At 35.9% G+C, this 144,179-nt stretch overlaps 1 long non-coding RNA gene across 1 annotated transcript; it reads left to right on the forward strand.

Moving 5' to 3' along the window:
* Nucleotides 1-48,518: 48,518 nt before the first annotated feature.
* Nucleotides 48,519-116,652, forward strand: LOC129629942 (uncharacterized). Its single transcript, XR_008703402.1, has 4 exons — nt 48,519-48,792; nt 111,552-111,648; nt 115,594-115,640; nt 115,903-116,652. It is a non-coding gene; the product is annotated as an uncharacterized LOC129629942 (long non-coding RNA).
* The last annotated feature ends 27,527 nt before the right edge of the window (nt 116,653-144,179 follow it).

The raw sequence follows: 144,179 nt of genomic DNA on the forward strand, positions 1-144,179 counted from the left end.
CCCTTCTCATTTTCTCCTGAATTTTCTACCTGAAGGCAGATATACCACAATGTACACACCTCAGGTCCAAGGGGGTTCCTTAGAACTGCCTACAACTGGCTACTTGAGGAAATTCATCTTGGATATGCAATGCAGCCTGTGACATCTATAAGCAGGTATAAGAGGTCCCTTTTAATATTGAAGGGGCCCACCTTTGGGTAAAATTAGGGGCAAGCTAAAATACAAAGGGTGAAGAGTCCTAGAAGTCTAAGGTCAGATCTGAAATTCAGGGTCCCTATGAAGGTATACTTGTCAAGGTTAGGAGAGAATTTTTAGATATATTATGAAGAATTTAATTCAAGGCATATAAGTTTCTATTTGCATGCTAGCCTTTAGCCTAGTCAGTGCTAACAGTGTGTTTGTTTTCTAATTGTATCACAACATACAAAAAGCTTCCCTGGTGGCTCAGCTGGTAAAGAATCTGCCTGCAATGCGGGAGACATGGGTTCGATCGCTAGGTTCAATCTCTGGGTTGGAAAGATCCCTTGGAGAAGGGAATGGCTACACACTCTAATATTCTGGCCTGGAGAATTCCATGGACTTTATAGTCTATGGGGTCACAAAGAGTCTGACAGGACTGAACGACTTTCACTTTCTTACAGAAAGCAGTAAAAAAATAATATTATGTAAGTAGCTGAAGTATATTTTAAATCTCCATGCTGAATTTGTCTACAAGTACTCTTTTGAATAGTCTAAATTCAAAAAGGGAATTCTCACTTGAGACAAATCAGACTAGATAAACTCTATGGTATCATTACAGCTTGGTTTTCTTTTAATTTGTTATTTTAAATAATTTTGTAGAGACAAAACTGATAAAAAGGAAATTAAACATGAAAACAGGGGAAATAAGTCAATAATAGAAATTTAAAACTACACTTTAATTGATGATGTTGTTCAGTCACTAAGTCCTGTCTAGCTCCTTTTGACACCAAGGACTGCAGCACACCCTGCTCCTCTGTCTTCCAATACATCCCAGAGTTTGCTCAAATTCATGTCCACTGGGTCAGTGATGCTATCCCCTTCTTCTTTTGCTTTCAATCTTTGCTAGCATCAAGGTATTTCCCAATGAGTCAACTCTACCATCAGATAGTCAAAGTATTGGAGCCTTGGCTTCAGCATCAGTCCTTCCAGTGAATATTCAGGGTTGATTCCTTTAGGACTGACCTGTTTGCTCTCCTTGCTGTCCAAGGGACTCTCAAGAGTGTTCTCCAGCACTACATTTTGAAACCATCAATTCTTTGGTACTCAGCCTTCTTTATGGACCAACTCTCACATCCATACATGACTACTGGAAAAGCCACAGCTTTGGCTATATGAACCTTTGTTGGCAAAGTGATATCTCTGCTGTTTAATATGCTGTCTAGGTTGGTCATAGCTTTTCTTTCAAGGAGCAAGCGTCTTTTAATTTTGTGGCTGTAATCATCATCTGCAGTGATTTTGGACCCCAAGAAAATAAAATCTGTCACTATTTCCACTTTTTCCCCATCAATTTGCCATGAAGTCATAGGACTGGATGCCATGATATTCGTTTTTTGACTGCTGAGCTTTAAGCCAGTTTTTTCACTCTCCTCTTTAACACTCATCAAGAGGCTCTTTAGTACCTCTTCACTTTCTGTCATTAGAGTGGTATCATCTACAAATCTGAGATTGTTAATATTCCTCTTGGCAATCTTGATACCATGGTGTATTCTGTATAGAATTTGAATAAGCAGGGTGACAGTATACAGCCTTGTCATACTTCTTTCCCAATTTGGAACTGGTAATTTGTTCCATGTCAAGTTCTAACTTGCTTTTTGACCCACATACAGGTTTCTCAGGAGACAGGTGACATAGTACTGTACATGCAACTCTTTAAGAATTTTCCACAATTTGTAATGATCCATACAGTCAAACATTCTACCATAGTCAATGAAGTAATAGATGTTTTTCTGGAACTCCCTTGCTTTATGCATGATCTAACACATGTTGGCAATTTGATTTCCATCTCCTCTGCCTCTTTAAATCCCAGTTTGTATATCTGGAAGTTCTTGGTTCACATACTGCTGAAGCCTAGCTTGAAAGATTTTTGAGCATTATCTTGCTAGCATGTGAAATGAGCATAACTGTGTGATCATTTGAACATTCTTTGGCATTGCTTTTCTCTGGGATTGGTATGAAAACTGATCTTTTCCAGTCCTATGGCCACTGTTGAGTTTTCCAAATTTGCTCACATATTGCATGCAGGATTTTAACAGCATCATCTTTTAGGTTTTAAATAGCTCAGCTGGAATTCCATCATCTCCACTAGCTTTGCTCATGGCAATATTTCTTAAGGCCCACTTGACTTCACACTCCAGGATGTCTGGCTCTAGGTGAGTAAAATACCATTATGGTAATCTGGGTCATTAAGTCCTTTTTGTCTATTTTTTCTGTGTATTCTTGCCACCTTGTCTTAATCTCTTCTGCTTCTATTATGTCTTTAATGTTTCTTCCTTTATCATGCCCATCCTTACATGAAATATTACTTTTCTTGAAGAGATATCTAATCTTTCCATTCTATTGTTTTCCTCTATTTCTTTGCATTGTTCTTTGAAGAAGGCCTTCTTATCTCTTCTTGCTATTCTCTGGGACTCTGCATTCAGTCAGGTATATCCTTTTCCTTTCTCCTTTGCCTTTTTCTTCTCTCCTCGGTTTTTTGTAAAGCCTCCTCAGAAAACCACTTTGCCTTCTTGCATTCCTTTTTCTTTGGGATGATTTTGGTCACTGCATTCTGTACAGTGTTTTGAACCTCCATTCAGTTTTTCAGGCATTCTGTCTACCAGATCTAAATTCTTGAATCTATTCATCACATTCATTGTATAATCACAAGGGATTTGATTTAGGTCATACCTGAATGGCCTAGTGGTTTTCCCTACTTTTTCAATTTAAGCCTGGATTTTGCAATAAAGAGTTCATGATCTGAGCAACAGTTAGCTTCAGGTCTTGTTTTTACTAACCATATAGAACTTCTTCAGTTTTGGCTGCAAATAACATAATCAATCTGATTTATTTATTGATGATTTGGTGATGTCCATGAGTAGTCATTTCTAAGTTTGTTGGAAAAGGGTGTTTGCTATGAGCAGCATGTTCTCTTGACAAAAGTCTATTAACCTTTGCCCTGCTTTATTTTATACTAAAAGGCCAAACTAGCCTGTTATTCCGGGTATCTCTTTACTTCCTACTTTTGCATTCCAATTCTTTATGATGGAAAGGACATCTTTTTTGGTGTTAGTTCTAGAAGGTGTTGTAGGACTTTATAGAACTGGTCGATTTCAGCTTCTTTGGCATTAATGGTTGAGGCATAGACTTGGATTACTGTGATGTTGAATGGTTTGCCTTAGAAACAAGATCATTCTGTCATTTTTGAAACTGCATCCAATTATTGCATTTCAGACTCTTTTGTTGACTATGATTGCGGGAAGCCAGCGTGAGGAACTCTGCCCATGGCAAAGGTCGTGAGGAAGGAGGCTCGGCATACGCAAAGGCGGGATCAAGCCTCAGGAGTCCCCCTGGAAATTCTCAAGCATCTACCCCCAAAACCAGAGTCTGCCTACTTTCTGCTTTGTGCTCTCACCTACACCTCTGACTTTGCAGGGGGCTGTCCCCCACTACCTCTCTCTGAAAAAAGAGTTAACTTACAGCTCCAGTTAATAGTTCCTGGGTGTGATAGTGTTTCAACCTACAAATTCCTTTGGAAGTCCTCTAGCCTGCCTGAATAGATTTTTCCAGCCACATGTGATTGTTCAGAGCCTCCCAACTGTGAGAGGCATGAGATGTTCTAAACTGTCTAAATACAGATTCCTTTGAGCAGTTAAAAGATTGATTAGAAATTGTATTGGTGAAGGGTTTTTCACTTGTTGGGCCAATGTTTGCTGCTAAGTTTCCATATCCCTTACCTACTGTGTCCCTGGCAGTGTATTGATTAATATAATTGATGTATAGGAATGTAAGTAGTAGCTTTAATGTTTGTAACCTTGGATCCTTGAGTTAATTATTTTTCTTGTTATAGCCCACCACACCTTTGCCCTATAGGAATGTAACTTTATCTAATGCTTTTGGAGGGTGGCGCCTGACTAATCACCTTTAGAGAAAAATAAGTTTTCTGAAGAAAGGGTCTTAAAATGTTAACAGGCCTCCGGGCCAGAAGATGATGCAAATCACCTAAACTTTTGCATATGATAAGTTTGCAGGAAGAAAGCCTGGCTTACTGCATGACTCTACCCCTTCCCCCATTATCCTCTATTCATAACTTAAGGTATAAAAGCTATTTTGGAAAATAAAGTGCGGGCCTTGTTCACCTAAACTTGGTCTCCCCATGTCGTTCTTTCTCTCACCTTCTGGCTGAACTGGGGAGTGGAGCTTGTCAAGCCTACTAATTTTGCCTGGGCTTCTAAGATCTGACCGGGGAGGCCTTAGTGTCTCCTCTCCTTCAGGAAAACAGGAGGACACCTGCGGCCTACGTAGGTGACCCAAAATTCCTTATTTTGGAATTTTATTAGGTTTCCTCGTAAACCAAGTTATTCAGCCTCTTTTCTCCACTGAATTTTCTCACTGAGCCATCCTTATTTAACCACTCTTTATATTCTTAATTCTATCATATCCTGATCACAGAAGCTGTCTCCCCTTCGAATTCCCTGGATCCACCAGGGCTGGACCCCGGCATATGATGGCTACTCCATTTCTCCTAAGGGCTTCTTGCCCACAGTAGTAAATATAATGTTCATCTGAATTAAATTCACCCATTCCCATTCATTTTTGTTCACTGATTCCTAAAATGTCAACAAGACTGTCTGAGTCCAAGTTTCCTTTGCAATGACCATTCTGGAAAAAATACAGATTTCATATTTCCTTCAGACTAGGAGTCTTTGTCTGGTCTCTTATGCCATTGATCCATTTGTCAAAAGAAGGGAAGTATAATACTTTTGTACCATGGACATGTTTTGACAAGACTGAAATTTAGCATCATTGATTTTACACGGTTGGTGGTCATCTCATCCACCTGCAGTCAAATGTAGCACTTGACTTTTCTTCCTTTCCTGCTGTTAGTTTGTATTTGTCTGTGTACCTTAGGGTTTGTATCACTCATGAAAAGAACAGGTTGATTTTAAAGGATAATCATTTTTAGTTTACTTATACATTTTAACAAAGTAAAAAGATTTGTACTGAAGGTAACAAATCTGACATACTGTCTTTTATACATGCACTTTATAAGTCAAATTAATCACAGATTGTTTAAATGTGTATTTTCTATACGGGAATCTATATGTGGATTTCTCTAGTTACTTAATCTTGAAGATTAATGGCCAAATGTACTATTTACCAATTTAGGAAGAAGCATGAACATAAATAAACCTCTTTTTTTCCCTCATGATGACTGAGTGTGAGTAAGATAATACACAGCCACCCATATGCACAAGCACACATTACCTGAAGATATTTAATAGAAAAATAATGATTAAACAGTACATTTTATTTTTAATTAAAAATAGTACTCACATTATCATTTGAACAAACATCTGATACCTTTTTAAATACTCTTTAAACTTTATGTTTTCCACAGACCAAAAAACAACAACAACAAAAAAACCCAACAGCAACTTTGTCTAGATAGTGAAAAACTAGATATTAATCTAGTTTTAAAATATAAAGATAGAATAGGTCAGAAATAATGAGACCCCAATCCATTTTTAAAACAATATTAATTAACTTTCTAAATTTTAAGTTATCTTGCTGTGTTCTACATGACATGATTTGACTTCTAATTGAATTTGAGTTTTCTTGTGTGATTCTTCCGTATGTTCCCTTGGGGGAAAAAAATCAAGCTGTCATTTTTGTCACTTCCTTTTTATATTAGAGCATATCATAATAAAATGTACAGCCACATTTAAATCTAGATGCACTTGTTCTCAGGCAGTCTTCTTTCCTTCCATCGTGCTTTTGAAGTTCCTTAAGATTCAGTTTTAGGTTTTCTTGCTCATCTTGTTCTCTAAGAAGACTCATTCAAACCATTTTCTTCAGTTACTTGAAAGTTAGTCTAGAGTACTTTTGTGACTTCAATACTTACTTATTAGTTTACCTCATAAACATCTCAAACTCAGCATATTAAAACGAAGACATAGGTCCCCTATTGATCTCTAACTGCACAAGCTGTACCCTGTCTAATACACACACACACACACACACACACACACACGAAATTCAAAGTCTTTTCACTTATCTCCAACCTTATTCAAAGACACCATTTTTTACTCAGTTGATCAAGCAAATAACCAAAAAGCCATTCTACATAGCTCTTTCTCAGCTCTATATAACAAACCTGTCACTAAGTTCTATTCACCAGAGCTCTACTTTCTCTTGAAACTATAATATTTGTTTCTCTCTTTCCCTGATTTCATCAAAACAGTCTCAGAAAGTATCATCTTTCACCTAGACTCCTAGAATAGTAAATGTTCTCTCCCTACCCATCTGGCTTTCCTCTATTTTTCACACTGCTTCCAGAGATACTTTTTTCAAATTTAAATCTAGTGATGTCATACCAAGGATTAAAACTCTTCAGCAGCTTCCCATGTCTAATAGAATTATGATCAAAATTAATATGACCTTTAAGTTTTTTATGATTTAATCTTTGCCTACCTCAACATGCTCATCAATCTTTGTTCTTCACTATCTGCACACTGACCTTTTAGTCCCTCTTCTTTGTTATGCATGTTTTAATTTTTGTATACATCTTTTCTCTGCCTGGAATGGTCTGTCTTTACAGACACCCAGTAGGTATCAGCTTAAATGTAATATTTTCAGGGAAATCTTGGACCTCTCTAGCTAAATGTGTCCCTGGATTACTGACACTCATATAACTAATTATATAGCATTTATTAGCATTGGTTGTAGTTACTTTTTCATACTACAACCAATGCTAATAAATGCTATATATACTTAGTTCTATGAGCTAATAAATTTTTCTCCTCTATCATATTATAAGCACAGTGAGGACTGGATTATTTTTTATTTTATTTTTAACTTTTTATTTTATATTGGAGTATAGTTGATTAACAATGTTGTAATAGTTTCAGATATACAGCAAACTGATTCAGTTTATCTACCAAGCTCCTCCCTCCATGGGACTCTCCAGGCAAGAGTACTAGAGTGGGTTGCCTTTTCCTTCTCCAGGGGATCTTCCCAACCCAGAGATCGAATCCAGGTCTCCCGCATTCCAGGCAGACGCTTTAACCTCTGAGCCACCAGGGAAGCCCAAGTTATACATACACATATATCTATTCCTTTTCAAATTATTTCCCCATTTAGGTTGTTTCATAATATTGACCAGAGTTCCCTGAGCTGTATAATAGGTCTTTGTTGGTTATCCATTTTAAGTACAGAAATGTACATGTCAATCCCAAGCTCCCTAGCTATCTCTCCCTACAACTCTTCTCCCTGGTAACCGTTAAGCTTGTTCTCTAAGTCTGTGAGTCTGTTTCTATTTTGTAAGTAAGTTCAATTGTATAATTTCTTTTTATATTTCACTTATAAACAATATCATATGATATTTCTCTTTCTCTCTCTGGGTGAAGTAAGTCAGACAGAGATGAACTGTTTATTTTTACTCACAAGTTTAACCCCACTTATACTAGCAATTAGAAATTGTCTCACACATGGTACAGACCTCAATAAGGATATATTAACTGACTACAAGAATAAATGAATGAATTGTTGAATAAATCATCTGAAAAATTATCTCAACAAACAAAAACAAAAAGTATTTGTTGGTTATAATTATGAAGCTGCCAAGAGCAAGTTTGTAATAAATGCCTGAAAATTGCTTACCATGAAACAGATACTACAATAAGATAGGTGCCTTGACAGTGTATGCAGAATTGAAAACAAATACTGTTACTAATGTTATTACCTTTTATATTTAACTTCTTTTAGAAATAATTATTAAGCAATAATAAATCATGCAAAACTGCCACTTATATTTTTGTTATGTTTCAATCTGATATGGTAAAGTGAAAACAATCAATCTAGCAATTCTTTATGTAGAAATTGAGAAACAATTTTTCAACATCATTTCTATCCTTTACTTGCTGTCAATGTTAATTGAAACCAGTTAACTAACTTGCTTTAAAGTTGAATTTCTTATTCTTTAAAATGTGTATACTGCACTGTATCATATTGGATTGTTGTAAGGATTACATGAGATACATACAAATGTGCCTGTCATAGAAAAAATTTAGGTTCATAAATAATTTGTAGTTTAATAAAGTGAATTCTTAAGTATAATTTAACAGTGTAATAAAAACACAGTGTAACACATGCCAGCAACACAAAACTATTGCTATTGCTAAGTCACCTCAGTTGTGTTCGACTCTGTGTGACCCCATAGACGGAAGCCCACCAGGCTTCCCCATCCCTGGGATTCTCCAGGCAAGAACACTGGAGTGGCTTGCCACTTCCTTCTCCAATGCATGAAAGTTAAAAGTGAAAGTGAAGTCACTCAGTCATGCTCGACCTCAGGACTGCAGCCTACCAGGCTCCTCCATCCATGGGATTTTCCAGGCAAGAGTCCTGGAGTGGGGTGCCATTGCCTTCTCCGAACACAAAACTATATCAATTCAATTAGTATTTTCTAGGCTTATGATGGGGGCTTCCCCAGTGGCTCAACAAGTAAAGAATCTGCCAGCAAAGCAGGAAAGACAGGAAACACGGGTTGGATCTCTGGGTGGAGAAGATCCCCTGGAGAAGGAAAATGGCAACCCACTCATTCTTGCCTGAAAAACCCCAAGGACAGAGGAGCCTGGTGGGATGCAGTCCACTGGGTCACAAAGAGTGAGACACGACCGAGCAACTAAGCACAGCACTAGGCTCATGGCATTTCACACAAGCTATCATCATCTATTTGTGTAGGGTCTCCCTAACCAAGGAAAAATTGAGATATTATTATATGGTATTTTGAAAAGATACTCAACATTTTTGCAGTCAATAAGTACCTTATATATACATCCTCTCTAGTTACAAGTAACTCTAATGGTAAGTCTTATAAAAGAGACCTTATTTCCAGTATGTCTCTGGATAGTACAAATGTGTTCCTTAGTGGTCTTGTTAAAGTAAATAAAAGATATTATTCAGCCAATGTTTTTGACCAGTTGGATTTGCAAAAATTTAAATAATTCTATCAAAAAATGAATTACTGCTATTAACATCTAAGGGCATTTAAAAATTAAGATCTGTCCTGTTTGTTTATTGTATAGCTGGCCCTCCTTATCTGTGGGTTCTGCATCCATAGGTTCAACCAACCTTGTTGAAAATAGCGAAAAAAAAAAAAAATCCAGAAAGGTCCAAAAAGCAAAATTTGAATTTGCAGCATGCTGGCAACTATATACATTTACATACATTTATAACTATTTACAATGCAGGAAACCCAAGTTCAGACACAACTAAGTGACTAACACTTTCACTTCCTTTTCATAACTATTTATATAACATTTATATTATACTAAATGTGATAATTAATCTAGTAAGTAAGCAAGAGTTAGTTGCTCAATTATATCTGACTCTTTGTGAACCTATGGACTGTAGCCCACCAGGCTCCTCTGTCCATGAAATTCTCCAGGCAAGAATAGTGGAATGAGTTGCCATTCCCTTCTCCAGGGGATCTTCCTGACCCAGGGATCGAATCCCAGTCTCCTGCATTGCAGGCAGCTTCTTTACCACGTGAGCCACCAGGGAAACTAGAGATAATTTAAAGAATGCTGAATGATGTGTGTAGGTTATTTGCAAATACTATGCCATTTTATATAAGGGCCTTTAGCATTCACACATTTTGGTATCCACAGGGTATCTTGGAATCAATCCCTGACTGATACCAAGGGAGAACTATAGAGTGGAAGGAAAATCAAATTAGTAACAAGAGGCAGGCATTTTTCTGTCATATGTATGTGTACTTAGTATGTAGGGATGTGTAAACATATAAAGATCTATCTATCGATCTGCCTATCTTTCACTGATCTGGAATATATTAAATATGTTAAAACTCTTTTCTGTGGGTATATAACCATTCAATTGAATTTTTCATCTTAATTTCATATTGCTAATTTGCACGTATATTTTTATGATTTGTCAGGAAATTATCTTGGATTCGCTAAGTATGTACCATATCATCAGTGACAAAGAGTATATTTTTCTTTGATTATACTTACTTTTTACTTTCTTAAATCATCTTTTCCCCCCTTATTTTCTAGATTCTTTGGTAATTATTGAATAAAAGTAGTGAAAACAGACCTCCTCATCACTTGCTTTTATAAATTGTTTTATATATTTTTCCCTATATTTTTAATCTTTTTTTTTTTTTTGGCCATACTGCATAGCATGTGGGATCCTACTTCCTTAGCTAGGGATTGAATCTATAACCCCTGCAGTAGAAACATGGAGTCTTAACCACTGGACTACCAAGGAAGTCCCTCTATATTTTGGGTGAATTTTTTAGCAGTATCACCCACGTGATGAATGACCCCACGTTTAATTCATATAGTCATTGAATTTTTTGTTCTAATGATCACATTTTATATGTTGAAAATTCTACTTAATCCTTGTTCATAGGGTTTTAATCAGTTTTCTCACTTGTTCTTTGTTCATGTTTACAATTCCCTCTATTTTTTATCAATATATTAGAAATATTTTATATTCAGTATTTTATAGACCCAGTATCTTAAGCTCTTGTGATTATAATGTCTTATGGTGGTTTACCAAGTTGTTAATTTTAAAATTATCTATATCTATTTCTTTCCTATAATATTTTTTATAGAAATATTTTCATAGAAACCTGCTTCCAAATTTACTTCAGTTCAATCTTGACTTATATTTCACATAAAAATGTGATTTTTAATTTATTCCCTTCAGTTTATTTTTTCTAGAAACTTACCATAACATTAATTGTGAGGGTTTAGGTAATGTCATCTAGTTTCCCTTATTTGAGGTCTGTCCTATTTATGTGATCCTTGCCTTTTCAAAATCAACCCATGCATGTATATGCAGAGATACATAAACTGCTATCATAAGCAATTATTTTAAAAAGCAAACATAGATAAAAAATAATTAAGTTCTATTCTTTGGTTTCTTCACTGCGATGGCAATTTAGAGTAGAACTGTACACTCCTAGATGCCTCAGAGTACTAAATGTGGTTAGCATGTATAAAATTTAGCTACCTGAAGACAATGCTTCATATGAAATTAATGACATGGGTGTAAAAGCAACCTTCACAGTCCTGCAAAGCGTCTCTCTCAAAAGATTCTAAGATGATCAACAACAAGGAGAAACAAGCAGAGAGGGAAAGATGATATTTTGTTAAACTCTACATAGGTATCTGAAGAGTAATATTAAGTAGGTTTTTTTCCATGAAAGCTATTTGAATTTGTCAAATTGCTTTACCATCTCTGCCTCTAAAGTTTTGTGAAAATTTATTTCATATATTCATATTAGTATTTTTCCTTAATAAATGATAAATACATGTTTTTAATATTTTCATTTGCATATAGATATATATACACATACATATGGATATACATGTCTGTTATATATTTTTTTCTCATAAAAATCCTATATATAAGATACATACATATATATGTGTAATGTGTATGTATATCTATGTACATATACATATAAATATATATATATTCTTTTTGAAGAATTGGAGCTGGTTCAAACCAAGATTTGAACACAGATTTGTGTGTGTGTGTATCTTGATTTCTGGTCTGTAACTAAACTAACTCATGTACTATGGAAAAGTTGCTTTTCATTTGGAATCTCAGAATCTTAAAATAAGAATACTTCTTATACATGTTTATTGGTAGATTGAAAGAACATAAAGGCATTAACATGTGTGTGAACAATAAGAAATTATCATAGCATGATAAAAATATCACTTTTCATGCAGAGTGAAGGATTGGAAGGCTACACAATAGGAATTTGACATGCTTGGAATTAGGGGCTCATTCACAGTCATAGATGAAGTAATGGCAACTTTGAGAAGCTTTGAATTTCCAGTCTCCTTTTATATCACTGACCCAGGATAACATTAGTCAGAACATGTTTCTTGGTAATTGCCATTTTGAAAGATAGGCTGTGTTTATTGGATGAGTTATTCCTCTTTGAAGCAGTAATATGCACTTGAATGTGTGATTAGTTAATATCAGTATGTGTTAGAGCGCGCTAAGGTCTAGAAAAACGCCCCACTGAAATCAAATAAAATCTACCTGATTTATGTGCCAGACAGTTAAACAAGACTCACAATGATTTTAGCAGCTTTACTGGTACTCAGATTTACAGACAATTGAATTTTCTACAGCAGAATCTTCCTGACAATAAAATTTAGTGATAAAGTAGGAAACATTGTTAGCACTAAGAAGGATATTGTTAAGAAGAAAAATTGAAATTTGTTATGGCAGCAGCAGAAAGATTCAGTGTGAGTAAAGTTAAGTTAGCCGTCCAGGGAGACAGAAAAAGAAACCTAAGTAAATGTTTAGAATGATATTAATCTTGCAAAAACAGAGGGTAGGAAAAGACCTGGGGATAGCATAGTAATTAATAGCCTGAAATTAAAAGTTCAGGGTCTGACAGGTATAATGAAGGAAAGTAAAATCCCAGGACATATAATTTCTTAAAAAGGTAATTAAAAATCAAGTAGATAATAGACCTTGTTTCACATGGCATGCCAGTACAAATCATTATTTCAATACTGAGCTGATTTGAAGTATTATTCTTTTTTTCTTCCTCACACATATAAAACCTTAAAAGATGGTGTTTAAAAAGTAGAAATGTGTAGAGTGAAAATGCAAAATGCAACAACATATTTACCAGGATTCGATTAACAGCTATTTCTCAGAATACTCTGATATTCTAAGTGTAGGTTAACTTTTGAGTCCAAGGATTCTGTGTTTGTGTTTGTTTTTGTTTTTGTTTTTTAATGTGCATTAAAAAAGCCTCCAACAGATGTGTTATTCTAACAGTAGAGTGATCATTTTGAAAACTCAGGAATGTTCATTAGAATGTATTCTATTTGAATATCAAAGTTGGTTTTCTTCAGTATTTAGTCATGAAATGACCTTAACTAAGTGTATAGCCTTTGCATTCTGTTGATTTAATTGATATTTTTTCTGAAAGTATAATCATATTTTAAGTTAAATATAAACATCTAAATAATAGCCCATCAGAGATCAAAATAATAGCATACTTATGATAGATGTTTAATTTGAACTTGAAAATATTTCTCAAAAACACATGTTCACTTCAACAAATGTTTATTAAATACATACTCCTATCACAGACCCAGGTAACCTGGTGCAGAGGTGAAAGGATGAAGGTCTATCGCTTCAAAGGATTCCTTTGCAAGAGAGATTGTAGACATTTAGTGTTTTCTTTGGGATGAGAATACTAGTAGTAAAGCAGGGAAACCAAGGCTTTGATGCTGGACTTAATTTTTGAATTCTACCCAAGCCCTTGCTAGGTGGTGAATTTGGTTGATTGCACAGAAGCTCCAAATTCCACTTTCCTCTCTTGTAAACTAGAGTTAATACTTGTGCTAGAATATCAATATCTGCAAAACTTGACATTAAATAAGGACTGGCTGAGTGGTAAAGGATCTGCTGCCAGTACAGGAGACGCATTTTCTATCCCTGGGTTGGGAAGATCATGTGGAGGAGTAAATGGCAACCCACTCCAGTATTCTTGCTTGAAAAATTCAATGGACAGCAGATTCTGGCAGGCTTCAGTCCATAGAGTCGCAAAGAGTTGGACACAACTAATTGAACACTGATGCAATAGATGCTTTTTTGTTGTTTTTATTTTAGTTTTTGTTCTGGCCATATAATTTACATGACATTTTTGTTCATTATGTGAGTCTATTCCAAAATTAAAGCCACACCACATATTCTCCATTTAATCTTCCCATTTGTGGAGTATGGCATAATCTTCCAGTCCTATAGAAAAGAGTTGCTATTAAATTAAATGATATTTATTAACTATTTCCCCATGTCTCTAACCAGGATTTCAATGTTGCTTACAATGTGTGGAATCAAAAAGAAAGCACATAATAAACACTTAGAAAAGAGCTTCAACACATGTATTAAGAAGAATAAATATTATAAGAAATAACAGGAAGAGATCATTGTAATCAATTTTAGAGCAAGAACTTTATGAAGTAAGCTTCAAACTGAAACTTGAATAGTAAAAGAGAAGTAGCTTCAGATAGTATGTATGTGTGTGTGTGTGTGTGTGTATATATATATATATATATATATATATGTATATATGTATATTCACGTGTGGGCCTGAGTGGTTAGTCACTAAGTCATATCTGACTCCTTGTGGCCCCATGGACTGTAGCCCGCCAGGCTCCTCTGTCCATGGGATTTTCCAGGCAGGAATACTGGAGTCGGTTGCCATTTCCTCCTCCAGGGGATCTTCCTGACTCAGGGATCAAACCAGTCTCTTATGTCTCCTGCATTGGCAGGCAGGTTCTTTACCACTAGCATCACCTGGGAAGCCCCATATATACACAGACGAATATTATTATAAATGTTTTCTATGTTCAAATTTTTAATTATCATATATTGATTCTCTGGCTTCTTTTTGTACAATTGTTTTTATGTACAAAATTTTATTTTCTGCCATGCTGTTTTTGAGTCTGTATTTCAGTTCAGTTCAGTCTCTCAATCACGTCTGACTCTGTGACGCGATGGACGCAGCATGCCAGGCTTCCCTGTCCATCACCAACTCCCGGAGTTTACTCAAACTCATGTCCAGTGAGTCGGTGATACCATCCAACCATCTCATCCTCTGTCAACCCCTTCTCCTCCTGCCTTCAATATTTCCCAGCATCAGGGTATTTTCAAATGTGTCAGGTCTTTGCATCAGGTGGCCAAAGTATTGGAGTTTCAGCTTCAGCATCAGTCCTTCCAATGAATATTCAGGACTGATCTGCATTAGGATGGACTGGTTGGATCTCCTTCAAGTCCAAGGGACTCTAAAGAGTCTTCTCCAACACCACAGTTCAAAACCATCAATTCTTGGAATCTGTATTTACTATCTAGTAATTGAAGAAAGCTGAGCACTAAAGAATTGACGCTTTTGAACTGTGGTGTAGGAGAAGGCTCTTGAGAGTCCCTTGGACTGAAAGGAGATCCAACCAGTCCATTCTAAGGGAGATCAGCCCTGGGATTTCTTTGGAAGGAATGATGCTAAAGCTGAAACTCCAGTACTTTAGCAACCTCATGCGAAGAGTTGATTCATTGGAAAAGACTCTGATGTTGGGAGGGATGGGGGCAGGAGGAGAAGGGGATGACAGAGGATGAGATGGCTGAATGGCATCACTGACTCAATGGACGTGAGTCTGAGTGAACTCCGGGAGTTGGTGATGGACAGGGAGGCCTGGCGTGCTGCGATTCATGGGGTCGCAAAGGGTCAGACATGACTGAGTGACTGAACTGAACTCAATTGTATCTAGAGAACAATGACATTAAAAATGCTGCTGTGAGCTCAACTCCAGAAAAATAAATGACCCAATCAAAAAATGGGCCAAAGAACTAAATAGACATTTCTCCAAAGAAGACATACAGATGGCTAACAAACACATGAAAAGATGCTCAACATCACTCATTATCAGAGAAATGCAAATCAAAACCACTATGAGGTACCATTTCACACCAGTCAGAATGGCTGCAATCCAAGAGTCTACAAGTCATAAATGCTGGAGAGGGTGTGGAGAAAAGGGAACCCTCTTACACTGTTGGTGGGAATGCAAATTAGTACAGCCACTATGGAGAACAGTGTGGAGATTCCTTAAAAAACTGGAAATAGAACTGCCTTATGATCCAGCAATCCCACTGCTGGGCATACACACTGAGGAAACCAGAAGGGAAAGAGACACGTGTACCCCAATGTTCATCGCAGCACTGTTTTTAATAGCCAGGACATGGAAGCAACCTAGATGTCCATCAGCAGATGAATGGATAAGAAAGCAGTGGTACATATACACAATGGAACATTACTCAGCCATTAAAAAGAATACATTTGAATCAGTTCTAATGAGGTGGATGAAACTGGAGCCTATTATACAGAGTGAAGTAAGCCAGAAAGAAAAACACCAATACAGTATACTAATGCATATATATGGAATTGGTAACAATAACCCTGTGTACGAGACAGCAAAAGAGACACTGATGTATAGAACAATCTTATGGACTCTGTAGGAGAGGGAGAGGGTGGGAAGATTTGGGAGAATGGCATTGAAACATGTAAAATATCATGTATGAAACGAGTTGCCAGTCCAGGTTCGATGCACAATACTGGATGCTTGGGGCTAGTGCACTGGGACGACCCAGAGGGATGGTATGGGGAGGGAGGAGGGAGGAGGGTTCAGGATGGGGAACACATGTATACCTGTGGTGGATTCATTTTGATATTTGGCAAAACTAATACAATTATGTAAAGTTTAAAAATAAAATTAAATTAAAAATAAATGCTGCCGTGATTATGGCTTATGAGAAGATTAAATAAGATGACAGATTTACAATAAAATTTGCCTATTTGTCCATTGGGTATGTTTATATTGAAATATACCAACATGTTTTATTAAATGTATAATATATATACATTTCTTAACAAATTGATAATTTTTGTTAGTCTATATTTTCTGACTTCAGTTTTCTCAATATTTAGCAGTCTGTACTCTTCCCCCCCAGCCCCACCTTCCTTCAGGTTGATATGATAAGGGAATAAAAATGTTCATAGAAATTGTGGTTACCCATAGTAACCACAAGTAGGGAGAAGGCAATGGCAACCCACTCCAATATTCTTGCCTGGAGAATCCCATGGATAGAGGAGCCTGGTGGGCTGTAGTCTATGGGGTCGCAAAGAGTCGGACACAACTGAGCGACTTCACTTTCACTGTTCATTTTTATGCATTGGAGAAGGAAATGGCAACCCACTTCAGTGTTTTTGCCTGGAGAATCCCAGGGACGGGGGAGCCTTGTGGGTGCAGAGTTGGATATGACTGAAGTGACTTAGCAGTAGCATAGTAACAAGTATTTGGAGCATCTGTGAACTGTTTTGAAAGCTGAAACTAGTAGTAATTCTCTACTAAAAATGCAGATTTAATTGAGGTTAAGAATGCTAAATGGGACTTCCCTCATAGCTCGATCAGTAAAGAGTATGCCTGAAATGCAGGAGATCTGGGTTCTATTCCTGGTTTGGGAAGATCACCTGGAGAAGGAAATGGCAACGCACTCCAGTATTGTTGCCTGGAGAATCCCAGTATTCTTGCCTGTAGAGAGGAGCCTGGCAGGCTACAGACTATAGGGTCCCAAGAGTCAGACACAACTGAGCGACTAAGCACACACACACATAAGAATGATAAACAGCACATTTTCCTTCTTTCAAAGAGTCAAGAGTATTTAAAGGCAATGACAAACACTGAAAACATAAGGGAAAATATGAACCTTGTAACTCAGCAATAGTCACAGAAATATTCTATTTTGAGAAAATGAAGCAATAATTTAGAGTACAGATATAAAGAAAAAAAAAGTTTTATTTGCTGAATTTGTGTTTTATTTTTATCTTTAAGTTTGATCTTCACATATTGCTTTAAGTTGAGCAGTATATGTAAGAGATGTTGTGTAGCCTTAAATTGTATCTGACATTTAAATGAATGTTTTTCAAAAAGTGCCATCAACAAAATAAATTCAAATTTAGTTTTGAAAGAGTAGAATCTTTAAAAATGTATACATTATGAAGGAAGTACCTATTGATTTATAAATATTTTATCCATAATTCTGCAAATCAGTTTCATGTCAGCTTATAAATAAAAGCAAAAAATTTGTGTTTGCTTCATTTGAAAAAGAGAATTAAGAGTTAAGGCATATTATTTGAGTTCTTCATGATGAATGTTGGAGATAAGTAACTGGATTTGACCTTTTTCATCTTTGGTTCTCTCACTGGTACTTACTACATATTCGTATCACTGAAAGATGAAGCTAAATCCAAGTTAAGAAAAAACTTAATTCAATGTAAAATTGTTCAAATTTCTTGTTGTATCCTTTTAAATCAGTAAGTTCACATTTAAAGAATAATTATGCTGATATTGCAATTTTTCCAAGTGGCCATCTTCATGATAGAAACACCAGCATTTTACACAATGAAATTATTGCTTGATTAAAATTGATCAAGGAGAAATATGTCTAGTAAGAAGACTCTTGAGAGTCCCTTGGACTGCAAGGAGATCCAACCAGTCCATTCTAAAGGAGATCAGACCTGGGATTTCTTTGGAGGGAATGATGCTGAAGCTGAAACTCCAGTACTTTGGCCACCTCATGTGAAGAGCTGACTCACTGGAAAAGACTCTGATGCTGGGAGGGATTGGGGGCAGGAGGAGACTGGGACGACAGAGGATGAGATGGCTGGATGGCATCACCGACTCAATGGACTTGAGTCTAAGTGAACCCCGGGAGTTTGTGATGGACAGGGAGGCCTGGCGTGCTGCGATTCATGGGGTCGCAAAGAGTCGGACACGACTGAGCGACTGAACTGAACTGAACTGAATGTTAAAGTAACTGTGCTTGGCTATTTGAAAAGAATTATATTGGAATGCAGATGACTAAACTGGCAAAAGATATTTGCACTGTTTTGAATGTATATTTTTCAGTTTTAAAAAACATCAATTAAGGGACAAGTATTCTTAGACTATGTAAATTAAAATCAACCAATTGTTTTAAATATCTCAGAAATATTAAAATCATCTCTGCTTTGTTTGAAAATAGAACTTGACATTCATGCAACCAATTTATTTGACAAGATTTATTAAACATAATCTGACACCACTTAGGCATAAGTATATGGCATAAATTTCTGACAATGTGTGTGTAAAAAGCAACAACTAGGAATATAAATGGAGTGCATCTTTAAGGTCTATGTGTTTATCAATTTATGAAACAAAATTGCTTTAGATATACAGTAATGAAATTGTTTTTCATTGTAATGAAGGTGTAATAAAATATGGATATCCAATAGTTTAAAAAGAAAGACTCATAATCCCTTTCTCTTTACTTTTTAGTTCTGGTAAAGCTAGTTTGAGGCCAGTCAGGATCAGCATATTCTAAGATAACAATATAGCAACTAAGCATGAGATCTGCATCTCCACATTAGATTTCTTATTCTTGAAGCTCTTTTTGCCTTATCAGTACAGCTACCAAAGGGCTTAGCAAATGCAGCTGGAGTGGAATCTTTCACTGCATTGCAGACTGAAAATTTAATTGTTCATGTCTATTTCCAGCAGCAAACCATGTCTGCAGACCTGTGATAAATTCCAAGCAAAGAACAGGATCAAGTTGAGGATGTATGCAAATAAAATATTAACCCAAATCTGCAAGAGTTAATGTAGCAAATTCTATTATAGATATTATGTACATAACTTAATTTCATTTGTGCTTTACATTGAATGGCCTCATCAAACTGAAAAATACTGAACCTGCATTTCAAGTAATATGGGTCAGTTTAAAATGCCTGATATCATCAGGTCTTTGGCAAATTCATTTCTGTCAATTAGATCATATATTTGCTACATTTCCATGCCTGCTTTTCAGACAGACCTCTGTTCTTCCTTTCCTCTACAAATGTAAAACTTAATGCCTGTGATCCTAGAAATTTAGAAAATAAAAAAAACCAAATTGCAAAAACCAAATTATCTTCTTTCCTCCAAAAAAACAAGTTTTTTCTTTTTGTTCAATTGATTTGTTTATCCATGCTGTGATTTAATTTATTTTAATACAATAAAGTGTTATACTAGGAATGAATAGATAACAAACACAAAAATGAAAGAAAAAATGTCCAAACTTGCCAGATGAAAATATATTAGTTCAGCTCAGCTCAGTTGCTCAGTCATGTTCGACTCTTTGCGACCCCATGAACCACAGCATTCCAGGCGTCCGTGTCCATCAGCAACACCCGGAATCCATCCAAACCCATGTCCATTGTGTCGGTGATGCCATCCAACCATCTCATCCTCTGTCGTCCCCTTCTCCTCCTTTCCTCAATCTTTCCCAGCATCAGGGTTTTTTCAAATGAGTCAGCACTCCACAGCAGGTGGCCAAAGTATTGGACTTTCAGCTTCAACATCAATCCTTTCAATGAACACCCAGGACTGATCTGCCTTAGGATGGACTTGTTGGATCTCCTTGCAGTCCAAGGGATCTCAAGAGTCTTCTTCAACACCACAGTTCAAAAGCATCAATTCTTCTGCACTCAGCTTTCTTTATAGTCCAACTCTCACATTCATACATGACTTCTGGAAAGACCATAGTCTTGACTAGACAGACTTTGTTGGCAAAGTAATGTCTCTGCTTTTTAATATGCTTTCTAAGTTGGTCATAACTTTCCTTCCAAGGAACAAGCACCTTTTAATTTCATGGCTGCAATCACCACCCACAGTGATTTTGGAGCCCAGAAAAATAAAGTCAGCCACTGTTTCCACTGTTTCCCCATCTATTTGCCATGAAGTGATGGGACCAGATGCCATGATCTTAGTTTTCTGAATGTTGAGCTTTAAACCAACTTTTTCACTCTCTTCTTTCACTTTCATCAAGAGGTTCTTTAGTTCTTCTTCACTTTCTGCCATAAGGGTGGTATCATCTGCATATCTGAGGTTATTGCTATTTCTCCCAGCAATCTTGATTTCAGCTTGTGCTTCCTCCAGCCCAGTGATTCTCATGATGTACTCTGCATATATGTTAAATAAGCAGGGTGACAATATACAGCCTTGATGTACTCCTTTTCCTATTTGGAACCAGTCTGTTGTTCCATGTCAATTTTTTCTAATGTAATGAGAAAATTTGATTTCTCAATAAAGTGACTAAAACTATAGTAAAAAGCCCATTACAGTGAGTGTAAAAAAAGTACAAATTATGTGAATTATGAATAGATATAAACTTTAAACTATAATAAAAAACCTAATAGGATGAATATACAGAAAGCAGATATATTACGCTGGGAAAGATTGAAGGCAGGAGGAGAAAGGGACGACAGAGGATGAGATGGTTGTACAACATCACCAACTCAATGGACATGAGTTTGAGTAAGCTCTAGGAGTTGGTGATGGACAGGGAAGCCTGGCATGCTGCAGTACATGGGGTTGCAGAGTCAGACACGACTGAGTGACTGAACTGAGACATATTATGACCAATTTCAGTGAATAATTCAACTATGAGTATGTGCTAAATGTAAAAGAAAACTAGATCCTGTTTGATTATAAGGCAAAAAATAAATGAAAGAGTAAATAAAAGGAGAAGGGGAAACAATATGGCAAATAGAAATGCAGTAGGGACTGCAGTCAACTGCAATTAAGACAAAGATAAAATACCAGGTACCAGTTTGAATGTTTTAAATAACATTCATAAACGTCTTTAAGCATAATCATTTCTGTAGCTCTTCTATATTATCAAATACTCAGGAAACATAGGATATTTTTCCTTTGGAATGGTAGTGTTGCCCTGATAGCAGAAGCTTCATAAAATGCTTACCCTTGTTTATTTACTTTTAAAAGACTGATGCTTCATATCACAGAAATAAAATGTATTCGACCTAAGAATACAATTTTTAGTTTAATTATAACTGTTTAGTTGATATGTACTAAGATATCTTTCTGAGCATCATTTTAATTCAGATCAATTTTTTTCTTTTTTTCTTTTTTTTTGGTTTACTAAGGTTTTGCTGTGAGTCTGTGTTCAATGATGCTGTTATCACCAAGTTCAGCTTATGTCATGTCACAATTACCCCTTATATCTGTGAAGATTAGAAAGTATATAGAAATATTTCCTTCTATTTGTCCCTTATGGATATTATTTTTGAAGCCATCTATTGATGTGTCTGTTTTATTGGTTAGAAAACTATAAGATTACAACCCCATAAAGAGTAACTCTTTGGAATCATAAACTGGAAATAAAGAAATTTTCCCCTGGCCACGTTTTCATTTTGCTGGATAATACTGGTAAGAAGGGCAATAAAGTAAAATTCTTTTGAAGATGTAGAGTACTATTTATATTTTTGAGAAACAAATAAATTAGCTTGGTTTAATAGTGTAATGTAATTACTATTTGAGAAACGTCTATGTTAACCACTGACTAGGTTGATCAGATGGTGGCAGATGGTACAAATGTTTGGAGTTCAAAAGAACTGGGTTTGCAAATTGTCTTCAAAACTTACTTTATGACATTGGATAAGTTAATCAGATTCTATGAGTGTGAATTTTCTGAACTAAAAGACTGAGGAAAGATTACTGCTTTGAAAATTTTAATTATTTTTGGAGTAATATAGCTGACACATGGTCCATACACAACTAACATAACTAGCATTAAATTCATATATTAAATGAGATGGTTGGCATAGAAACTACATGACAAGACAAAGTTAATGAGATTATATTTCTTCATTGAGATTGGCCCATTCCTTTAAGTAGTTATATTGGTTCATATTTTCTGAGGTTGAAGTAAATACTTCCATTGTAGTATAAGACAGAAAATTTATAGATTATGGTGATATATCTAAAGTAGTCTTAATATGTTTAAAGATTAATAATTAATAAAATTTCTGATGTAATGCTTATAATACAATAAGAATTTTTGTTTTGGAAAGTCTTGTAATTGCCTAAAAGAAAAAGAAAATTTGGTACATAAAAGTATATTTCTTAACCTTTTTACAAGTTTTTTTTTTTTTTTTTTTGCATTATAGAATTTAAGAGTAAAACATACAATGTAGTACATAATTCACATTTTGGGAGTTATTTAATTCAGCCCAATATCCCTATTATTCATTTCCTTTTGAAGATGAGACCAAAAATACTCAGGTAAAGATAAAGAAATAAGTAACCTAGACTGAGAGAACAGCATCTTCAAAAGATTAGAGACAAGAGAGGGTATACGGATTCAGTATCTTTTAAATTTAGAATGTTATATATAGGACCCATGGGAGGAGAGAGGATAATAGAAGTGAGAAGCTAATATGCCATTCATTTAAGAGGAGTGGTCTATCAGATTTTTTTTTATTATTATTTCAGAAATGACACTGATCTTTAGTATGGAAAATATAATGAGATTGGAAGTGGGGAGACCATTACAGAGGCAGTCTCAGTAATCCATCTAAGGGATGATGAAGAATCCAAAATATGAGACAATTGAGATGAAAATGATGAGATTCAATCATTCTGGTAAAAGAAGAGCAAAGCCATTGATTTTACTCTTTACAAAGTCAAGTGGGCTTTAGGAAGTATCGCTACCAACAAAGCTAGTAAAGGTGATGGAATTCCAGTTGAGCTATTTCAAATCCTAAAAGATGATTCTGTAAAAGTGCTGCACTCAATATGCCAGCAAATTTGGAAAATTCAGCAGTGGCCACAGGACTGGAAAAGGTCAGTTTTCATTCCAACCCCAAAGAAAGGCAATGCCAAAGAATGCTCAAACTACCTCACAATTGCACTCATCTCACACACTAGCAAACTAATACTCAAAATTCCCCCAGCCAGGCTTCAATAGTACATGAACTGTGAACTTCCAGATGTTCAAGCTGGTTTTAGAAAAGGCAGAGGAACCAGAGATCAAATTGGCAGCATCTGCTGGATCATCAAAAAAGCAAAAAAGTTCCAGAAAAACATTACTTCTGCTTTGTTGACTGTGCCAAAGCCTTTGACTGTGTGGACCACAACAAACTGTGGAAAATTCTTCAAGAGATGGGAATACCAGACCACCTGACCTGCCTCTTGAGAAATCTGAATGCAGGTCAGGAAGCAACAGTTAAAACTGTACCTGGAACAACAGACTGCTTCCAAATAGGGAAAGGAGTCCATCAGGCTGTATATTGTCACCCCACTTATTTAACTTATATGCAGAGTACATCATGGAAACACTGGACTGGATAAAGCACAAGCTGGAATCAAGATTGCCAGGAGAGATATCAATAACCTCAGATATGAAGATGACATCACCCTTATAGCAGAACTAAAGAGCTTCTTGATGAAAGTGAAAGAGGAGACTGAAAAAGTTGGCTTAAAACTCAATATTCAGAAAACTAAGATCATGGCATCCAGTCCCATCACTTCATGGCAAATAGATGAGGAAACAGTGGCAGACTTTATTTTTTTGGAGCTTCAAAATCACTGCAGATGGTGACTGAAGCCATGAAATTAAAAGACACTCCTTGGGAGAAAAGTTATGACCAATCTAGACAGCATATTAAAAAGCAGAGACATTATTTTGTCAACAGAGGTCCATCTAGTCAAGGCTATGGTTTTTCCAGTAGTCATGTATGAATGTGAGAATTGGACTGTGTAGAAAGCTGAGCACCAAAGAATTGATGCTTTTGGACTGTGGTATTGGAGAAGACTCTTGAGAGTCCCTTGAACTGCAAGGAGATCCAACCAGTCCATCCTAAAGGAAATCATCCTGAATATTCATTGGAAGGACTGATGCTGAAGCTGAAACTCCAATACTTTGGCCACCTGATGTGAAGAACTGACTCACTAGGAGAGACCCTGGTGCTGGGAAAGATTGAAGGCAGGAGCAGAAGGGGATGACAGAAGACGAGATGGTTGAATGGCATCACTGACTCAATGGACATGAATTTGAGTAAACTCAGGAGTTGGTAATGGACATGGAAGCCTGGCATGCTACAGTCCATGGGATCACAAAGAGTCGGACATGACTGAGGAACTGAACTGGACTATGTCATTCAGTGATTTTGACAGCACAGGACTCAAAAGTGAAATACAAGGTGGAGACAACAAATTACAAATTATCAGTGGTTTTAATGTCAAATACTAACTTAGTTTTGCTAAGTTAGTATAGTTTTTAAACACTTTGTAATTTATAGAGAAAAGACTACCCTTTTCAGTTGTGATGATTATTCAGTTTGTTAACTAAACAGTTTTAAAATATTTTAATATATATAAATAAATATATAAATATGTTCTGGAGAAGGGAATGGCTACCTACTCCAGTATTTTGGCCTGGAGAGTTCCATGGACTGTATAGTCCATGGGGTCACAAAGAGTTGGACATGACTGAGCAACTTTCACTTTCACTCACTATGGAATTTTAAAAGTTGGTATGTTCTCATGCAAAAGATAAGCTTTTTTACAAACAGGATAAGTATTGCTGTTTGAACACTGGACTGTATCAAATATGTGGATAACAATTTTATAACGTAACTTTTCAAGATTTTTAATTGTTTTTTAGGTAAAAGTGTAGCCATGAAATTTCATTTGTAGCATTTCAGATTGAGGTAAAGTCTGCTGCTGCTGCTAAGTCACTTCAGTCATGTCTGACTCTGTGTGACCCCATAGACATCAGCCCATCAGGCTCTCCTGCCCCTGGGATTCTCCAGGCAAGAACACTGGACTGGGTTGCCATTTCCTTCTCCAATGCATGAAAGTGAAAAGTGAAAAGTGAAAGTGAAGTCGCTCAGTTGTGTCCAACTCTTTGCGACCCCATAGACTGCAGCCCACCAGACTCCTCTATCCATGGGATTCTCCAGGCAAGGACACTGGAGTGGGTTGCCATTTCCTTCTCCAATGTATGAAAGTGAAAAGTGAAAGTGAAGTCGTTCAGTTGTGTCTGACTCTGTGTGACCCCATAGACATCAGCCCATCAGGCTCTCCTGCCCCTGGGATTCTCCAGGCAAGAACACTGGAGTGGGTTGCCATTTCCTTCTCCAATGCATGAAAGTGAAAAGTGAAAAGTGAAAGTGAAGTCGCTCAATTGTGTCCGACTCTTAGCGATCCCATGGATTTCAGCCTACCAGGCTCCTCCACCCATGGGATTTTCCAGGCAAGAGTACTGGAGTGGGGTGCCATTGCCTTCTCTGGAGGTAAAGTCTGGGAGAGTCTATATGTATGCTTATGTGTGTATATTATTTACTTGCTGTTTGTCTATTTCAGTTTACAGATTAGATGAACCATATTTTCAGAAATTGGTTTACATTATTAACAACTTTGCCATGTGATTCTTATTTTTAAGCCACAGTTGGAAAACACCTACTTTCTGAACTAGATTCCTGCAGCTCTGAATATCATTAAAGAATGTGTTTAGAAGTTTCATAACTTTCTCTCCAGGGGATTATTAAATTATGTTTATTATCATTAGCACAATATATATCAATTAAAAATCTATGCCTCTATAAAAAGCCATTTGAGAAATTGCAGAGTTATTTATATTATGTAAGAAAGGAAATAATTTTAAATATTAAAGATTTGATACATGGATTAAGTTATTGCTATATGGATAATAACTACACACTAATTAAAGAGGAACAACTTAAAACTGACCCATGGAAGCAAATCTAGGACTACTAAACACTTGTCCTTGAAAACAGATCTTTACTCATTAAACGTTCATTTATTTATTAAGCATTTTTATTATTCTCCTGTTAAAATTTTACTTAAACCTAAATTTACCAGATATAGAAGCCCTAGGTTTGTCATAATCTCACATAATTTCTCACAATAAGGCAGAAAAATCCAATATTATTGGGTCTAATTGGCCAAAACATTAAGCTCCCAAAGGAAGCTTGGCTCCTTCCTTTTCTAATCTTAGAGCATTTTTTGTTTTTTTATTTTTTTTTCCCCCTTTGGTGCAGTGAGCTCAGTTGTTTCTGATTCTCAGTGAGCACAACCCCTGTGAACATGATAAGTTTTCTTAATGCTGCCAAATCTGTGGCAAATGACCTCCACATTTCAAATAATATTCACATAAGCTAAGAATAAAAGCAATTTATCCTTTTGTCTGGAACAGGTGCTTCTGGAATGACTTTCAGTAAGTCATCCTTCCGTTTGATTCCCACAGCTGTGAGAATATGTCCCAAGCAGGTGACAGATTGTTTATCCACTAAATTAACATTTTTCACTTTAAATACTGCAGAGATTTTTCCAGTACCTCCCAATCATTACATTTATATCATTTTTAACGGTCATTATATAAATATGTCATCCTAGCTTTACCTTGAAAACTAACTAAGCCACTCTTTGTAACATGGAAGCTACTGAAGCAAACTGAACACTCTGTATAATTCTAAGTCAGTTTCCATTCTGGTAATGTAAAAATAACAGATGAAAATTGTATTGCTTATTTTTTCTCTGCCTAGTAGCTTTGAACCTTCCCAGTGTCATATGTATTTGAGCTTAGTTCTTTTGGGGTCTAGAAATTTCAATGATATTTTTAAAATTTCACTTTGAGTCTTACTTCTCTGATGTCCTTTGCTTTCCCTAGCAGAGATAAAACAATAATGGTTTAATGGTGGCGCTACTGGAGAAGGCAATGGCAACCCACTCCAGTACTCTTGCCCGGAAAATCCCATGGATGGAGGAGCCTGCTAGGCTGCAGTCCATGAGGTCGCTGAGGGTGGGACACAACTGAACGACTTCACTTTCACTTTTCACTTTCATGCATTGGAGAGGGAAATGGCAACCCACTCCAGTGTTCTTGCCCGGAGAATCCCAGGGACGGGGGAGCCTGGTGGGCTGCCGTCTATGGGGTCGCACAGAGTTGGACACGACTGAAGCGACTTAGCAGCAGCAGCAGCAGTGTAAATGTGCCTGCCTGCCAATGCAGAAGACATAAGAGAAGCTGGTTTGATCCCTAGGTCAGGAAGATTCCATGGAGGAGGAAATGGCAACCCACGCCAGTATTCTTGCCTGGAGAATCCCATGGACAGAGGAGCCTGGCAGGCTACAGTCCATAGGGTCATAAAGAGTCGGACACAACTGAAGTGACTTAACATATTTAGAAGAAGTGGCATTTATGAAAAGATTTATTGCACATTTACAATAGATTAAGCATACATAATTCAATATCTATACACCATTCTAACTCAATCTATTTTTAACTTTCCCTAAAAATCTCACACTAATGTTGTTGTTGTTCAGTTGCTAAGTCATTTCTGAAACTCTTTGTGATGTCTTGGAGTGCAGCATACCAGGCTTCCCTGTCCTCCACTTTCTCCCAGAGTTTGCTCAAGTTCATGTCCACTGAAGAATCAGTGATGCACTCCAACCATCTCTTCCTTTGCTACCCTCTTCTCCTCTTGCTTTCAGTCTTTCCCAGTATCAGGGACTTTTCCAATGAGTCAGTTCTTTGCATCAGGTGGCCAAAGTACTGGGGCTTCAGTTTTAGCATCAGTCCTTCCAATGAACACTCAGGACTGATTTCCTTTAGAATGGACTGGTTGGATTTCTTTGCGGTCCAATGGACTGTCAAGATTCTTCTCCAGAACCTTAATTCAAAAGCTTCAGCACTGTCTTTTATATGGTCTAACTCTCACAACTCTCACCCTAATATTTCTGCCCTTTATTCTCTGCAGGAGACTCAGTAGGTGGTATTTTATGTACCCAGTCCTCACTGTGTGTGAGGAGACTAGAAAGGCTGGGGAATTAACATCCTCAAGTCACCTTCCCCATCCACAGTCCACACTAAGACTATGGATATTATTAAGTAAATTAATACAGTTGTCTCACCTCTCAGGTGGATAACTCTAATAAAGTGTGTTCTCACAACAGTTCATACATCTTCAATGGACCACTATCCATGTGCCCACAGCAGTGAGCTACTCACTGATGCACTGAGATACCCTCACCTCTTTCCTGTTGACATCAATAACCTAAACGCATCACTCTTGAAACTACAAAGCACTTGCCAGTCAAATTCCTGTTTCAAGGTCAGCTTCTGCAAATAACCAAATTAAGACACCCTGAATGTAAGAGGAACAGGAAGTAGTTGTCAGAGGAAGTAGTTCATTTCATCTATAATATCCACTTTATGAACTCCTCTTCATTAATAATCAAATTGAATGAACAGAAAATTTTGCATAGTGTACACACACACACACTCACACAGTCAGTTTAGAATCTCAGATTTCCAGCAAAACAGCCTATATATAACACAGCCAAGTTTTTATAATCTAAAAATATGTTTAGGGTCTTTATAAACCTTAACCATTATTTTGTTTAACACATTCTATTACACTTTTGTTGTTGTTATCTGACTTCCAAGCCCACTACAAATTAGAAACAGAGAGAATTAGAATTCAAATTAGAATTGAGAGAGTCCATTAATAATGCAAAAACAGAAAAATTCAAATTCAAAGTTATAGAAAAGACAGAAAGCCTCATAAAGTAATTTTACAATCCCATCATCTAGAATAAATGTGGTTGCACCTAGATCAGCCTATAATTATATGAATTAATATTCATATTTTTGCCCTATAATATCAAAAAAGTTATCAGTGCCTTCAAAACTATTTTGTAAAAAGTTAAAAATATTTCATATGTTTTTAAATGACCAATAACAATGCTTTGTGCCAACAACCTATCCTGAAATGTTATACAGCAGAATTCACTTTTAAAATTCAGAATAGCTGATGGTTTATTCCAGAGAAACATAACATAAACTCAAATGTTGACAGTTTGGACCTCATGAAATGAATGCTTCCTATACTCATGTGAAAAAATGATGAGTAAAGGAAGCCACTTAATAGAGTAGATATTTGCATTTCTTTAGTAAACAGATTTCTTAAAAACATTGTAATGAGAAAACATTTTTTTCCTGATTTATACAATAGACTAGATTTACTAAAAGTCCAAAAGTTTATAGTAAAATAAATGGAGCTATTAAAACCCACTAAATAAAAAGATAAGTAAAATATATAAAGTAAAACAAAGTATTTATCTGTAAACAGAATTATAACAGCCAAAATGTAGGCAATTTCAGTATGAAGCATATTTTTTCTCTTTTGCTAATGTATATAAATGCTGGATCAATCTAGCAGTGACATTCAAAATTAAATTATGGAAAGATGCTATTCATATGAGTAATACATACATGAGATAAAGATGTACAACCACACCCAGGAAGAATTAAATTAAGTTAGTGTAGACAGTTGTCCTTTTATTCTGCTGAATATTAGCATCTTTAATAATAAACATTATATTACTTTTCTTACATTTGATATCTTTTAACATAATTGAGTGAGTCAATTATTTTGCAAATGTTGTAGGTTTTTTACAGATACATCTGGGAAATCATTTACAATAGTTTCTGAACCTTTACTGTAATTTTAAGGCAATATCTTTTTAATTATCCACATATTTTTTTATTTTCCTAAAATAGAAACACTAAAAATGGGGAAAATCCTTTAGCTGTTTGTTATAAACACACTTTGTAATTAGAAAATATAAATTACGTGTTTATACATATAGATATAGTTTACATACTTCAACTTTTGTTGAAATGAGGTACATACTTGAAGCAATTTTAAGTAAGTTTATACATTTTATCTTTTGATATATTCAGTGAAAATGTGATAAACTTTTATTATCATGTTTATTTTTAACATAATGTACTTCATTTCAGCTATTTAAGTGTTTCATTACTTTTTGAGAGTTGGATTAATTTAGTTCACTGAAGCAGTGGACAAGTTGTTGGAATGTTACTTCCTCTTCTGTAAAATGATGAAATTATTTCTGTAGCCTCCTTCATTTCTGTTCATGATTCTGAGGTCTTGTGCCCAGATCTCAGTAAGTCTTGAATCTACAGATCCTTATACTCCGTGTCCCTTTACCTGTTACTTGGATTCTTTTCTTCTTCATCCCTAGCCTTTGAAATTAGTAGGCCCTTTCATGTATGGAGTCTCGCTTAATCTATTAAAAAACACTCCCAATATATTTTGTTTTGTACATATCATAGGTCCTAATCTATAAACTCCAAGGGGCAGAAACTATATCTAATCCTAACTTGGTTTTCTTCATTGTTCAGAGGATTAGCATTCTCTACATTTATAGCACAATGCTTTGCAGACAGGCAAATAATACATACAATGAATATGTATGCATTAATTGGTTTTAATTGCTTGGTTGGTAATTATGTTACAGATAATAAGTTGCTCCTTTTTAAATTCAAATCCAAAGCAAATATATTAACTGTGCAAATCTGAAAATTATTTGTTTTAAAACATTCCCAATGGTTTTAGGCACTGTTTTTTTTTCCTTTCATTGAATGTTGCTAGAAGTAAAACTAGAATTAGGCCCGTAATGGAGCTGTAAACTGTTTTCTTCAATTTTTCTTATAGAAATTATGCATAAATACATAGCAATAGTGCTTTTCAGCAGATTCAAAGGCTTTAAAAATGGAGTTTTGGTGACCTTATTTTTTTCTTAACAGCTGTTTTAATTTTTTTTTTTTCCAAAATAAGTAGAAACAAGATAATACCCACACTACAAAATAGGTTTCATCAAGTTTCTGGTCCTTCAATGACAAAAAGTGAACAATAAAATTGTTTTTATACTGGGGCTTTCCTGGTGGCTCATCTGGGAAAGAATCTGCATGCAATGTGGAAGAGCTGGGTTCGATCCCTGAGTTGGGAAGATCCCCTGGAGAAGGGAATGGCTACCCACTCAGGTATTCTGGGCTGGAGAATTCCATGGACTCTATGGTCCATGGGGTCGCAAAGAGCTGGACATGACTGGGTGACTTTCACTTCACTTGTATCATGCAGGAAATTCTTTTCTTTTAGTAGCTTGCAAGTAATTTAGGGAATATATGCTCCACTAGTAGTGTGATAGACCTGTTGTCTGGGATAAGGTACAATATTTAAAATTTATTTATGCTTCAATCATTTTAAACAATTATTTGGATTTCAGAGAGCAGAAAGCAGAAAAGGGACCATTTATTTCCAATTATTCAATATTTTAATTAAGCAAAAAATAATAAAAATTAAATCTATTTTATTTTCCTGTCCAGTAATTCTCAAAATTTAGTACCCGCAAGAGTCAGTGGGACAATTCCAAGGAACTACTCTGTGTCTACACATTGAAAATCTCTGAATGTAAGGTCCAGGAATATGCATTTTGAGAATGACTGAAGGAAGTTATAGGTTGGTGAAGATTCAAACCGACCTTCAAACGTGCTTTTGAAGTTCATGCAGGTTGAGTCAGTCATGGTTCAGGGCATAGAACTGAAACACACAAACACTTGATATATTGTGGTCTAAATATTATAGATGTACAAATAAATGATGATAAATTCTAAAACTGTAATTTGGTTATATCAGTTATACAAATACAATCTTATTATATTTAATGTAAAACGTGATGATACTTATTCTTATGTGAACACTTCATTAATTTTAATTTAGCAATGTGATATATACTTATATTAAGTGAAAATTGTTATTTTAATTGGAAGAATGAGAACTTTATCCTCATTTTTTCTATCCCATTATCTGTATCCATTATTCCCTGAGTATTGTACATGATTCAATCATTTTACTCAGTTATTATTAGCTATTTAAAATTTCTTCTTCATTGTCACATAACATCAGTTCAGTCAGTTCAGTTCAGTCGCTCAGTAGTGTCCGACTGTGACCCCATGAATCGCACAGCACACCAGGCCTCCCTGTCCATCACCAACTCCCGGAGTTCACCCAGACTCACGTCCATTGAGTCAGTGATGCCATCCAGCCATCTCATCCTCTGTCGTCCCCTTCTCCTCCTGCACCCAAACCCTAGTTATCTTCCCAGCATCAGAGTCTTTTCCAGTGAGTCAACTCTTCGCATGAGGTGGCCAAAGTACTGGAGTTTCAGCTTTAGCATTATTCCTTCCAAAGAAATCCCAGGTCACATAACATAGGACTCACCAATTGTGAAGCACTGTGAGCAACATATCATCAAAGTGATATTTCTGGCCAAAATAGTAAATATTTAGACAAAACTTAAATAACCTGATTAATACTAATTCATTGCTAATTAATTCTGTCTTACTTCCTGTAGGTTCACATTTTCTGATCATGAGTAATTACATATAATTATACAGAGAGAGAAAAAGCTATTTTTAATGTTTATTTTTATACTTTCTTGAAATGTATGGACAATTGCAAATTCATTACCTTGTTTATTTCTAATAGCATTATAAATATGCATTATGCAGAAATACTTAAAATAAATGACAAAAAAGTCCATATATGTCATTCTCCCATTTTTGTTTTCAAATTAAATTTGTGATTTTGGATACATCTTCTCATTCCTTGGACTGAAAAAATCTTCCATCTAAACAAGGACATAATTGCTTTGAACTAGTTATCTTCAAACCCACCTCAAATGCCATTTGTAATGTCAGGATATTGGAATTGTGAAATATCCATCAACTTAGTTTTTTGTTCATTCATTCACACAGCTGGCAGCAACTAGATGCCAGGTTCTACATTTAAAGAGTGGATGACACAAGAGCTAAACTGAGTAGCAAAGAATGTTTAAAGGTCTTAATTTTTTGCAGGCATATACCTTAATTAGGTAACAAAACAAAACAAAATATTACTCTGCTCCATGACTAAACAAGTTACTTAATTCAAAATTTCCTCATAACTTCTTTAGAAATGCAAAACCCATATTGTCATTTATTTCAACACATACACATAAAGTATTTATTTTATAGCAGGTTCTACAGAAGGTTCTGAAGTGAAAGTCACTCAGTCATGTCTGACTCTTTGCGACTCCATGGACTATACAGTCCAAGGAATTCTCCAGGACAGAATACTGGGGTGGGTAGCTTATCCCTTCTCCAGCAGATCTTCCCTACCCAGGAATAGAACTGGGGTCTCCTGCATTGCAGGTGGATTCTTTATCAACTGAGCTATCAGGGAAGCCCACAGAAGGCCCTGAAAGTGAAAGTTGCTCAGTCATGTCTGACTCTTTTTGACCCCATGGACTATACAGTCCATGGAATTCTCCAGGACAGAATACTGGAGTGGGTAGCCTTTCTCCAGGGGACCTTTCCAATCCAGGATGGAACCCAGGTCACATTGCAGGTAGATTCTTTACCAGCTGAGCCACAAGGGAAGCCCTCTAGAGATACACAAATAAGAGAGTGATTTTACACAAGGAGCCAAGCCTAGTGAAGACAACATATATGCAAATGCAATATATATTTAACAGTCAATAAGGAAAAATACACTTACATTCAAATAAAGTAATATTTGAATATGATAATTAAACTATTTATGGAATACTGATCTTGTTTGTCATAGATACAAAGTGACACAAAACCAAAGTCTCAAAAGTTTAATCATCTAGTTGGGAACACGCACACACTCACATGTGATACTTGAAAATAAATAACAGTGAGAGCAGTGGAAGGATGGGAAGCTAAATTTTTTGATTGACTCATTTGCACAAGGCATGAATTAGGACGTTTATGTAAATCATATTTAATCATAATCACTTTAGTAAATATGGAAATATTGGTAAATATTTTAAGATGAGAAAAGTGAGATTTAGAGAAATCAGATAACTTCTGCAGAAAATAGGACAATCATAGGTCAAATACACTTCTGTATGGCTGATCACCACAGCTGTGTTTTCCATCACTAGGTACTGTGTTACTTAATGGGAATTACAATAGAGAAAGATAGCATGAATGCAATAAATGTTTCTGTATGATTTCATGTTTTTGTTCATATAGGATTTGAAGCCGTAGTAGATATGAAAGTGATATGATATCAGTCAAAATTTGAAAGATGAATGAATTTGAAATACCAACCAATCTGACAAATATATAATAGAATGCAGTTAAGATATTCTTTGAGGATTGAGTATAATTAATAAACGACCTCTTTATGCATAGAGAGGACATCTAATCCACAGAGGAATGAATGTTTAGAAAATAAAAATGAGTTCAGATTTCCAAAACATTGAATTTTAAACTTTTGTGTGCTTAAGAAGCACAGATCAAATGTTAAGAATGCAAATTCCTTAGATTATCCAAAGTCCTACTCATTAGCATCTCTGGGAGTAAAATTCTGGCATCATTATTTTAATAATCTCCATAGATGCTTTTGATGCAGGTAGTTTCAAGAGAATGATAATATATACTCATAGTGGAGAATAACAGACAAACATGAGATAGATACATAATAAAAGAAAGAAAGAACAAAGATGATAGATGAAGTCACTAATTCCTGACACAAATTTTAGAGGATAAGAAGCCTTAATTTTTTTTTTTTAAATGGGATTTGCAACATAATGTGTTTTAAATGCTAATGAAGATCATATAAACCTCTACATGATATTAATAACTAAAAAAGGCATAAAGTTTTCTATTTCTTTCCTAAGACATGTGAAATCTGTAATAATAGTAATAGCTGCTAAGTCTTAATTAGCCCTTAATTTGTGTCAAATACTATTCAGAGTGCTTCATAAGTGAACTATTTAAGATTAGAGTGATCCAATAAATGTATATCATTATGATCTCTATTTTACAGAATAAGCCACAAGAACAAGAAGCTGGGTAACCTGACCCCAAACTATCAGAAAGTAACATAGTTGGATACAGAGCCCACAGTCTTACTCAACACAATGTACCAATATGGTGATTTCAACGTATTTTGTTATAAATATTCAAATTAACCTGCAGTGAAATTTTTCAGTTAATTTATTTATTTTTCATTCAGTAAGTACTTTTCAAATATTTATAGCATCTTCCTTAATGCTAGAAAAGTTTTAAACATTATTTTTGAGTATAAAGTGTCACTATAGAAATCATTTCAGATCTATGTGACATATACCTTAGCCATTTACTTTACTTCCATCCATCTTTGTCCTCAGTGTATAGAAATATGTCCACAAATATGGGAAAAATAATGTAAATTCACTTAAATGAGTGGAAAAACCCATAACAAGTGTCAACTGTCAAGTGAATTAGACAAACTGAATGAGTAATGACAAAGTATATATAATTCTGCTGATGATGTGGATTTACAGATACATATGTGACATTTGTTCCACAAAGAAAGACAGAGACAAGTGAGCTGTTTTAAACACATTAAGTATATATTTGCAGAATTTATGAAAATTTTTTTCTAAAAATAGTTTACTTGGTTTGATATATTTACACCTTTACAAAGCACACATCCCAAAAGGCTCAATTCAACATAGAAATGATAAGTCCCTAATTACTCATAATGAATTTTCTCTTCAGAAAAACAAAAGCAAAAACAAAATCCCAAATGGATATTCTATCTCAACAAGTAAAAATATAAACAAAACATAGATACACAGAATTAAAAGTTTCAGGAAGAAATTTCTCATATGACATTTTAAAACTCTTAAATTTATATTCATTGGAGTGTCTAAGGCCAATGATCAAAAGTCAGAGTGTTCTTTTGTATTAAATTAGTGAAATTTTTAAAATTATTGATCAATAATTATACGGTTGAGACATGTTTAATGAAATGGAGTTTGCTGATGAGATTGTTCTGTTTTTAGAAAGATTTCAAATATACTACCTACTACATGAGTGAATCGAAGCATTACCTCTTTCCATTTCAGTTTGTGTTTATACAGAACTGTATAAAACAGATCATTTGAGTGTACCTCATGCAGTTGTTCTTAGCAGGAAATGTGATAATTCAGGTAGAAAAGTTCTGGATCACAGTTAATGTCTCTGTAATTATATATTTTCATCATTATTATCTCTGGAAAAACAAATTTTCAAACTTAAAAACTTCATCTTAATATTTAAATATATAAAAGAAGCAGACCATTTATAATGAATATTTTAAAAGTACAAACCCCCAAAGCACAAAACCAGAAGAAAACATAAGCAAAACCTTTTTGATCTTGGAGTAGCCAATGATTCTCAAATAGAAGGTTTCTAAAGTAGAAAACAAAAGCACAGAATATAGAAGAAAATTTTGATAAAGAGAATTGTATCAGAACTAAAACCTTGCTCTTCTCAAGTCATAAATTAAATGAAAAAGCAAATAACAAGACTGGGAGTAGGCATTCACCGCATGCAAATGTGGCAAAGGACTTCTGTAAGGAACTCTTACACGTCAGTGACAAAAAGATAAATCAATTCAATATGAGAATTAGACAACAAAATTAACAGACTGTTCACAAATGAACATTAGGAATAGTAAACAAGCACATCAAAAGATGCCTAACATTATACTTCATATTAACATCATTTTATTAAAGAAATGCAAATTAAAAGCAGGATAAAAACACCCCTATAAACTTACTATATTAACTAAACTTAAAAAAACAGACCATCTTAAAATATTATTGTAGATGTGGAGGAAGGTAAATCCTGATTTACTGCTGGTGGAAATATAAAATGATACAATCAATGTGGAAAATTATTTGGCATTTATTTTTGAAAAGCTAAACTTAAACACACCATATCATGCACCAGAAACAGCTACATTAGGGAAATCCAGTAAAAAACAAGGTATAAAATATCATAAAGAAATAAACTTATACTGTAAGGGTGTCTCAAGTAATGCTATATTTTCCCTGTGTACTTGCTTTGTTCTAGAAACAATTTTATCAACTTAAGAAACAGTTGCTCTTTGCTAAGAAATGAACTGTTTACAATTTAATCATGAGTTCCTATATTTTGTTGAGAGTATGATTTTGTAGATCTATTGCCAGGGGCATTGAAAATTCTTTATTCCATTCTCTGTGTTACTTATATATTTACAGTGAAACCTAAGGAGCCCTTAGCTCAGGACTGTGTAGGCAACAAAATAATGATCATTGAGAATGACCAAATCTGAAACTCAGAATAAAAAAAAAAAAAATGTGATTTTTATAGATACTCAAGATGAACATCTGAGATATATAGTCAATTTCTTAATAAGAAGAAATTAGTAAAATTATTTAACAAGTGAATATACCCAGATCAGATCAGATCAGATCAGTCCCTCAGTCGTGTCTGACTCTTTGCGACCCTATGAATCGCAGCACGCCAGGCCTCCCTGTCCATCACCAACTATGGTTCCATCATATTATTGACTTTATTCATCACCTTATTTCCTTATTATCCAAGGATTGTTTTCTGTGCATTAGGGTTTTAAAAAGACAAGCAAGTAGAACCCATAAAACTCTCTTTCTCCTATCAGGACTATTACTTTAAAGGTTGAGCACACCCACTCTCTCTGCATTGAAATGTTGAGAGTCAGAGATAATCACTGGCTATATTTCAAGTTCAATTCCTACTCCTACTTTACACTGTGTAAGTTTCCAATGTTTCTAAACATGAAATAAGCTCTGCCATAATAATGATTCTGTAAAATATCAGCTGTAGCTCTCCTTGTCTTTGTATTTACTCTTTTAGACATGCTCAATTTCCCTAAGAAGAGACCTAGGACATGCTATTTCCACAGGTTTTGGAACTAACTTTCATCAGAAAAAAGGAATCATTCCAGCTTGCCCATTATATTCACAAAATTCTCTCCCACTGAGCAGAGTTTTCTAACTTTATGCTATTATATAGTACTAGCAGGCAGAAAGTAAAACAGTAAAAATAATAATTATTGTAGGAAAAATTACGATTTCTATTTTGTATGCTTTAAAACATTAAATGACTATGAAACAAGCAAATGGGGGTATCAAGAAGGTAGGCATATTTATTATGAATTCAGTGGAGAGTTCAGGTCTGGAATAAGTATTAGAGAGGTTATAAAAAACGTAAAAAGTTAATAAACAGAAACTTCAATAAAATGGAGTTGGGATACTAGAAGGGGAAGCTCTCATGCCCTTCAAGGATAGCAGACAACAGGAAGACTATTCTTCTTTCCTGGTAAAGACTCAGTCAAAGAAAAGCCATGGATTCCTTGTTTACTGTCCCTCCCACCTTCCATTTCCTTTCTATAAATGTTCTCGTCCCCTGGCCATGCAAGAACTTGTGTGTCTCACCACAGTGGCAGACCCTGAGTTGCAATTCTCTGCTCAACTGGTATAAACCCATCTTTGCTGGAGAAATATCTGGCAGTCTATTGGTTTCAAGCAACCAGGATAGGAACCAGAGAAGACACCCAGTGGCTCCAGGGCTGGTGAACAAACAGGTGTAGAAGCCACAACTGAGCTCATTGTTCCTCCCAGCTTCTCTTGCCAACCCTAGAGTTTGAAAATCGATCTTTCTCCTAGATTCTGGCTAACGTCCTCCTTGTGTTTGAAGCTTTCTTGGATTTATTCATGATCTATTTGAAGGTTTCTTATTTCTGAGTAAGGCCTTGTCCTCTTTGCAAGTATATTTGGCACTCTGATTTTGATATCAGACTGTTTCAATTGAAATTGGCTAAGAAATCTTCTGCCCATTCCTTGGGGGATGGGGGTTGTTTGGCTGAACTTGTGCTGTTTTTCACCTTTCAGCCCATTTCTTTGGAATAGGGATCATGCAGCGGGAACTGAGATGGCTGGATGGCATCACTGACTCGATGGACGTGAGTCTGGGTGAACTCCGGGAGTTGGTGATGAACAGGGAGGTCTGGCGTGCTGCGATTCATGGGGTCTCAAAGAGTCGGACACGACTGAGCGACTGAACTGAACTGAACTGAGCGGGAGTTGGCTAAGAAGCCTTTGGCTTGGTTCCTCCAGGAACAAACTGTTCTCTCAGAAGAGGCTGGTATTAAGCCTGCAGGTTGTTTGAACTATTTGGATTGCAAGCTGTTTGAATTGAGCTGTTTGAACTGTCAGCTGTTTAGCTGTTAGAAAATGGTCCTTTTACTCTACAGAAAAACCCCTGAGAAATGAAGTTCCAGTTATTTTAATATTTTGAGGGTGACTCCCTATAGGGACTCCAGTTGATTTTATTTTTAAAAACCATGGTCCTTCCCAATGAGCACTTCTAACTAAATGGACTGACCTGACCAAAGGCAATTTAGATTATCAAAGCTATTACTGAGAACTTTTGATATCCCTAAACTTAATTTCTTTAAAACCATTGGACAACAATAGCTCAAAAATTTCCAGAAGTGAGTGGAATGCTTATATTGATTAGTATTTTGTGGTTATCCAAAGTAGTCAGGAGTCTAAAATTGCCTCTCTGCAAAATAAGATTTTAAGATTAATTGAGGCAAACAAAGGATTAGAAAAATATAAAATGGCTCCCACAGCCTCAGGCTCTTCTTTGGCTTTGTGTGTCCGGCTCCTGCTATTTTATCTTCTCTCCCCTTCTATCTTCCTCCACCCCCAGCTCCTCCTAGCCAGACTCCACCTTGCTGCTGCTGCTGCTAAGTCGCTTCAGTCGTGTCCAACTCTGTGCGACCCCAGACACGGCAGCCCACCAGGCTCCCCCATCCCTGGGATTCTCCAGGCAAGAACACTGGAGTGGGTTGCCATTTCCTTCTCCAATGCATGAAAGTGAAAAGTGAAAGTGAAGTCGCTCAGACGCGTCCGACTCCTAGCGACCTCATGGACTGCAGCCTACCAGGCTCCTCCGTCCATGGGATTTTCCAGGCAAGAACACTGGAGTGGGTTGCCATTTCCTTCTCCAATGCATGAAAGTGAAAAGTGAAAGCGAAAGTCGCTCAGCCATGTCCGACTCCTAGTGACCCCCTGGACTGCAGCATACCAGGCTCTTCCGTCCATGGGATCCTCCAGGCAAGAGTACTGGAGTGGGGTGCCACCGCCCTCTCCAGACTCCACCTTGGGAACTATCTTCCTCCTTCTCTACTACACTGCCTGTGCTTCCTCTACATTCTCAATCCCCCATTCTAATGTTCTGGCTGAACTTCCCCTTTGCTCTGAAACTCTCCCCACTCCCTTTTCCTCTGACCTTTTTAAAAAAACTGTCCCTTTAGGACTTCCCTGGTGGCTCAGATGGTAAAGCCTCTGTCTACAATGCGGGAGACCCAGGTTCAATCCCTGGGTCGGGAAGATCCCCTGGAGAAGGAAATGGCAATCCACTCTAGTACTATTGCCTGGAAAATCCCAAGGACAGAGGAGCCTGGTAGGCTACAGTCCATGGGGTCGCAAAGAGTTAGACAGACTGAGCGACTTCACTTTCACTTTCCCAGGTGGCACTAGTAGTAAAGAACCCGCCTGCCAATGCAGGAGCCACAGGAGAAGAGGATTTCATTCCTGGGCTGGGAAAATCCCCTGGAGAAGAGAATGGCAACCCACTGTAGTATTCTTTCCTGGAGAATCCCCATGGACAGAGGTGCCTGGTTGGGCTACTGTCCATAGGCCGCAAAGAATCAGACACCACTGAAGTGACTTAGCATGGATGTGCATCCCTTTATACAGCAACTACCCCCTAGCTATCTATTTTACATGTGGCTATGTAATTATGCTTCAATACTACTTTCAATTCTCCCACTCTCTCCTTCCTCTCGGTGCTGTGTCCGCAAGTCTGTTCTCTATTATTAAACTATGTCTAATAATGGAGACGCCTGCACCTCCATTATTTAAAAAAAAAAAAAACTGTCCATTTAAATTTAAGCCTTCTGAGAAGCCAGAGGCTAAACTCAAATTCTTATACTCCCTGGATTAAAGCTGAGCTGACAGCCAGGCAGTCAAGGACTTTCCCAAAGTAATCCAAGATCCTCACAGATTTGCTGAGGGATTTAATATAAGCATTCAGATTTATCTACCTGGTTTCTCTGACTTCTATCAGCTAGTTCATATAGTTGCTGATGAAGTACAGGGCCAGCATTAGATGAAAACCACTAATTGAAAAAGTCTTGCAAGGTCTCCAGAAATAAAACCAGACCAGTCTGCTAACTTATTACATGAAAAGGTTGGGGTAATTGCTAGGCAACTTTTTGAGCAATCCTTACAGCTTTTCTAAAGCCTGCTAATTGGAGCATCATCTTCTGTGACATGGAAATGCATTTGTCCCTTGATCCAAGAGAATTTTGAAAAGTTTTATAAATTGAAAAATAAAGAAATTCTTAGGATATATCATGATGAAAGAGTAAAAAACATCCTATATTTTGTTTTTTCCTATATTATAATGTAAAAAAATCAGTTTTATGTAAATGAAATAGTTTCAACTGTACTGTTACACTTTTCTAGAAACAATTGACTAGTTTATTGTTATCCATATAAAGAAATTAATATCACATGGGAAGTGATTTAGATCTTTTGGCTTACTAAAAGAATGATAAGGATCATCTGCACCATTAGTAAATACATTTTAGAGAGAATATCAGAGTAAAACACAGTTTTATTTTCAAGATGCCAATATTTAAGAAAAACATGATCACAATAACCAAAATTATAATAATAAAGGTATAGGCTTTAGCATACAAGTGGTGTAAAAACATCAATTCTTTGAGGATATAATATTTAGAATCCATATAGTCATATTTATTCATGATGCAATTAACCAGACACCAATTCCCTACCTGACCAGAAACTAGAAGCACTAAGAGGAAACTCAGAGGAAACTAAATTTAGATTGTGAAAAGTTTACAAATCTTGCCTACCTTGAGGTGCAAGGGACATAAATTTAAGGACTGACAACATAAGGTGGTCACAATGGCCACTTTTATAATGGAAATCACTGAATATTTCCTGGCACTCTAAGAGACAATGTACTTTAATGTAGATTATATTGATTTACCCTAAGATAACTGTTTCCTCTTACCTTGCAATAACCTGGAGCAAATCAATGCAATCTGCATTTCAATACTTTGTTTTACTGACTTCTTAATAGAGATGGTTTGAAAAATTTGATTAGACGGCAATATGCCCACACCTGCTAAAAACTGAGCTGCTTCCAGGTAGGAAACTGGAAAGCAAATAAATCACTTTATTTTTAAATCCACCAAAGCAATTAATGCTTCTCCATGCTAGAAACTTTACTGACAACAATGTGACCTTGATAACTTTGTCATAATGTCTAAAAGGCCCTGCTTAAAGGCATCCATCTTCCACTATTAAGGCTATGTATTGTATGATTGCGTTACAATATAAGCAGTGAAAAGTTCTGACAAATTCTTCAGGTCTCTCATTTTTTAAATTGCTTTTAGTGATCACATAATTTCCATGACTACAGACATTATTAAGAGTTAGTAATAAAACTATTTCTTAATCCACTGTTTTGTGATTGTGGACTGCTCATCTCCCATAGTTGTCCGCCATTCTTATCCACAGAGAGCTACGGTTTAAACACAATGACCAGGCATATTGTTTCTGCTGCCCTTGTTGCTATATTGACTAAGGCTTAATGCATTACAAATCTAAAAATAAATCAAAGAGGGCAACTAGGGCAACACAAGTCCACCAGGGAAGACATCTGTAAGAATCAGTATAAAGGGCTTACATGAATATAGGTCAAAACAAGAAGACTCAGTAGAGCATAATTTTTGCTATGCTCGTATTACATTTGAGTACAAAAAGTCACGTTAGGAAGACTACGAAGCTGAGATCTGATTAACTATTTGATGCAATTCATGTAAAAATTACATATGGATGATTTATACAGAGAGAAGAGATTATCTCTGTCTTCCTGTATCAGTAAGATTTAAAATAACTTGTTTCTATAATAAAATAATTAAAAGACACAATCAACCTTTAAGATTTATATTTTTTGATTAATGCTGTATGATGGCATAAAAATTAACTAAATTTAATGCAACCTTTCATCAACTTTTCTAATTTTTCACATCTTTGAATATTCAATTCAACTCCTAGCTTTTTTTTCTCAAATCCATATGCACATTCTTCTTCAGTTTCATCTTACATTTATTGTACATGATTATATTATTTTGAATTTTATTTATTATGCAATCATCTCTTACTAGGGAGATTCTAATCATACACACAGACACACACATTTTCTATATCATATATCACTGGGCTTCTTCCACAGCAGGACTTATAATTATCTATAATTTGATAAAAATCTAATAAAGTGCAATTCTAACATTTCTATCAGCAAGTCCAAATCACAGGGATATTTATTTGTAAGAACATTTCAAAATTTATTTTTATGAACTTTAAAATTGACATTTGCAAGAACATTTGCAATTGACATTCAAAAGAAAACTCATTAGGCTATTTTAAAGTACATTCATAAGACCACTTACAGTTAAAAATAATTAAGGCCAAAGGCATGTTTTTTATTAAGTGATTCTGCTAAAATTTAATACATGCAACTAGTCAGGTATATGTGAATGATAACAAGGGTGGTAAATAATCAAAAATATAATTTTCTGCATATTTAACTCTGATTTTAGCTTTGCAAAAAAGATGAGGTATTTTTACTTTCCGAACAATTTCTTATGGTTTTGGTCAAAGTTAAATGTGAAGTGATACATCTGGAGGTAGTTTAGGTTTACCATCTAACATTTTAGATGGTTAAAATTATTTCTACTTATTTTCATTTAAACTTCATGCATTGTTTACCTCTTGATTACAGGGATTTAAAATATTCCTAAATTTGATATTTCAGGGTAACTGAACTTTAAGAATATGACAAACAAGACCTATTCACAAGAGTCAAATTTATAGTCAAAATATTAAGGTGTTAATTTATAGAAGAATTTTGTACTAAATATTGTCTATAAGGAAAAGAAATCCTTAGAATATCTGGAAGAGAAAAAAGTATTTGTATCTTGATATTGTTTACGTCCCCCAAATATTCAGTAAATATAACACTAAAATGAAAAACCTTAGCCATATCCACTTTAAAACCAGAAAACACATAGATCTTTAATCTTGCTTCTGTTTTTTACAGTAATACTTTCCAATGCTAAAAGGTAGCAGGAAAAGAATTGGCAGGAATAGATGAAGCTCTCATTACTTGAAGATAATATGATCATTACTGTGAAAGATCTGAAAATATCAACAAGCTACTCAAGTGGATGAGAGTTTATGGTAATATTTGGTCAAATGTAACATGAATTTTTCCACACAAGCTATAAGCAATTAGAAAGCACAATAACAGCTGCCAGAGAATGGTAAATAGGATGGAAAATACAAATTGCACATAATATAATATCACCTTATTACCAGTCAATAAAATACCCTGACCAATTTGAGCAGGGAGGATTCATTCAGATGCCTGGTCTAAACATCTTGACATAACCAGTATGAAGTTGCCCACTCTGGCTTCAACTTTGATAATGACGACTCCTGATGCTGTGATATTCAGTCCCTTCCAACAAAGAACAGCAGTTGGAGAAATATCCACCAAGCTGTTACCTAGGTGATTAGTCACTCAATTGTGTCTGACTTGGAAATGCTATGGACTGTAGCCTGCCAAGCCCCTCTGTCCATGGGATTTTCCAGTTGAGAATACTCTAGTGGGTAGCCATTCTCTTCTCCAGGGGATCTTCCCTATCAAGGGATTGAAACTAGGATCTTCCTGCATGGCAGGCTGATTCTTTACTGTCTGAACCACCAGGGAAGTGCTGTTATCTATATTTTGATTCAAATCCAGGAAAACTGGGAGGAAGACTAGTGAAGACTGAAGAACACACTGTCTACCTCCTTCAAGTTGCCTAACATTTCTCTAGGGCCAGTCTCATTTCTTTCTTATCCCTCTCCTTCATACTAAAAATAATAATTATAATTATTTTTGTCTCACTAATGTTTGTAAATATGGATTTACATTGCACAACAAAAGTCAATCACTTAATGCCTTAGATCAGAATGAGATGAATTACCATAGAGTTGCTGATAAAGGTGCGTATAGTCAAAGCTTTGGTTTTTCCAGTAGTCATGTACAGATACGAGAGTTGAACAATAAAGATGGCTGAGCATCAAAGAATTGTTGCTTTCAAAGTGTTGGAGAAGACTCTTGAGAGTCCCTTGGACTGCAAGAGATCAAACCAGTCAATATTAAAGGAAATCAACCCTGAATATTCATTGGAAGGACTGATGCTGAAACTGAAGTTCCAATACTTTAGCTCCCTGATGCAAGGAGCTGGCTTACTGGAAAAGATTGAGGGGAGAAGAGGGCAACAGAGGATGAGATGGTTAGATAACATCACTGACTCGATGGACATGAGTTTGCACAAACTCTGGGATACTGTGAAGGACAAGGAAGCCTGGCATGCTGCATTCCATAGGGTCACAAAGAGTTGGAAATGACTTAGTAACCGAAGAAAAACAACAACCATGGAGTTGTACTATATTATAGAATATAATATTCATATTATATTAAAAATAGTAATGAAAGCTCTAACATCATAGGAAATAACTGAATAAGGAATGTTCAATATCTTATTTTCAAATGATCTGACCGATAAGTAGTTAATATCCAAAACATAAGAAACAGCTCATACAACTCAGTAGCAAAAAATCAAACAATTCAATAAAAAATGGACTACACAGACATTTTTCTGAAGAAGATATACAGATGGCCAAAAAACACATTGAAAATTTGGTCAATATTACTATTCATAAGAGAAATGCAAATGAAAACCACAACAGAACAAACAGACTCACAGATTTAGAGAACAAAGTAATGGTTAGCAATGAGGAATGGAAAGCAGGGAGGAACAGGGGAGGGGTATGGGATTAAGAGATAAGGACTACTATGTATAAAATAGACAAGCAACAAGGATATATTGAAGAGCACAGAGATATATAGCTATTATTTTTTAATAGCTTTAAATGGAGTATACTCTATAAAAAAATTGAATCACTATGTTGTATACCTGAAACTAGTATAATATTGTAAATTAACTATACTTCAATACAAAAGAAATTCTAAAGGGCAATTGCTTCTTGAAGATATACAACTATAAAGGAAGACTTTAAAAACTTGCTGACAAGTCTGTACAAAACTTCCAGCTTATTTATGAACACATATTACCTGTGTACAAATAAGATAACATATCCTGAAGATATACTACCTTTTCAAATGTATTTACTGTCTTCCATAACCTAAGAAGATTGTGGAATAGCTATTCTGATATACTTCATGAAACAAGGATTGTTTAACGTTAAGTGAAATCAAGTATAAAAATCTTCTCAATTAGATTCATTGATTCTAGACTTCTGATATCTTTTCATACTTAATATTGGTTTAAATTGCTAATCAGGAGAATTAACAGTAGATTTCCTAATTTGAGTTCAAATGTTGCTCATGAATTTCATAAAGCATTTTCCCTTTTCTTTTTTGTTGACCATATATATGCAGTCATGAAAATTCAATAACTTTAAAAAATGCTCTTTATGAAACATTTTTATAAAAGATTTGTCCTCATTAATTTTATGGATGGAAGGCCTGTTATATCCATATTATAGTTATATATGAAATTGAATTATTCTATGAATAAATTAGAATCATGAGAAATACAGTTTAAAAAGCCACAAAGCAGCATATAATAATGACAATCGTTGATGAATTTCTGGATTTTATTCTGTGTAATTGTTCTAATAAAACCTAATAAATTTGAATTTTTAAATTTTATTTAGAAAATGTTCAATATCTTCCCAAATGACACAGTAGTAAAAGAATCTGCCTGCTGATGCAGGAGACACAAGAGATATGGATTTGATCCCTGGGTGGCAAGATTCCCTGGAGGAGGAAATGGCAACCCACTCCAATATTCTTGCCTAGAAAATCCCATGGACAGAAGAAGTTGGCAGGCTATAGTTTGTGGGGTTGCAAAGAGTTGGACATGACTGAGTGACTGAGTAATTTAACACACATGCTCATGATATCCAGTATCATCAGGAAAATTTTATAACTATTAACTATATAAACAAATACCATAGTACTCTATTAAAGATGATTTTTATAAATTAAAAAATTTACATACTTGCCAGGAGCCTGCATATTGCATATTGAGTGCATATTGCATATTGAGTGCAGCACTTTCCGCAGCATCATCTTTCAGGATCTGGAATAGCTCAACTGGAATTCTATCACTGCCGGGAGCAGGAGCTCCGCCCATGGCAAAGGTCATGAGGAAGGAGGCTTGGCACACGCAAAGGTGGGATCGAGCCTCAGGAGTCCCCCTGGAAATTCTCGAGCATCTACCCCCAAACCAGAGTCTGCCTACTTTCGGCTTTGTGCTCTCACCTACACCTCTGACTTTACGGGGGCAGTCCCCACTACCTCTCTCTGAAAAAAGAGTTAGCTTACAGCTCCAATTAATAATTCCTGGGTGTGACAGTGTTTCAACCTACAAACTCCTTTGGAAATCCTCTAGCCTGCCTGAATAGGTTTTTCCGGCCACATGAGATTGTTCAGAGCCTCCCAACTGTGAGAGGCAGGAGATGTTCTAACTGTCTAAACACAGATTCTTTTGAGTAGTTAAAAGATTGATTAGAAATTGTATTGGTGAAGGGTTTTTCACTTATTGGGCCAATGTTTGCTGCTAAGTCTCCATACTCCTTACCTACTGTGTCCTTGGCAGTGTATTGATTGATATAATGGGTGTATAGAAATGTAAGTAGTAGCCTCAGTGTTTGTAACGTTGGACCCTTGAGTTAATTCTTTTCTTGATTGAGCCCACCTCACCTTTGCCCTATAGGAATGCAGCTTTAATGCTTTTTTGGAGGCTGGTGCCTGACTTTGGAATAATCACCTTTAGAGAAAGATAAGTTTCTTAAAATGTTAACAGGCCTCCTGACCAGAAGATGATGTAATTCACCTGAACTTTTGCATATGATAAGTTTGAAAGCCTGGCTTCGATTAGGACCAGGAACTGCTGGCCTTGCATGACTCCACCCCTTCCCCCATTATCCTCTATGCACAACTTTAGGTATAAAAACTACTTTGGAAAATAAAGTGCGGGCCTTGTTCACCGAAACTTGGTCTCCCCATGTCGCTCTCTCTCTCAAATTCTGGCTGAGTCTCCATCTGGAGCGCGGAACCCGCCATGCTTGCTAATTATGCCTGGGCTTCTAAGATCCGACCGGGGAGGCCTCAGCGTCTCCTCTCCTTCAGGAGAACGGAAGGACGCCTGCGGCCTACGTAAGTGGTGCAAACTTCTTTTCTTGAAGTTTTATTGGTCTCCCGCGTAAACCAAGCTACTCAGCCTCTTTTCTCCACTGAATTTTCCTACTGAGCTATCCTCATTCTATTACTCTTTATATCTTTGATAAATATTTATAAATAAATAGGTTGCCAACACCGTCCCCGCTTCGAATACCTTGGATCAGCCGGGGCTGGACCCTGGCACATACTAATGGATTAAATGGCTGACATTTGCTCCTCAAACTGGCAACTAAATGTAACCCCAAAAGTGAAAGTATTAGTTGCTCAGTCATGTCTGACTCTTTGTGACCCCACAGACTGTAGCTTGCCAGGCTCCTCTGTCCATGAAATTCTCTAGGCAAGAATACTGGAGTAGGTAGCCATTCCCTTCTCCAGGGGATCTTCCCAACCCAGGTATCTAACCTGGATCTCCTGCTTTGCAGGCAGATTCTTTACCATCTGAGCCACCATGGAAGGCCAAATGCAACCCCTAGAATGGTTTTATTTTAAAAAGTAAAAATCTAAATAATGTTGGAAAAAAAGAAAAAGCATGATGATGGCTCACTCCACTAAATATTAGCACATGGTAAGAAGCTACAGAATATAAATCAATGGTTCAGAATAGAAAAATAAGAGATAATCTATGTTTGTATGTCAATCAGTATAAGATAAATAGTTCATTACAATGTTAGTAAAAAGCAGAATTAGAACATAATATTTAACATATATAAACAATTCCTACAAATCAAAGAACAAAAATTTTAAAATGAACAAAAGATATCTACATGCAATACATCTGGACACATATTCAAAGTACAGTTACCTATATTCATGAGAGGAAACAAAAATATATTCTCCAATTCTCTTTCTAGTAGCAGAGAATTCGTGGCAAGCTCGTATCAACCAGTATGAATACAGATATATTAAACGTAAATACAATGTATCAGGAAACAAAATCTTAATGTAGATATACTTACCTGTAACAGGTAATGAAATAAGTAACAAGCACAATAAGAAACAGAAATTGATGTATTCTGGCCCTCTACAGTGATAGGATGGATCCCTGTTCTACATTTAGTTATAGCCTCAAAACTGATGATGCCACACTCCCAAAACTTTCAGAAAAAAACAGGGTGACTCTCAAGCTGATTAAAAACATGGCTTAAGAAAGCAGAAAAAGGAGACTGGTTGGAGATTTTACAGTAGTTAGGAAGTGAGCTGGGGTGAATGTTACCATACACAGGAAGGGGCTTCATGATTTGAACTTCTCATCTGCACCAAAGGAGAGAACACTCATGCTTCCTTATTGGCTTATTCAGCTGTGCAGCAAAGAAAAATGGGCAAGTGGCAGCATCAAAGCTGTCAATAAACATCAAAAAATAGACCCGGAGTCTGTTATAAGATCTATAGCAGAGTAGCACATATATACCTGTAAACAGACACACACATACCATTATGAGTCTCCCAAGAAGAGCTACACATTCAACACCTTCAAGTATGCTCGAGTTGAAGTCTCTACAGGTGATGGGGAAAAAAACTAGCAATCTCAAAGTTGCATGTTAAACATGGAAGTAGTAATAGATATCGTAATAAAAACAGCAACCATTGATTAAGCATATGCCGTATTTTAAGAGCATTAAATGTATTTTCTTACTGAATCAACCTTTTGAATAATTCAAAGGAAACTGAGCCATAAGAGAAACTACAGGATGTTATACTCGAATTTAGATAATTATCTTTGCCCATTCCAGGATCTCTGTTTCTAGTGACTCAATTATGACAGACATATTATGTCTTTCCCTCAGAGAATGTTTTACAAAACCTGACACATTTTTATCCATATCTCTTTATTTAAATGTTCACAACCTGTCACTGAAAAATGGTGTGTATGTAGTAAGACTAAAGATGTGCCTAAGAAGTGCTAGAAGCAATGATTATAATATAGAAAGAAACCTTGTTTAATAAAAATATATATTCAGATGTAGCCATTATTTTTCCCTTGTCTAGAATATCTTTGGTGAAATAGAATAGAAACTTAACTGAAAATTTCAATACATAGTGAAAAATTTTGTACATTATTCCATGCTTCTACAACTAGGTCTTGACTATAAAAAATTAAAGAAAAAGTAAAAATAAGATTTGCAAAGTGAACAATTCTATCATTCTGGCACCTTCTTTATCTTATCTAGAAAATGTCTAATTCTTTTCACTTCTCTCTCCCTGATTAGTAAATTGCCCTAATACCTGTATGAGTCCTTCCCTCACTCTCTATGGTCTCTGATCAAATGTCATTTTCTAAGGGCAGCCTTAACCAATCACCATCTGTAAAATAATAACACCTTATCCTAACCTGGCACTCCATAAGTCCTTCTCCATGCTTTTCCCCTCTCATTAGTACTTATAGATATTTAATTCATTACATATTTATTTAATGTATATTCATAGTTACTGCTTCTGAATTATCAGCTCTGCTATTTTGTCAAAATTCAAATGTATTTTCAGTGGTAAAAAGAGCAGGATTAACCTCGCTGAACAATTTCGTTTGTTACCAGAGACCAAATATTGATCTCTTCAATGTTGTTCTAATTTTCCTGTCTTATGGAAATAAATATTTTTGTTCAGTACTTGGCTTGTGGAGAAGACATATTTAAGCTCCATCTCTGTTCATATTTTGCAACATTAATGTTAATAATCTGTGTGTACATGCATGCTAAGTCACTTCAGTCATGTCTGACTCTTTGCAACCCTATGAACTGGAGCCCATCAGGCTCCTCTGTCCATGGGATTCTCCAGGCAAGAATACAGAGTGGGTTGCCATTCCCTTCTCCAGGGGATCTTCCCAACCCAGGGATCAAACCCGTGTCTCTTTTATTTGCTGTATTGGCAGGCAGATTCTTTACCACTAGCACTACCTGGATGTGATTTATATATTTTCTATATTAGTGGTCATATAACTTTGTATTTTAAAAACACCCTAATACTCTGTAGATGAATTTCTGTGTCAGGAAATTCCATGGATTCTATTCTCAGGTGTGTTTTTAGTTCTCTTTATAAATTAATATTATTGTAATATCATAATATTTTTCTATTTGAATATGTTTTGTTTTAATTTGGGATATCTTCAGAAGGGAAAGTTATTTCCTGCATGACAGAATCTCTCAGGAGCCTAACTCCCACTCATTTCTCATGGCCATGCACCTCAAGAAAGTCCAGTTGTTTTCCTAGCCAAAGAAGCTGCTTCCTTTTGAGTAAAAATCAACCTTATATAATATAAAGTAATTCCTTTATAGTGACTAGTTTAAGCATTAGAATATTTTTGCCAATATTTAGTGAGAAACTGTTGGGGGCAAAGAGTGACTTCTGGGAACTTTTTTTTTCTTTTTTTCTTTTTCGCTCTTAACAAGCACATGAGGGATACATGAGCCTTTTATGCCTCTGGACACTGTTGTATCTGGATGTGGGAACTGAAATGCTGCTGCCGTTAAATGAGCAGAATGAGATCTAGCCTGAGGGCAAAGCAAACACAGGGAGTAGAGCAGAACCAAAGGGAATGCAGAGACGTGGATTCGGAAATGGTCATACCATGTTCCGAGACACCATGTATTTGAAACTTGTCATTATGTGATACATTTCCTGTTATTTAACTGAATAGAGATAATCTTTACTACTTGCACCAAAAGGCATTTTAACCTATATAAAACATAAAATATATAAATTATATATATATGTGTATATATATATATATATAGGCATATAGATATATAGGCAGAACACTCTTTGACATATCACAGCAATATTCCTTGGATCTGTCTCCTAAGACTAAAGAAATGAAAGCAAAAATAAGCAAATGGGACCTAGTTAAACTTAAAAGCTTTTTCACAAGATTTTAAACAAAGGAAACCTTCAACAAAAATGGAAAGATAACTTGTGGAACAGGAGAAAATATTTGCAAATGATATGACTAATAATGGGTTAATATATAAACTAAACAAACAACTCATAAAACTTAATATTAAAAAAAAACCCGAACTCCATCAAAAAATAGCAATTATATTATAACAAATTTTAATGGAGTAGAAACTGTAAAAATACTGAATCACTCTGTTGTATACCTGAAACTAAAATGATACTGTAAATCGACTTTCCTTCAATTAAATAATAAAATAAAATTCAAAATGTCTGTGCCTATGAGATGCTATTAATATATGTTAATATTAAGCAATAATTATAGGTGTATATGGAGAAGGCGATGGCACCCAACTCCAGTACTCTTGCCTAGAAAATCCCATGGATGGAGGAGCCTGGTAGGCTGCAGTCCACGGGGTCGCGAAGAGTCAGGCGTGACTGAGTGACTTCACTTTCACTTTTCCCTTTCATGCATTGGAGAAGGAAATGGCAACCCACTCCAGTGTTCTTGCCTGGAGAATCCTAGGGACGGCGGAGCCTGGTGAGCTGCCGTCTATGGGGTCGCAGAGAGTTGGACACGACTGAAGCGACTTAGAAGAAGAATAGGTGTATATAGGAACATTAACATTTTTGTTTGTTTGCTAATGTTGTTGGTAAATATGTAAGGAAATTGATACCCTTGGATGTTGCTCCTTGGACTATAGATTAATATAGCCACTTTGGAAGGCAATTTAGCCATAGAAATAAAAATTTTAAATGCATTAAAATCCTGAAATTCCATTACTCATTGTCTGCCTTAAAGAAACTATCACATATACACAGAAGACATATACAGGGCTTTTCAGTCCAACCTAGGTTTAATAGGAAAAAGTGGAAATAGTCAAAATTTTTCATGATTAAGTGAATAGGTAGATAAAAGTGAATGCTATTTTGAAAAGCTATGTTATTTATTTGTTTACTGGCCCTCTTTACTCCAGTTCACCCAAATCTTTTATCTGTTTGAAAAGAGTTAAAAAATGATACAAACAGAAAATATAAATGTAATAATAGTTGCTGTAATGCAAGAAAAAGATTATCTATGAGAAACAGAGTTTTTGAAAGAAAAATAATCCAAATACCTTTTTTTTTCTCTTCTTACTGAGTTAAGGGTTTTGAAACTTAGTTTAGAGTTCTATCATATGGAAAATAAACTCATATCATATATGTCATCTAGCTCACTCTCAGACACTATCAGCATTATGTGTTGGGGCAAGTAAAGGAATAATGGCTTCTGTTCTGGATAATAAAGATCTGGGGAAAAGTGAGAGAGATAGAAAAGTAAAATGATGAGATGAGTATGAACAGAACTTCTCTCAGGATATTGACCTAAGAAGGAAAAGTAAGTGAAAAATGAAGGATTGCTGAGACTTTTCCATCAGTATACCCTTCATTCACCCCTCACTTCCATTACAAAAAGTCTCAGTGGTCTGTGGAGTATAGTCTTTCAGAGAGGGGAACCTTGGGTTTGTTCTGTTATGTCACCCTCAGTTTTTCTCTTTGCTTTGTGACATTAAATTGAAAATAAATGGACAGGCCATGGTGCCTGCTTTAGCTGGAAGGGATGAACCTATGAAAAGAGCAACACTGAATCCCTGGCCCAGTGGGCTAGATGGAGAAGTGGCTATACTCAAGAGCTGCACTGAGGAGGGGAAGAGCAGGCAGTGTACTGATGGCCTCTAAGGTGAGAGAAAACAGCTAAAAGTTACCTTTTTTTCCAAGCTTCATTTATGAGTGTTTCCAAGGCTAACAACACCCAGGTAGACAGACAGCATTGCTTTAGAGACCAAAGAAGGAAGCACAGACACAAAAGCCCAGGAACCAGTTTTTCCTTATCTCTTGAGTTTATGAGAGTTCACTCTACTTCAATCTCCTCGATCCCCTGACTTAATCGATGTATCAGGATGGACTGCAAGGAGATCAAACCAGTAAATCCTAAAGGAAATCAATCCTAAATAGTCATTGAAAGAACTGATGCTAAAGTTGAAGTTCCAATACTTTGGCCACCTGATGCAAAGAGCTGACTCATTGGAAAAGACCCTGGTGCTGGGAAAGATTGAAGGCAAAAGGAAAAGAGGGCAGCAGAGGATGATAAGATTGGATAGCATCACCAACTCAGTGGCCATGAATCTGAGCAAACTGCAGGAGAGAGTGGAGGACAGGGATGCCTCGCATCCTGCAGTCCATGGGTTGCTAAGAGTTGGACGTAACTTAGTGACTGAACAACAACAGTCAGGACCCACAAAAGGGATGCTGCTCCAGTGGCCCAGCTCCATGTCACTAATCTAAACCTGTCAGTTTTCACTTATGGGGAATGCCTCACCGTCACGGAAAGCGGCCATACACTTACCACAATCTTCCAGTCCAGTTTTACTTAGTTTACCTTAGAAAATAGAACCTGCAACCTTATGAGAAAAGCTGATCTCCTAGCCAATCATGCTGTTTCCTCATTGCCTCTTCTAATTCTCTATAAAATTTGATCTTGTCCCAAATTCCTCAGAAAGAATGCTCAACTGCTTGTGAGGAACTGTTTTCTCCAACTCCATGGGAGAAATGAAGTACAGATGAATCAGGTATTCTATTTTATGGGCTTCCCAGGCGTGCACAGTGTGTGCTCGGCTGCTCAGTCATGTCCGACTCTTTGTGACCCCATGGACTGCAGTCCACCAGGCTCCTCTGTACATGAAATTTTCCAGGCAAGAATACTGGAGTGGGTTGCCACTTCCTACTCCACTTTCTAGGTGACTCAGTGCTAAAGAATTTGCCTGCCAATGCAGGAGATGCAAGTTCTATCCCTAGGTCAGGAAGATCCTCTGGAGAAGGAAATGGCAACCCACTCCAGTATTCTTGCCTGGAAATCCCATGGACACAGGAGTCTGGAAGACTGCAGTCCATGGTGCTGCAAAGTCAGACAAGGCTTAGTGACTAAACAACAACCAATTATATTTTATAGTCTATGTCATTTATTTCTAAGGTAAAGAGCTACCTTGAGTCTATGACTTCATTACTGAAAAGTCTCAGAGGCTGAGTTCATTTTCTTACGCCTTACTTTCTTATTATTGATATTTGTGCTTTATTAGATGACAAGTCTCCAGAGGAGGTGATTTTTCCTAGTGGCCCCACAGTTCTCTTTGCCACCTTCTTCCTTACTTATCTTCTTGCATCTGTCCATCTGTGAAGGGGTTTTGGACAGTCTCTAAACCTTCAGTATTCAAGATATAGAATTGTACACTCAGCTAGACATATTATGTAAAATCTCTGAGCATATTTCCTTCTTTGAATGTTAAAATTCAAAAAATCTTACAGGGTTCCTGTGCAGTGGTGTTATATCTAGTTCCTACTCTCCCCTTATGGCCCTGTCATGATCTATTTGCAATTTCTATAAGTCATTCTATTATAGGGGGAAAAAACCCTTTTAAAGGCACTTTTAATATAATTTGAATATATTAATAGCATTTAAACACAAGTTTTACAGAATGTAATTTCCCTGTCATCAAAGAGTATGCTGTCCCCTTCACTGACTTGCAAATTTTCTTTTTAGACAATATAAACTGCAAAAATACAATGCATTAAATAGTGAAAAGGCCAAGATATCACAAAAAAATAGAGAATCCATTAACATATAGATTAACCCCATCAAAAGATGATATTTGATGGGATATTCAATGTGATTCATATATCATAAACTAAAAGAGCAGAAGCTTTACTTTTGAAAAGCCTTTAATTCAGCAGTCAGCCTTACTTTCTGACATGAAAAGTTTAATACGAATGCAATGTGCATAAATGCCAATTACTAGGATAAAAGAGAAGCTCATGGCGATTAAGAGATTATGGTCCTTTGAAAGATGTAATTAAATGGCAGAAAGTTTAATTTCAGTAATTCCTAAAGCAAAAATGTATGGTTTTATTTTTATTTTTATTATTCCAATAATTTAAAACAAGATAACGAGCCCAGTAAATTTTACAGCTCAATAACTGCATTAGAGGAAGTATATATTTTACATCATTTGTTGTATCATTGCACCTGATTATCATTGGAAATTTTGCCTTTTATCAACAGATATAGTAATATGCAATTCCATTCCCAATACCATTTTACAGATCCTTTCCAAGACTAGTTGCAGTGTTGTAGTATGAACAATCTACAAAATACATAAAATAAAATACGTAAAAATAAAACAAATTTTTCTTAACAAGTTTTATTCAAACACTTGATATTTAGCCAGTAGGTTAAGAGCTTTTTTAAATAACTCACTTTAAAATTAAATTCATTTTAAATGACTGAATTCTCTTTACCTGGAGTTCCAAAATTTAATACGTATGTGTGTGTGTATATATATATACATATATATATATATATATATATATATGGTCTCAACCATTCTCTCCTACTTCAGATTATGACAGAATTTAACTCAGAGATTTGATACCAAATAGTTAATGATCAATTTTAATATAAAGACTATATTTTGGGTTTGTATTTCTCTCTCACCCTTGAGTTATTTATGTTTCAAATTCTGTAAGTAGAATCAATTCAGTTCAGTCCCTCAGTCACGCCCAACCCTTTGCAATCCATGGACTGTAGCACCCCAGGCTTCCCTGTCCATCACCAACTCTTGGAGTTTGCCCAAACTCATGTCCATCTAGTCAGTGATGCCATCCAACCATCTCATCCTCTGTTGTCCCCTTCACCTCCTGCCTTCAATCTTTCCCAGCATCAGGTCTTTTCCAATGAGTCAGTTCTTTGCATCAGGTGGCCAAAATATTGGTTTCAGCTTCAGCATCAGTCCTTCCAATGAATATTCAAGACTGATTTCCTTCAAGACTGACTGCTTTAATCTCCTTGCAGTCCAAGGAACTCTCAAGAGTCTTCTCCAACACCACAGTTCAAAATCGTCAATTCTTTGGTGCTCAGTTGTCTTTATATCCCAACTCTCACATCCATACGTGACTACTGGAAAAACCATAGCTTTGACTAGATGGGCCTTTGTTGGTAAAGTAATGTCTCTGATTTTTACATATGCTGTCTAGGTTTGTTATAGCTTTTCTTCCAAGGAGCAAGCATCTTTTAATTTCATGGCTGCAGTCACCATCTGCAGTGATTTTGGAGCCCCAGAAAATAGTCTCTCACCGTTTCCATTGTTCCCCCATCTATTTGCCATGAATTGATGGGAACAGATGCCATGATCTTAGTTTTCTGAATGTTGAGTTTTAAGTCATCTTTTTCTTTTTCACCAAGTGAAAATCACATTCACCTCTTTCACTTTCATCAAGAGGCTCTTTAGTTCTTCTTTGCTTTCTGCCATAAGGGTGATGTCATCTTCATATCTGAGGTTATTGATATTTCTCCCAGCAATCTTGATTTCAGCTTGTGCTTCATCCAGCCTAGCATTTCACATGATGCACTTTGCATATAAGTCAAATTAGTAGGGTTACAGTATACAGCCTTGACATATATTGGAACCAGTCTGTTGTTCCATGTCCTGTTCTAACTATTGCTTTTTGACCTGCATACAGATTTCTCAGGAGACAGGTAAGGTAGACTATTATTCCCATCTCTTTAAGTATTTTCAACAGTTTGTCGTGATCCACACAATCAAATGCTTTGACGTAGTCATTAGAGCAGAAGTAGATGTTTTTTTCTGGAATTTTCTTGATTTTTCTATGATCCAACAGATGCTGACAATTTGATCTCTGGTTTCCCTGCCTTCTCTAAATCCAGCTTGAACATCTGGAAGTTCTCAGTTCATGTACTGTTGAAGCCTGGCTTGGACAATTTTGAGCATTACTTTGCTAACGTGTGAGATGAATGCAATTGTGCAGTACTTTGAGCATTCTTTGGCATTGCCTTTCCTTGGGATTGGAATGAAAATTGACCTTTTACAGTTTTTCTAAGAAGAATATTTGATATTAATTTCTAGTATTTTATATTGTGATGAGAATATTTGTAATACATCTGTATCTTGGAAATTGAAGCTTTTTAAATTTTTTCACTTGAGATGTGATCAAGTTTCTAGGACACTTCACATGATCTTGAGATGTATATTCTCTATTACCACCTTGGAAATTTTGATATTTTATATATATATATATATATATATATATATATATACATCTCCATTTATTTTGAATTGTAGTAGTCTTACTTATTTTATGCCCACTTAACCTGTCTTTAACTAGTGATGTGTTAGTCTTCTAACATGAGTGTATGCCTGCCTATTCCTTCTTTGATTTTTTTGTGTTTTCAGCTTTAATTAGGTGTTGCCTTGATAGTCTATTTATATAGTAAATGCCTGACTTGCATTTCTCCTCTGAACTTCTTGAACAATTATTGCTCAACCTGTCCTTCTTTCTTACATTGCTATCAAGGATTCTGTTTACAGCCAAAATCTTTTCCATGAAAGTGATTTCTCTAATGGAAAGTTCAGAGGACTCTTTCCCTTTACTGCTAAAGTCTATTAATTTAACAGGGTAAATCCTAGAAATTGATGCTTGTGAATCAGTTCACCTAGGTGCATATGGTTGCTGTTAATATATAGATAGACTCAGGCTCTCTTATTTAGGAAAATTTTTCTTAAATTGTAGTCTTAAAAATTAGTTCTATAAATTAAAAGACGCTTACTCCTTGGAAGGAAAGTTATGACTAACCTAGATAGCATATTCAAAAGCAGAGACATTACTTTGCCAACAAAGGTTCATCTAGTCAAGGCTAGGGTTTTTCCTGTGGTTGTGTATGGATGTGAGAGTTGAACTGTGAAGAAGGCTGAGCGCTGAAGAATTGATGCTTTTGACCTGTGGTGTTGGAGAAGACTCTTGAGAGTCCCTTGGACTGCAAGGAGATCCAACCAGTCCATTCTGAAGGAGATCAGACCTGGGATTTCTTTGAAAGGAATGATGCTAAAGCTGAAACTCCAGTACTTTGGCCACCTCATGCGAAGAGTTGACTCATTGGAAAAGACTCTGATGCTGGGAGGAATTGCGGGCAGGAGGAGAAGGGGACGACAGAGGATGAGATGGCTGTATGGCATCACTGACTCAATGGATGTGAGTCTGGGTGAACTCTGGGAGTTGGTGATGAACAGGGATGCCTGGCGTGCTGCGATTCATGGGGTCGCAAAGAGTTGCACACGACTGAGCGACTGAACTGAACTGAACTGATTTTATATTTCTTAGGCTTCACAAATTTTTATTTACATGCATGTTGGATCTTCTTTACCTCAGAGTTTCTCTGTTAATTATCTTGTCTCTTTTTCATTTTGTTTTCCTTTTTATATTAATTTTGTTTTGTCAATGTGTACTTTATTGCACCTCATTATGTTTTAATAATGCACTTTAAATTTTAATCAAAATTATTCTCCCTTGAAAATTTTGAAATTTAATAATTTCCTCAATAATTTTATTTGTATTTTTACAGATTCCATAAGCCCTCATTTGATATATTTCTAATTTTATCATTTCTTATTTCTTATGTTTGAGTTCAGATACAGTAGATTTGTACTCTTTTCTACAAATACTTCTTTAAAGATATGTTTGAGGCATTATATTATACTTTTCCATTCCTTTATGTTTGCTTTCTGTATTGTGGAGGGGGCAAGGGAGTCAGGATTTTAATCATGAAAATTTATTGTTTTCTCTTTTCTTTTAAATTTTTGTCAATATTTTTTTCTCCTTTCTGTTCATTTGGAAACTCTGACTAGCAATCAGAAGCAATTCTACATAGGAAGGAGTAACAGTTCTGGTTGACCGACTTGATTTCTTATATTAAGAGTGACTTTGTTTCTTAGTACAGCATGGTGCAATTTTATCCATCATTTTCACCTTTTCTAGTGAAGAGGGCTTGTTTTTCTGGTTTTGTGAATTTTTGTTAATTCAGTAGGACCAGTTTCCATTTCTTTGTTCCTTGTTTTTTTCACTTCACCACCCATCCACTGATGTTTCACCCCCCGAGTCACATCCCTCTCCACTAGAAGTGGTCCTCTTGAGGACTGCCTGTTCGGGTTCAGCACCATCTGAAACTCCTTCCATTCAGTTCTCTAGATTCCATTGTTCAAATATACCGTACCTCAGGGCTTACCTAGTATTTATTTAGCCATGGAAGATAGGACTCTTATTCCCAATGTGATTTTACCTGTGCATCAACACATTTAGTGTCCTGAGAATGTTCTTTCATGTTCAGTTTCTACCTGATTATTCATGGGCTCCAGAAATGAACCCAATGTATAGAATGTTCCCATACTTACACAAAAATAGCTTGTAGTACATACTATCACTGAATTTTGCTCTAGAACTAGGTTGTGATACAGTTTTCTTTTCTTGATGATCTGATATTTGGACTCTAATTTAGGCAGCAGCCACTATCCTAGAATATCCTGAAAGTTTGCATTTAATTTTTCCAAATCACCATCTACATAGAAATGGAATTTACCTCTGTAAGCATAAAGCATATCTGTCACATGACATATAACTATAGATTTATACACATGGTTACATCAGTGGGTAAGAAAATTGCAGTATATGCGATGTTTTTAGAGAATCATAAATGAAACACTTAGCAAAAAAGAATCTTGAAAAATCATATTTCCAAAGACCAACTCTACCATCTTCCTCAAATTAGTAAGTATAAATTATTAAGTCAATATATTAACATGGCTGTACCAATTTTAAACTTTCCCATTTCGTCCCTCAAATATTAATTTGCCTAAAAGAGCTCTCTAGCTAAGTAATATAAACAATTGTTATATTTGTGTTTCATTCCTCTCATTCTTAGTTAAATTTTCTATAACTTCTTAAAAATCTATACAGTTCTACATTAAAGAAAAATGGTAAACACATTTAGAGTGTATGATTCCAATTTAATGTAGGAGATTTTACAAGTGAGAATACTACATAACCAAATATAATATTCACAGACAATAAAATATCCTGAATTCAACAGCATATAAAGAGTAAAAATGAATAAATGCATTAACAAATAAAAATGTTCAAGGACAGCCCAAAAATTATTCAGGCAATAAATTTCTCCACTAACTCAATAAATTTGTTTTATTTAAAGTCAGCCTGGAACATTCAGCCAACCTCAGAGGATCTCATAAAGACTTGAGGCTAATGGACTATATCATACATTAATGCTGAATGCACCGGCACCTGGCATTCCTACAGACAATGTAGCCAAAGGCCAGTCCTCCAGTGGTTTGTAAGACTAATGCTAGATTTTTAACAATAGAGTACTATCAGCAGGAAGTACAACTGGCAGTTCAGGGTAAAAAGCTACAGCTAGCTACAATGAAATGCATTAGTAAAGGTCAAGCAAATAGAAAATGCTAGAAATGCAAAACCCAAGAAAAGTAAAAACAAAAGCCATCTCAAATTACAACTTGTTGTTACTGCTATGCTATAGTGCAAACATCAAAATAAAATGTTGCACTCAAACATACACATTCATAATAAAAATTAATTGAGAACTTCTACCTGTTCAACTTTTTTTTTGCAAAGTGACCAAGACACTTATGTTCCATAATTAAACCATTATTCAAAATTCTTGATGCTGATTATGAAATAATGGATATTCATGCTCAGAAATATTTTATGTTCTATTTTCTGTTTTAGAAAACCAAATTTAACCCTAGGAAAAAAATAACACTAGAGTAAGAAAGTGTAGTTCAGGAGCTATATAAAAGAAACAAATAAACAGTGATGGAGTCCTAAGGCAACTCCTGGCTATCAGGAACTAGTTTGAGCATTTGTTTGGAAGACAGAGTCCCAGCAGTGGGAAATGGGTAGAGGTCCATATTTTAACTCTGTCTCTGTCTCTCCTTCTCATTCTTCCCGGAGAGTCAGTCTCTGTTCATATGATCACTATGATGTAAAAACTGCATCAATATTATAGCCCAAGTGTCCATAGGATGATATCATTGCAGTTATAAATCCTGTTGGGTTAACAAAAATGATGAAAAGAGAAGTAGGCTGAATAGCTGTTCTGGTCATCCTCCCCTCCAAATTCTCTCTTTAAACCCTCAGGGCTTAAAGAGAGTGGATTACATTCAAAAAGTCATTTTCTCATTCCATGCTGCTCCTTTTTGAGAGTTTAAAAATCTTCTCTAAAGAAAGAATTTGATAGTGGAGACAACATACCAGGATGCTCAGTAGTAATTCTGGGAAGCTTATGTTTCTCCTTGTGAAGGTTTATCCTCACCAACAGGACACAAGCAGAGCCTAGAGCTTGACCCCCATTAGATACAAATTAACAGACATGGTAACTCCTAACTCCAGGGGGAAATGAGCTAAGTCAATAAACCCATTATTTTTAGAGAATACAATCACTGTAAAAGGAAGGTAACATACACAACAAACACTAGATAAAGCACAACTTCCCTGGTGGCTCAGAGGTTAAAGCATCCACCTGTAATGCAGGAGACCTGGGTTGGATCCCTGGGTTGGGAAGATCCCCTGGAGAAGGAAATGGCAACCCATTCCAGTATTCTTGCCTGGGGAATCCCATGGATGGGGGAGCATGGGGGAGCCTGGTGGGCTACAGTCCATGACTGAGCGACTTCACTCACTCACTCAAAGGGCTTCCCAGGTGGCACTAGTGGTAAAGAACTTGGCTGCCAATGCAGGAGACATGAGATGCAGGTTGGATCCTTGGCTTGGGTAGATCCCCTGGAGAAGGAAAGGACAACCCACTCCAGTATTCTTGCCTGGAGAATCCCATGGACAGAGGAGCCTGGTGGGCTACAGTCCATAGTGTTGCACAGAGTCAGATATGACTGAAGCAACTTAGCATGCTAGCATGCATAGGAAGAGACAGATTAAACATATAAAATAAATATAATACATAATATCAGAAAGTTTAAGAGAGAGTATGGATAATAAAAAGCAAAAATGTCTCTGTACTTTTCTTAAATAATTTTCTCAAAATTATTAAATTGAAAATATACTTTGTTTATTTCACATTCATCTATGAATGTGATTATTCATAAACCAATTTTTATAGGAGATCAGCATACTTTTTGTTACTTATGTCTTTTGTCTGCTTTCCTTTTCTTCAAAAATACATTTGTATGTATTCCCACATCCACATCTACACTCAGACCCACCCACAACACCCCCCTCATACATTCAGTCATACTCTTATCAACAGTAGGGCAGGGAGAGAGATTTAGTAACTTTTTAAAAATATAATAGATTATTCAGAAACCTTTGCATATTTTTTTCCTAATCTACACTAGTTAGTAGATATCCCACCAAGACAATAATGTAGCCCCAGTTTAAACCTAAAAATATCTGGAATTTGTTTTTTAATATATGTAAAATGTACATCCAGTTCTGTTTTCTTCCCAGTGAATTTTAAAATATGCACATATCTTATATTAAATAGTTCCAATGAATTGAAGTAATAACTGTATCATGTATTATTATGAAAATAATGATGATCTATTTTGCTTCTCTGTTTTATTCCACTATCTGGTATCTGTAAGGGAAGTTTCACCATACATTTTTTACATAGTTCTGTTAGAATTTTTGTGTGCATGTTTAAATTTTTAGGTTTATTTCAAGAAATTAAGCAAATTGTACTACATTTATAAACTTATTTTAGTACACAATATTTTCCTATGTTGCATTTTTGATCAAGAAAGATAAAAATATATTATGCCTCCCTATTGGCAAAGATTGTATTTTAAGATATTCAAAGATACTGTATAAGGATTTATTTCTTTCGTATAAGAATTATGCCTTTTTAAAAAAAGTTATTCTCAGATAATATACATGCAAAATATTTTCCCTGATTTTCATTGGAACTTTTTCTTTCATTTGTATTTCTAGCTATTTATTGCTATTAATATATGGAGAGTGGATAATGGATCTACACAGAAAACCATTATTATAGTATTTTTAAAATTTTGTAGCATTTTTGAAATTTTAAGGTATAAAATCATATGATCAGCAGAGAAAGATAGTTTTATCTTGTCTTATCTAATATTTGCTCCAGTAATATCTTTTATTTACTTGTAACATTTGCTAGAACTTCAAAAATATATACATATAAACATATAAAATATATGCATATAAAACAATATCCTCAGTTCAATTTTGTTTAAAAATCTATTACATTTAAACAATTTGGCATCTGTTTTTTATTGTCTAAGAGTTGTTGTCAGAATTGATATTAAGTTTTATTACAAGTCTTTTTATCCTCAATTTATGTAAACTGATATAACAATGTTATGTTTGATTCAAATAATGAATTGGGAGATTTCCATCTTTTTATGTATATTCAATAATTTAGATAGTTAAAATATATTTTGAAAAGACTAGAACAAATTCAACTGTGGACATATTTGCTATGGTTTTAATGTCAATGTTAATCACTTTGTCCAAATGGTCCATGACATTTCAAATTTTGGTAGTTTATATTTAGGTAAACAATTTATTTAGATATTTCAATTATTTTTGTGTAGAATTACATTATTTTTCTCTTATAATCCCTGGATTTCCATTTATTTTTAGCTTACCTTTATTTTCAATTTTGTAATTTTACCTACATTTTCTCATTTTTTACTACTGTTAGCTCATGAGGGCTTTACCTATTATAGTAATTGATTTAAAGAACATTTACTTTTGCAATAGTTATGTTTTCTTTCTGTTACTTTTTAATTTTCAATTTCAAGCTGTAGGACCTTCCTCAAAATATTCAACAACTGAGCCCTGTCTCTTTATATTGAAATGGAAATAACAATGTTAAAACAAACAAATGTAGAAGCTAGAAAATACCTCTGCAATGTAGGATACAAAATAAGAACTCAACATTTGTTATTCCTTCCAACTCTTCTCATAAATATAAGGGATGTGATACAAATTTGGGAATATGTTATGTCACCAAAATTATCTCTATGTAAATTAAGTGAGAAGGAAGAATCACAGCAGATTAACAAACTATTTCAACAGTGTGATAACTATAACTCTCCCTAGTTTAGTTGTCTCTTATGTAGCACTCTTTGTCAAAATCTGAAATTGATCATCATATCAGATCAGATCAGATCAGTCGCTCAGTTGTGTCCGACTCTTTGCGACCCCATGAATCACAGCATGCCAGGCCTCCATGTCCATCACCAACTCCCGGAATTCACTCAGACTCACGTTCATTGAGTCAGTGATGACATCCAGCCATCTCATCCTCTGTCGTCCCCTTCTTCTCTTGCCCCCAATCCCTCCCAGCATCAGAGTCTTTTCCAATGAGTCAACTCTTTGCATGAGGTGGCCAAAGTACTGGAGTTTCAGCTTTAGCATCATTCCTTCCAAAGAAATCCCAGGGCTGATCTCCTTTAGAATGGACTGGTTGGATCTCCTTGCAGTCCAAGGGACTCTCAAGAGTCTTCTCCAACACCACAGTTCAAAAGCATCAATTCTTCGGCGCTCAGCCTTCTTCAGAGTCCAACTCTCACATCCGTACATGACCATGGGAAAAACCATAGCCTTGACTAGACGAACCTTTGTTGGCAAAGTAATGTCTCTGCTTTTGAATATGCTATTTAGGTTGATTATAACTTTCCTTCCAAGGAGTAAGCGTCTTTTAATTTCACGGCTGCAGTCGCCATCTGTAGTGATTTTGCAGCCCAGAAAAATAAAGTCTGACACTGTTTCCACTGTTTCCCCATCTATTTCCCATGAAGTGGTGGGACCCGGATGTCATGATCTTTGTTTTCTGTTGAGCTTTAAGCCAACTTTTCCACTCTCCACTTTCACTTTCATCAAGAGGCTTTTGAGTTCCTCTTTACTTTCTGCCATACGGGTGGTGTCATCTGCATATCAATGAAATATTAATGTTATTGATACTTCTCCCAACAATCTTGATTCCAGCTTGTGTTTCTTCCAGTCCAGCATTTCTCATGATGTACTCTGCATATAAGTTAAATAAACAGGGTGACAATATACAGCCTTGACATACTCCTTTTCCTATTTGGAACCAGTCTGTTGTTCCATGTCCAGTTCTAACTGTTGCTTCCTGACCTGCATACAGATTTCTCAAGAGGCAGATCAGGTGGTCTGGTATTCCCATCTCTTTCAGAATTTTCCACAGTTTATTGTGATCCACACAGTCAAAGGCTTTGGCATTGTCAATAAAGCAGAAATAGATGCCTTTCTGGAACTCTCTTGCTTTTTCCATGATCCAGCGGATGTTGGCAATTTGATCTCTGGTTCCTCTGCCTTTTCTAAAACCAGCTTGAACATCAGGAAGTTCACGGTTCACATATTGCTGAAGCCTGGCTTGGAGAATTTTGAGCATTACTTTACTAGCATGTGAGATGATTGCAATTGTGCGGTAGTTTGAGCATTCTTTGGCATTGCCTTTCTTTGGGATTGGAATGAAAACTGACCTTTTCCAGTCCTGTGGCCACTGCTGAGTTTTCCAAATTTGCTGGCATACTGAGTGCAGCACTTTCACAGCATCATCTTTCAGGATTTGGAATAGCTCAACTGGAATTCCATCACCTCCACTAGCTTTGCTCGTAGTGATGCTTTCTAAGGCCCACTTAACTTCACATTCCAGGATGTCTGGCTCTAAGTCAGTGATCACACCATCATGATTATCTGGGTCATGAAGATCTTTTTTGTACAACTCTTCTGTGTATTCTTGCCATCTCTTCTTAATATCTTCTGCTTCTGTTAGGTCCATACCATTTCTGTCCTCTATCGAGCCCATCTTTGCATGAAATATTCCTTTGGTATCTCTGATTTTGTTGACGAGATCCCTAGTCTTTCCCATTCTGTTGTTTTCCTCTATTTCTTTGCATTGATCGCTGAAGAAGGCTTTCTTATCTCTTCTTGCTATTCTTTGGAACTCTGCATTCAGATGTTTATATCTTTCATTTTCTCCTTTGCTTTTCACTTCTCTTCTTTTCACAGCTATTTGTAAGGCCTCCCCAGACAGCCATTTTGCTTTTTTGCATGTCTTTTCCATTGGGATGGTCTTGATCCCTGTCTCTTGTACAATGTCACGAACCTCATTCCATAGTTCATCAGGCACTCTATCTATCAGATCTAGGCCCTTAAATCTATTTCTCACTTCCACTGTATAATCATAAGGGATTTGTTTTAGGTCATACCTGAATGGTCAAGTGGTTTTCCCTACTTTCTTCAATTTAAGTCTGAATTTGGCAATAAGGAGTTCATGGTCTGAGCCACAGTCAGCTCCTGGTCTTGTTTTTGCTGACTGTATAGAGCTTCTCCATCTTTGGCTGCAAAGAATATAATCAATCTGATTTCAGTGTTGACCATCTGGTGATGTCCATGTATAGAGTCTTCTCTTGTGAAATTGATCATAGAGAATATCATTTCTATAAATCCTCTTCCTGACTATAAGCATATTTTTCTATACCTTTGTTTTCAAAAAACTCCTTTACACACTATCTTCTGTATTTGCATACTATAAAATTTTACCTTGCTTGTCAATTTCCTTAAACACATATTTTATTGAATTTATGTACATGTCATATTTTCCTATTGCCCTCTTAAATTCTAAACACTCCAGCTACCATAGCCACAACTGTGGCAGGAGCTCTGTACAATCCCTGTAAATAACACAAATGTTACATGTGAATAGACCCAATCTTTTCTGAAGCAGATTCATGCTGCAGTTTTGCCTTACCCTGCGTTAAGTGTAACTATCACTTTCATTACTTGTGTTAGGTAGGAAGTTAGGCACTAGACAAGGGGTGACCTAGCAAAAAAGATTCACACTGATCTCTAAACTCCACCCCAGACACACCCCAAAGCTGTCCAGGAGAGCTCAGGGATATGCTACAAAATAACCAGAGACTTTTCCAACTCCAGAACATGTGCTCTTGATGTACAGCCCTGTCCTCAAGTGATACTAGGCAGCCAAGAGCCCATTAAAGGTTCATAAATATTCTATATGTACATACATCTGATTATAATAGACTGAATTATGGGAAAGACATGTGCAATAGAGCCTGTTGTTATGTAACTTGCAGCTGTCAATCAAAACTGTCAATCCTCGACCACCTAAATGGATATGTAAAAGCTTTGTCTTTAAAAAAACCCCATTCCTCATCATTCTGGCGCCAGTGCCTCTCTTGGCTCAGTCCACATCTCCCTTGAAGTGTTCTTTCTGTTCTTTCCTCAATAAACTTGTTTTTGCCACAGGCAAGACCTCAGATTCTTCTTTGTGTCCTTACCAAGAACCCAGGCCCACAAGGGAGGATCCTCTTCTACCCTCCCCAGTTCAGTAGCACTAAGACACAGTCATTAACAGCAATTCATACAAGATATTTCAGTTGTGGGAGGGAAGATGTTTATACTCTTTTTTAAAACTATTTCAAAAATCTTCATTTATTCCTTCTTTGACACTCTTTATTCTTTATGTAGATCCAAATTTCTGACCTATATAATTTTCCTTCTCACTGACCTTCAACATTTCTGATAGGGCAATAAATCTCTCTCAGTTTTTGTATGAGAAAGTCATTATTTCTCTTTCACTTACAAAGGAAAACTTTTCTGGATATAGAAGGCTCTACTGATTTTTGAAAATTTACACACTAATATTTATTCTCTTCTTGCTTGCATGGTTTCAAATGAGAAGTCTTTTGTAATTCTTATCCTTCTTCCTATATTAATAATGTTCTAGCCATCATTATCCATTCTTCCCCTTATTTCAGTAATTTCTCTTTTTACTGTTTTTCTACACTTGGACTATTATATGCTTAGGTGTATTTTTGATGGTGTTGTACTTCCTGGTGTTTCTAAATTTTCGTGGATATTTGGTTTGTTGTCTGTTACTTCTTTGGGGAAGTTCTCAGCCCTGGTGGCTCAGGTGGTAAAGAATCCGCCTGCAATGTGGAAGACCAGTGTTCAGTCCTTGGGTGGGGAAGATACCCTGGAGGAGGACATGGCAACCCACTCCAGCATTCTTGCCTGGAGAATCCCATGGACCAAGGAGCCTGGCGGGCTACAGTCTTGGGGTCGCAAAGAGTCAGACACAACAGAGCAACTAAGAACACACAGCCATTACTACATCAGTATCTCTTCTTATCCATTCTTTCTTTCTTCTATTATTGCATTCTATTTACATATGTGAATACTTTAAAAAATTTCCCTAATTTCTTGGGTGTTCTATTCTGGTTTTCTCTTCATATTTTTTTCTCATTTTATTTCAGAAGTGTCTATTAACCTATGTTTAAGTTTACTGATTCATATTTTGACTGTGTGCAATCTACTGCCAAACCCATCAAAAGCATTCTTCATTTCTATTACAGGAAAATAATCTCTAGCACTTCCTCTTTAATTTTTAGGGTTTCCCACACTCTGCTTGCATTATTTATCTGATCTTACATATTGTCTACTATTTCCATTAGAGTCCTTAACATATTAATCAGAGTCATTTTAAGCCCTGTGTGATAACTCCAAAATCTCTGCCATATCTGAGTCTAGTTCTTATGCACATTTTGTCTCTGCAGACTGTGTTTTGTTTTACCTTTTAGCATACTTGGTAACTTTTATTAGAAGTCAGATGTGTTGAGCAGGTATTAAAATTTTTAGTAAATAGGACTTTGGTGAGAAAAGTTAATCTGGCAGAGAGTTAGATTGTTTTCAATATTGCTATAGTTATAGGTACCTGAGGTTTCTATTTCCTCTAATGTCTTTGTGTATGCCTCCCTTGGTGACTCTGAGTTTACTCAAGTATTCCTCCTTCAGGAGAGTCTGTGTCTTGCAGTTCTCAGTAGTCATCTGCTATCATACTGGAAGCCTGCTGGTGTGGTGCTAAGGACTGAGGAGCGAAAGTGTTTTATAGTCTTAAATTTCTCAGTCTTGTAGCGGGTCTATCTCCCTGGACTGCAAATTCACAAGTTTTTCTTAGCTTTCTTCTTCAGCGCTTCAAGTGAGGCCTGGAAAGGAACAAATGCCCTTTCCCACATGGGATAGGCTCTAGTAAAGTCTTTATCACTCAAGAGTAAGTTATTATTAGGGCAAATGTGCAAAGATTACTTCTCTCCTTCCACTTCTGGATTCAGGACAGGGTCTTTCTTTCATTAGGACTCTACTTGGTAGAGTACCTGGAGGTAAAAATCATAAAACTGTGCTGCTGCTGCTGCTGCTAAGTCGCTTCAGTCGTGTCCGACTCTATGTGACCCCCATAGACGGCAGCCCACCAGGCTCCTCTGTCCCTGGGATTCTTCAGGCAAGAACACTGGAGTGGGTTGCCATTTCCTTCTCCAATGCATGCATGCATGCTAAGTCGCTTCAAGTGTGGGACTTGTATAAAACAGTGGCCCCAGGAGTTTCTCACTCTCACATTAGTCTACATCCAGCCCACAGCAATTCTTCAAAATGATAATTTAATCATTCCTTCCTGTTTAATGGTACTGGTGTCCTCTTTACCAGGCTTCCCCAGGTAGTGCCAGTGGTAAAGAACCCACCTGCCAATGCAGGAGACATGAGAGATGAGGCTGCAATCCCTGGATCAGGAAGATCCCCTGGAGGAGGTCATGGCAATCCACTCCTGTATTCTTGCCTGGAGAATCCCATGGACAGAGGAGCCTGGCGGACTACACAGTCCATGGGGTCGCAAAGAGTTGGACACAGCTGAAGCAACCTAGAACTTACTCACACATCTTCTTTACCTAATAAGCAGTTCTCAACTGTGACTCCCTGGATTCTTCTGTCTCCAGGATTCAGAGCCCTGATTTGTTCTGAAACCTCTATTTTTTGATGGATCCAAGACAAATCATTGATTTTCAGTTTGTTCAGATTTCTCTTGTGTGATTAGGAGTGACAATCTCCAAGCTCTTTTATGAAAAGATGAGCCTGGAGAGTCCCTATACACTTTTGAAAACTAGGATTTCTACATAAAAGAAATGTTTTGAAATTAAATGCAAATGATATTTCGATATTTTAATCTATATTTAAAGGACAGTACTGCTATTTTACAGAAGTAATAATTACTTGAATTTGTATCTATAACTGAAATAATTGTTTGGTAATTACATTTAGAAAAAAAAACATGCAGTTATTTGTTCTCTTCATGAAACTTTTCAGAAGATTAAGACTTTGGGCTTTGGAATAGTATGTCTATATATGTGAAAAGATATGCATTTTATGTAATGTTTGTAAATTAAAGTTATGTTATAATCAAATATCATTATTCACTTATTTATTTAGTCAACATTAATTTATGTGGCAGGATAGAACTCCTCCCTGCTTCCCTAGCTGGTTTCAACTTTACCTCTTATATGCAAAGGATAAGTGTGTACATGTATACATGCATCTGTGTATGTGTTTGTATGTGTGCATGCTTTAGCATGATGTGGCATCTATTAAGCCATGAGTTGTGCTGTGCTTACTCAGTCTTGTCCAATTCTGCAACCCCATGGACTGTAGCCCACCAGGCTCCTCTGTCCATGGGATTCTCCAGGCAAGACTACTGGAGTGGGTTGTTATGCCCTCCTCCAGGGGATCTTTCCAACCCAAGGATTGAATCCAGGTCTCCCAAATTGCAGGATTCTCTACTGACTGAGCCACCAGGGAAGCCATGAGTGGTAATCAATATTATCATGAGAATGTCTTCTTTTTTGCTTAGTATAAAGTAAGAATTGTCCTTGACTTCCCAGGATAGAGCTAAGAACAGTTTTGGCACTTAGACACAAGAGGTTATTGGACCTCTTTGGCAAAAGCCAGAAAAGGGGCTGCTCAGAGCCAGAACCTACAGGTAAGGCATCAAAGAAAGAGCAAGGGTAATAAGAAGAAACTCATTAGCATCCAAACAAGGAAACTAAAGCAAGGAAAAAAGATACATATTCTGTCCAGCATTGAATGCCCAGTGTACCTGTGATTAGGCAAGAGTAATGATGAGATTTTTAAAGAAAATATTTGTACTATAATACCATTTGAATTTGTAGCATGCAACAGAAAAGTGAAATTCACAGTGTTTAAAATGTCTCAGAACTGGGAATATATAGTATATATTGACCAAGATGATTAAACACTCTCTCAGCTATACTAAACTTTAGACAGTTTTCTTCATGACTTTAGGCCCCTTGACCTACGTTTTCTTAGTACTTAAAAAAAAAAAAAGTACTTTGGTATTTTTTAGTACTTTTGGTATTTTCGTGCTTTAGTACTTTTCTTAGTACTTTAGTACTTGGTACTGCAGAAAACTTGAAATAGTAAATTCTCTCTCTGCTGTTTTAAAATGTAAATCTTCTTCCAGCTTCTTCCTTGTTTTATAACTCAGAAATATCTTTCTTTATAAAGGACCTTGTAGTCATTCCTTTAAATATAATCACTGAGGAAGATAGCACCCATATCTGTTCCCAATCTCTGTGGAAGGATAGAAGTCAACTCCTATAAACACCAAGCCAATTTAAAAATGGCCTAATAACATTGACAAACCACCCTCTTAATGTACCCCAGTACTTTTTGACTAGTTCATCTCATTACTTTAAAATTTAGTCTCCTATCTTTTCTTGTAGCAGAGCTAATTTCAGTCTTTTTGCAATCAGATCAGTCGCTCAGTCGTGTCCGACTCTGCGACCTCATGAATCGCAGCACACCAGGCCTCCCTGTCTATCACCAACACCCGGAGTTCACCCAGAATCACGTCCACTGAGTCAGTGATGCCATCCAGTCATCTCATCCTCTGTCTTCCCCTTCTTCTCCTGTCCCCAATCCCTCCCAGCATCAGAGTCTTTTCCAATGAGTCAACTCTTCGCATGAGGTGGCCAAAGTACTGGAGTTTCAGCTTTAGCATCATTCCTTCCAAAGAAATCCCAGGGCTGATCTCCCTCAGAATGGACTGGTTGGATCTCCTTGCAGTCCAAAGGACTTTCAAGAGTCTTCTCCAACACCACAGTTCAAAAGCATCAATTCTTCGGTGCTCAGCCATCTTCACAGTCCAACTCTCACATCCAGACATGACCACAGGAAAAACCATAGCCTTGACTAGAAGAACCTTTGTTGGCAAAGTAATGTCTCTGCTTTTGAATATGCTCTCTAGGTCGGTCATAACTTTCCTTCCAAAGAGTAAGCGTCTTTTGATTTCATGGCTGCAGTCACCACCTACAGTGATTATGGAGCCCAGAAAAATAAAATCTGACACTGTTTCCACTGTTTCCCCATCTATTTCCAATGAAGTGATGGGACCGGATGCCATGATCATTGTTTTCTGGATGTTGAGCTTTAAGCCAACTTTTTCACTCTCCACTTTCACTTTCATCAACAGGCTTTGTAGTTCCTCTTCACTTTCTGCCATAAGGGTGGTGTCATCTGCATATCTGAGGTTATTGATATTTCTCCTGGCAATCTTGATTCCAGCTTGTGTTTCTTCCAGTCCAGCGTTTCTCATGATGTACTCTGCATATAAGTTAAATAAACAGGGTGACAATATACAGCCTTGACATACTCCTTTTCCTATTTGGAATCTGTCTGTTGTTCCATGTCCAGTTCTAACTGTTGCTTCCTGACCTGCATACAGATTTCTCAAGAGGCAGGTCAGGTGGTCTGGTATTCCCATCTCTTTCAGAATTTTCCACAGTTTATTGTGATCCACACAGTCAAAGGCTTTGGCATAGTCAATAAAGCAGAAATAGATGCTTTTCTGGAACTCTCTTGCTTTTTCCATGATACAGTGGATGTTGGCAATTTGATCTCTGGTTCCTCTGCCTTTTCTAAAACCAGCTTGAACATCAGGAAGTTCACGGTTCACATATTGCTGAAGCCTGGCTTGGAGAATTTTGAGCATTACTTTACTAGCTTGTGAGATGAGTGCAATTGTGCGGTAGTTTGAGCATTCTTTGGCATTGCCTTTCTTTGGGATTGGGATGAACACTGATCTTTTCCAGTCCTGTGGCCACTGCTGAGTTTTCCAAATTTGCTGGCATACTGAGTGCAGCACTTTCACAGCATCATCTTTCAGGATTTGGAATAGCTCAACTGGAATTCTATCACCTCCACTAGCTTTGTTCGTAGTGATGCTTTCTAAGGCCCACTTGACTTCACATTCCAGGATGTCTGGCTCTAGGTCAGTGATCACACCATCGTGATTACCTGGGTCGTGAAGATCTTTTTTGTACAACTCTTCTGTGTATTCTTGCCATCTCTTCTTAATATCTTCTGCTTCTGTTAGGTCCATACCATTTCTGTCCTCTATCGAGCCCATCTTTGCATGAAATGTTCCTTTGGTATCTCTGATTTTCTTGAAGAGATCCCTAGTCTTTCCCATTCTGTTGTTTTCCTCTATTTCTTTGCATTGATCGCTGAAGGCTTTCTTATCTCTTCTTGCTATTCTTTGGAACTCTGCATTCAGATGTTTATATCTTTCATTTTCTCCTTTGCTTTTCACTTCTCTTCTTTTCACAGCTATTTGTAAGGCCTCCCCAGGCAGCCATTTTGCTTTTTTGCATTTCTTTTCCATGGGAATGGTCTTGATCCCTGTCTCCTGTACAATGTCACGAACCTCATTCCATAGTTCATCAGGCACTCTATCTATCAGATCTAGGCCCTTAAATCTATTTCTCACTTCCACTGTATAATCATAAGGGATTTGTTTTAGGTCATACCTGAATGGTCTAGTGGTTTCCCTACTTTCTTCAATTTCAGTCTGAATTTGGCAATAAGGAGTTCATGGTCTGAGCCACAGTCAGCTCCTGGTCTTGTGTTTTTTTCTTTTTTTCTTTTTCCTGACTGTATAGAGCTTCTCCATCTTTGGCTGCAAAAAATATAATCAATCTGATTTCGGCGTTGACCATCTGGTGATGTCCGTGTATAGAGTCTTCTCTTGTGTTGCTGGCAGAGGGTGTTTGTTATGACCAGTGCATTTTCTTGGTAAAACTCTATCGGTCTTTGCCCTTCTTCATTCCGTATTCCAAGCCCAAATTTGCCTGCTACTCCAGGTGTTTCTTGACTTCCTACTTTTGCATTCCAGTCCCCTATAATGAAAAGGACCTTTTTTGCATGTTAGTTCTAAAAGGTCTTGTAGGTCTTCATAGAACCATTCAACTTCAGCTTCTTCAGTGTTACTGGTTGGGGCATAGACTTGGATTACTGTGATATTGAATGGTTTGCCTTGGAAATGAACAGAGATCATTCTGTCGTTTTTGAGATTGCATCCAAGTACTGCATTTTGGACTCTTTTGTTGACCATGATGTCCACTCCATTTCTTCTGAGGGATTCCTGCCCGCAGTAGTAGATAGAATGGTCATCTGAGTTAAATTCACCCATTCCAGTCCATTTCAGTTCGCTGATTCCTAGAATGTCGACATTCACTCTTGCCATCTCTTGTTTGACCACTTCCAATTTGCCTTGATTCATGGACCTGACATTCCAGGTTCCTATGCAATATTGCTCTTTACAGCATTGGACCTTGCTTCTATCACCAGTCACATCCACAACTGGGTATTGTTTTTGCTTTGGCTCCATCCCTTCATTCTTCTGGAGTTATTTCTCCACTGATCTCCAGTAGCATATTGGGTACCTACTGACCTGGGGAGTTTCTCTTTCAGTATCTTATCATTTTGCTTTTTCATACTGTTCATGGGGTTCTCAAGGCAAGAATACTGAAGTGGTTTGCCATTCCCTTCTCCAGTGACCACATTCTGTCAGATCTCTCCACCATGACCTGCCCATCTAGGGTTGCCCCACGGGCATGGCTTAGTTTCATTGAGTTAGACAAGGCTGTGGTCCTAGTGTGATTAGATTGACTAGTTTTCTGTGATTATGGTTTCAGTGTGTCTGCCTTCTGATACCCTCTTGCAACACCTGCTGTCTCACTTGGGTTTCTCTTACCTTGGGCGTGGGGTATCTCTTCAGAGCTGCTCCAGCAAAGTGCAGCCATTGCTCCTTGTCTTGAATAAAGGTTTATTTGCCTGTTTAACTTCATCTGGTATAATTTTTCTTTGATGCTTTTAACTAGTTTTATATATAACCATCTCTGAAGGAAAAACATTTGATAGAAAAAAAAAGATGGAAATCTCATCGTTATAAAACAATGAAATAAGCATAATCATAATGACATATACTGTATGTTATGGGAACACAGAAGGAGAATACCAATACTTGGTATGAATAACGAATGAAAGCTTTCTGGAAGTGAGATTAAAGTCAAGTTTTAAAAGGTAAATAGAGTATGACCATTCTAGCAGAGAAAAAAGCATAAGCAAAGACCTATCGGTGTTATGTGTAGTCAAGAAATTAGAAATTCATACTCATTTGAGATTAATATGCTAGCTTAAAATGGATGTTAAAAGGAACATAGAGACATATATAGGTAAGGTGGAGAATAAATTTAAGGAGGAAGTATTAGAGACAAAGGATTAGCCAAAAATTCCCAAGGAATAATGTAAGCCTGAATTAGAAAAATGTCATTTATATGGAAATTTGTGGATAGATTCAAACAATATAATAGAGATAAATCAGTGCGTAGTGTATAAATTTAATGAATTTGGTCATTAACAAAATAATAGAAAACAAAAAAAGGATATTTCACTTTCCTTTCATGTTCTTTTATTGCATGACTGGTAAATAGTCATGTTAAAGAATTCTGACAGAGCCCTCTGTTTTTTTCCTTTGTGTTCTCCCAACATTTCAGTTTTTTAAATATCATCTATAGGTATTTAAAAGCATGATAGCTGAAATAAATGTGAGAAAAAAAAATGAGTCACTGACAGTAATTTTTAGATTAATGAGTGCCCAGATGAGGAATAATAAGCATTAGAATTATGACAGTGGAGTCTGGCTTTAACAGGTGCATAAAACTAAAAGCTGTTTTAAGAATAAAACCTGATAGCATTTGATGTTGGAGAAAAGACTAAAACATTTATTAGATAGCTAATTGGAGAGGTAAGTCTTAAGCATATACTATCATAACCAAAATCAGGGAAGTTATTATCAAGGCGATATTAAAAGCGTGGTAATTGAGGGCCAATGAGTCACGCACTGGACTATAAATGCCCAGTCGTCCACATAGTAATTGTGAAACTTTGGGTAGGCCACTTTATCTATTTCATGCCAAAGGCTTTTCCTCCACTCTGTATTATGTAATTTCCTTTTTCTGTACCTCCGTAACTTCCTTTTCTGTTAATATGAGCTCTGGGCATAAAAAAAAAAAAAAAGATGTTCACTTAGAAAATTTGCCCTGGCAGCTTAAGTAATTTGCCCAAGGTCATTTAGTGAATCAGAATAGATATAAGGGTAAGAAGCTATAATTCCTACTCCAATTTCCTGCCTGAACCATTAGATAGCTCCATCTGTTTTGATTCCATCATTAATATGAAGTCATATTTCTGTCTCTTAATAGAAATGAACTGATCAACTGGCTAAAAGTGGGGTGTGAAAAAGAATTCCCATAGCTTTAAATGTATTTTTATTCTTCACAAGTACAATTTCGAAGGTGGTCCTGTTAAATATTTAAGTAATTTTTAAAAGCCTTTATAAATAATACCTGCCTTTAATTATACCTGTGACAAAAGAAAGAAAAAAAACAAACAAACTAAAGTTCTCATTAACATGAGTATCAAATGAACCTTTTTATGCCAAGCATTAAGTTAAGCATTTGATATTTTAATAATATGTCATGACAACATTTTGAAATGATGAAATGTTCATTAAAGCCTTCTTCAGATAAAAGTAACACTACATTAATTTGATCCATTTAATGTTAGCACAATGCACAATGATACATTGATAATGACTGGCCACTTTTCTTAAGTGTTAACCACTAAATTATTATATAGTAAATGAATTGGATAGCTCCTGTAATGCCACTGATCATTATTAATTCAGTTAATTAAATGTGTGTTATACAAGCCATTAATAACTTGATAATTCCCTTCTCTTAGATATTATAAAATACATACAATACAATAAAAGAGAAATTAAATTCACACATTTAAATGTTTCATGTCTGTGATACCTGTTTTCCATGACTAGGCAAAACAAAATTTCCTAATTTGTTTAGTGTATTGGGATAGGATGTATCTTAGATATTTGCAAAATTTTTAAATATTTTGAGTTTGCATTATTAACATTTGATACTTTAATCTTATTTACATAGTACTATTGTCAGACTTTTTCTGACAATTCTGGTCAAATCTTATCTTTCAATTTTGTGTGATGTACATAGGTCATCAAAACCAATTTCAATCCTGTTTCTCCAAATTGCTTAAATACACTGATAACATATTCCCCACATCATTATTTAATCTACCAATTGCCTGTAAATGTTATAAAAGTACCAGTGATATATGGATAGAAACTTTCAGAAAAACAAAATATAAAGATTTGCATTGTTTTCCAAAAATGGACTTCAAAATAAGCCATTGGAATCACGTCCATATTCCAGTAAAACTTACTTTAATTAAACAAATATTTATTGAGTTGCCTGCGATGTTTCAGGTACTTTTCTAGTTTTTTGGTGTTAATGAATCAGTAAAGCCCTATCCTCATCAAACTTAAAAACTGAGGTGGGGGTGGTAAAATAGACTACAAACAACAAAGATTATAATCCCAAATGCCCTTTCACTGATAGAATGAATAAATAAATTGTCATATGTTATACAATAAAAATTATACAACAGTGAAAAGTAAAACACTACCACTGCATCCAGCAACAGGGATGAGTTTCCCAAAAATACTACTGAGAAAAAAGAAAGCACAGACACATTTACATGCATGTGCACACCTGCATGCACACACGCACGCACACTTCTGCATATAAAGTTCAAAACCCACAAAATTTAAAGCATGAGAAATCAAGGCAGTAATAATATTTTCAGAGGAAAGAGAGAAGAGCAGTTGGAGAGGGCATGAGAGTCCTTCTGGACTGCTTGCAATGCTTATTTCTTAACCTCGGTGGCAATTACACAGCTTTGGGTTTGTGACCATTCTTTGAGCTGTACGTGTGTATTTATGTACTACTTCTTAGAATAGTGCGTTTCCATAGATGAATAAATAATTCAGACAATTTTATATTTAGTTGATGGCCATAATAGCTATGTAAAAAGAAAATGTAGAGTGGCAATGGAGCTCACAGTGTCTATGGTGGGTGATGATGAGAGTTTCAAAGCAGGTTGCAATATAAAATGGGAAAAATGTGTTGTTTGTTGTTTTAGTCGCTAAGTCATATCCAACTCTTTTGCAACCCCATGGACTGTAGCCTGCCAGGCTCCTCTGTCCATGGGATTTCCTAGGCAAGAATTCTGGTGTGGTTGGCCATTTCCTTCTCCCAGAGATCTTCCTGACCCTCTCCTGCCTTGGCAGGCATATTCTTTACCACTGAACCACCAGGGAAGCCCTAAATGGGATGAATACAGTACAACTAATTAAGGAAACGAGATTTGAACAAAGACTGGGAAGGAGTGAGATAGTTAACCATGTGTACTTTGGAATACAAAACAAGAGGGAATACTTAGAGCAAAGACCTTAAAACTGTGCCTGGCAAGTTCAGAGGAGGAGAGAAAAAACTGATATGGCTGAAGGAGAGGGATAGATATGGTGGAGGAGAGGGATAGATTGCAGGGAAGACTTTGGAGACCTTAGTAGGGCCAGGTCACATAAGGTCTTACAAGTCAACTTCAGTATTCTGAAATAGCATAAATGAAATAAGAATTCATTATAGAATTTAAGAAAGGGAGTGATGTATTCTCAGTTATAGCTTCCTCCAGTTTCTGTGTTTAAGAGTAAAATACAAGGAACAGTGGTAGAAAATCATTTTCAGAGGCTATTGAAGCAAACTAGGGAAGCGATGAAGGCCTGGATCAGTTTGGTAGCTGTGAAGTAGTGAAATGAAATTGGAAATAGTATATATTTTGAAAGCAGAGTCAATAGGATTTCTTAGATTATATGTAAATATGAGAAAGAGAGAAAAGTCCTCAAATACAAAAATATACTTTGGATTCTGAGCTTACGAAAGAGCTGGAAAATTTGTCACTTGATAAAGATAGGCACAATAAAGGACCTAACATTTTTTTGGCAAGGACCTAACAGAAGCAGAAAGGATTAAGAAAAGTTGGCAAGAATGCACAGAGAGAAAAGCTGGTAATAACCCAGATAATGATGATAGTGATAGCTTATGGTGAACAATGTCGGATTTGTGATCTCCAAAGAAGAAAATTGAGCTTCAGGACCAGGGACCAGGCTTGATCACTCAAGAGCTTTTGTGTAGCAGAGTTTTATTAAAGTATAAAAAGGGACAGAGAAAGCTTGTGACAGAGACATCAGAAGGGGGATGGAGAGTGTCCCACTCTCTAGTCTTAGCATGGCCTTATATACTTTTATCAGACCCACTCATACAACATGCATCTTAAATTAGCATGATTAGAACTAACATTTGAAAGGTCTTACCAGACCCACTCCCACAGTATACAAGTTTTAAGATAACAGGATTAGACAGAAGGTTCTTGTTAAGGAGAAACATATCCTTAAGCAAGATACATTGTTATATTGACTAAAACAAAGCAATGTAGAAAACAAAGTTGTCCTTTACTCCTCCTTGAGAAACCCAGGCTCTTTTCTCCTCCTCAGTGACCCTGGACTTCTTATCAACCTGCCTAGGAACTGACTCTTAATAGCATGGTCAGTCACCTAGAGCCAGACATCTTGGAGTGTGAAGTCAAGTGGGCCTTAGGAAGCATTACTATGAACAACAAAGCTAGTGTAGGTGATAGAATTATAGCTGAGCTATTGCAAATCCTAAAAGATGATGCTGTGAAAGTGCCAATACATTTGGAAAACTCAGCAGTGGCCACAGGACTGAAAAAGTTCTGTTTTTCATTACAATCCCAAAGAAAGGCAATGCCAAAGAATGTTCAAGTTATCATAAAATTGTACTAATTTCACATGCCAGCAAGATTATGCTCAAAATCCTTCAAGCAAGGCTTCTACAGTATGTGAACTAAGAATTTCTAGTTGTAGAAGCTGGATTTAGAAAAGGCAGAGGAACCAGAGATCAAATTGCCAACATCTGCTGGGTTGTAGAAAAAGCAAGAGAATTCCAAAGAAAACATCTACTTCTGCTTCTTGACCATACTAAGGCCTTTGACTGCGTGGATCACAACAAACTGTGAAATATTCTTAATGATATGGGAATACCAGACCACATTACCTCCTCCTGAGAAACCTGAATGCAGGACAAGAAGCAACAGTTAGAGCTGGACATGGAACGATGGACTGGTTAAAAATTGGGAAAGGAGTATGACAAGGCTGTATGTATATTGTCACCCTGCTTATTTAACTTTATATGCAGAGTACATCATGTGAAATGCCAGGCTGGATGAATCACAAGCTGGAATCAAGTTTTCCAGGAGAAATATCAACAACCTCAGATATCACTTTAATGGTAGAAAGTGAAGAGGAACTAAAGAGCCTCTTGATGATGGTGAAAGAGGAGAGAGAAAAAGTTGGTTCAAAATTCAACATTCAAGAAACTAAGATCATGGATTCCAGGCCTATCACTTCATGGCAAATTAATGGGGAAAATGTGGCAATGGTGCCAGATTTCATTTTCTTGGGCTCCAGAATCACTGCAGATGGTGATGGCAGCCATGATACGAAAAGACACTTGCTCCTTGGAATAATAGCTATCATAATCGTAGACAGTGTATTCAAAAGCAGAGACATCACTTTGCCAACAAAGTCTGTATAGTCAAAGCTATAGTTTTTCCAGTAGTCATGTATGCATGTGAGAGTTGGACTATAAAGGAGACTGAATGCTGAAGAATTACTGTTTTCAAACTGTGGTGTTGGAGAAGACTCTTGAGAATCCCCTGGACATCAAGGAGATCAAGGAGATCAAACCAGTCAATTCAAAAGGAAATCAACCCTGAATATTCATTGGAAGGACTGTGCTGAATCTGAAACTCCAATACTTTGGCCACATAATACAAAGAGCTGACTCATTGGAAAAGACTGTTATGCTGGGAAGGACTGAGGGCAAGAGGAGTAGGGGGCAACAGAGGATGAGATGATTGGATGGCATTACTGATTCAAGGGACATGAGTTTGAGCAAACACTGGGAGATGGTGAAGGACAGGGAAACCTGGCGTGCTGCTGTCCAAGGGATCACAATGTGTCAGACATGACTTAGCAACTGAACAACAGCATGGGGAAGTCTGTTGAAAGAATATATTTGGTTGTGGGAAGATCAGGAATTTAGTTTGGTATAAGTTGAACTGAACTTGAGATGCCTAGTTAGACTTTCAAATGGGAAATCTATAGCAGGTGGATATATAAATCAGGAGCATGGTGGAGAAGTAGGTCTGAGCTGGATATTTAGATCTTGCCAGTATATACTTGGTGTGAGTGTGTCGCGTCACCTCAGTTGTGTCCAATTCTTTGAGACCCCATGGACCCTGACAGGCTCCTCTGTCCATGGGATTCTCCAGGCAAGAATACTGGAGTGGGTTGTCGTGACCCCTCCAGAGGTTCTTCCCAACCCAGGGATCTAACCCACCTCTCTTACATCTTCTACGTTGGCAGATGAGATCTTTACCACTAGCGCCACCTGGGAAGCCCATATACTACAGACTATTCATGTTAGAATACACTGCGCTCATGTTTCATTAATAATTGCATCCTTCTCATATTCTCGGAAACTAATGTCTATTAGATGAACTCCAAAAAGATGTATTGACAGATAGTATCATAATATGTAAGGTGAACTATAAACCTCTAGAGTTCACCACTCATAACTCTGTGCCCTCTTCAGAAGAGAGAGCAGAACAAACTTCATGATTCCTCTAATGTATTTCTATCACCGTTGTAATTTTTTCTTTCTTTCTTTTTTGCTAAAATACATTTTCTTCCAAAATGCAATCCCAGTTTGTTTGCAAATATACCTCTTTGGATTGGATTACTGGATGCAAAATACTTAGGTTACAGATTACTAAATAAATCATGAACTCACCACTTGAACATGCTTAAAATGTTAGGCCCCCATCTTCATGCAGTGTCAGTCAAAAGCATGCAACTTTTTAAAAATCAAACTTGACTTCATGTTTCATATTTTTTTTCTATGTAGTATGAAATTGGTATGTATTTTATTGGTGTATAATTAATAAAAATTAGTACTAAATAGTGGGGAGAAAAATAGCAGGTATGCAAGACCCACCTTACACAGTGAAATCTGAGTAAAAGCTCTGGAGCCTGAATTGAAACCATAATTGACTATACTCCTTAGAGTAATTATTAGATGATTGCTAAGTGATTGGGGGGGATTACTCCAAATCTACTACAGCAGAATTTTTATTGATGTCTTTGAGGTTCTACACTTTTAACTATTTTATCAAGTGATCATCAAGCATGACAAAATTTGAGAATGACCATTCTAGAGATATCTATGATAGTGTGATCACAAGCAGTACAATTAATTAAATGATACTCATGAAAATTACACTTGAAATTAATCAGTCAGCTTTCTGCTTGTTCTAGTGTCATACTTGATGAGGCTCAACTGCTTCTTCATTAATGAATGGGTTAAACAAATTCTTATTCTGTGCTTATTATGGGCTTCCCTGGTGGCTCAGATGTTAAAGAATCCTCCTGTAATGCGGGAGATCTGGGTTTGATCCCTGGGTTGGGAAGGTACCCTGAAGGAGGGCATGGCAGCCCACTCCAGTATTGTTGCCTGGAGAATCCCCATGGACAGAGGAGCCTGGAGGGCTACAGTCCATGAGGTTGTAAAGAGGCGACAACTGGGCGACTAAGCACAGCACGGCACAGAGTCTGGATAATAAATATACACAAATATTACTAGATCTTGATAGACAGTGATGAGTTATTAAAAATGTGAAAAAATAGGAAGCCAGACCCTTTACTAGAAACGCTTACTACCAATAAATAAATAAATAAATAAAATAGAAGGCAAAAAAAAAAAATACTCATTAGCCTGATCACATATATTCAGAATCCTACCTTGATCCCCAAAGTTAGTCTCAAGGAAAAGAAGATACCTTTATAAGAGTGTGGGTTAAGGGATAATTTTACAGGGAGGATAAAAAGAAAAAAAAATATTGTAAATATTGCACAGAGAACTAGATGATACAGTTCTTGTCCCAGCAGCAAACCTTACAAGTTTTGAAATTTTGGGTTGACCTCACTTTCTTCATCTAAAACATGGAATCAATATTTCCTCTTTTGTTTATAGTTGTGGATAATATAATTTATTTTTAAGCCAAATCTCAGTTAAGTAAATGTAAGAATTGAATAAGAATAAGTAAGACTACTTTTCTATAACTTAAGCTCTAACTCAAGTCATTATATAACTGTTAGCTAGTTAATATAAACTTAATATTTACACTGAATAGTTTTCATAGCCTTTTATAATTTTCTAACTCTCTGCTTCCTTGTCTATCTACTAGTATTGATGAAATGAAAATTCACACTTAAAGGCATGGAAAAGCTAAACATAAAAATTTTTCTCTACCCCTTGGCCTCCTCTTTTCCCTGTGTGAATGTGTTTATACATATATATATATATGTGTGTGTGTATATATATATGTGTGTGTGTGTGTGTGATAGTCAGTCATGCCCACCTCATTATGACCCCAGGGACTGTAGCCTGCCATGTTCCTTTGTCTATGAAATTCTCCTAGCAAGAATACTGGAGTGGGTTGCCATTCCCTTCTCCAGGGGATCTTCCCAACCCAGGGATCATACCAGGGTCTCCTGCATTGCAGGCAGATTCTTTACCGTCCGAGCCACCAGGCAAGCTTTGTTTTTGTTTATCTGCTAAGTCGTGTCCAACTCTTGTGCAATCCCATTGACTATAGCCTGAGAGGCTCCTCTGTCCATAGGCTTTCACACTGGAGTGAGGGAGTGGGTTGCCATTTTCTCTGCAATATATATACATTTCCCTGTGCATTGCATTATTGTTAACCATCCTCCCCAGAGGTAGAAATACCTGCTCAACTCTAAAGATCAATGTTTCTTCTTCTGATGCTAGCCATATAATTCCTTAGAAGGTAATATTGCTTTCCCAATTCTCTAAGGGGTTTGGTTCTTGCTTTACCAAATATGTGACTGATCCTTTGATAAAATTAATGATGATCTAAGTGACTTAAAACAATTGATCCAAAATATGGTTTTATAAGATGTCTGTTCCCTGTGACCAGCAGCAGCCTCATACTGCCATGTGTGCTTGTTTGCACATATCTCCTTCAGCAAAATCACATATACACTGGCCTCCCCCTCAGAACAATTTTCAGAGCTCTCTGAAAGACTGTCTCCTGGGTTATAATCCTCAGATTAGCTCAAATAAAATTTTCTGTTTCTTTCTTAGATTGACTATTAATTTTTTGTTGAGAAGATATAGGAATCTTTGGATCTGTGTAGTTATTTTCTGTCCAATGGTGTTATATTTTAAGATGTCTATGCTCCCTCCATAAGCTTCCATTAAGAGTATCTGTTCCTTCTGGCATCTGGTAAGATACCCATAGACCCAGCATCACATATATTCTGTTTTGTGCCATCTGTGATTTCATTCTGCATCCTCTGGTTCTCTCCAGGAATACTTAGGCTCCTCTGTAAGATGACTATATGTTCTGTTTTTCCTGAACTCTATGGTTTATTCTGGCTTAATAATCATGCATGTTTTTTTTTTTTCTTTTTTCTTAGATGTTTCCCAGTCTGAATGATAAATGCTATCTTCTCATTTGAGTATTCTCCATAATTTGAGCCACAGGGACAGGGAGTTTTTTTTTTCAGGACTTCACTTAAATTTTTCTGGACACTGAGTCAACAACCCTACTGTTAGGGGAAACATACTGACTGAAACTGCCCACCATGGCCAGGTACCATAGTAATCATTTGCCTGAGTTATTTTATGACAGGAGGTCCTATTAAGGAAAATGGAGCTAATAAGCCACCACCAATCAGAAGAGTTCAGGAAAGGTCAAAAGGAGACACCACATGTCCTACCACCTCCCAGAATCCTCCTCACTGGAATCCATTTTGGCTGAACAATGCCTGCACCACTAGGAAGGACCCTGAGTCAGAATGATTGGCCAGAGACAATCCAGAAACCAATCCCATTACCAAAAAACCTGAGACTGCAATCCACATGGCAGAGCAGTTCTCCAGGTTTCCCTTACCCTCCTGCCCTCTACCTGGGCACCCTTTCCTAATAAAGTCTCTGGCTTTGTCAGCACGTGTGTCTTCTCAGACAATTTATTTCCAAGTGATAGACAAGAGTGCACTCTTGGGCTTGGGAAGGGGTCCCTGTTCCTGCAACACTACCTCCACAGGATGTTGGCATGTGAGATTTTTCTACAAGGCTCCCCATTTCTCAGGCTATCAATGGCAAGTGAGATACAGCACATTAGCAACTCTATTCAAACCAAACCCTATCTGCAGTTTTACTGTTTCCCACTGCCTAAGGAGGGAGTGTCTGATAGGTTTGAATCAATTTCTGAATTCATGTCAGCCAATGACTCATTGCTTTCCCCTATCTTTCTAGTTTTGCTTAGTAAGGAAATGGGGAGATTTGCTTTTCTTAAAAAAAAAAAAAAAAAAATTATAGTGGCAGAAGCCCTAAGCCTTGATTCCTTTAAGGCTTTGCTTTTGATATGCAAAAACGGGCTTTCTAAATTCCAAAACCTTTTCTCTCTCAAAAAGATTTGCCCTTGCAAATCAAAACCCTGCTATTCAAGGCTATTTAGATACTTAAAAGTATGTAATTTGACACTATTCTTTGTATCTTGCTACAGAATTCTCCATCTGAGGCAATAGCCCCGGACACCTTAGCCCAGAGGAATGTTTTATAGGGACCAATGCAACAGATTACAACACACACATCACATCCTATATGTGCATGTACACGTGTGTATTTTTTTTCTTTTCTTAACATATTAGATGAAGATTAAGTCAAATAATGTATCTGAAAAAGCAGTCTGCATAAAACTAGTCATGAAGGGATTAAACAGCTGATCCAGAGCCATCATTATTGATGAAGGGTTATTTAATTTATTAGAAAGGACATGCTGTGGAGCTGGGTAAGAACTGGGTAATTATTTTCAGCTCTTAAGCTAAATAAAGTCTTGCTTCCAGCACAAAGGATTAAAAATATTGCTCACACATTCATAAAAAGCAGAAGGCAAGTTGTGGATGTAAGAATGCAGCTGGCAGATAAAATTCCATCAATCACTATGATTCAGAATGTTCAGGTTAGAGACAGAGGCTGAGATACAGCCTCACCATTGAATAGTCAAACTGGAAGCCAGCATTGTGTGGACTCCATTGGGAGGAAGCAAACTTGTCTCCAGAAGACAACTGAAAAAGATGTCTTTAAAGACTGTACTTTGACCGGTGTATAAGACAAGGATGGAGATCCCTGAGTCAGACATTCAGCCTTGATAGCAAAGCACAAGAACTTTACTTGAATCACAAAAGAATCCTCCAAACTTGAAAAAGAAGTATCAAGAACAAATTAGAAAATAAATTATTCAGATAGTTACACCAGAATATTAGGGAGGAAAATTGGAGCAGGGTACCAGAATATACTGAATACCTTTTTCATTAAAAAAAAAAAAAAAGATATTTAAAAATGTGTGTTTCACATTTCAAATAGTTCAGTCACTTCAATAAATTATTTTGCAGTTTTTCTGAAAATTAACAACATTCAGCTAATACTACGCATAGATATTTGGGTGAAGGGATTTTTCCTGGCTGTAATAATAAAGACTTTTTTTCACCTAACATAGGCAATGTCCACTAATTAGCAATTGCTATCTAAAGCAGATTATATATTTTCTGTGCTTTACTGCTGTAAGTATAAAATACTAAGTAAAGAAATAATAATCTAATAACATAAAATGATAATCACATTAAAATATCTCAATATTGCCCCGTTTAATGTATGCAACAAATTTTACTTCCAAATCCTACTTCAGAGTCCCTTCCAAAACTGTTCAATGGCACAAACCTTATTAGAGCAAAATCCATGAAACCTATGCCAGCGGAGCATTCTTCTTTCTTCCATTCAGTCCCCCTGCATTTTGAGTATCCTATGATGAAGCTCTAACTAGACTACCCTTCTTCCTGAACTCTCGACCTCATATCCTTTAAGTGGATACCATATTAGTGCATCAATATTTTATTGAAATCCTATAATAACCAACATACGCATTACATTTCTAGGATAAGAAGAAGATCATTTTAGTAACAGGAATTAGCACTCTATTGGATAGGAGATGACATTTGACTCCTTGGGTCATTCTTCATAAGTCAAAATTCATTTAGTAATAGTAAAGGAGAAGAATGTGGGTAAGAGATCAATAAATAATGTACTCTATTCTGGCTATAGAAGACACAAATAGGATTAAATCAATCACAATGAAGTTTATGTTTATAATATATTCTAATTTATTTTTAAAATGCAATACCTGAAATGTTAATGGTAGTAGTGTGGCAGGAAAGCTCAAGAGGTGATGTGATTTCACTGGGTATGACTTTGCATATCTATGACTGCAGATGGCAGAGGTGATGTTACTTTTTAAAACTAGGGGATTTGCAATGCTTTAATAATTCTGTAGACATTGTCCAGGAATACTATCCTCCTTGTCCCTTACAGAACATATTCAGTTTTCAGGAAAAAGCTCAAGTCCTACTTCCTTCAAGATATTTGATTTGTTTTGTCTCTTCTGACCTCTAGTGATCACATTGTTCTTTAAGCTTCTATGTTTCAGGATCACACCATTTGTTCTTTGTTTCTATATTTTAAATTTTTGGCCAAAATACCATAATGTAAATTTGCAGTCTCATGTACATAACCATACGGTTTTGAAATCTGTAAACAGGTCTTACATGCTCTTTTATCCTACAAAACAATGAGTGCTCCAAAGAAGTTGAACAATAAATATGTAATAGAAATAGCTCAGATGGTAAAGAATCCGCCTGAATAAGGGATACCTGGGTTTGACCCCTGGGTTGGGAAGATCCCCTGGAAGAGGGCATGGCAACCCACTCCAGTACGCTTGCCTGAAGAATCCTCATGGACAGAGGGGCTTGGTGGGCTATAGTCCATGATGTTGCAAAGAGTCGGACACGACTGAGCAACTAAACCTAGCACAGAAATTATTAGACTGTATAAAACAAATTATATATGACTAGAAGTTAGGAGAACATTGGGTTAAAGTTCATGGTTTCAAAGATGCCCCTGGCAATATTTTTTACCTTTTTGAGAAAGATAATTGTCTCCTTGATTAGCATTAATATAAGAAATAGCACTAGATCAACCTTGTCAACAGTGTCATTTCTTTGATGACATAGCTCAACCACAGCTAGTGGTAAGATGCCTCCTGAAAGTGAAAGTGAAAGTTGCCCAGTCATGTCTGACTCTTTGCAACACCATTGACTATACAGTCCATGGAATTCTTCAGGCCAGAATACTGAGAGGGGTACCTGTTCCCTTCTGCAGGGGACCTTCCCAACCCAGGGACTGAACACAGGTCTCCTGTATTGCAGGAGGATTCTTTACGAGCTGAACCACCAAGCAGGGAAGCTCAAGAATACTGGAGTGAGTAGCCTATCCCTTCTCTAGGAGATCTTCCCAATCCAGCAATTGAACAGGATCTCCTGCATTGCATGTGAAACCCAAGAAGCCTCTTGAAGTATATTAATTCAGGAGCCCTACAGCTTCATAAATAGCTCATGAGGAGCAACCACAAATGGGGAGCCATATTTTGTGCAAGGCATTTAAAATGGTATCCAAAAAGAGTACATTTATGACTATCACAGTTTACTGAGGACTAAATATATTAAATAATTGCTATGAGCAAAGTGTATATAATTCAGTGAAAACATCAGTGGACCCATTTCTTAATTTTTTGGTCCAAGAATATCTCTAGGAGAAAACATTTAAACCACGGCTTGAAGAAATAGATGGAGCTGGACAAAAAGGAGAAATGAAAAGTAATATGCAAAGAAACGTTTTCCAAATTTGCTGGCATATTGAGTGCAGCACTTTCACAGCATCATCTTTCAGGGTTTGAAATAGCTCAACTGGAATTATGTGAGGGTACAATAAAGGAGTTGTCTTAAATTGGAAGATCAGTAAAAGTTTCCCTAGGAGAAATTCTTAAACTGAGCTTGAAATTTAAAAGGAGACCTAGTATAAAAAGGGAGATACAGAGGAAAAAGGACTTGTAAGCATATGCAAGTGGTCAGGAAGACTCCCTGGTGAAGGGAATGGCTACCCCTTCCGGTATTCTGGCCTAGAGAATTCCATGGACAGAGGAGCCTGGCGGGTTACAGTTCACAGGGTCACAAAGAGTCAGACATGACTGAGCGACTAACAGCATAACATTTCCAAGAAATCATTAGGTCAGTGTGGCTGAGTGTAGCAAGTAAGGGAAAGGACGCCCCGGGAGCCAGACTATGCAAAAGATTTATATGTGTATGACATATATTCATATAATTTATATGTATTACATAATCCTTGGATTACAGGGAAGTCATAGGAGTATTTTAAGCAGGAGCAATGATATGATCAAATGTGCATTTTGAAAAGAGCATTAGAACTTTCTATGACAAGCAGATAGGAAAAAATGCTCTGAGGTTATTTGAGCTCTACCACCAGAGTGGCACAGAAAGACAAGAGGGAAAAAATGTGACCAAAAAAACCGTATTTTATATGAAGTCTGCCTGAGGTAAAGAAGGATATGAGGGAGATTAGTTTTAGAAGTGGGGTTGATCTCAGAGAGGAAACTCTATCATTGGCTTCCTCCATCCCAGGAGTTCAATGAGCAAGGGATTAGTACTGCTTTTAAAATTCAGGACTAGAGTGGGAACTCAGTCACCGTCAAAAATGGGGATAATTTTTAAGGTGATGGTACAAGGGTATGTCTTTACTATTGTGCATAGAAAAACAACATTTCAAGTATCAGTGAAATTTAAACAACATTGCCAGTTTAAGAAAATGAAGAGACTCACTTCTATGTGACAAGTTCTGGGGTGGGGGGTGAGGCGGCAGACAAAAATTCACAGCAGCTTGGAAGAAAACCAAATAAAGGGTATATATGCTTAGCTTCTTGAAAGATGAGAGAGAAGAGGTAGTCTAAGGGAACCCAAGATTTCAGTGTCCCAAGGTCCCAGGAAGTGTAGGAGGAAATAAGGAATGTGCTTAATTTGTATTCCTTCATGAAAGGAACAAAAGGGTTGAGAGAAAAACTGATGCCTGAAATAATATGTAAAATGAGGATACTGTATATATGAATCAGTAACTGGATGCCACAGTGGGATCCCAGATAATCCAGTGCCACATGCAAGAAATGCAAGTGCTTGTTGATGCCATGGACATCATCCCAGAGAGGACTTTGTCTAGAGAATAATCACAGACCAGACGCCTTACCCTGACAATATGATGTGGCTGCTCCTAGAATATAGTAGACATTCTCTAAAAAAGGAAATCCTGAATAAACCAAAAGAAATTTGGAGAAAGTTTCTATTTTTTTTTTCACAACTAAAAACATGATTGAATGATTATAACTATTATCTGTAAGAGCCTAAGGGGATGTATAGCATTTTCATATGAACAAACATTTTTCCCAGTGACTTCCTATCATCTTAACCCTTCACCTTTCAGGCAGCATGAGGACTTTCTTCAAACGGAAAAAGGATATCACTCTTTGTTGTTGTCCAGTTGCTCAGTCACGTCGGAATCTTTGTGATCCCATGAAGTGCAGCATGCCAGACTTCCCTAACCTTTGCTATCTCCCAAAGTTTACTCAAACTCATTCCGTTGAGTCAGTGATGCTCACTGACTCAATGAAATAATGCTCACCAACCCTCAATCTTTCCCAGTATCAGGGTCTTTTCCAAAGAGTAGTCTCTGCACATCAGGTGGCCAAAGGGTTGGAGCTGCAGCTTCAGCATCAGTCCTTCCAGTGAATATTCAGGGTTGATTTCATTTAGGATTGACTGGTTTAATCTCCTTGTAGTCCAAGGGACTCTTGAGTCTTCTCCAGCACCACAATTCGAAAGCATCAATTCTTCGGTGCTCAGCCTTCTCCATTGGTCCGGCTCTCATATCTGTTTATGACATAGGAAAAACCATAGCTTTAAATACAAGATGTCACTTTTGAAGAATAAAAAAATACGAGTGGATTTATTTTAAGAACTAAATATGTACAGAGGAGAAAGTATGCCGGTATTACTAAGAAGTAATAAAGTAACATGTAGTTTAGTTGCAGCTTTGCAAGTAAGGAGTCAGCACACTAAGTGAAAAGCAAGGGGGATGGGTGCACTTCCTGGGATCTGGAAGGGAGTTTGTGGAGAGAGTTTGTGTCCTTGGGAGAGCAGTGTCTTAGATCACAGCTAGCCTGAGACAACCCCACAGGGTCAGAGCTAGGGGGAAATATCCTGATCTCTCATACCTGTTCACTCTACCCTTCTGCTGCAACTCCCTCTTAGGGAATTCAACAGGAAACCAGAAGGCATGGGAAATAGTACATATGTAACCTAGAGGTCATCCTTCTGGACAAAGCTGGGTGAGGAAATTGGGGAAATTTTCTACAGGGGCGAACTCACAGGCATACTCCGCTTTGTTCATCTCTTGATGGCCAAAGGGAAAGATCCAGCACAAACTGCCTGCAGTCGGTAGTTGACAGAGCATGTATGCCAAGCATCTTAACTTTGAGATCTCTAAATAGGAATTTTTGAAGTTTTGTGCAGAAACAACAAGTTGAGGGATAACAGAGTCTGGCTTTGAATGCCGAAGTGATGTTTATGCCATAAACGATAGATATGGGAAGAATGTTTGACAATATGAAATAATCTTCACATTCTAGACTTGATAAAGCATCTATGTACTAAGGATGATAAAGAGGATTTGACATCATTATGACAGACCCTGTGCCTTCCACATCTTAACAACCATTAAGCAGGAATATTGGAGTACCTTTTTAATCTTAGGGATCCATGAGTGCCCTAATGCTGCCCTTTAGACCTAGAAGTATCAGAGGGTGGCTACTGCCACAGGCAACATTGTGTGGGGGCAAGAGAATAGTGAGAGATGCACCTAAAATCAAAGCTGATCTAGAGAATTTTAGAGAAATTATACAGAAATACAAGAAAAGATTTAAAAAAAGAAAAAGAAACATACAAATCACACAAAAACTAAGAATATTTGATCTAGCACACAAAAATTTTATAGAAGTGTAGGTTCTCAGTGATTTTTAGGTGAAAAATACTTAAAAGCTGGCCATGAATAATATTAAGTTATATACTACCTTGGGCTTCTCAGGAGGCACTAGTGGTAAAGAACCTGCCTGCCAATGCAGGAGACATAAGAGACATGGGTTCAGTCCCTGGGTCGGGAGGATCCTCTAGAGGAGGGCATGGCAACCTACTCCAGTATTCTGGCCTAGAGAATCCCATGGACAGAGGAGCCTGCAAGTCTACAGTCCATAGGGTCACAAAGAGTCAGACACAACTTAAGCAACTTAGCATGCGCACAAGCATATACTGCCTTAGAACATAATGACTACAAATGCAAATTTGAAATCAATTTCAACATAAACAGATAAATAAAATTCAGTAGAAAGCATTGAGATTTGAAGACATGAATGAAAGCAAAGGAATTATGTGGTCTGTTTAAGAAACAAACACCCTTGTCAATAGGAAAACAGGGTTGTTGAAATGCCTGACATTAAGTATATGATAAAGGCAACCATCCACTACATAATACAGATGTATGATGAAAATTAAAATGAAGAGATAAATGGAATTGGAGAGATACTTCTGGGTTCGTTTTTTCTCTCAACTTCTGTGACTCAGTAACTAAGCTTTTTTGTTGTAGCAAAATATTGTTTGCCCTATTAATCATGGTCACCTCTTAAAATGAAGTAGTTCTGTTCATGTTGTTGTTGTTAAAAAGATTTAATTCTAACACTATTGGTGATGTGGAGGCAAAACAACTTTGAAAGAAACAGAAAATATTTCTACATAAGTAAAAAATATTTGATGAGGTAGTAACTTAGGCATAGTCAAGCATGATCTTAGACACCTTTACTTTAAACTTTTGACTGACTAGCAAGACAAAATAGAAATTGAAATATCTTCACTGATGAGAAATTAGAATCTTTATAGCCACAAAATTCACAGATAATTGTAATTTAACACATTTTAAAAAATAAAATATGGACTTTTATATATTTATTCATTTAAATATATTCATACAGTTCTCAATTTTAAAGATTTTTTGCATATTCAGCATTATACTGAATAATAACACACTGTTGATAAGTATTGTTGAGACTACAGCTTGCTTTCTGATTAAGGAATTACAAAAGCATAAGTATGGCAATGCCTCATTTTGTAAGAATTCCTTAAAAGGCAAATTTTTACATTAAAGAATTTAAGTGTTTTTCTAATTATAGTCATTTAATTACTTTTTAAATTTATAATTTAATAGTAATAAAGTAGATAATCAAATAATTTCAGGGTGTTTGAGTTCAATATGCATACACCAAAAAGATTTAACTGGCATTCAACCAATCCATTTGCTTTGTTCTACATATTGTTGTGAGCCTGATAGTCCCTTCTTACATGAAGCTAGCACTCTAGTAAGAGAAGGTGGACAATGAACAAACAAATGAAGATAATATGTAGGGAGTGATGAAACTATGGAAACATAATGAAAGAAGACAACAGAGAAACAGGATATGAGTCATGGGTGACCTTTCTATGAAGGCATTTTGAGCACAGACCATCAGAAAGAGGGAAAAATCTTGCACATATACGTGGTGGAAAATTCTAGGGATAAGGAAGAGTAAAACAAAAGATATAGGTGCAGTCACATCCAGGGACTTATGCCAGAAAGTGTGAAGGTCATTATGGTGGGAGTGAGCTTTGAAATGAATAGTAAAAATGATTCAAAATATATACTCATATTCCATATGGATATTATATATATGGGTGGAGAGGGGCATGGGAGGGTGTTGGTTTCAGGATTGAGGGGACACATGTATAGCTGTGGTCAATTCACAATGGTGTATGGCAAAAGCCATTAGAATATTGTAAAGCAATTATCCTCCAGTTAAAATAAATAAATAGAATTTTTAAAAAGATTACCTATAAATGCAATCTATATGTTTAATATCCAAATTTAGTTTGGCAACTAATCATATGACGAAGACAATTAACTAGTAGACATGAAGGATATTGTAAAATTGTAATATATGAACTTAAAAATCCAGAGAAATAAATGCTCTCAGTCTTAAGAAAAGAAAAAAAAAAACATGGAGAACCACTGTTTTGATGCCAAGAATTCAGCCCAATGGCAAAAAAGGAACTGAGCCACAATGACCAGTATGAAAATGTTCTTTACTATTACAGCCTTGGTGTGTCTCACATGGACTGTTCTTATAGACGGGATTCAAAATATTTGCTTTTCCTTTTGGAAAGAGCAACTCATGATATATGAATTTCAGAAAATATTTCAAAGTCATTCAATTCCATTTATTTCAAATACCACTGCCTCGAGAGTAATAAATATGCAACTGCCCATAGACACAATGAAGTATTTAATCTTGAGCAGAAGGTTGTTGAGTTGTTAAACATGAAAGCCACAGAATGTGTTTCTCTGCTCTGAGGAAAATAAAATTTTATTCTGGATATCTGTGTCCAAAAATGAACAAGGAGATTAAGGCCAAATGTGGACATAGGAAGATTAAATGGATTTATTGTATCCTGTAATTTTTTTTTTAGGCTGACCCTATAAAAAGAAATTCAATATTTTTCAGAAAGGAAATTGGTTGGAAGAAATAGATACAGGGCAATGCAACTTTACAAATGCTCATATTCACATGAATCTTAAGATGAGAGGTTAAAAGTAGGATAAAATATGAATAATACAAATATTAGGGGAACAGATAGTATTTTTCACTTCATTCCCTTGAGTCCTGCCCAAATGAAGACTGACAAATTCAATAAAGTCTAGAAGAAAAATTACCTACATTGAGTTTCATATCTGAAATGTTCACAAAAATCAGCACATTTCTTAAAAAGCCTGCTTTCAAACTTTATTCTCAATGAATACTACATCTTTAAAACTACTTACAGGAAATATATTTTGTTTCTTTTACTTAATTAGTATCAGTGTTAGTTGCTCAGTCACGTCCGACTCTTTTGCAACCTCACGGACTGTAGCCCACCAGTCTCCTCTATCCATGGGATTCTCCAGGCAAGAATACTGGAGTGGATTGCCATTTCCTTCTCTAGGGGATCTTCCCAACCCAGGGAGCGAACCCCGGTCTCCTGCACTGCAGGCAAACTCATTACCATTTGAGCTACAGGGAAGACCTTTTCTTTTACTTGATTGACCTAAAAAAATTCAGTACAATGATGATGAACAATTAAGGTAAATTTTCTTCCCTCGTTTTATTTTGCTTTGTAATTTCTAAGTCCCCAACTCTAGTCAATGACAAAGTCCACCAGACAAAAACAAGTCCAGGGCACCTATTAGAGAACATTTACCTGGACAATGACAAATGAATATCGTAAGAGAAACTTGTTCTGAGGAATAGTGTACGTTTTTTAATCATTCACTATGAGAAATAGGACATTATTAGATTCCTTATATTCATTGGTAATGTGCATTTAAACATATAATATTGACATATCATCAAATAGGAGACGTGATGAAACTACAGGCACATAAGACTAATGAAAAAAGAGCCTTTCCTATGCTAATATAGGCTAGTTCCATACCATAAAGTAAATACATTATATTTTCTTCCAAATTATATTTTGACTATGCTAATATACACATAATATTATGATAGTTGCAGGTATTAATAATTCTATTTTCTAAAAACTGGACATCATTATAGTAAAATCAAATAATGTGTGTGTATGTTGCTTCAGTCATGTGTGATTCTGTGCGATCTTATGGACTGTAGCCCATCAGGTTCTTCTATCCAAGGGGCTCTCCAGGCAAGAATACTAGAATGGTTTGCCATGCCCTCCTTCAAGGGGATCTTCCTGACCCAGGGATCAAACCAGCATCTTTTTATGTCTCCTGCCCACTAGCTGACAGATTCTTTATCACTAGCACCACCCAGGAAGCCCAAATTGAATAATAATGATGATTAAATAAAAGAATCTTATGATTTACAATTCAGTGGCTTAAGGAGGGACTAGTAAAGCTCAATAAGGTCTAACAGGATTGCTTTCTAACTAGAGAGAAGCCTTATCTGTTACCTGTATTCAAGCTGCATAGTGTGTAGCAAAAAATCATCCTGAGATGTTTATATCATATTATAGATTTTGTTTAGTGAAACTTTCTATAAAGTTTGTAGAAAGAGTACACTTTTTGGCTATTTATAAATAGTACATATTTTACATTTTGCACTTCTATGGTCTCTGTCTCAGCTACTCAACTCTGCTAATACAATGAGAAGGCATTCCTAGACAATACATAAATGAGTGTGTTCAATAAGTAAATGAATAAATGCATTAAATTAACCTTTATTTACAAAAATAGGCAGTGAGCCAGATTTAATCTGAGAGCTGTTGGCCAATTCCTGTTCTGAATAAATCCATACAACACAGTCCAAAAAATTAATACAAGATACATAAATGGCAACTACCAACTGAATTGTATATAAAATAACTAGTCAGATAATAAAATGTATTTCTCTTTTGAAACTTGGTTGATTGTCAAAGAATACGTTTACCATGTATATTCTGTCTCACTCAAAATACAACTAAACTTACATAAACAATTAGAATATCAGTAAAATGAGTCTTTTTGAAATAGTAAAAATGGCAGTGGATCCATTAATGTTATGTTTAAGCTTTTACTAGACTTATCCTGGAGTGTGAAGAAATAAAACTGATTAAGGAGAGGAGTCAAGTATCAAAAAAGAAAAGAAAAAAGGAAATGACTTGGACTAGCTTAACTGTTGTTTTAAGCTTTAAACAAGATCTCTTATGTTGATTTAAACCATGATCTAAAGTGCAGTACAGTACTATATATAAAATGGATAAACAACAAGGAACTGCTGTATAGCACAGGGAACTATATTAAATATCTTGTAATAACCTATAATGGAAAAAAATTTGAAAAAGAAAAGACATATATAGGGCTTCCCTGATGGCTCAGACGGTAAAGAATCCGCCTGCAATGTGGGAGACCTGTGTTTGATTCGTGGGTTGGGAAGATCTCCCTGAGAAGGGAATGGCTACCCACTCCAGTATTCTGGCCTGGAGAATTTCATGGACAGAGGAACCTGGCAGGCTACAGTCCATGGGGTTGCAAAGAGTCAAACATGACTGAGCAACTTTCACTTTGCTTCCCTTGTGGCTCAGCTGGTAAAGAATCCGCCTGCAATGCGGGAAACCTGGGTTCCATCCCTGGGTTGGGAAGATCCCCTGGAGAAGGGAAAGGCTACCCACTTCAGTATTCTGGATTGGAGAATTCCATAGACTCTGTAGTCCATGGAATCACAAAGAGTCAGACACAAATGAGTGACTTTCACTTTCAAACATAGATGTACATATAACTGAATCACTTTGCTATTTAATTGAATAGCAAAATATTGAAATATAATACAAAATATTGAAATTTCAATACAATAGTTGAAATACTGTAAATCAACTATAATTTTTTTTTAAGTGCAGTACTTGCAGTCACAAAAAGCAAAGACAGAGTTTGGGCTGATGACAGTGGTTATAAAATAAAATATGAATCTGATAGGAGAGTGAACCAAAGGGAAGAAGCCCCAAATTCTATGTATAAACACTTCTGAATCTCTGACTTACCTATGAACTGTGCATGCTGGAGACAGACTTCAGAGAGAGAGAAAAGAACTAACCTAGGATTCCTTAGTTTCCTAAGAGAGAGTTTTCATTTGAATATGACAAACTTAAATGCCTACTAAAACGTACAAACCAAAATGTCAACAATATTTGGACGAATGTCACTTTTACAATGTTCAGGATGCAACCCAATTACTCTACATACAAAGAACTAAGAAGGCATGACATATCCCATAAAAATAATGATTGATTTATGGAACAAATAAGCAAAAAATTGGTAAGATATGGAGATTTGAACAGCACCACTAATCACCTATTGGATTTTTATACAAATCTACACCACCAACAACAAAAAAGTAAATCCCAAGACAATCAATAAATGAAGTGCAGAAATCAATAAAATAGAAAGCAGATAACCACTAGAATATCTCTACAGAGAAAATTTCTTTTGTTAAAAGTTGTAAAGATTAACACATTTTATGAACTTCTAAGTTGATTGATCTAGAAAAGGGACAGTAAGAACACAAATTTATTAATAATTAAAGGATGGTTATCAGTACTCGTACAGTTTCATAAAATTCTGTCTCTCAGTCATGTCTGACTCTTTGTGACCCCATTGACTGCAGCATGTCAGACTTCCCTATCTATCACCAACACCTGGAGCTTGCAGAATCTCATGCCCATTGAATCAGTGATGCCATCCAATCATCCTCTGTTGTCCCCTTCTTCTCCTGCCTTCAATCTTTCCCAGCATCAGAGTCTTTTCAAATGAGTCAGTTCTTCACATCAGGTGGCCAAAGTATTGGAGCTTAAGCATCATCCTTCCAATGAATATTCAGCAGTGATTTCCTTTAGGATTGAGTAGTTTGATCTCCTTGAAGTCCAAGGGACTCTCAAGAGTCTTTTCCAACACCAAAGTTCGAAAGCATCAATTCTTCAGTGCTCAGCTTTCTTTACGGTCCAACTCTCACATCCATACATGACTACTGGGAAAACCATAGCTTTGACTAGATTGACCTTTGTTGGTAAACTTGGTAAAGTCTCTGTTTTTAAAATGCTCTCTAGGTTGGTCGTAGTTTTTCTTCCAAGGAGGAAGCACTTTTAAATTTCATGGCTGCAGTCACCATCTGCAGTGATTTGGAAGCCCAAGAAAATACAGTCTGTCACTGTTTCCATTGTTTACCCATCTATTTGTCATGAATTGATGGAACGGATGCCATGATCTTAGTTTTTGAATGTTGAGTTTTAAGCCAGCTTTTTCACTCTCCTCTTTCACTTTCATCAAGAGGCTCCTTAGTTTCTCTCTGCTTCCTGTTGTAAGGGTGGTATCATCAGTATATATGAGGTTATTGACATTTCTCCTGGCAATCTTAATTCCAGCTTGTGCTTCATCCAGCCCTGGCATTTCTCATGATGTACTCTGCATATAAGTTAAATAAGCAGGATGACAATATACAGCCTTGAAGTACTCCTTTCCCAATTTGGAACCAGTCCCTTGTTCTATGTCGTGTTCTAACTGTTGATTCTTGACCTGCGTACATATTTCTCAAGAAGCAGGTAAGGTGATCTGGTATTCCCATCTCTTGAAGAATTTTCCATAGTTGGTTGTTATCCACACAGTCAAAGGCTTTGGCATAATCATTGAAGCAGAAGCAGTTGTGTTTTTTTTTAATTCTCTTGCACTTTCCATGATCCAACAGATGTTTTCAATTTGATCTCTGGTTCCTCTGATTTTTCTAAGTCCAGCTTGAACATCTGGAAGTTCTCAGTTCATGTACTATTAAAGCCTCACTTGGAGAATTTTGAGCATTATTTTGTTAGCATGTGAGATGAGTGTAATTCTGCAGTAGTTTTATCATTCTTTGGCATTGCCTTTCTTTGGCATTGGAATGAAAACTGACATTTTCCAGTCCTGTGGCCACTGCTGAGCTTCCCAAATTTGCTGGCATATTGAGTGCAGCACTTTAACTGCATCATCTTTTAGGATTTGAAACTAGCTCAGCTGGAATTCCATCACCTCCACTAGCTTTGTTCATAGTAATGCTTCCCAAGGACCACTTGACTTCACATGCCAGGTATCTAGCTCTAGGTGAGTGATTACACCATCATGTTATCTGGTTCTTTAAGATCTTTTATGTATAGTTCTTCATGTATTCTTGCCACTTCTTAATATCTTCTGCTCCATTAGGTCTATACAAGTAGCACAGGTACATACAAGTAATACTGGTACATACAAAATAAGAGAATATTATGAACAGTTTTCTGTCAACAACTACAACAATTTAAACCAAATAGACAATTTTCTTGTAAAACATAACTTACTGAAATGTACAGGAAACAAAGGGCAAAATTTGAACAGCTATGTGTCTTGTATATAAATTGAACCCATTCTCATAAACTTTCCAACAAGAAAACTCTAGGACCAGATGATATCATTGGTCAATTCTTTTAAGCATTTAAGGAAGAAATAACACAATCTTACACAAATTCTTTCACAATATAGAGGAGAAGGAGGGTAATTTCAAAATAAAAATATATATTAGAAGGAACTAATAACTGGAGGCTAATATATGTCTATAAACCTACATGCAAACTTGACTGATAGTATTTTAGAAAATCAGATATAGCAATATGTAAAACAGTAATGTGTTACAGCCAATAAATTTTGTCACAGGAATGTAAGATTGATTGAAATTTACAAAATCAACTGATGTAGCCCATTTTGTAAAAATGAAAAAGTACTAATTAAGTTTTAATAAATGATAAAAAACATTTGATAAAATTTGACATTCCTTCAAAATTAAAACTTGTAGCAATTTAGTAATAAAAGGAAATTCCCTCTACCTGAAAAAGAACATTCATGAAAAACCTAAGGCTAACTTCACATTTAACACTGTAGATTTGAATTCCTTCTTTGTAGTAGGGAACAAGAAAAAAATATCTATTCTCACCACATCTACAGGGTTCTTGGCCACTGCAGAAAGTTAGAAATCAAGACATAAAGATAAGAAAGTATAAAAATACCTATTTGCAGAAGGCATGTTGTTTACATATAATATCATCAGAAATCTACAGTATAATTAACAGAACTTATCAGTGAATTCAGTAAAAAATCAAAATTAATAATTATGAAATAGACAGTAATGATCTTTTTTATAGTATCAACAGTTTTTTTTTAATTTGTTGAGTGTTAAGAAATATAAAGAATATAGAAATAAACTTAACAAAATACATGCCAAGACCTCGACACTTAATGAAGATTTGAATAAATAATAAGAAAAGTCACTGTCATGGACTGAGAGACTCCATATTGCTAAGATGTCGGTTCCTCTCAAATTGATATACAGATTTCACACAAAGTCAAATCAAATCTCAGCAAGTTTTCTGTAGTAACTGACAATTTGATTCTAAAATGTGTGGAAAAGCAAAGAACCTAGAACACTGAAAGCCATTTTGAAAAACAAAATTGGAGTATTTAGACTACCAGTTTTCAAACCTTATTTTAAATATACAGTAATCAAGAGAATGCAGCTTTGGCATAAGAATACATTACACATTAATAAAACAAAATAGCCCAGAAATAAACCAACATTTATATTATTTAATTTTCAACTTATGTTTCAGAGAAAAGTGGTACAGCAAAAAAAGACTTTCAACAAATATTACTAGAATTTCTGGATATATATATGAGCATTATAATAGTCACCCTGATACCTACCCTGCATTCTATAAAACTTTTAAATTGAGATGGAACATAAACATGTATATAGAACTTAAAACTATTGAGGAAACATGAATATGTTTCTTTGACTTGGATGGTCTGGTAAATATTTCCTTGATAACTCACAGAAATATTAATAAATGATATTAAAATGATAAATTATATCTAACTAAAATTTATAACCTATAGAATAAAACATTAAGAAAATAAATAGTCCAAGTGAAAGTATTTACAAAAACATTTTTTGACAAAATACTGGTATCTAAGTATCATGTTATTGTTTAGTTGCTAATTCATGTCCAAATCCTTTGTGACCCCATGGACCGTAAACTGCCAGGCTCCTCTGTCCATGGGAGTTCCCAGGCAAGAACACTGGAGTGGGTTGTCATTTCCTTCTGCAGGGGATCTTCATGACAGGGATTGAACCTCTGTCTCCTGCATCTCCTGCAAAGGCAGACAGATTCTTTACCATTGAACCATCTGGGGAGCATAAAACTCATTAATAAAAATAATAAACAGTCCAGTAATAAAAATGGGCAAAATCTTTGAATAAACACTTTGCAAAAGAAGATATGAAAACAACCAATAACAAAAAGAAAAGGTGTCAACAGTTCAGTATCATGAGATATCAATAAAATGCAAATAAAAACCACAACAAGCTACTGCTACACATCCACTCAAAGTGACTAAAACAAGATAGACACACAACATCAAACAGTGACAAATATGTAGAATAACCAGGAGTTCCATACATTCTTGGTGGAATTTCAAAATCCTGTACCATGAAATGGCAACCCACTCGAGTATTCTTGCCATGGACAGAGGAGCTTGGCAGGCTACTGTCTATGAGGTCACAAGAGTCAGACACTACTGAGCAAATAAACCACCACAACCACGCTGCTACTCATCAATTCTAATCCTAGACATTTATCCAAAAGGAATGAAAGTAAGTGTCATAAAAATTCATATGAGAATTTTCATAGTAGCTCTTTCATAGTAATAAAGAACTGGAAACAGCTGCCACATCCACTAATAACAAAACTAATAACCTATATTATATTCACAAATGATACATTTTTCTTCAGCAATGAAAAGAGAATAAACTGCGTGTACACTCAACAATATGAATAAACTTTGAAAGTTTTATAATAAATGAAAAATGTCTATTAAGAATGTACATACTGCATGATTACTCTATTAACTTCTAGAAGAGGTTAATTGAATATACAGTGGAATACAACCATAGCAGTTTTTATCTGAAGATGTGACAGTGATTGATCAGGAAAGGACAAGAGGCAACTTCTGGGAGGTGGTGATGATAATATTCTATATTGCTAGAGAGTTACGTTACCTAGAGGAATGGCAAGATTCAGAGAATGTGCATTAAAAATGAGTGGATTCCATTTTATAATATTTTACATCATAACAAAAGTTAAACCAAGATTAAAGTCTAGTTAATAATACATAAGCTGACATCTTAAGGGGAAAGTATCTACAATTAATTTCAAATGCACCAGGAAAAAATATAAATTTGGTCAATTGAGAGATACAGACATGAATACGTGGATAAATATATGACAAATCAAATATAGTATAATGATAATAGCAGAACTTAAATGATGTATATATACAGCATCTCTATAAAAATTTTTTGAATGAAAAATTTTATAATGAAATTATAAAGTACAATAAAATGTTAAATTACTGAGACTTTATTTTATGATTTCAGTTTAACAACCTAGGATTTTGTCCTGCTTCAAAAATTGTTAGACTGAGCATGTTGGGAGAAGGAGATGAATTAATAACAGAGTAGTAGAACCTGCTGTGCAATGGCTCCAGCAAGACATTTTGTAGCTGTAGCTGATTTTTGTTTTTGTGGCAAGAAACACAGCATGAAGTCTCATTTGTACACAAGCAAAGTCAGTAGATATTTACTGTCTGGTGTAACCGAATCATTCATGATTTGATGAAAGTTATATCACTCCTATCAGCTATTGGTATGTATTGGTATATGGAAGATAGGAATATCACTCCTATCACCTATTGGTATATATTGGTATATGGAAGATAGGATGAATTTGAATATGCTTTAGGAATTTCACTGAGACACACTGCAACTGTTCTCCTTTGACAACTCATTTTATCAGAACATTTTGAAAGGTAGATATGATTTATTTCCACCTGAAGTTTACCTCTGGCTTGAAAATACATGAAGGGTTCTAAAGGAAAGTTTCCCTAAATGAAGCTGCAATCTGGGCTAGTAATATCACACCAAGAGCTTATAGTTTTGTGAGTATCCTAGTCTCGTGCGCAATACAGGGACAGGTCTAGAAATATCTCCAGATAAAATGCCCTACTTTAATGATAAAGTATATGAAGGTGAACTAAAATTGTTTAAACTTTGGAACATGGTATCAACTTGCAAATTATGAAATGAAGTGGACATGTGAAGTTTGTGTAATGATTCTTTAGGAAGGCTGCTCCATGATGATCTACTAAGACAGCAATGAAATGATAGGTACTGGAAGACAAAGTTTTTTTTTTTTTTTTTTTTTTTAATTTCTTTATTTTTTAATTGAAGGATAATTGCTTTACAGAATTTTGTTGTTTTCTGTAAAAACCTCAACATGAATCAGCCATGCTGCTGCTGCTGAGTCACTTCAGTCGTGTTTGACTCTCTGCAACCCCATAGACAGCAGCCCACCAGGCTCCTCTGTCCCTGGGATTCTCCAGGCAAGAACACTGGAGTGGGTTGCCATTTCCTTCTCCAATGCATGAAATCAGCCATAGGTATACATATATCCCTTCCCTTTTGAATCTCCCTCCCCATCCCATTCCTCTAGGTTGATACAGAGTCCCTGTTTGAGTTTCCTGAGCCATACAGCAAATTCCTGTTGGCTAACTATATTTTACATATGGTAATGTAAGTTTCCATGTTTCTTTTTCCATACATCTCACCCTCTCCTTCCCTCTCTCCATGTCCGTAAGTCTATTCTCTATGGAAGACAGAGATTTTTAAAATAATTTACCTGCTTATATCTGTTGTCAGAAAGATACATCTATCTCTTTGACTTGACATTCAAATTCTTTATTCTCTGATCCTTTAGAGTTGAGGTGGGAGGGACAGGCACTCCACAAGTGAGATTATATCCCATGATCTATAAATAAGTTATGAAAAAATTCAGATCTTTTCATAGACAAACATTAAGTAATTCTGGGAACATTTCAGGGTCCTAGGAAAATTTCCCTCATAATCACAGGACTTCAAGCTATTTTCCAACCCAGAAATTTTGAAGCTTGAAGTTCTATCTAAGAAAGTGGGTGAAACTTTTTCTTCCATATTCATAACGTTCATTTTAAGGAAATTGTAAGGGTACAAAGAAGAGGTAACCACAGAATCTTCATGAATGACAGTAGTTTTATTCCTCCTTATTTGTTTGCTAACCATATCTGCCTGGCTAATGAAGAGCTAAGAGGGTTATCTGGTTTAAGTTTGGGGGTATCATCCCATGTATCCCCTACTTCTATTTTCTCCATAAACAGGTGCACATTTGTTTCAAGTAATGATAGACTCTTACTAAAATAAATATGAGTAATGTAATTTCCAAACTGAACTAATAATTATAAATCAATACTGTATTATCCATCTAGAGAGTTCCCTACTTCTATTGGTTACCTATTTTGCCAAATAAATATTTGCTTTCAAATTTCTATTGTAACACAGAGAATTTGAATTAAATAACATGAGTTAAAAATCACAGTTTGAGTATTGAAATGGAAAAGGATAAAAGAGACTTTTTTTTTAATACATTTTTCTTCTCTAAGAGAAGTCCCTCCTGAGGTTTCAGAAGCTCCATATTGTCTAGCATTTGTAAACAAATGGGAATTAAATGCCAGATCCATGCCACATTATATTAGCTGAAACTAAAGTCAGTTTAATTTTTTTCCAATTGAGTTCAGTCTTTGTGACCCTTTGTCCTTCAGTTTTAACAAGGAGAATAGAGTTCATTTAGAGCAAAGAAACTTCAGAGAAACTTAAGAGCATCAGAAAAATAACAGACCCCTGTATCCATTGAGCCAATATACTAAGTCAGACTGATCTAAGCCGATAGCTTTATAATAGCTTGTTTGCTGAATTTCAATTGAATTAAAAAATCTATGCATAATATATCTTCACAGATGAGATAGCTAATTTATGTGAAATAGAGTAGTAATGTGGCTTTCTTGGAGATTGTGAAAAAAAATTGTTTGACCAAGACCAAGTTCCAAGTCCAAAAATAGTAAATAGTGTTTCTATAATCACAATTAAGAGAACAAGACATAAAACATATCATGTTCCATTAAAAAGTTATACATTAACCATAAGAATATGGCAATTTCATGACTTAGTTACCCTATGCTTACTTACTAGGATTTTGATTGTTAAAATGAGTGATATTTAGTATATTAATATCCCAACTTGTATTATCATGAAATTAGACTATATATATGTATGTGTGTATGTGTGTGCATGTGTGCAACATATATTACCAATGTTAAATAAGGTCATTATTTAATTAACTGAGTTTAAGGACTGGCTATATTGAAAGCCTGAGAGGTTAAGTGGAGATAAAAGAAGCTATAGTAATAAGACTTACCAGAAATTCAAAAGTGATGAAATTATTGAACACAATCAAATAACATTAAGACTAAGGAGCCTCTGAATCATGTATCTTGAAATGTTATCAACAACCCAATGCATATAATTATTTTAGCCAAACCTCAACGTAAAATATTTTTTTCCAGTAGACTGTAAGGAACAGTACTTCAGTCTTTTTTTTTTTTTCTAACATGCTTGACTGAAATTCGTGCTCTTTTGTAGAGAACTGTAGTTTTATTACCTTGATTTATATGATTTTATGTTAAAAATAAGTTCAGGTCTTCTGTTACTACTATGATAAGTAGAACTCTGTTTAGTTGCTAAGTTGTGTCCGACTCTTTGTGACCCCATGAACTGTAGCCCACCAGGTTCTTCTGTCCATGGAATTCTCCAGGCAAGAATAATGGAGTAGGCTGCCATTTCCTTCTCCAAAGTAGAACTTTACATATGATAATTTATAAGATACTTGATTGCTCCAAGTCTTATTATTTTCTGACTGGATTGAATATGGACCAATTCTGCTAGCAGTGAATTAATTGCTCTCTGGTAACATTCTGGATCAGCACACCCATCCCACTACCCACTTCCCTTAACGTCTTTAAATTATATGAAATTTGTGCTAGATAATCTCACTTTTTCCTGATACCCAGTTGCACACTCTTTCTTTGTAATGGAACCCTCCTACCCAGATGAAGGTGGTCATGTGACCATGTTCTAGGTAGAGATATATAATCAGAACTGTTGAGTATGAAATTTAGAAAGTGTTCTTAAAGGGAGGCACTTTTATTCTTCTTCTCCTTCTTATTTAATCCTTCTTTCATGTTTCTTTTTACAGAAGAGATATGAGGACAAAAGTTCAAGAAGCTGTGTTGGATAGATCATAGAAGATCTAGGATCTAGGATCATAGAGATCTAGGATCTCACGGTTTCTGAGTCAGGAATCTGGGCATGGTTGAAGTTAGCCCTCTGCTCAGGGTCTCAGAAGACTGTAATCAAGATGTCAGCTGGGACTGTGGGCTCCTCTGATGCTTGAGATCCCCTTTTAAGCTTTTGTGGTTGTTGGCAGAATTCCATTCCTGGCAGGTGCAGGACTGAGGAGCTCAATCCCTAAAGGCTGCTGCCATTCCCTACTGTGTGAGCCCTTCTCTACAATATGCCAGTTTGCTCCTTTGAGGATAACAGGAGAATGTCTCTGCTCTTTAAGTCTATAACTTAGGGCAAGTCTGGGATCTCTTTCAAAGGACTCACCTAATTGTCAGACTCAAAAAGGACGTTTCCTTTTGTTAACTCAAAGTCAACTGATAAGAACTTGAATTGCAAAATTCCCTTACCTTTCCCATATTCTAATGGTTAGAATAATGTCACGGTTTCTGCCTACACAAAAAATTATATAGGATGTGTACTCTAATGGGCAAGATTCGAGGGATCATGATAGAATTCAGTCTACCACACTGACAATTTTGGAAAGCCACAAAGTAAATTATTAGAATAGTTCATGGCTGCTGAAACATGGCTTTCTCCTGCGCATGAAATTTTATGTCATACTTATACTGCTGATCTTCATGTTTTGAACATGTACAGTCAAATCTAATTCTAGCAAATACAGTGATCATTCTCCCTGTTTGTTACAGAGAGTAGACGATAACCCCCACACAGCTGTTCACCTGTGGCTCTTTATTTTCTCCTGGTCCCTCTTACTCTGTTCATCTTGAATTCTCCTCCCTATGACTCTGTTAGCTGTTTGTTGGATAACTCATCTAAGTTGGATAATTCATATCTTTTTCATCTCTTGGCTGTGGAACTAATTGCTAGCTTGGAATTGGCTTTATGAAAATATTTTATAATTTGTTTTGTCTTGGCTTTAAGTCATGGAAAATTGGCATTTGCCATAGATACTTAGGAAAAATAATACTTATATTATGCTTCCCCTATCCCACTTCAGTTTGCTTTTTCTCACTGTATTTCCTATTGGTAAAGAATAAGATTATTGGCCACAATATATGTAAGACATGGATTTGGAATATTATTTGGGGAGAGAGAGTTCTGGCTTATCTCTCCTTTAGTACTTCTAGAACAATACACTGTTTAATTCACAAAAAGTAAAATGAAAATTAAGCATTATAGAAGAGAAGATTAAGCTGAGAATTTAATTTCCTAGAAGACTTTTGCACACCTTTCTAAAAAGATGGAAAAAGATGGGCAGTCTCCCTATTTTAACTTCCGCTGTTGCCTCTGCTGGGACCTTCTGATTATATTTTTTTGAGTCCCTCAGTATATCAGGGACCTTAACTGTGAACTCAATTTTCAGATATTTCAGAATGTATCATTATGAACACTGTCTCTAAGAAATTCTCATTCATGAGCTTGAATTTCTCTAAAAGCCATATTACATAAGCGGATACCAGCTTTGAATTTGAAAAGTGTAACTAAATATATGGTTAAGGCAATCTCACAAACTGATATCACATCATTCTACTGTTTCTATTAGCTCCACAAGTCCCCAGACTTTGATAGTCAGCAGTATTCTCAGGAAATTATGTATCACATTTCCTTATAAATGAATGGTACATATACATTTGGCTGGTAAGAAGCAGGAAGTAAGTAAGATTTGGGAAAATTTGAATGATATCTCCTAACCTTCCCCCTCCCCCCAAAAATCATGAAACAATACTTTTGGAAAATTATATTAAAAATACTCAGTTTGTGCTTAGAAACCAAGAGAAATTTGGATTCCTCAGTGAATTCATGTCAGATGAGTTCTGATACTCTTTCAAATACAGACACTGAGATACTAGTAAGTTTTCCTTAAATTTACTTTCATGCAAAATTTTTCTTCTTCAGTTAGCTTACATGAATATCAATTTCAAAGTTTCTTTTTATAGATCTGCTACTTAAATTTAAGTAAGATTTTAAAGATAAGGCAAAGTCCGGAAATTTATAATAATGCAAAATCAAGAATACATGAATTTAACACTACTTTCAAGATTAAATATATTTGGGAATTCTGGATTGTATCTAATAATTTTATGGGATCAATAAAATTGAAGATATATGGGCATTTTCTTTATTTTTAACTATTACGTATGTATTATCCATGAAGCTTTTAAAATATGCTAGCTCTGATGCACAGCTTCACCAATTATGGCTGGTAGGATTTCAACAAGAAAGCATGCTCATTAATAGATATTAGAAAATCAAGACGTTACTACTACAAAAGTTAGTTGCTACACAATTGTTGGAGGAATTGAAGAATTAAAAGGACTAGAAAGGAGAAGGAAAAAGTCACCAAATAGCCCTGATGTAGATGAAATAGTCAGAGCTGGCAGGAGGCTGCTAAGGTAGAATCACAAAGCGGGCAGGGTAGATGACCGTGGGAAGTTGTTGGCTCTCCATTGCAATAGCTGAGCATCTAGTTGCTCAGTAGAGTCAGAATTTGATGACGAGAGCTGGGCAAGTAGCAAATTGAGAACAAGCTAGAATTCTGCATTTATCCCTTACTGCTTCAACCGATGACAACTTTCAAAGTACAATGGCCTTTATTTCACCTTCTTCCCCCAACTTCAAACAAATACCTCTTGTGACCGGTCTTTACCTGAGACCATTCAAGGAAGAAAATTCTCGAAAGTATCATGTATTTCCAGCTTAAACGGACACAATACAAGATTATCAACTAACCCTGTTTTATCTTTTAGGGTGAAAACCTCCTCGATTTCACTTGCTTCGTGAACATTTGGAAATCAACGTCTCTGACTCTGGCTGCACAAATGAGGAAATAAAGAGCCTGAGAGGGTAAGCCAATTTCCCAAGGACACACAGAAAGTTAATGTGTTTTTAAAAAGTTCATTATTTTAACTCCCAGGGCAAGCTACTTCCTTTTCTAACATGACAATGATAGCTTTCTTCACATAGGGAAGGGATTTTACATTGTGTCATTGTAAAAATGGTAGAGAAAAAAATAGTAGTAAATAAGGTTATTTGCAGACATATGGAGATAAATTCTATATAAATTTTCTTATTAACTACTCTATCTTCTAGAAGAAAAAGTTAAATATCCTCTTTTCTTCCATCAAGTTTCCATTTATAATAGACCATTACTAGAACTTTCTTTTAAGTCATTTTAAGGTATCTCATCATTTTATATTATCCTTGTCCATATTGTACTCCATGAATTATTAAAGATTAATGCATCTATATTTTGAATGACCAACCATGCCTGATGGTTTTTAAATATCAAGCTGTTCTTTTTTCCTGGTGTAATGATAAATTTACATTATAATTAACAGCCAAAGAATTCCTTTTTATGCCATATAATGATGCCTTTCTTCAGCTTTGCTTTTCAGACAGTACATCATAAATCACAGGGGAAATATCTTTATTTTTAATATTCACATTTATGCTTTTAATGAACATTATTGAATTTTTCAAGTACTTATTGGGAATGGAGTTGAAATATTTGTGCACTATTATTTTATTTCGGTCTTAGAGAATGCAGCCTTTGGCTGATACTGGAATGTTAATAATTAGCACCTCTATTAGAAGTCAGCTCCAGGTTTTCAAGCAGCATTATGCTAGGAAGCTATGTTTCCCAAGTGAATGAAGAATTATACAGTTTTATTAAAGAGGAGCCTTTCCTTTGAATACAATTTTAAGAAAATCTTCAAAGGAACAAATTTAAAGCCTCAAATCAGAGCACAGCACTAATTAGTGTGTAACAATGATTTAGGCAGAGAGCACCAGGCCTTGTTAATTTTCCAGGCCCATTCTGTAGTCTCTTTGCTGTATATTTCTTTTGATGAGTCAATTTCATCTAGGTGCAGCTTTTTATAGTTTAACTACTGTCATAACACTTCTAAAGTTTTAGAAAATGGTACATACTGATGCTGAAATCTGGCAATTATCTTCTAATTCTGCATTCCAACAACTGATTTTATGGCTCAGCTTAAAATGCTTAATTCAATTTCAAGTATTTTGCATTTATAATAGTGCTTTAAGTGGCATGTCTCTGAATAAAACAATGTAACTACCTATTTATTTATGTAACCTTCACACTTAGAAATAAAAATGTGCATCAATCATCAATTATAAATCAAGTTATTGAAGATTCAAGGATGTCAGGTACATAAGTTCCCTTGATCACATATTATCTTGCAATGCCTATTAGGAGTTAGAAAAGCTAAAATATCAGCTTTGTAATTTTAAAATGTTATGTACTACAAATGTGTTATCAGAATAAATTGTTTTCTTCATTTAGTAAATAGTGAGGTATTGATCTGAGAATGTCGTGGGAAATTAGAAAGCAGTAAGACCAGAACGGCATATAACTGTAATTTATGACTTCAGGAATATGAAGTAGGAATTGATTACTATTAAGGTCAATATCAAGATTCATCGACTCAGATATTCATTGTGACTAAGGCCAAATTGAGAATCAATATTTGCATTAAGGAAACATATATCTTCCTATGGATGAAAATATGCCAATATATCCTGCCATCCTGTTATCACCTATTATGAGAATTCAATCTCTGGAGCATGATAAACATTTTGCAATTTTAAAACCATCTACTGTTGCCTCTAACTCTTGGTGTCTGCATCATTAATTACAGAATATTAGATTATTTCAATCAAAAATTGATATTTATATCAAATAAAAATGAATCATAACTACAGTCCACTTCAGAATTTTTGAGTGATCCAAACACCTTGCACAGTACCCCGAGGAAGACATTATCACAAAACCCATAGCAGCAGTGCAAACAACTGTACCTCCATTCCATGACAGCTTAGGAAATGGGTCCAGATGAGTGAAAAAATTACTAGATAGATTCAGGAACTCTTATCTGAGTTAAACATAAAAGACATAAGGCAGACATGGTAGAAAACAAATATAATGTGTACCAATTTGAAGAACTGAGTTAATTTATATCCCAACTTACCTAACATGTTCAAGTAAAATTCTGAATAATTCCAGCCCTCTTCACAACTTGTCCCAGCTTCTTTTTTGTCCCAAAGTCTTTTTTTTTTTTTTTAGGTCTTTTTTTTTTTTTTTTTAATTTTATTTTATTTTTAAACTTTACATAACTGTATTAGTTTTGCCAAATATCAAAATGAATCCGCCACAGGTATACATGTGTTCCCCATCCTGAACCCTCCTCCCTCCTCCCTCCCCATTCCATCCCTCTGGGTCGTCCCAGTGCACCAGCCCCAAGCATCCAGTATCGTGCATCGAACCTGGACTGGCAACTCATTTCATACATGATATTTTACATGTTTCAATGCCATTCTCCCAAATCTTCCCACCCTCTCCCTCTCCCACCGAGTCCATAAGACTGTTCTATACATCAGTGTCTCTTTTGCTGTCTCGTACACAGGGTTATTGTTACCATCTTTCTAAATTCCATATATATGCGTTAGTATACTGTATTGGTGTTTTTCTTTCTGGCTTACTTCACTCTGTATAATAGGCTCCAGTTTCATCCACCTCATTAGAACTGCTTCAAATGTATTCTTTTTAATGGCTGAATAATACTCCATTGTGTATATGTACCACAGCTTTCTTATCCATTCATCTGCTGATGGACATCTAGGTTGCTTCCATGTCCTGGCTATTATAAATAGTGCTGCGATGAACATTGGGGTACTCGTGTCTCTTTCCCTTCTGGTTTCCTCAGTGTGTATGCCCAGCAGTGGGATTGCTGGATCATAAGGCAGTTCTATTTCCAGTTTTTTAAGGAATCTCCACACTGTTCTCCATAGTGGCTGTACTAGTTTGCATTCCCACCAACAGTGCAAGAGGGTTCCCTTTTCTCCACACCCTCTCCAGCATTTATTACTTGTAGACTTTTGGATCGCAGCCATTCTGACTGGTGTGAAATGGTACCTCATAGTGGTTTTGATTTGCATTTCTCTGATAATGAGTGATGTTGAGCATCTTTTCATGTGTTTGTTAGCCATCTGTATGTCTTCTTTGGAGAAATGTCTATTTAGTTCTTTGGCCCATTTTTTGATTGGGTCATTTATTTTTCTGGAGTTGAGCTGTAGGAGTTGCTTGTATATTCTCGAGATTAGTTGTTTGTCAGTCCCAAAGTCTTTTCCCACATTTCTTTGCTAGTTTTTTTTGTTTTTTGTTGTTGTTCTGTTTGTGATTGTTTTCACTTTAAATTCGCTCAGTATACTAGTCTTTTAAGGACTGGTCACATGACTTGCAGATAGAGCATATTATTTGAAACTTTAGCTAGACTTGAATATTTTATAAAATATTTACTGGGGCAGCTGTTATTAAGACACTCAAAACAGAGCATATGATGACATCATATCTGGCATACTAAGAAAAACAAACAGCAGCAGCTACAACATAGAAGGAAAAGAGGAACAGATAAAACTATTACTTAGTGAGTTATTTTTAAACTGTAGCAGTAGAATCAACAAGGTCCAAGGACACCTTAGGAACTACCAGGGTTTGGAGCTAGGCAGTAAGGGTACAGCTCAGTGATAAGCATTCATGGCACTCCCCTCTTGTATCAGCTGTGTACTGCATCAAACAGAAATGTGAAAACAAGTGATTGCAACAAAGAGTACTACTCTGCTATTTTACTCCTAAATACAGATCAGTAAGTTGTCACATATAACTGATTTTTTAGTTTATGTATTTAGTGTCTTCAAAAAACCAACTCAGATTATTGTGTTGACAATATACTCAGTAAGACTGTGTGTTTTTTTGTTTCTCTTCTCCAGGGGATATTCCAGACCGATGGATTGAACTTGGGTCTCCTGCATTGCAGGTGGATTATTTTCACTCTGGGCCAAAAACACATACCTGTGAACATAGTGTTAAGTATAAAGCTTATAAATTTCTTTCAAAATTAAAGTGTTTATCATGAAAATTATGGAATATAATTAGACTATTATCTAAAAGTCATATTTGGACATATAAATTTCAAAATATCTATTGAATTGGACTGTAGGTTGAAACAAGTTACCTATTTTAAAAATGGTAAATGAAACCTAAGAAACAATAATAATATAAAACTATTTTTTCTTCAGTTAAGTCGCTCAGTCGGGTCGGACTCTTTGCAACCCCATCGACTGCAGCATGCCAGGCTTCCGTGTCCGTCACCAACTCCCCGCAGCTTGCTCAAACTCATGCCCATTCACTTGGTGATGCCATCCGACCGTCTCAACTTTTGTTGTGCCTTTCTCATCCCGCCTTCAATCTTTCCCAGCACCAGGGTTTTTCCAACGAGTCAGCTCTCCACATCAGGTGGCCAAAGTATTGGAGTTTCAGCATCAACATCAGTCCTTTCAATGAACATCCAGGACTGATCTTCTTTAGGATGGACTGGTTGGATCTCCTTGCATTCCAAGGGACTCTCAAGAGTCTTCTCCAACACCACAATTCAAAAGCATCAATTCAATAAATTCTTTTATATTTCAATTTTTTCATATGGCTAAATTATAATTTAAATTAATTAGAAATAGCATGGTAGTAAGAAATATAGAGGTCTTCCCAAGGGTTCGGTGGTAAAAAAATCCATCCGCTAAGGTAGGAGATGTGGGTTTGATCCTTGAGTTTGGAAGACCCCTCCTGAAGTAAGAAATGGCAACCCACTCCAGTATTCCTGCCTGGAAAATCCCAGGGAACAGAAGAGCCTAGTGGGCTACAGTTGGCCAGAGTCGGATAGGACTGAACAACTGAGCCCACGCAGCATAAGACTCTATGGAAAGAAGTATAAATTCTCAAAAACTTCTCAAATACATACAGCTAATTCATTTTTTTTGTACAGCAGAAACTACCACAACATTGTAAAGCAATTATACTCCAGTAAAAAGAGAAAAGAAAAAAATTCACTATTACCAATCAATTATAATACAAGACAATTTCCAAAGTATTTAGAAAGTAAAATAAACAAAGTATAGCAACACAAAGCAATATAATACAAAGAGAGCTACTGCTAAGGATAAGTGGACAACTGGATAAGCAAGTGTATGTGAGTAGTTGAAAATGTTAATAATTTTCATTCCTTAGCAGTGACAGGTTGACATATCCTTTTCCCTCACATTTTACCTGACAGTCCCTAAAACTATTTCTACTGTTATTTCATATCAAACTCTTATTGTTTTCCCTATTAGTCCCCAAAGCTCTGGTGCCTTCCTTCTCTCCTATCCTAGTAATGAATGGGGTCCCATTCATGTTCTTTTCTAATCTTAATAAAGGGCAATGGGAAATAGCAACAAAGTTATGCACTTGAGAAAATCATATTAGAATGGTCATGGCACAGCAGGTTGGAAAGGCTAAGGTGAGCTCCCATTTGTAACTTTTCTGAGTACTCACTTATTTTTAACTCATTCTCACCCAGTCTTTGACATAAAAAGTGTCCACCAATTACATCCAACACTGCAATTTGCTTTTACAGTGGGCATACTATGTCTTTGTTTTGTGCCCAAGTTTAGTGGCTCTTAGCCAAGGAACTCCATAAACAGTTAAATGGAATGTGGGTTTAAAAAAAAATCACAAAGTAGGAAAGTATTATCATCTCATCCATTGATTTTGCACTCACTGGAAATATTCATAATTTCTATTTCAGTACCAGGATTCCAAAAGTACATCATGAGGCAAGGGATAATAATACAATTTAATTTTGACTGATTATTGCTAAATAAAACTTCTGGTAAAATAAATGTTATTACCCAGGGTGAAAAAAAGAACATTTTGTGTTTGAAATGTGAGAACAAATTAAGAAAAATTGGAACAAGTGCACTTACAATTACATTTCTAAAACTATACTTAACTTCGTTACAAATACTATTAGCAGCTGCATCAGAAGTGTGCAGCTTCGCTAATAAATGTGCTCTCGTTTTGGTTTGGATCGACAGTGTTTGAGAAATAGGAATAACGGATCGCGAATTTACACTAAAGTATGTCACAAAGATTTGTAGGACAATGATGTATCGATTGAACATTCAAATGTGGAAGCTATCAGCAGGTAACCTCAGTTCATTTCTTGGAGAATGCTTGGCATGGCAGAGAAAAATTCCAATATCCTTTGACCATGGAGGCACAGGAATTGCATGCAGCAAGTGTCCTTCCCACTAAAGTTTTAGAGTTGCCAGAATCACCAGCGGACAACTCTCCAAGATCCAATACAAATTTAGACTCTAAACTGAAGCATAATATGTCATTGTAAATTATTTAAAACTTCCAGTGAATTCACTGCAGTGTGCATTCACATCTGTCTTGATAAATAAGGTGCTTTTTCTTCATGTACTGAATTATAAAAGCCATAACCAGTTCATCTTGTACAACCCCGTCCTTCTTTCTGACATATTATTCAGCCACATTGTTTTGGAGAGATCAACTTACATATCACCCAGAAATATTCAGGCCCTGGAGATAATATTAGCAAGAAAACATTCCATTAGCAAATCCTGCCCACTCAGATACAGATATTCTACCTTCAACATGTTAAAACTTGTTTACATCAGAATATAGTCTCATCTCTCAGAAAACAATACTTCTTCCACAGTTTTTCAGGTCATTTAGATTGTTGACCTGGAAATGCCTTTCAACTTAATAATCACAGAAAATAATTTTATATTTATAACCTGGCCATCCTTAAAGGGCTTTAGTTAATTAGCTTAGATGATTAGTTTAGTTATAGCCTATGGGGGAAAAAAAGTTAAAATATTGTTTTGCTTTTGAGCTTTTCTCACTGGGCTCTATTTTTAAAATTTTTTGTTCTTGTAGAGAAATACTTCAACTCACTGTCTGATGTATGAACTTTGAATGTTAGCCAAGCACTAAGAAATATAATGAAACAGGTGACCTTTTCATTCTTCAGTGATAGCTGTATGTGATCCCAGGCCTCCAGGACACATGTTTAGTACACAGAGTTACAGCTAATCTTGCTTAGCATGTCTAGGCATGTGACTGGCTTAAGAAAGGCAGCAACTGTTTTTATTTAATTAACTAATCAATGAAATACTTATCTATGTTGAAAAGTAATACCATATTGCTAATAAAGTAGAAATAAATACAACAAAACAGAAAAATTATACTGATCTCAATTATATTGGTGCCTCACTTACATTGCTGCATATATATGAATCACCTATGTGACATAAATAATGCATATGCCATGTGCATTTTCAGGCTTCATAATTATTTCCAGAAAATACTCTATCAACAGCATTCAGATCAGATCAAATCAGATCAGTCGCTCAGTTGTGTCCGACTCTTTGTGACCCCACGAATAGCAACACGCCAGGCCTCCCTGTCCATCACCAACTCCCAGAGTTCACTCAGACTCATGTCCATCGAGTCAGTGATGCCATCCAGCCATCTCATCCTCTGTCGTCCCCTTCTCCTCTTGCCCCCAATCCCTCCCAGCATCAGAGTCTTTTCCAATGAGTCAACTCTTCACATGAGGTGGCCAAAGTATAATGATCATACAATTGTCAGAATTTTATACTTTAAGCAACAGAGAATATTTCCCAAAGCAGAATTACTAACCAGTAATTTTCTGTCACTTTTTAAGTCTTTATTTATTAAACTTTTAGCTGGTCCCTTCTCGAGGGGATCTTCCCAACCCAGGGATCGAAGCCAGGTCTCCTGCATTGCAAGCAGATTCTTTACCAGCTGAGTCACCAGGGAAGCCCTTAAACATTTAAAGCAAGACATAAAATAAAATTTCACCTTTAAAAAACTTTTTTATTTTTAAAAAATGTATATATTGATATATGTATAACTGAATCACTTTGCTATATAGCAGAAATTAACACATCATAAACCAACTATACTTCAATTAAAAAATCAAAATAATAAAAAACTTTTATACTTTCAATTCACCAATATTAAAACATAGTAGTAATGTATATTTAAGGTAATAATAAAATGTTATTGCATACATACCATATATGGCTGGTTATGATTAGGTTTGATTGAATGATTCATTTTGATTGCTTTTCTAAGTTAAAAAATGAAATATGTAATCTAAGATCAATAAATATAATTCAAATTTAATTTTCCTGTCACTGAATTACATTCAAACTTTGCCAATAGTGTAAAATAATGAAGTTATATAATTAAGTCTTCCAAATAGACATTAGTCCTATGAAAAATACATTGCATGTTTGGATCAGTTCTTTAGTAATAAAAATACCAGTGTAAGTAGATAACTCTTATTATTGCTAAGAAATAAAAAGTTATATCACAACATAGCAAATGATTACTCAGGCTGTTTACTCCATGGCCTATTTACTAGTGACACATATTCTATATTTTCTTATGAAAATATGCTTATTTGTATGGCATGTTGGAATCGTTTGTTAACAATTACATAAGTTTGTTAACAAATACATAAGTATTTGCTATAAAGTAAGCTTGCCCTGAAACATTATTATGAATTTATAGTGAATTTATAGGATCTACTAAGAATTCTACTATAGAAAACTATAACCAAAGGAAAACCTCCTATGTATTATATCAAATCAAAAAGCAATATACTAATATGCATATGTCCAATACGTTCTCCTACACTCCAAGGCTGATTCTTTATATTTCTGTGGTGCTAAGATGTCTGTACATGTTTTTAGAGTATACTATGCATTTGTACTCAGAGTAGCAGTAGGTGGCAACTAGGAGATATTTTTGTCCTTCCTTCCTGATTGGAGAAAGTGAATTAAGATAATAAAGGGACATACATGCTCAAGGTCACAGAACTAAGACGCTGTGAAGCTGGGGTAGAATATAGGCCATCAAACTCACATAAGAAAAGTTTTCCAACCAAAATCTGCTGCCATCACAATATTCATACAAAGAAAACTGCTAGAATTGATAAAATAGAATATTCCTTTACTTTGGCATTAACCATTGACAACCACCCACTGATTCACCCATCTGAGGAGGTTATTCCTGGTTAAAGCTAACATTTACTGTGGGGATACATAGAGTAGTATTTAAGACATTATGTCTCTACAGGAGACTCCACAAAACTCCAAATGCCAATTTGATGTGTTAGTGCCTAATGACAGCCACACAAACACAAGTACATACACATTATTCTCTTAAACAAAAGGTTTAAAATATGAGAGACGTATTTTCCTCTTTGATGAAATGAATTCACTAAGGGGGTTTATTACTTGCACAAAGAAATTGCCAGAAATACACCCTAAGTGGAAGAAAAAAGAAACCAGGAGTAGAAATGATCAGATAGAGAGACATTAAGTGTATGCAGAAATAGATTCAACTCTTATATTTTATATCCAGTGTTTCAAAGACCTCTGTTCCTCTTACATTTTGCCCTTTCCCTTTTTTTTAAGAAGGATTATACTAGCACTCCTTTTATATTCATTTCTTGTTTTCTCTTCTTACCAATCGGATTTTGTTTGCATTATTTCACTAGCATCTTAAACCTAAGACTCTCTTTGTGGTCTTGAATCTTGCACTAATGTACTTCTTTCTACTAACCACCCTCCTTAAACTATGAAGAAGAGAATGAGGACAGCCTGAGAGAAATGATCCAAGTTATATCATGTACAACTAGGAAATTCTAATACCGCCATATGCAGACTCATGCTGTACGAAAAGCATGAGGAATAAATGACGAGACAAGGTGGTTCTATCCCCAAAAGGAAAATTCTGAAGTTAGAAAAATAGTAATAAAACTGAGCAGCCTCATAGACAGTAGATTTATGCTTTATAGCTGTTAAAGCCCCACTCTTAACCAGCCAGTGGGGCACAAGCATTCCCATGGATCATAAATCACAGGTTTTTCTACAGCACTCAGCATTCACCTTCATCTTACTACTAAGACAAATACTACCTTGTAGTTCAACAAAATTTGCATTATGTGGTAGAATTATATGAATTGCCAATCCAGTTCTCTGGAGTGCCGGCAGATTGTCATAGAATAACAAAAGCAACACTATATTATGGAATTGCTGCTCACAGCACTATTCTTGATGGTAAGCCAAAGTACTGGAGAGCTTTAGAGTTTAGTTAGAGCTTAGAGTTCAGTCATAAAAACACATTTGAGCAAGATATGGCTATTTGAAAAGCTTGGGTTCATTTTTCTACAGATGTGGAAATAACATCAAACACAAAATCTCAGCAATTCCTAGTAGCCAGTCTCACAGAAAATCTCCAAAATTATAAGAAACAATGGACTTCAGAAAGTAAATTACTACCAAATTTTTATCAATAGATAAAAGGCATAGAATTAGCCCTTTTATAGATATCAGCAACCAAAAATATACACAGTTAAAAAATTAAAGTGAACAATATAAGATTCAGTTTTCTACTTACATTTGTTCAAGGACCTGCCTTATAATAACCAATGACTACCCTCATGTCCCCATGAGAACCACTAAATAATTAATATGGTTCCATAATCAATGAACGAGGATATTAACTTACACGTTAAATAAATCATTTTACCTAGTATGAAACAGATTTTATGGTATGAAATAAGGCTTGCTTATAAAAATTGGCAACTAATGGGGCTATATCTTCACTGGAGTTAGAAATACTGAGTTCCTGTTAAAAATATTGAGAAACTGAAAAGAATATTGCTGCTGCCACTGCTAAGTCACGTCAGTCGTGTCTGACTCTGTAAAACCCCATAGACGGTAGCCCACCAGGCTCTCCCGTCCCTAGGATTCTCCAGGCAAGAACACTGGAGTGGGTTGCCATTTCCTTCTCCAATGCATGAAAGTGAAAAGTGAAAGTGAAAGTCGCTCAGTAGTGTCAGACTCTTAGCGACCCCATGGACTGCAGCCCACCAGGCTCCTCTGCCCAGGGGATTTTCCAGGCAAGAGTGCTAGAGTGGGGTGCCATTGCCTTCTCCGAAAGAATATTGACTGCTAGATCAGATCAGATCAGATCAGTCGCTCAGTCGTGTCTGACTCTTTGCGACCCCATTAAGTTAAACATAAAATCTCATAAAATTTTTATATTCAAAAGAAATTAAATGGAAACAATATGTAGAGTATCTCTAAGGTTGAAAGAAAAATCTCACTTGTCATATATTCTTTGAGTAATATTTACATCATTGATACTTTGAAAATATACATTATTGATTTGAAGTGTTATTTGTTGGATGGAGTATATACTAAGATGAAATATTTGAAAGAGCTTCCATGTTTTTTATTAAAGATGATGCCTAGACACACATATCTTCACATCTTCCTGCCAAATTTAATTGGAATTGGAGCAGCATGTTCAAATAGCCAAAATAACCTTGATAAGCATCTAAAGGAGCTGAGAATGGCTTGAAAAAGAAGCAGGAGAGAGTAGGAGAGGAGAATATGACACTCATAATACTGAGAAGGACTGAACTGATTTGGAAAACTTTCTTCCCCATGAAGCTTCCAGAAAGTTCCAGGCTTGGAGGGTCTTTTTGTAATGGCAATGAGATATAGGAAAATACTCACATTAATTGCATTTGGAACAACTGGGCCAGCTTACTACCATGACCATCATCACCATAGAAAATAGCAGAAAAAACAGATTTTGCATTTTAAAGAGTTGCCAGAATTTAGCAGAGTCCTAGTGGGAATGTTAGGGTAAGAGAGAAAACCTTTCTGAGCATAGTGCATGTGTTCTGTTACAGGAGTTTGTGTGGTGACTCCCGCCTGCTAACACTGCTCACATAGGTACTGAGTGCCCAGTCAGCCATCCCATTCAGAGAAGCTGACAAAAATAAATCTACCCAAAAAGAGATTAACCAATCTTCTCATTCATTCACAAATATAAACCAATAACCAAGTATGGCCAAATTGAAGACAGGAAATAAAAGTACAAAGAAAATAAAAATTAGCTTTGGAGAAAATGATGATCATTCAGGGAGTAAGTGAAGAAAATTCTACTCAGTATTTTCAGATTGATTAGAGAAAATATTTGCATCTAAAACTTAAGAAAATAGAGCTACCTAAAAATGAATACTCAAAAGACAAAAAAAAATTCTTGGTAATGAAAAGGTAATGATAAAGAACGTAAGATGAATGTAACACCGAGGAAACTTTCCAGAACATAAAGCTGAAAGACTAAGATATAAAAAGAGAAAAGATAAGAGGATGCAGTATGAACTCAGAAGGCTAAATTTTGCTCTGTGCTGTGCTGTGCTCAGTCACTCAGTCATGTCCAACTCTTTGTGACTCCATGAACCGTAGCACGCCAGGCTCCTCTGTCCATGGGATTTTCCAGGCAAGAATACTGGAGTGTGTTGCTATTTCCTTCTCCAAGGAATCTTCTCAACCCAGAGATCAAACCTATGTCTTCTGCATTTGCAGGCAGATTCTTTACCACTGTGCCACCTGGGAAGCCCAAATTTTGCTCTGCTGCTGCTAAATTGCTTCAGTTGTGTCCGACTCTGTGTGACCCCATAGACGGTAGCCCATCAGGCTCCACCAATTTTGCTCTACTGGGAAGTAAATAAATAGAAATAAAAGGAAATAAAGAATGGGAAGGAGCACTCATAGATACAGTGAAAGAAAAAGCTCCATGTCTCAAAAGGATTTTGAAGTGATACAACCTCTAAATGCCAGGCCAAAAAAAAAAAAGACAAAAGAAAGAAGCAAATATATCTAAACAAAACCTTTTCTTTTTAGAACAGGTAGCCACAGAACTCTGAAAAAAAATTTAAGAAATTAATAATGGGTACATGATCTGGGAGCTTAGCTGGTAAAGAATCTGCCTGCAATGCAGGAGACCCCAGCTCAACTCCCAGAATGGGAAGATCTGCTAGAGAAGGGATCAGCTACCCACTCCAGTATTCTTGGGCTTCCCTGATGGCTCAGCTGGTAAAGAATCCACCTGCAATGTGGGAGAACTGGGTTTGATCCCTGGGTTGGGAAGATCCCCTGGTGAAGGGAACAGCTACCCACTCCAGTATTCTGGCCTGGAGAATTCCATGGGCTGTATAGTCCATAGGGTCACAAAGAGTAGGACATGACTGAGTGACTTTCACATGATAAAACAGGGTATGATGATATTTGTGAGAGATGGAAGGCAAATGTTTCTTACATGAGCAGAAAAGGCCAAAACAGATCAACAAATATTTGAGTGTCTGCTATGAGTTAGGCATCTTTTTAAGTGCTAGAGCTATACAACCTATACATAGGCATAGAAAGACAGACACTAGAATTTACCAGATTTATCCTTGGAGCTGTAAGGAAGCCATGTGACTAGAGACCAATTGTAGGTAAAAGAGTTTAGTATCACTTGCTCATGGGATGGCGCAAGTACAAGCCTGGAACCTGGCTCTTCAGACCAGAGTTCCTAGTGTGAAATCACTGCGGCAGCACCTCAGCTTGAAGACAATGTGCAGAAGAATTGAGCACAACATTTAGTATCCAGTTGAGCATCCAATTCAAGATGGCAGCACTGGGCTGCACGCAGTGAAGGAGGAGGTGCAGACACAACATCTGGGTGTGAGCAGCACAGTTGTGCCCCACCTGTCTCCCAGAACACCGTCCCCTCCCCACTGAAAAAATCCCTATAAAACAACCTTAGTCACTGCTTCTCAGGGACAGCATCTGCTCTAGATCCCAGGTTCAAACATCTTCATTTTCTGAGCAGAGAATGAAAGTTTCCTTTGTTTCTGACTTGCAAAAAAAAAAAAAAAAAAAAAAAAGACAAACATCTTCATGATGTTTATATTCTAAGTAAAGGAAAATAAATAGTTAAAAAATAAGGTGATACATGCTATAAAGAAAATCTATGTAAGAGCATAAAAATTGATCAGGGTACACTATAGACAAGTTAGTAATTTCAGAACTGGGAAGCTTAGGGAAAAAATCTGCAGAGGTAAATCTGTTCCAAGTAGGAAGCAAGCTGAAACTTGGCATGATGTTGAATCTTTAGAGGCCCTAAGTTTATATCCCACCAGTAAATGTTCATTGTTCTGCATATGAAGCAGAAAGACATAGAAGTGATACTAAGAATTTAAAAAAAAATGCTTTTAATGGTGGTAGTGAAATTACTGTGATATCAGAAAACTAGAGTTCCTTTATCTATTAAGGAAGGTTTGGATTTTCCTGTCTTAAATGTTGTCTGTCCAAAAATTCTGTGATATTGCAAAACACTCAAAAGTTTAAAAGGCACTTAAGCTAAACCACATAAGATACATCTAAATATGGTTCAGTTCAGTTCAGTCGCTCAGTCGTGCCCGACTCTTTGCAGCCCCATGAATTGCAGCATGCCAGACCTCCCTGTCCATCACCAACTCCCGGAGCTTACCCAAACTCATGACCATTGAGTCGGCGAGGCCATCCAACCATCTCATCCTCTGTTGTCCCCTTCTCCTCCTGCCCCCAACCCCGCCCAGTATCAGGGTCTTTTCCAATGAGTCAATTCTTCATATCAGGTGGCCAAAGTATTGGAGTTTCAGCTTCAGCATCAGTCCTTCCAGTGAATACCCAGGATTCATCTCCTTTTGGATGGACTGGTTGGATCTCCTTGCAGTCCAAGGGACTCTCAAAAGTCTTCTCCAACACCACAGTTCAAAAGCATCAACTCTTTAGCACTCAGCAAATAAGGTTAGCTCTATAAAAACTGGTCATTAAAACACCACTGAATCACAGAAAATTTGAAACAATATATCCATCCATGGATAGTGGATTTTTTAAGAACTGTGTTATTTCCTGTTAATGACATATGTAAGCAGTCTTTTAAAAAATGAGAAGCATTCCACAGTATGCTGCTGCTGCTGCTACTAAGTCACTTCAGTCATGTCTGACTCTGTGTGACCCCATAGACGGCAGCCCACGAGGCTCCCCCATCCCTGGGATTCTCCAGGCAATAACACTGGAGTGGGTTGCTATTTCCTTCTCCAATGCATGAAAGTGAAAAGTGAAAGTGAAGTCACTCAGTCGTGTCCGACTCTTAGCGACCCCATGGAGTGCAGCCTACCAGGCTCCTCCGTCCATGGGATTTTCCAGGCAAGAGTACTGGAGTACGGTGCCATTGCCATATTTTTAATCTAATGTCAAGTTAAAATGTAATATAATGTCATCTTATACTAGAAACACACAAAACAATAATGGTGAAAGAGAAGGTTGTTATATAATATATTGTGTAGGTCTTACCATAGCTTTCTTGTTTTTCTTTACCATTTACAAATGCTATTTTTAAAATAATTCAAGCAACTAATTAAATGAAATTATCTGTACTAAAATAAAAGGTGTCCAAGGAAGTCACCTTCAAGTTTTCAAGGCCTTCATAAAAGTATGAGAGTGTAATTTCAATTGTAAGAAATCACAAAAGAACACAAGAGCCATGTAGCTTATACAAACAAAAACATTTCTTTAAAGATAAGAAATATAAAATACAAATAGCATACACAAAACTGTTATTTGCAAAGATCTCTGAGAGAACTTTAGAATCAAGGTTGAGGGAAGGAGAAAAAAAATGAAAAATAACTAGCCATTCAATTATTTCTGTATCTTTATTTATTTTAAAAGAACATATTACTTCTATAAAAGTAAAGGATAATATACATGTGTGTTTATACATGTATAAACAACTGGAATACATATAACTCTGCTTTAAGAAGTTAAGCAAATTGGAATTTTACTGATTAATTATAATACATCTGTGTTTGGTTGTTTATAAGGGAGATTTATTATAACATTTTAATGGAGATACCTATCTATGGGTAATATAAATATAGTCATTTACAAATACATTGTGTAGAAATTTTCAGATACAAATTTGATTAGAAACAAACTAACAGTAATGATTTGGGAAATTTTCACTTATTTATGTAGGTGAATGTTCTTCACTGTAATTTATAGCACAATAGATTATTTAGCTGAAGAATGCTAAATTTTTAACTTATCTTAGTACTGTTCTGTCCACCCTACAATATTGCCTCTAAAATATATGGACAGATGGTGGGAATCAATTTAAATTTTTAAAAAATGAAATGGATATGCAAAAATATGCAAGACAGAAAAAGGTACTGATTTCATTATTCCCCCAAACTAAAACCACATATTAAGAAAGGCTGTTGGCTCCCTTCTGAACACTGAAAGATGATGAAATGCATTTTTGTGATATTGGATTTACTGTATTGTGGTCCACTTTCTTAGACTAGATCAGCCTGCACTTTAACCAATAAATCCCAAAACAAAGCATAGTTGTCAGTTATCTGAAAAAAGAAAAGGAATGGCATATCCCCTAAATTTAGTCCTAAACTTGGGTAATTTAGAAATAAAGGGCATTTTATACTAAAATTTTAAGACATACTCTTAAGAGCACTGTCCATACCAACAGATTCGTTGAATGTCTCCTTGTTCCTTGGTCTTCAGTAAAAACTTTTGCCCCAATTTAATGCAATTCAGCAAGCATTTAATTCAATTTAATTGCTTTTGAAATCCAGAAAGCACAACTCTGACAAAATAAACTTGAAAAATTAGCTACTGGTCATGCATGGGCTCCCAAAAAAATGCATATTTTCTCAGTTTCTTTAGTAATGATATTTTTAAATAATGTAATTTATTCATCTTTTATATAAAACTCAGTGAATTCTCCTGTTCACTTTAATGACAAATATGACATTAGCCCAAATTATAAAATTTTATTAATCTAAAGCTGTTCATGATGTAGACTTACCCAAAGAAATCTCTTCATGATACAAACAGAAATCTCTTTAAATTGGTTGGATAATAGTAGTAAAATTTTCCATTTTAAAATATTTAATGCTGATTAATGTGCCATGCCATACACTGCTCCCTTTTATATTTTCTAACTTGTGTTTCTGAGCAAAAATTGAATGAAAAAACTATCTAACTTTAAATTTTTCACTGCAATATTTTTTACTATGTAAAATTCAGCCCAAATGTCTACAGGAATAGCCTATAAAAATCGGTAATATGCAAATGCAAACAAAAATAGAGTCTATATAATCAAAACCATTAGTGTCACCTGATAATCAATTAAATTAGGCTATCCAAAGAGTGGTGTATCTTCACAGACCTGCCCTCGAGCTGATAGGTGTTAGGGACAAAGGTGAGATACCCAGACTTCAGGAAGTCATCTGCAAATGGCTCACAGGCACAGTTGTCTCCAGCCTTGGATATGCCAGCCATCATTGACTTTTACCCAGACTCATTCAGCAGCCATCCTGCTGATTTCCTCTTCAGTTTGCTTCCTTAGAGTTTTTACAGCATCTCAACTCACCAGTGGAAATGGTTCGTATGAAACAGAATGCAATCTTTTAAAAGCATAAAACCAAAATCTTCCTAAGACTTCTCGTTACAACCCCAATAAAATTCTACCTCTGTAGGACTGGACAAAGGTTCCCACTTGATAAGGCCCTGCTTATCATTTCTGATTTCATCCCATTCTGCTGCACTCTGCCTCTCCCTGCCTACTATTTCTCATTCTCTTAGGTAAGCCACCCTCATTCATTTTCTGGAGCTTCTTATACTTGCTGATCTAATACGCTCTGTTAGAGATTCCACAGGGCAACCCTCTTCCCATATTTATTTTTTGAAGTCAAGTGTCATTCATAATATTGACCATCTTAACTCAGCAAATATTCATCTAAACACCATCATTGTCTATCACATTATGGTTTTATCTTCTAATTTAGTATCTGAATATACCTGGAATTATCTAATTTATTTTTTCAGTGATGATTCACTGTCTGCTCCTTCTATGGAAGGGGTCTCCCTTGTCATCATTTTGTCACTAGTGTATAATTCATTGACTAGAAAAATGTAGGTGCTTAAAACCTGTGAGCTGGCAGATGAAATGTCATCTCTGGTTTCACTACATCTCCATCTAGAACTCCTATTTGAACAATAAATACTGAAACTGCTAGATATTCCTGCTATTCCTCTTAACTTGTTATTTTTGCTTCTTTGCCTGGAGAATCCCAGGGACAGGGGAGCCTCGTGGGCTGCCATCTATGGGGTCGCACAGAGTCAGACACGACTGAAGCGACTTAGCAACAGCAGCAGCAGCATCTATCCTTTAACTCTTTGTGCTAGGAAATATCCCTTATTTAACTTTAATTAGGGTCTATTTTCCTATTTTACATACTTTTTAAAGGGAAAGAAGATTATATTTTAGGTTTAAAAGAACAGGTACGATTTTTTTTCAGAGCATTTATTTCTGTTTAATAGATAGATGCCATTTCCACTAGTTATAGTCATATTTTTCACACAAATATTAAAATCTTGCCTGTTTGTTTTATTACTCCTGTTTCTTTGAATACCAGATTCTGCTATTGCATTTGGTATCTCTGAAAACTTTGCTGATATTTTTGAACTCTATTGATTTGCTCAAATTTTTATTACAACTATTATTAATATATTATTATTAATATTATAAAGTTGCCTTAAGTGTATCAGCAACAGTTTAGAAATTGAAAATTCAGGCATATTTTGAGGAATAATTTTATATTTTTAGTGAGATATTGAATAAATAACCTCTCTATCACATGGAGAGATGAGATATAAAAGAGTTGCAATAAATACTCAGTTTAAAATAATTTGCAGCTGTCCTAATTATGTCATATAATATGAGTCAAATGCTTTCTATATGAAGGTTATACAGTCTGATGTTCCATTAAAAAAAAAAGTTCAGTAAAGCAGATTAACTGATCTCTCCATTATGTTTCTGTCCATAAAATTAGCATATATGAAAGTGAAAACTTTGTTTATGATGTACTCTATTCCAAGAACTTTGCACAGTAAAAAAAAAAAAATTTAACTGTCATGTTTTTCTATTATTTTCTTTACACTTCATTTGTTTCATTTGTTTCTGTTACATAGCCTTGTACTTCATTATTACTCATTGTTACTAACAGGCACATTTGATTTGGTTCCAATAGAAGCTTCTGTCATCTATTGAACTATGAAACTAATGAATGTAACATATAACAGGTTTAATTTGATTCTAAAATGTTTATCTCCTTGTTTGTTTCCTAAAAATAACGTGGTTAGCTCAATGTATAATTTGTTGATGAGTTAAGTTAATCTTGCAAAAGGAAATCTTTTAATGTCTACAGGTGATGTGTTTAACATAATTCATGTTATTTTGTACTTGGAAAGCACGTAACATTATTTCATAATCAAAACAATATTCAACCTTTTCTTCTCCTGACATTCAGAGTTCTTTTGGCCTTCTGAGTTCTTTTAAGAGTAACTAATAAAATACTAGTTAGATAATTTATTAAACCTTTTTAGTATTTGTGTGACTATTTCTATGATAACTGATGAAAGGAATTTACCAATGATTGTGTCTCTCTCGCTCACACACACAAAACTCTAGGTATGAAGATATAATTTTTGTTACTTTTCTGTTCTGCAATTTATTTGTTCTAACCATCTGGGTATTCCAGCTGAAATGCCTATTCAGTTCTATTAGATCTTCTGTCATACACCTGAAGAGGCAGTTTGTTCTTACTTTTATCTGTCTATCTATCTACCTATTCACCTATTAGTAAATTTTATAACTAGTAAGTTTTTACTTAATAAATTGAGAACTTGAGAGCTCATAACCATGTCTGTGACCCACCTAAAGCAAGTAAGCATCTTAGTATCATTCTCAAATCCACTTTAAAACCACAGTTGGTTTGTTTTTCTTTTACTTCTTTTTACCCTACAGAGTTATGTCCTGCATTGGTAAAGAATATTGGTAAACTAATTAAGTTATATGCACACACACATAAACACACATACACTCCTTTATCTACTTCTGCTTCTATCCATGTTCAGTACCAATACTCTAATCCCATTCTCATCATATCTCTTGGGATTTTGCCATAGCCTTAAACTTCCTGAGTTGTCACTTCATCTGTTTTTACTTATTTCTAATACAAGTGAAATTCCATCCCTACTTAAATTAACTTTACTGAATACTCCAACAATGGAGTATTTGCAGCCATTTTTTTTCATCCTTATGCCAGAAAATGAAGAAGAGCTAAAGAGGCTCTTGATGAAAGTGAAAGAGGAGAGTGAAAAAGTTGGCTTAAAGCTCAACATTCAGAAAACTAAGATCATGGCATCTGGTCCCATCACTTCATGGCATATAGATGGGGAAACAGTGGAAACAGTGACAGACTTTATTTTGGGAGGCTCCAAAATCACTGCAGATGTGACTGCAACCATGAAATTAAAAGATGCTTGCTCCTTGGAAAGAAAGTTATGACCAACCTAGACAGCATATTAAAAAGCAGAGACATTACTTTGCCGTCTAGTCAAAGCAATGGTTTTTCCAGTAGTCATGTATGGATGTGAGAGTTGGACTATAAAGAAAGCCGAGTGCTAAAGAGTTGATGCTTTTGAACTGTGGTGTTGGAGAAGACTCTTGAGAGTCCCTTGGGACTGCAAGGAGATCCAACCAGTCCATCCTAAAGGAAATTAGTCCTGAATATTCATTAGATGGACTAATGCTGAAGCTGAAACTCTAATACTTTGGCCACCTGATGCGGAGAGCTGACTCATTTGAAAAGACCCTGATGCTGGGAAAGATTTAAGGCAGGAGGAGAAGGGGACAACAGAGGATGAGATGGTTGGATGGCATCACTGACTCAATGGACATGAGTTTGAGTAAACTCCGGGAGTTGGTGATGGACAAGGAGGCCTTGCGTGCTGCAGTCCATGGGGTTGCAAAGAGTCGGAGAAGACTGAGCAACAGAGCTGAACTAAAATTTTGCATTATTTGGCCTTTTTAACTTCTTCAACTTCATTGATGTCATTCTTTCTGTTATCTCAATGCTTAACTGCAGTCTCACTGATCTTCCTATCTTACAAGACATTTCTCCGTCTCGGCCTCCCTTCCTTTGCCACACTCAAAACTTTCATATATGCTCATCCCTGCTAACCTCTCTGGTCCCCCATCCTGCCAAACTTTTAAATTAAATATTACTCCCTGGAAAATGGCTTTCCTGAATTGAGTAAAATTAGGTCTGCAATTGTAATGTCCTATAACAACCTTAGCTTATTTCATAGCAGACAATTCGTAATCTTTGTGATCATGCATTGTTAAAGGTCATTTGTCTTTTCTTTTCCCTATTAATTCACAAGCTTCCTAAGTCAAAGGGCATGCACGTTTGATTGAATCATTGACTCTAATGCCTCGCCCTGATCTTCTGTCATATAGATACAATAATCATTTGATTATAAATGAAAAACATTTTTCTCAAAATTCTAAATGAAATAGGATAATATATAAATATTCTAAGGAGTAAAGTCTATAAGAATTTGGGCATATTTATAGATATAATATTTTGAATATGTATCATATTCTTATAAGCCTTTCCATTTACTCTGAGTAAATAATCCAATAATGTGAATACTGACCCTATGTCTCTATTGATGCTTCACGCATTTCAAAATTTGGAACATACATTCCTTTCAGGAACAAGGCCATATTGTGCTTTTATATGTTAACTCTAAATGCAGTTAGGCAATTGACCCTGAACTGAATAGAATACAACTAGCATACACTCACATAGTTTAACAGTGTTTTTTAGTTTCAGGTGTACAGTAAAGTGATTCAGTTATACATTTACACATATTCAGTCATTTTTTACATTCTTTTCTCACACAAGTAATATACTGATTAGAATTCTCTGTGCTATACAGTAGATCCTTGTTGTTTATATATCATATGTATAGTAGTGTGATTATATTCATTCCAAGTTCCTAATTTATCCTTCTGCCTCATTTTTAAACAACACTTTAAATGGTATCCAACGGCACCCCACTCCAGTACTCTTGCCTAGAAAATCCCATGGACGGAGGAACCTGGTAGGCTACAGTCCATGGGATCGCTAAGAGTCGGACACGACTGAGCGACCTCACTTTCACTTTTCACTTTCATGCATTGGAGAAGGAAATGGCAACCCACTCCAGTGTTCTTGCCTGGAGAATCCCAGGGATGGGGGAGCCTGGTGGGCTATCGTCTATGGGGTCACACAGAGTCAGACACGACTGAAGTGACTTAGCATAGCATAGCATATTCAGTCATTTTTTACATTCTTTTGTCACACAAGTAACATACTGAGTAGAATTCTCTGTGCTATACAGTAGATCCTTGTTGTTTATATATCATATGTATAGTAGTGTGATTATGTTCATTCCAAGTTCCTAATTTATTCTTCTGCCTCATTTTTAAACAACACTTTAAATGGTATCCATTGAATACACTGGTTAAGCTGAAAATAGGAAGCATTTCCCTCTTATAAGAAAAAAGGAGTATTAGTTTTTCCCCACAAATTTTCTAATAAAAATAAAACCCCCTGGAAAATAATGCAATTTTAATTCTTGACAAGTCCCACAATTACTGCATGCAAGTAGTTGTAATATATATGTTAATCTCTATTATTCATGTGAATCTATTAAAGTTGAATGTGATGTGAGATTTTTTGCAGTCAAAAGACAAAGTCCCCTTATGTATGTTGCTTTATTGTCTAACCTGAAAAGTCCAAATCCGTATACGCCATAAAATTAGCATTGTACTATAATTTAGTAATTAGTAACTGGCAATGAATCAAATTTATCAAAAGGCCCTGATCCCATAGCTGGCAAATAGTTAAGTAATCTCAAATAAATCTCTCCATCCTGGGGCCTGTAGGAAATGGCTTCTTCAAACAAGGTAGTGGAAAAGCGAAAGGCTAGGGAGTCTCCCAATCTGTCACTCTCATTAGCACAGTTATTTGAATAATTGATCTCAGATTCTGATTAAAAATAATTGCCATGGAGTCCCAGTACTGCCCACTTCAAACTTTAGAAGAAATGTATGTGAACACTAGGTCTGAGACACTTTATATATAAAAATAAAATTTAATTAAAATTTAGAAATATAATCTAGATAAGATTTTTAAATTTATATCTACATTCTGAAGAGAAAGTAGAAAATATATAAAGAAAATATTAAATTGCCTTGAGAGTAGCTAACTTCTTCCTTTGATAACCCCCAATAATGTTTTGGAGAAGGAAATGGCAACCAACTCCAATACTCTTGCTTGGAAAATTCCATGGGTGGAAGAACCTGGTAGGCTACAGTCATGGGGTCACAGAGTCAGAAACGACTGAGTGACTTAACTTTCACTTTCAATAATGTTTAGGGTTCAGCAAGCATTCCATAAATGTAGTCGGTGGCAATCAATTATCTATTTCTTGACTTTTAGTGTATAAGGTGTTCACAATGATTGTAATATGTCAGAACTGTTGATCTTCTAAATCTGATGCTCAGAATAGATATATCTTTGGGATCATTTTTGAACCAGCCAGTTACAGAGTATCAGGCAGTTCAGTTCAGTTCAGACGCTAAGTCGTGTCCGACTCTTTGTGACCCCATGAATCACAGCATGCCAGGCCTCCCTGTCCATCACCAACTCTCAGAGTTTACACAAACTCACGTCCATCGAGTCAGTGATGCCATCCAGCCATCTCATCCTCTGTTGTCCCCTTTTCCTCCTGCCCCCAATCCCTCCCAGCATCAGAGTCTTTTCCAATGAGTCAACTCTACGCATAAGGTGGCCAAAGTATTGGAGTTTCAGCTTCAGCACCAGTCCTTCCAATGAACACCCAGGACTGATCTCCTTTAGGATGTACTGGTTGGATCTCCTTGCAGTCCAAGGGACTCTCAAGAGTCTTCTCCAACACCACAGTTCAAAAGCATCAATTCTTTGGTGCTCAGCTTTCTTCACAGTCCAACTCTTACATCCATACATGACCACTGGAAAAATCATAGCCTTAACTAGTTGGACATTTGTTGGCAAAGTAATGTCTCTGCTTTTGAATATGCTATCTAGGTTGGTCATAACTTTCCTTCCAAGGAGTAAGTGTCCTTTAATTTCATGGCTGCAATCATCATCTGCTTGGCAACCCACTCCAGTACTCTTGCCTGGAGAATCCCATGGAGGGAGGAGCCTGGTAGGCTACAGTCCATGGGGTCACAAAGAGTCAGACACGACTGAGCAATTTCACTTTCACTTTCTAATCACCATCTGCAGTGATTTTGGAGCCCCAAAAAATAAAGTCTGACACTATTTCCATTCTTTCCCCATCTATTTGTCATGAAGTGATGAGACCAGATGCCATGATCTTAGTTTTCTGAACATTGAGCTTTAAGCCAACCTTTTCATTCTCCTCTTTCACTTTCATCAAGAGGCTTTTGAGTTCCTCTTCACTTTCTGCCATAAGGGTCGTGTCATCTGCATATCTGAGGTTATTGATATTTCTCCCAGCAATCTTGATTCCAGCTTGTGCTTCTTCCAGCCCAGTGTTTCTCATGATGTACTCTGTATATAAGTTAAATAAGCAGGGTGACAATACACAGCCTTGATGTACTCCTTTTCCTATTTGGAACCAGTCTGTTGTTCCATGTCCAGTTCTAACTGTTGCTTCCTGACCTGCATATAGGTTTCTCAAGAGGCAGGTCAGGTGGTCTGGTATTCCCATGTCTTTTAGAATTTTCCACAGTTTATTGTGATCCACACAGTCAAGTTACAGAGTATAAAGCTGCATAAAGCTACAGTTTCAATATTTGTTTAGTTGTGCATGCTAATTGGAGATTACAAATTACTCTCATCCCCAATTAAAAGAAAAAGATCTGTGTTTGAAGTACTAAAGGAACATAAGTATTTAGATTTTTACAAAATTGTTTGGAAATTGTAGCTATATGCATAAAGTAAATATTCAAGGATTATCTTAAGTGTATCACTTAAAACAATGGAATACTAATTCTTTTTCAATGTAAAAAATGTTTTATGTATATTGAAAAAGGTGTATAGCTATAAATTGAGTTTTCTTCTTTAAGTTTTTCAGGATATGTTGAATTTTTTATAAAAATATAAAGAATTGTGAGGGTACTTTTGTCCAAAATATTTAATTCATAGTTGATAAGCATTTTATTTTTCATATTTAAATGAGTGGATTATTATACAAAATCAATTAACAGTTATGTATGATAATATTATTTTGCACTTCTTAATTTGCACTTTTAGTCACATTTTTAAGATAATTTTTATTAAAATATTTATTTATACATTTAAAAATAATGCACACAGAATTCTGTCAGTTATAAGACACTGGTGAGTAAATTTACTCTCTCATTGAATACCTATAAGAAATAACAAATAATTCTGAACAAATGGATTTTAAGAATTAAACTAGTAAAATGCTAATGCTTCAAGTGTAACAGAATAATGTTGAGTTCACCATGTTTACAAAATGCTGTAATCCATAGTCTTGTGAAAACACCTTTTTAATTCTGAGTTTACACTGGCAATACAATACTGTGTTCAAATTTTGCATGAATAACAAGGTTTTACCAATATTGAAATTCCTATAATGTGCTTGATTATTACTGACTTACATTCTAAAACATCTTATCCTGAAATGATTCGTAACGTTAGCTGATATATTTCCGTTATCAAGAGGCCTTGAAATCTTTCTCATCTTGATCATTCAACACTTACTCAGCCCATCAACTTTTCATGTGATTGCACTGTGTGCCAGATAATGTTTTGTTGCTGGGGAAAGAGAAGAGAATAAAAATATTCCCATTGTCAAGGATAAGACAGACGATGAGTAGATAAATAAATACACACATAGAGGGATGTCATAAACAGCTTTGAAAAAAACTAAACAAGTTAAAGGAATCAAAAGTAACAAGGATTGGTATCTTAGGCAATAGGTTCAGGAAAGACTTTAAAGAAAAATATTTGAGTTGAAATCAGTATGAAGAAGGAAGCAGGCAAACGGGACAGGAGATGTGAAGGTCTGGATGTAGGCATATACTTGATGTGTTTGTGAAACACAGAGGGAGCAGGTGTGTCCAGAAATCAAGAAAGTGGAGAGGAAAATTGGTAAGAAGGAGGGTCTAAGATGAACCAGGATTCAGGTTACAGAATTTGTAGGGCAGATTAAGGACTGAATCCTATTCTAAAAGTGCCCTTGGGCTTCCCTGGTGGCTCAGTGCTGAAGAATCTGCCTGCCAACGCAGTAGACACAGGTTTCATCCCTGACTGGGAAGATCCCACATGCCATGCCACGGAGCAGCTGAGCTGTGCACCACGACTAGGGTCAGAGAGCCCACACTACTGAAGCCCATGCACTAGAGCTTGAAACTCGCAAGCAGAGAAGCCACCACAATGAGAAGCCCTCACACCACAGCTACAGAGTAGTCCCTGTTAGCCACAACTACAGAAAAGCCCAAGCAGCAACGAAGACCTAGCACCACCAAAAATAAAAATAAATAAATAAAATCCTTTTTAAAAGTGCCCTTGTAGGAGGACATAATTCTGTTTCCATTTAAAGGGTGAGGTTGGAAACAGAAAACCAGACCAGTTGGTGAGCACTGAGGTGGCTGTCCTGGCAAGAGCTGATGGGGACTTTGACTTTTTGCTAACGGTAAAAGTGGCACTAAAATTTTGTCTAAGATATATTTGAAAAGTAAAACAGAATTAGCTGATGGATCAGCCATAAATAGTTTGAGAGAAAAAAAGGCATGAGGATTTTTTACAGTCTGCTCATTCAAAATATTTATATTAAAAATACCCTATTGTTCCCTTCATACAAAAAACTGGGATTTGGGAGGGTACACAGAGAAATCACTTTGCCTGAAAGAAAACACCAGGATAAAGTCAGCCAGTAGCATGTCAATGCCAAGGCAGAGTCTGAAATCACTAGTTCCTGTTTTTGTGATACATAAACAGGCATTTTTTACTTTGTGAAATTTTTCAGTCTCCTGTGTGAAAAAAAAAAAAACATAAAATATGGAACAAGGCTTGAGTAATTTCATTGGAAATTTCCAGCATCATTAAAATGTAAATATTTTTCTTATGTCAACATTTTTCTTTGAATGCTCACATAGGTTTATTCATTATTATAAACTGACAAAAATCTATGAGAATTCTCAGTTGATCTGGTCAAATCTAATTGCCTCCTATCACTAATTCAACTGGCCTTATGCACAATTGGTCTTAATACTGCCAACTTCAATCATGGCAAGGAAAAAGGAATATATTAAAGTTGCAGAAAGGGTGAGCTATTTTAATAGTAAAATGCTATCTCAGCCTTTTCACTTTTTAATGCCTCTGCATGACAGAATTTCTATCATGATTATTAAAAGTGATATTTATTTTTTTCTAGACAGCCTTTTTCAAAAGTTAAAATTATAGAAATAAGAAGGGTGCTGATTAGTTCATGATTATGAAAGATACGTTTTCAACTACAGAAGCTCTCTAAAACTAACAAAGATTCAAATAAACTTGTACCAGGACACTAAGCAAGCAGGCACTCCTACAAACAATTTATTTGATTTATTTTGTCATGAGAATGGAAAGGTAATCTTTACTAAACTTAATTGAACAACATAGATCAGAATATTATATCCTTAATACATTTACAATTTTTGTAGAGCCAATTGATTTTACATATAACTCCTTTACATGAAATATGATATGAGAAGCATTTCAGTGACTGTTTCAGGTCACAAATTTGAAAGGTCTTTCTATTATATCATTTCTAAGTCATTTCTCTACATGTCTGTGTTTGATTGGGTCCCATTATAGTGTTTGGCCATAAAACTAAACCTAACTCCACTAGTGTCTTTCAGAGTAGAGTCATCCATCTTTTAAAAGGGTGAATATAACCTTATGATAATGGATCATGCAAAAGACAAGCATTTAAGCCTTACATGGTCAACTTTAGTGAGAAATGACTTATTAACTGACACTGCAATTGAGATTATTCACCAGCATCTTTAATTCAAACAGTAGCTAGTTTTTCTCAAAGTTGGAAAAATTAGCTATAGACCATAGTTGACAAAATAAAACTAATTTAGGATTAAGTTTTTTTTTCTTTTTACACAAAGTAACTTTTCCAAAGTTTCCAGTACTGGAAGTTAAATTTATTTCTAAAATTAATACTTTTAATAATCTAATAATTTCTAAAATTATTTCAACTTTAGTATCTTTATACTACTAACCAAAAGAACAATAATTCTATTTCTTACAATGTAGAATGTTCTGTTGCTCAATTTGGTTATGAAGAAAAATAACTATTAGCAGATACATATATACTATTAGCATATTATAATAGAAACATCTACTACTCTTATACATAGAAAAATCATGAATTGAGCAAATTATATTTTTTAAGCAAAATTATTTTCCCACCAGATTATCTGCCAAGAATTTAAGATTATTTTGAGCTCAGATAGAAGTCTCAACCACTTAATTCATAGAATGAATCATTCTCTTCATCTTGATACTTCACCTTTATTCCGAATGAAGCATGCATGCTGCTCTAGTACATTTCTGATGAGAAAAATACTGATGTTCATATATTAAGATATAATGATGTTTCCTATACTACTATTGGTGATATTGTGGGCCTTAGCTTTGATTATAATACAATGATATTTCAAGTAAGAGTCATAATGCTTTTTTCAAAAAACTGGAATTTAAGTGTTTCAGAGGGAAGTAGGGGAAATGCCACATGAGGAATTTCATTTCAGCTTATCTAAAATATATCTCCAATATAGTCAAATATCATTTGTCCTTTATCTCCTATTTGGAATTGTGCTGTAATAAAATACCCAAATATCTATGACTTTTCAGATGGAAAAACTCAGATAAACATTTAAAGGGAATAAATGAAACTCTTCTTTTTGGCACCAAAAATTTGATGTTTTAATTACTTTTATTTGTATCATTAGAAAATTGTTTATACTTATAACATCAAAATATGTTTAGGAATACAAAAAATAGCAAAGATTTTATTTCTTTCTTTGATATTTATTTCTTCAATTATTTTAATATTAATCTTTTTCTTTCTGTGACTGGTGATGAGAAAGTACACATAATTTTCTGAACAGTGCTCCTCTGCCAAGTTGCAATGTAGAATATTAGCTTTAATATCTGCTTGATGTACTGACTTACTTCAAGAAAGTGAATATTCTGAAATATTACCTTATTGTTTTATTTCACAAAACAGAAGTTAATGTGGTTACTGAAAGATAGACTTCCCTCATTTAAAATCTGAGCACACATTAAATAAAATCAAGTATTCTGAAGAGTTAATATTTACTGATATTAATCAGTTATCTATATTTATTCATGTGGTAATAATTCACAGGTTAACCCTGAAAAAAATAGCAGAACTAAAGTAAATATGCTCAAATTTATAAACTTGATTAATTTTTATAATATTTTTCCTAATTTTATCTTTATTCTGCCCTCAAATCATCATTTTAACAGTTAATTTCCCAACTAATGTATATATCTGCATAAATCCACACTTTACATTTATTCTATAGACTCCTAGACAAAATTTAGACTGGCTTACAAGGTCAAAAATATAAAATTCATAAATGTTACAAGAGTGAATCTGATAGTTCACAGGAACGATATCAGACATCACACAGTGTGCTCTAGACAGGAAATGCCCCCTCCCTGAAAATAATGTCAGTGTTTTACTGCTTTGATAATGGGATGCAAATGAAATATTTGTTGGTATATCAAAAAAGTTATGAATTCAATCCTTATCTTTCTCTTAAAATTATACTTAGTTTCTTCCTGATAGTGCCTGTTAGAGGTAATTATCATTCCAATTCCTTTCCATGAGAATATTTGTGTATTCTTTGAATAATTTTAGATAAGGCACTCTTTTAAAAAATGACAGTTTGTAATACATTAACAAGAAAGATGATTTTTTCAAGTATAGATCCAAACCAATATTAAACTTTCTATATTCTATAATTTTAAGATTTAGATTTTTAGCTTAGTTTTAGATATTTTTCACTTCTTGTCCCAAAATTTAGGGGCATGGAAATTTTAGTCAGCAAAGGGGCACACTCTTTCCAAAGAACCTACAAGATTTTATCACACTGAAAATAATCCCTGCTGCAGAAACATTTGGATTTCTCATTTTCAGGGAAAAGCAGGTAAGGAAAGAGTCATCTTTTTGGAAGGAGTAATTGGCCCTTATCAACAGGTTGGCTGCACTGGTTTTGCACAATGAGAACTAGGAGAAATACAAAACATGAGTTATCTGTGTGGGTTTCTCTTGGCTTTCCCTTTCCTGTTTATAATGGTGAATGGACATGTGGTCTGAGAAGGCAGTATGATGACCAAGGGCTTAGGTCACTTATGAGTGGGGATCAGGTCATGCCATCATGGAAGTCACAAAGATCTGCCACTGTGATAGATGAGGATGAGGAGAGATACAATATAGTGGGAAGAAGAAAATGAAATACCAGTATACCAGTTATGCTCCAAAACCAACTATTGCAGGAGCCACAATGCATCCTACCAAGTTCACTCTGGTCAGTTTATCCTTAGGAAGGAGACTCACAGGATCAATGGAAAAGCTGCTTCCAGAATCTGCCTGGACAAGTGTACCTCTTTTGTGTAAGATGTAGACTGTGACATCCATGGAAGTGTTCTGTTCAAATCCCCTTCAAGTGAAACAAATGTGCAGAGTGTAACTGACTGGTGGCCTTATCTCTATTGGCACTGACTCAGGAATCACTCTCAGTTAAAGACAAGGCAAGCCCACGTACCAGTCCTGGCCTGTTAAGAGTCGTGTCCAACTCTTTGTGACCCCATGGACAGTAGCCTACCAGGCTCCTCCGTCCATGGGATTTTCCAGGCAAGAATACTGGAATGGGCTGCCATTTCCTTCTCTAGGCGATCTTCCCAACCCAGGGATCAAACCCAGGTCTCCTGCATTGCAGACAGACGCTTTACCATCTGAGCCACCAGGGAAGCCATTACTTTACACAGGACTGCTCTAATTCAGAAAAGCACAGTTATGGTCAAAACTTTCTCTAACTGTGCTTTGTCAGAAGATCTTCTCACCTAGTCCTTCCTTTCCTTTTTCTTTTCACATGTGTCAGAACTTATTGTTGTCTGGAGGTTTTCATAACTGATTTCTGCTCTCTCCTCATCTTTTATCCTTCATGGCCATTTCCACAGTACCTCTTTTACACAACAATTCCCATCTTGACATTTGTTTTTAGAAGTAACCAAATTGATACAATCAGTATAATTGATAAGTCTCTGGCCAAACTGTTCAAGAAAATTCAAGGCACAAAAACAAATATCAAGATTGAGAGTGGACATGGTCACAGATCTTAAAGACTTCAAAAGGATAATAAAGGAATATTATATGTATTTTTTCAAGAAAGAGGGAAATTTAACACTTTTAAAAAACCTGATCTGACTTTTGAGTCAGGCAGTCCTACAGTGCTATGGCCTATGTACAGTAATAATTCTGAAGACCAAGGGACTAAATAATTGGACCTTAAGTAAAAATAACAAAACTTTTCTGTTTCCACACAAGCAGATTTGAAATGATTTGTTTTTTTAAAGTACAAAGTGTGACAATATTCTATGTCAATAATGATTTTTGGAAAAAGAGCTATATTATCATAATAATTTTACCTCTTCTAATGAAAATAGGCATCACTCAATACTGTGGTAAATAATTATCTATTAACCCTATATAATTGATAATGTTTCAAATTGCACTTGATTATCTCAAAACTCTCTACTCTGGCACCGGGTATATAAAAAAAACAAAAAGCAAGCAAACAACACATAATATTGGAGACATCCATCCAACTAAGACCACCTCTTCCAATTATGTTTGGAAATAAAATCTGAAAATATTCTTTAGTGATCTTTCTAAAAGTAGGGTAGATAGATTTGGCCAAGTTTCTACCAACAAGACAAGTTTTTTCCTTAATGTATAAAAGTCACCTAGGCAGATGATTTAATAAAGAAAGACAACTCTTCATGTGTGCTAGAAAAGTGATATGGACTGGAGGATGTCAATATCTTTAAGAAAGTTCATATATTTCCTTAGTTACATAGAGCTAAATTGAAGAAAAATTTATTCAGGGAACAATGAAAGTGATTATTATGGCCAAACAGAGACTTGAGTGTAGAAAAACATGTCTAAAACATTTATAAAAGTTTAATTTTTGCAAATTTTAGTCCTCCAAATTTCCTGCCTAAATTTACCTTTAAGAAAAAAGGATAGTTCTTCAAATGTTAGACTAAGAAATGCATATTAGATTCCTGTGCTTTTAATACACTACTATTCCTCCTGTAGTAGGTTCTTGCCCCAGGCAAAAACCAATGCCTAACAAAAATATTGAAGAGGAAGAAGGAAAAGGAAACCTCAAGAGGCACACCATGATATATTAGGATTTTGAACAATCAAAAAAGCAAAGGTCATATGGGTCTTTGAAAACTCCTTGGAGGAAAAAATTGATCCATTCCTTTAATGTTCTTCACAACAAGGATTAATTCTTTTTGAATACTTTAAATATTATAAGAGAAAACCCA

The sequence above is a fragment of the Bubalus kerabau genome, chromosome 16 (assembly GCF_029407905.1).
Source record: "Bubalus kerabau isolate K-KA32 ecotype Philippines breed swamp buffalo chromosome 16, PCC_UOA_SB_1v2, whole genome shotgun sequence".
NCBI classification, from domain to species: domain Eukaryota; kingdom Metazoa; phylum Chordata; class Mammalia; order Artiodactyla; family Bovidae; genus Bubalus; species Bubalus kerabau.